The sequence below is a fragment of the Salmo trutta genome, chromosome 28 (genome assembly GCF_901001165.1).
Source record: "Salmo trutta chromosome 28, fSalTru1.1, whole genome shotgun sequence".
NCBI lineage: Eukaryota > Metazoa > Chordata > Actinopteri > Salmoniformes > Salmonidae > Salmo > Salmo trutta.
In genome coordinates, this window is record NC_042984.1 from 21,813,523 (window position 1) to 21,957,701 (window position 144,179).

At 42.3% G+C, this 144,179-nt stretch overlaps 1 protein-coding gene across 1 annotated transcript; it reads right to left on the reverse strand.

Annotated features, from left to right (window-relative positions):
• Nucleotides 1-26,416: 26,416 nt before the first annotated feature.
• Nucleotides 26,417-100,272, reverse strand: LOC115165803 (metabotropic glutamate receptor 4-like). The gene is made up of 7 exons (XM_029719192.1): nucleotides 99,995-100,272; nucleotides 99,497-99,637; nucleotides 56,816-57,016; nucleotides 44,889-45,025; nucleotides 42,627-43,562; nucleotides 33,113-33,359; nucleotides 26,417-28,592 (listed from the first exon to the last, which is right to left on the reverse strand). The coding sequence occupies exons 1-7, from the start codon at nucleotides 100,200-100,202 to the stop codon at nucleotides 28,543-28,545; spliced, it is 1,920 nt and encodes a 639-aa protein (XP_029575052.1). The 5' UTR covers nucleotides 100,203-100,272; the 3' UTR covers nucleotides 26,417-28,542.
• Between the last annotated feature and the right edge of the window lie 43,907 nt (nucleotides 100,273-144,179).

Genomic DNA, 144,179 nt, shown 5'->3' on the forward strand with positions numbered 1-144,179 from the left:
GGCTACAGTCAGATGCCAAACAGCAACTGGGGAATAATTTCCTGGGTGAACTCATATTCTTCTAATGAATATGTCAGCCAGGCTCACACAGGGCAGAAGGTAGACAGGGAGGAAAAGCCTTCCAGGACCCAAGCTATACACATTTGCAAGCTGTCACAGATTGGCATTGAATAACTGTTTCCAAACACAAATACTGCATAACCAAAACAAACCAAACCAAATGGATTGCAGATTTGTTTTGTCCCACACTGATCCTGAAATTTCAGGGTCTACCTGGGTCCCGGTTGTAAGTAAATTACTGCCCATGAAGACAAATGGCGAGCCATTACAGCAGATGTTGAGCTGAGGAACAGGTTTATTGACTGTTTATTGCAATGAGAGAGAGAGAGAGAGAGAGAGATGGAGAGAATGAAAGTGAAATAGAGAATGAGAATGAAAGTGAGAGAGAGTGGAAGGTGAGACTTATGGCAGGCCTCTCATTTAATCTGAATTTGGAGGCAGTAGTTGATCAATAGCAGATTTTCCCCCTCAAACGGCTTCATACCAAAACCATGTTTAAGACTGCCGCACCATAAAGCCATCAATGGGCGAGTCCATCGATCCTGGAGCAGCACTTCACGCCAAATAATAAATAGCATTGAATGCTACGCGTTAAGATAAACGAGTCATGCATTAGGAGTGCAGAGTGATGTTGTCGTGAACAAAATATATGGAAAGAATTTAATGGCCGCCAAGGTACAGTGACTTGATTGAAATAATTGGAGAAGTGATCAACAAACAAACTGTACTCACTGCTAGCCAGTCTATCAGTCTACCAAGTGTGTGGTTGCCCAGTGGGTGGATAGTACAAAACCATTTTCCTAAATGCTTGTGCTTGTTGAATACCCACTGTGCTTGTTGAATAGCAATGGCCACATTATAACAGCTCTTACCTTAGAGATCGAGACATCAGAATGCTGAGCAACAATGACACATGGAGGCACCAAGGTTATTTCTTCACATAGATAAGGGGGAAATGAATTTGTCTGCATACATTCTCATTTTAGTGTCGGTATGCATCCAGCTCTCTCCTCTGCTGCAATTCTGACTTCAACGAAAAAGCAATCTTATTTACAGATTCCAACATTTGTATTACTCATCCATTTTTTGGACATCCACTGTTGTCGTACGATTGAAATTAAGCCCATCTCAATAGCTTAGACAAAATGGAAACAGTTAAACACACAGCAGCTCTCGAGATAGGGCCCTACAGTAGAGAGAGGTATGATTCAAAGACCTCCGTAACAGGAATTCCTGTCCTGGAATTAAACCGATCTCTGAATAGGGTTGACCTGCTGTATAATTGGACCATGGCCCCTACAGGCTCATGAAGACCAAATATTTCCTCTGCTTCTGAGGTGATTGAAAGGTTACTGACTTTACCCTCGGTCGGTTACACAGTATCCACTGTGTTCTGATGCTGATGATGTGGAGGGCAGCTACATGAATACAGCATGCCAGGAGTTAAGCTTGACTGGCTGTATCTGTCTGACGGGAGCAGTAGACATGCTGTAGGTGGCATTTTAACATGGGGTTTAAACTGACAGGAGATAAGTAGGGTGGTGGTGATCCATGTCTGTAGCAAGGTTTCCATCCAATTAGCAACAGATTTTCTTGCAACTATTCTAAAATCTGCATAAAAATAATATACTCACATTCCCACCAAAGGTGTCTTTCCATCAAACTGACTTGTTGCAGATAAAAGGTTCTGCATGATGACATAGTGCACATACAAAGCATGTCTGCACCTAATTCCCATGTACAGAATCAAAACAATTAAGTTCAATATGTTTCCGTTGCATTTTTAACTCTTCCGATGGTTTTGTCACAAAAACTTTGCCTTAAATAACAAACTTGCCCATTCAGGATTTGGCACAGGCTTTCTCTAAACAGAGTTTGCTGATAGTGGATGGGGTAGGTTAAATGAGGAGATATAAATAACAAAAAACGAATTTTATTTAATGATTGGCAGCCGAGCACCTATCATCATGTCACCAGCATTTAAATAATAGCCTACCCTCAATTGTTATTGCAAATATGCATGATCACTGTGCACTTAATTAGCACCTTGTTAAGTTCATCATAACTTAATGAATTTGCTGATAATCTCTTCATGCTTTTCCACCTCATGGTGGTAGGCCTACAACGTAACATATCATCGCTTGACTCCAAGTTTAATTCGATATGATGGTTGTTATATCAATATTTGCGCATGAAGGCGTTTCCACTGCAATTGTCTCATAATCATTTTCACAGATCAAACATTGATCCACCCTTGTCTAGCATATTTTCTTTTGTCGACATTTTACCGACAAAATTCCTGTTTCCATCAGGTCTGTTGTGAGTTCTTATGTGTCATGTAATTCATCCGCATGAAATGGTTGGACAGAAACCTTGTTTGTGTCTGGGATGACTCCACAGCAGGAGCATACGTTTGCTGTTATTTTCTCACATGCTGAATATGTTTGTTCGTCCAACTATAAAGGATGAATGTGTCTGTGAATGAGGAACTATTGGTTTACGGTGTAATGGTATTCATGGTCTACAGGATGCACTGCACAATCTGCTAAACCAACTTTTTCTCTGGCTTGTTTGTCAGTAGCATTGTTTCAGTGCTCGGTAGTGTATTTTTTATTTTATTTGTATACAGCAAAATACTTGTATAAACTCCTTTGATTACCTCTCGTTCTGACCAACACCAACTCTCTCTGTTATCAACAAATGCCAGATACAGCCAATCAAATCATCATATATCCATTACTTGAAATTGCATGGTTTTGCAAACAGATCAAAAACCATCAGACGGAAGAATGGTGGATTTTTTATTTTCACAGGCCACCTCTCGACCTCTGACCTACGGTATTGACCACGAGCTGAAACCACGAGGTTTCCCTGCTGTGCCTACACCTGCTTAGACACCTCCACGATGATGGAGCGACAAGCACCTTCATGCAGTGATCTGAGTTCTCGGAGGCGCCTCATTACTATAGATGGGTTTTTTATAAGAATGGCTGTTGGGATAAATTATTCCGACGGTTCAGAGAGACATGTGGCCCGTCCCCTCCGGTAGCACAGCCAAGTGAACATGTAAATACTACACTGGGGTGGCTGGAGCGGAGATAAAGGGAGAGGGAGCAGAGAATCTGAAGAGCCGCCTCCCTCCTGACTGAAACACGCATAGACATGCACACACAAATGGTTTACTCATACTCGTTACATTCCTATATTCTCAGATATACATTACCAGTCAAAAGTTTGGACACACCTACTCATTCAAGGATTTTTCTTTATTTTAACTATTTTCTACATTGTAGAATAATAGTGAAGACATCAAAACTATGAAATAACACATATGGAATCATGAAGTAACCATGATTCCATAGTTAACTTATCTTCTGCAGCAGAGGTAACTCTTGGTCTTCCTTTCCTGTGGCGGTCCTCATGAGAGCCAATTTCATCATAGCGCTTGATGGATTTTGCGACTGCACATTGACCGACCTTCATGTCTTAAAGTAATGATTATCTGTCATTTCTCTTTGCTTATTTGGGCTGTTCTTGTCAAAATATGGACTTGGTGTCATAATCGTCATAGTGAGTGGACCAAAACACAGCAGGTATGCTCATCTTCTTTTATTGAAGAAAACCAAAACAAAAACACATACTAAACAATCGACAAAAAACAGTCTTGTAAGGTTCACTGACAATACACGGAGACAACTACCCACAAAACCCATTGAAAAACACCCCTACTAAATAGGACCTTCAATTAGAAGCAACGAGGAACAGCTGCCTCCAATTGAAGGTCAACCCAAGAAACTAAACATAGAAATAGACTAACATAGAACATAAACCAAAAACCCCGAAACACATAAAACAAACACCCCCTGCCACGCCCTGACCAAACTACAATAACAAATAACCCCCTTTACTGGTCAGGACGTGACAGTACCCCCCCCCAAAGGTGCAGACTTCGTATGCACCTCAAACAAAAAACACAAAATTAACCCCAAATTAAGGGAGGGAAGGGAGGGTGGCCACCATCACGGTTCCTGTGCTACAAGCCCCCCTTCCCAAACCTCCCCCCACGGAGGTGGCTCTGGCTCCGGGCTTAATCCCCACTCTAACCTGTCCACCCCTGCTGAAGGCTCAGGGCTGTAGCCCACCGCTGAAGGCTCTGGGCTGAGGGGCGACTCTGGCTGTGGTTCTGGACTGGCGGGCGACTCTGGCTGTGGTTCTGGACTGGCGGCCGACTCTGGCTGCGGTTCCGGACTGGCGGCTGACTCTGGCTGTGGTTCCGGACTGGCGGCCGACTCTGGCTGCGGTTCCGGACTGGCGGGCGACTCTGGCTGCGGTTCCGGACTGGCGGGCCGTCTCTGTCGGTTCCAGACTGTGGGCCGTCTCTGTCGGTTCCGGACTGTGGGCCGTCGCCAGAAGCACTGGACGGGGCACTGTCACCGGAAGCTCTAGATGGTTCACTGTCGCCGGAAGCTCTAGACGGGGCACTGTCGCCGGAAACTCTAGACGGGGTACTCTCGCCGGAAGCTCTAGACGGGGACTGCGCACTGAAGGCCTGATGCATTGGACTGGCTTTGGAGGTGCCAGACTAGTGACATGCACAACAGGGCTAGTGCAAGGAGCAGGAACAGGACGTACTGGACTGGGCAGGCGCACTAAAGGCCTGGTGCGTGGGACTGGCTTTGGAGGCGCCAGACTAGTGACATGCACAACAGGGCTAGTGCGAGGAGCAGGAACAGGATACACCGGGTCTTGAAAGCACTGGAGGTCTGGAGCGCACAGCCTGCACAACCCCTACTGGCTGGCTTGTCAGCGTAGCCCTGCACGGGCGGAGTGCTGGCACAGGGCGAACTGGGCTTTGCTGACGACTGATGGCTGCCGTGCGTAGAGCAGGAGCAGGGTAGCCTGGTCCTAGGAGATGCACTGGTGGCCAGATGTGCTGCGCCGGCGCAATTCTCCCTGGCTGGATGCCCACTCTAGCACGGCACTTGCGGGAAACTGGTATCGGCCGCACCGGGCTTTGACTGCGTCTGGGCAATACAGTGCGCATTTCCGCATAGCTCGGTGCCTTCTTGATCAGTTGCTCCCCATAATTAGCACAGGGAGTTGGCTCAGGTCTATTGCCTGACTTAGCCAATCTCCCCGTGTACCCCCCCCCTTCCTTGCCAGCCATGTTCCGGCATAACGTTCCCGGTCCTCTCCAGCCTTCCTCCATGGTCCTTCTCCAGCTAGTATCTCCCCCCATGTCCAGGACTCGAGATAGCTCTCCTGTTGCTCCTTCCTCCGCTGCTTGGTCCTTTTTTGGTGGGTAGTTCTGTCATAATCGTAGAAGTGAGTGGACCAAAACGCAGCGGGTATATGTATGCTCATCTTCTTTTATTGAAGAAAACAAAAACAAAAACACTTATACTAAACAAACAACGAAAAACAGTCCTGTAAGGTTCACTGACAACTACCCACAAAACCCATGGAAAAACACCCCTACTAAATAGGACCTTCAATTAGAGGCAACGAGGAACAGCTGCCTCCAATTCAAGGTCAACCCAAGAAACTAACGATAGAAATAGACACACTAGAATAAACATATAAATATACTAACATAGAAAATAAACCAAAAACCCCGAAACACATAAAACAAACATCCCCCTGCCACGACCTAACCAAACTACAATAACAAATAACCCCCTTTACTGGTGAGGACGTGACACTTGGTATTTTATCAAATAGGGCTATGTTCTCTATATACAACCCCTACCTTGTCGCAACACAACTGATTGGCTCAAATAAATACCACAAATTAACTTTTAACAAGGCACACCTGTTAATTGGTATGCATTCCAGGTGACTACCTCATGAAGCTGGTTGAGAGACTGCCAAGAGTGTGCAAAGCTGTCATAAAGCCAAAGGGTGGCTACTTTGCAGAATCTCAAATATAAAATATATTTTGATTTGTCCAACAATTTTTTGGTTACTACATGATTCTATGTGTGTTATTTCGTAGTTTTGAGGTTTTCACTATTATTCTACAATGTAGAAAATAGTACAAATAAAGAAAAACCCTTGAATGAGTAGGTGTGCCCAAACTTTTGACTGGTACTGTACCTAAACATTAAATAATTTGCTGAATGGGCTTTTGTTGTACAAAATTATTTTACAATATGTTTACAATGATAATGTCAACTGGGAGTTGTGTATGCAAACTCATACAAAACACATTTTGAGACTATCTACACTCTGAGAATGAGTTAGTAAAATTACCTTTTTTGTCATTTCAGACAATCTTTCTAATGTTTTATGTCATTTCAACCTTGAAAGACAGGTAAGGGGCTCTTGATTGCCTTCCTGAACAGCTCATACTGATTCCTAAAGAGGGGGCCTGGAGCTATGGCCAGGGAATATTAATCTCTCATATAGCTACTGTATCAGCTCTTATTATGCTGCCTTGTGGTTTGTTAAGTTTATTTGAGGTCCAGAAAATGCTGTTATTATCCACAATGAATTTCTACCTGGGTGATTTAGATTGCTTGTGGTAGGGATGTGCCGCTTGAATTTCAATCATTGAATTCCGGTTCAGTGAAAATGTTAATGTCTATGAATATTTGATGGACTGCATTCATGTACTGCACGGTGTGTAAGACATAATCAACACTGAGCGAAAGATCCAATATTATACGTGTTATATACACATGCATGATAAGTTGAGACATTGACGTGATAAGTGGATTCTAGCTTAGCTGTTCATCTAACACGGATACCTCTCTCCCAGATGAGCTAAATACTTTCTATATTCGCTTCGAGGTAATCAACACCATCCTCCTACGAGGGCCCATGCTGCTGTAGAGGACTGTGAGCTTTCAATCTCTGTGGCCGACGTAAGACCCTCAAGCATGTGAATACTCACAAAGCAGCCGGCCCAGACGGTATCCCTGTCCCAGTCTGGGATCCCCACATGATTCAAGATGTCCACCATTTCCCCTGTACCCAAACAAATGAAGGTAACCTGCCTAAATGACTTGCCCTGTAGCACTCACTTCTATCATAATGAAGTGACACCCTGGACCCACTCCAATTTGCATACAACTCCAACAGATCCAAAGGGTGGTCAGGGGGTGGCTTTATCACCGCCTGGTATGGCAACTGCATTGCCCTCAACCAGTGGGCTCTACAGAGGGTGGTCTGGATGGCCCAATACATCACTGGAACAAGCTCCATGCCCTTCAGAACATCTACTCCAGGCGGGGTCTGAGGAAGGCCCGTAAGATCATCAAGGACTCCAGTCATTCGAGTTACGGACTATTCACTCCGTTACCATCTGGCAAGTGTTATTAGAGCATTGGGTCTTGGACCAACAGGCTCTGAGACAGCTACTAACACCAGGCAATCAAACTGCTGAACAGCTAACCATAGCTGTATCCCTGCACCTTAGAGACTATTTGCACCTCATAAACACACACACACACACACACACACACACACACACACACACACGCGCGCAAGCACTATACACGCACTCAGAATTCACACACACACACACACACACATACACACACAGTCAACACTGCTGTTCTATTATATACTGTTTATTCCACTGCATGACCAAGTCACTACCCAGTTTATATTTGTAAATACAGTCCATTATAACTATGCACACTACCTCTCCTATTACTTGGTATTTTTGACTTGACTCTTTTTATTGTTATTATTGATATTGACTAATGTACTGCATTGTAGAGGGAGCTAGCACACAAGCATTTCACTTTTATACCTGCTGTAAACTGTGTATTTGTATGATCCTTGTGAAAACATTCTCGTAACAATCATACTTAATCATGTTTATTTCAATTTGCAATCAAATTAGTGCTGAAATTGAACATCATTGAAGTCAACCTTCAGGGAAAAAAATGGGATGTGTTATCCATTGGTTTGCAAGTTATTTCAAATTCCTTTATTCATTCACGAAATCATGTTTCATCAACGTTGTTATTTGGTTGAATTAGCAAAAATTCATCAACGTATATATATTTTGGGGACTCATTTTAAAGTTTGTTTTATCTCAATTTGAGAATTTTTTTTGACAACTCCATCCAATATCAAACAAAATGGAATGTTCATTTGACTTTGTCAAGCCTTTGCCTGGTGGATTGACTCTCTTGAAATTAAAACGATTCAAGTTGTGCCTGCAGAGAACAAAGACTAAATAACTCTACGCCTGACAGCACCAGACATGTATTGCCACTTTGAGTTTCATAGCGTCTCAGTCCCCATCATCAGAATGTATTTATGTTGCCTTTCTGTAAGGTAAAGCAAAAACAAGAAGTAATAAAGAGTACACACTTGAGAGGAGATATTCTGTTAATGGCTAACTCTTTTCATCTCTGGGTAATAAAAAAGAGGCATCTTGGAACGATTCAACCTGTGATTATAGGTTCTACTAAGCTGTCATATGGAATTATTTTAAGATGGTCAAACAGTACCAAGGATCATTTAGCTATTTAATTTTTTATTTTAGGGCCCCTTTATATACACTACAGTTCAAAAGTTTGGGGTCACTTAGAAATGTCCTTGTTTTCGAAAAAGCTATTTTTTGTCCATTAAAATAACATCAAATTTATCAGAAATACAGTGTAGACATTGTTAATGTTGTAAATGACTACTGTAGATGGAAACGACAGATTTTTTTAATGGAATATCTACATAGGCGAGTTTTAGAATAAAGTTACTTGTTCTGGCCATTTTGAGCTTGTAGTCGAACCCACAAATGCTAATTCTCCAGATACTCAACTAGTCTAAAGAAGGCCAGTTTTATTGCTTCTTTAACTAGCACAACAGTTTTCAGCTGTGCTAACATAATTGCAAAAGGGTTTTCTAATGATCTAATGATTAGCCTTTTAAAATGAAAAACTTGGATTAGCTAACACAACGTGCCATTGGAACACAGGAGTGATGGTTGCTGATAATGGGCGTCTGTACGCCTATGTAGATATTCCATAAAAAATCTGCCGTTTCCAGCTACAATAGTCATTTACAACATTAACAATGTCTACACTGTATTTCTGATCATTTTGGTATTATTTTAATGGACAAAAAATGTGCTTTTCTTTCAAAAACAAGGACATTTCTAAGTGACCCCAAACTTTTGAACGGTAGTGTGTATAAAAAATATATATTTGATGAAACATTGATCTTGGCCTTACTACTATTAGCCCTTTGAATAACAGATTCATACATGGAAAGTAAAAAAATTTAATAAAAAGTTTATTTTGAAGTGTTTGTCCTATATCTGAGAGAAAGATCAGGAAACTAATATATATATATATTTACACATTTCACCCCTTTTTTTATGCACTAAACTACTTCCCTATGTACTTCCATATTTTTTACCTGGTACAAAGGCTGCCTTCAGGCAATTCTTGTGAAGCTTGTGGGTATCCTAGAGCAAAACAACAGTATGTGTTTCTGAGAGACTCACCTTTCCACAGAGAGGTCATATTAATATGTAGTCCAAACTGTTTGGACGCTACAGACAGAAGTTGGCAGTACCGAATTCAAACAAGTCCCGTGATGCTTGTGGGGGTCATAGAGCAAAATCAATGACATCTACAGTACATTCGGAAAGTATTCAGACCACTCAACTTTTTCCACATTTTGTTACTTTACAGCCTTACTCTAAAATTGATTACATTGTTTGTTTACCTCATCAGTCTACACATAATTCCACATAATGACAAAGTAAAAACAGGTTTTTAGACATTTTTGCAAATAAATCAAAGATTTAAATACTGAGATATTACATTTACATAAGTATTCAGACCCTTTAATCAGTACTTTGTTGAAGCACCTGACAGCGATTACAGCCTCGACACTTCTTGGGTATGACGCTACAAGCTTGGCACACCTGTATTTGGGGAATATTTCCCATTCTTTTCTGCAGATCCTCTCAAGTTCTGTCAGGTTGGATGGGGAACGTAACTTCACAGCTATTTCCAGGTCTCTAGAGATATTAGATCGGGTTCAAGTCCGGGCTCAGGCTGGGCCACTCAAGGATATTCGGAAACTTGTCCCGAAGCCACTCCTGCATTGTCTTGGCTGTGTGCTTAGGGTCGTTGTCCTGTTGAAAGGTAAACATTGGCCCCAGTCTGAGGTCCTGAGTGCTCTGGAGAAGGTTTTCATCAAGGATGTCTCTGTACTTTGCTCCGTTCATCTTTCCCTCGATTCTGACTAGTCTCCAAGTCCCTGTCGCTGAAAAACATCCCCACAGCATGATACTGCCACCACCATGCTTCACCGTAGGGATGGTGCCAGGTTTCCTCCAGACACGACGCTTGGCATTCAGGTCAAAGAGTTCAATCTTGATTTCATCAGACCAGGTAATCTTCTTTCTCATGGTCTGAGAGTCCTTTAGGTGCCTTTTGGAAAACTCCAAGTGGGCTGTCATGTTCCTTTTACTGAGGAGTGGCTTCCGTCTGGCCACTCTAACATAAAGGCCTGATTGGTGGAGTGCTGCAGAGATGGTTGTCAATCTGGAAGGTTCTCCCATCTCCACAGAGGAACTCTGGAGCTCTGTCAAAGTGACCAGTGGGTTCTTGGTCACCTCCCTGACCAAGGCCTGATTGCTCAGTTTTGCCGGGCGACCAGCTCTAGGAAGAGTCTTGGTGGTTCCAAACGTCTTCCATTTAAGAATTATGGAGGCCACTGTGTTCTTGGGGACCTTCAATGCTGCAGAATTTTTTTGGTACTCTTCCCCAAATCCGTGCCTTAACACAATCCTGTCTCGGAGCTCTACGGACAATTCCTTCATCCTCATGGCTTGGTTTTTGCTCTGACATGATTTGTCAACTCTGGGACCTTATATAGGCAGGTGTTTGCCTTGCCAAATCATGTCCAATCAATTGAATTTACCACAGGTGGACTCTATAATCAAGTTGTAGAAACGTCTCAAGGATGATCAATGGAAACAGGATGCACCTGAGCTCAATTTCAAGTCTCATAGCAAAGGGTCTGAATACTTACGTAAATAAGGTATTTCTGTTTTTTACTTGTATACATTTGCAAACATTTATAAAAACCTGGTTTCACTTTGTCATTATGGGGTATTGTGTGTAGATTGATGAGGGACATTTTGTATTTAATCCATTTTAAAATAAGTAACGTTACAAAATGTGGAAAAAGACAAGGGGTCTGAATACTTTCTGAATGCACTTGACGTGTTATTTCCTTAGAGTGGTCATATTAGAACATAGACCAAATCATTCGGACGCTATAAACATGAGCAGACCAGTTTTCGGGATGTCTCATGGTCTGACAAACACCGCTGTAGCTCGGGTCACCTTCTACTGCAGAGACGGAGGCCATGTTGAAACAGACAGATTTTGATGGTGATTTTTTTATTAAGCTAATTAGATTTCTTCGGGGCTGCAGAAATTGACTCAAGAGGGTTAAATCCTTTTTGCAATTCGTAAAATGTCATACGAAATGGAAGATGGACTACAAATTAATACGTACCATACAAAACGTAACATATCATACAAAATGGAGGGAGACAGATTTATGTTTACTATTTTAGGTCTACCCTTGAGTCCAGGTTGATTCAATTTATAATATGAATACTGTCTGTCCTTTCATTTCCAAATGCAGTACCTTTCATCTTTTTATTGACTATTTATATCATGCAACATCCCCAGTGTCCTATATCATGACATTATCCAGACACAGTAAAGCCAGAAGCAGAACGTCTCTACACTTTATTATTATTCTTCTTTGTGCATACAGGCTGTCCTCCCGTATTAACTGAGTCATGTATACTCTTCGAAAAAGGTGCCCTCTTGAACCCAAAAGGTTTATTCGACTGCCCCCATAGGAAAACCCTTTGAAGAATCCTTTTGGGTTCCATGAAGGACCCTTTCCACAGAGGGTTCTACATGGAACCCAAAACGGTTCTCTAATGGGGATAGTCAAATAACCCTTTTTTCTATGAGTGTAAAGACATATGCACCTGGGGATTACAGGTCATCAGTGACTATAGAGGAGTGAACTAACACCTCTCCTGTTACAGGAACATCATTAGCCTCTCAAGGTTACTGGTCACGCTTTTATTCCTTTGAACTGACATGGATTAAAACAAATAGATATCCTTTCAATGTTATCAAATAATATGTAATTGTGAGCACTTTATATGGAATAGGCATAGTTTATATTGTAAACGTTTGATAACATTTGCATATTACACATTTCTCAGACAGCACCATACTGTGAAACGCCTGCTGTTTGTGAATGTGCTTTGCTGTATGACTCATCGTTTCATGCAGACCAAATACGTCAATCTCTTTTGAATTGTCAACCATGAAGTGCATATTAAGTCACTTGTGTAGCCTACTGGGCTGTCTGTCTCAAGGCTAGACAGGTGGGAAAAGGGGGAAAGGTTTGATTCATTTAGCTTATAATCCTATTGGAAAAATACATGGTACCATAGATACAGTATCAACATGAATATCATGTTCTATATCATGTTAATATCAATTGGAGAATAGACAGCCACAATTTTCAGCCATTGTGTTCATACACTCTTAGAAAAAAAGGTGCTAAATAGAACCTGAAAGGGATTTTCTAGCTGTCCCCACAGGATAATCCTTTGAAGAACTCTTTTTGCTTCTAGGTATAACCCTTTTGTGTTCCATTTAAAAACCCTTTCCTCAGAGGGTTCTACCTGGAACCTAAAAATGGTTTTCCTATGGGGACAGCGGAAAAACCCTTTCCTCAGAGGGTTCTACCTGGAACCTAAAAATGGTTTTCCTATGGGGACAGCGGAAAAACCCTTTCCTCAGAGGGTTCTACCTGGAACCTAAAAATGGTTTTCCTATGGGGACAGCGGAAAAACCCTTTCCTCAGAGGGTTCTACCTGGAACCTAAAAATGGTTTTCCTATGGGGACAGCGGAAAAACCCTTTTAGAACTTTTTTTCTAAGTGTTCTGTAAAAAAACATACATTACATAGGGAAATGTCTTATTGGTCGCTGTGAACAGCTTGTCCCCTCTCCTGGCTACTTGTCTCCCAGATTAAAGGCCCACCTACTGCCCATGCTAGTTGCTTGGTAGCAAGGGCAACATAAATCGCACAGCACAGAGGGAGACATAACTGGACGGAGTATCCTTCTCATATGCACTTGCCAAGCTAAACAAATAATCAGGTGCTCCAGAGTGTCTCCCTTCAAGCAGAAAAATAATAGATATTAAAAGATATTTCCTCACATCACTCTAGGAGAGACAAAATATGTGAGGTTTTGTTGATCAGATAGGTCCTAGAGAAGTAAACTGAAAGCTTGCAGGAAACTGATGTAAACAGAATATATGAATTGTGATGAGTATTATACTATTATACTATTACATTATTAGGGCGGCAGATAGCCTAGTGATTAGAGCGTTGGGCCAGTACCCAAAAGGTTGCTAGATCAAATCCCTGAGCTGACAAAGTAAAAATCTGTCGTTCTGCCCCTGAACAAGGCACTGTTAAGAATTTGTTCTTAACTGACTTGCCTAGTTAACTAAATAAAGTCTCTTTTTGTGTAATTTTCTATCAATGCAAAAGCAAATTTGATTTAATTTGTGCTTCTCACCATCTTCTCTGTAGCCTCGTGTTAGCCACTTAAATCTCTCTGTAGAAAATTAACACAAATGGCATGTACAAAATTATCGGCACGGTTTTCCGATCTCACCATAGGTTTTGAGGTGCTGACAGCACTGGCCACTCCAGAACAGTCTGGAATTTTTCTTGAACCAATCTTGGGTGCTTTTCGGTTTGTATTTGGGGTCATTGTCCTGCTGGAAGACACACAACCTTCACCGGAGACTCCGTTTTGGACACTGGGTTGAACATTGGGCTCCAAAACACCTGATCATCTCCGGATTTCAGCATTAACAAACCTCACCCATGTTTGATTGTAGGGAGGGTGTTATTTTAATTGAGTGCTTAATTTGGTTGTCGGTAAACGCAGCGCTGATCTGTATTGCCAAAGAGTTCAAATGTTGTTTCATTGGTCCACAGAACATTTTCCCAAGATTTAGGTTGGTTTAGGTTGGTTTTTGTGAAGTTCAATCAGGCTTTCTGTTGTGCTGTTAAGCAGTGGTGTCTTCCTTTGTTTACCAATGACCAAATGAAGCATTCAAAGTAAAAAAACTTCCCTCCCTACAATCAAACATGGGTGCACCTTTTTACATTGCCAGTAGAAAGTTCCCACTGAGAAAAAACGGGTTGAATCAATGTTGTTGTCACGTCATTTCAACAAAACAATTCAAACTTTGAATCAACGTGGAAAACTGATTGTATTTGAAAAAAGTCAACGTAAGGGAATTTCATATTTTTTTTCAGCCAACTTTCAACAAATCCAATGTCATGGTGAATTCACGTCACTTGACAACTAGACCAAATGTAAATCAAACTAGACGTTGAACTGACATCTGTACCCAGTGGGGTGCAGCAAGCTCATTGAGAAGCATTTGTTGGCAGTTATCCTGGTCAAAAGCTGTGCAACCAAGTATTAGCTCCGGGGTGCCAATTATTTTGTCCATGCCACTGTCTTTATTTTCTAAATTAAAATTGTATACTTACCTACAGTATACAGAAAAGTAATGTATGGCTACATATCTATGTTACTTATATGCGTTATATTGACATATATAGTGTAAACAGATATGCTTATATATGTATCCACACATATACAGTGCCTTCAGAAAGTATTAATAGCGCTTGACTTATTCCACATTTTGTTGTTACAGCCTGAACTAAAAATGGATTAAAAAAAAAAAAAAAAAAGAAGAATGAAAAAAAAGAAGAAAATCGCCCATCACCACACAATACACAATCATAACAAAGTGAAAACATGTCTTTAGAAATTATTGCAAATTTAATTCAAATGAAATACAGAAATATTTAATTTACCAAGTATTCACACCCCTTAGTCAATACTTTGTAGAAGCATCTTTGGGAGCAATTACAGCAGTGAATCTTTCTCAGTAAGTCTCTATGTGACGATCGTCGTAAGGAGTAGACCAAGGTGCAGCGTGTTGAGTGCTCATGATAAATATTTATTTTAACTCAGAACACTAAAGAAAAATAACAAACAAACAGAACACGAACGTCACGTTCTGCAGGCTTTACAGAGCTGTGCGAAAACAAGATCCCACAAACCCAGGTGGAAAAAAAACCCTACTTAAGTATGATCTCCAATTAGAGACAACGAGGACCAGCTGCCTCTAATTGGAGATCATCCCAAACAAACCCAACATAGAAATAGAACACTAGAACCTGAACATAGAAATACAAAACACAGAAAAACACCCCCTGTCATGCCCTGACCAGTCTACCATAGAAAATAACAGCTTACCATGGTCAGGACGTGACACTCTAATAGTTTTCCACACCTGGATTGTGCAACATTTGCTCATGATTGTTTTCAAAATTCTTCAAGCTCTGTCAAATTGGATGTTGACCATTGCTACACAACTATTTTCCGGTCTTGCTATTGATTTTCAAGTAGATTTCAAACAAAACTGCAACTCGGCCACTCAGGAACATTCACTGTCCTCTTAGTAAGCAACTCCAGTGTAGATTTGGCATTGTGTTTTAGGCTATTGTCCTTTCTAAAAACATAATTCCAGTTTAACATTATGGGCTATTGTGTGTAGGACAGTGGGAAAAATCTCCCTATAACAACAAAGCGAAAACAGGTTTGTAGAAATTTTTGCAAATTTATATAAAATAAAAAACAGAAATAGCTTATTTACAGTTGAAGTTGGAAGTTTACGTACACCTTAGCCAAATACATTTAAACTCAGCTTTTCACAATTCCTGACATTTAATCCTAGTAAAAATTCCCTGTGGAGATGGGAGAACCTTCCAGAATGACAACCATCACTGCAGCACTCCACCAATCAGGCCTTTATGGTAGAGTAGCCAGACGGAAGCCACTCCTCAGTAAAAGGAACATGACAGCCCGCTTGGAGATTGCCAAAAGGCACCTAAAGACTCTCAGACCATGAGAAACAAGATTCTCTGGTCTGATGAAACCAAGATTTAACTCTTCGGCCTGAATGCCAAGTATCACGTCTGGAGGAAACCTGGCACCATCCCTACGTTGAAGCATGGTGGTGGCAGCATCATGCTGTGGGGATGTTTTTCAATGGCAGGGACTTGGAGACTAGTCAGGAATGAGGCAAAGATGATCGGAGCAAAGTACAGAGAGATCCTTGATGAAAACCTGCTCCAGAGTGCTCAGGACCTCAGACTGGGGTGAAGGTTCACCTTCCAACAGGACAACGACCCTAAGCACACAGCCAGGACAATGCAGGAGTGGTTTTCAGGACAAGTCTCTGAATGTCCTTGAGTGCCCCAGCCAGAGCCCGGACTTGAACCCGATCAGACATCTATGGAAAGACCTGAAAATAACTGTGCAGCAACGCTTCCCATCCAACCTGACAGAGCTTGAAAGGTGCTGCAGAGAAGAATGCGAGAAACTCTCCAAATACAGGTGTGCTAAGCTTGTAGCGTCATACCCAAGAAGACATGAGGCTGTAATCGCTGCCAAAGGTGCTTGAACAAAGTACTGCATAAAGGGTCTGAATACTTATGTAAATGTGCTTTCATTCTTTTTTTTTATAAATTAGCAAACTTTTCTAAAAACCTGTTTTTGCTTTGTCATTATGGGGTATTGTTTTCAGATTGATGAGGGAAAAAAACAATTTAATACATTTTAGAAAAAGGCTTTAACCTAACAGAATGTGGAAAAAGTAAATGGGTCTGAATACTTTTCGAGGCACTGTATGTTGAAATATACAAGAATTGGCCATTTTCAAATATGGGACATATATTTCTGCCTTATGTACACACATATGTGCATATATGTATAATACTTTTATGATCATATACTGTATGTGTGACCCATGTAGTATTGAAATGTGTATTACATATAAATATATAATATGCCTGTTGCGCTTACTCCTGCTCCCTCCCTCTGGCGCTCAACGTCGCTGGTCTACTAACCACGGGTCCTGGCAACCCACATTGCGCACACTTGGCAACCATCATTGAGCACACCTGCTCCCCATCGTTACTCACACCTGGACTTCATCCCCACCCTGATTACTCCCCTTCATATAGCCTTCTGTAGCCTCAGTAATCAGGCAGTATTGGTTTTGGTTACGTTCAGTACACTTCTCCTGTTTTGTATTATCTTCATGTTTATTATTATTAAACTCACCTTCTGCACCTGCTTCATGACTCCCTGCGTATATGTTACAATATGCTCATACAGTATATGTGTGACACATAGTATTTGAATGTTTATTACATATATGTCTCTTATATGTCACAATATGTGTTAACATACATTTTACGGGACCATTATTTCAGTGTACATTAAATTAGACCATCATTAACATTCAATTATACTTGTAGTCATGGTAATAAAACATTTGAAAAAGTATGAATGTTGTGCTATACAGTTGTTTCTGGACAGAGGACAAAAGATCACTTAGCATTCACCATGTACTGTAGAAAAGCCCCAGCACTGGTTTGGCCTTGAGGAGCTCTACAGTCTTTCAATAAATCCACCTCAATCTCTTGTACTTTTCAGTTTTCTATCTCTGGCAGATGCTAACTTCCATTAATCTTCCTTGCAATGGCAATGTTTCCTCTGGCACACCACATTGGTTTTATGATTCAACTGTGTAGATGATGATGTAGATTATTATGAGCGTTGCCTGAATCTCAGATTTGTTGCAGAATCTCAGGTTTGGCCCTAGGCCATACGATTGCCTGGATGTGATATGCTGTCTGGCGGCATCTTACACATGCACTAGTAACATTCCCTATCTGTTCCTTTAATACCAACAAGGATACACCAGATCTAAAATGACAGATGTTTGACAAATTCATATGTCATATGAAAATGTACACAATATAAATTCTGATTAGTTTTGTGTCAATGTTAGATGTGTTTACATCTGACATAACACAACATAACAGTTCAACTACACTGTGTTCTCTGACAGTTACAGTGCCTTCAGAAAGTATTCACAGCCCTTGACTTTTTCCACATTTTGTGTTACAGCCTGAATATAAAATGTATTAAATTGAGATTTGTTTTCACTACGCTTCATCATTAGGCACACCTGGACTCCATTACCTCACTCATTACCTCCCCTTTATCTGGCACTCCCTTAGGTTTTTTCCCCTGGCAGTGTTGTTTCTGTTGTTCATGTCTAGACTGTACTCCTACGTTATATCGTTCCATGTTTGTTATATTGAAGTTACCACCTGCTTCTCGACTCCCAGCATCTACGTTACAATACAACTGAGAATGGATCAACAACATTGTAGTTACTCCACAATACTAACCTAAATGATGGAGTGAAATGAAGGAAGCCCATACGGAATAAAACATATTCCAAAACATGCATCCTGTTTGGCAAGAAAGGAAAACTGCCAAAAATGTGGTAAAGAAATTAACTTTATGTCCTGAATACAAAGCTTTATGTTGGGGCAAATCTAACACATCACTGAGTACCACTATTCATATTTTCAAGCATGGTGGTGGCTGCATCATCCTATGGGTATGCTTGTCATCGGCAAGGACGAGGGAGATTTTTTGGATAAAAACAAACAGAATAGAGCTCAGCATAGGCAAAATCCTAGACACTGGGAGACAAATTCACCTTTCAGCAGGACAATAGCCTAAAACACAAGGCCAAATATACACTAGAGTTGCTTACCAAGACAGCATTGAATGTTCCCGAGTGCCTAGTTACAGTTTTGACTTAAATCGGCTTAAATATCCCTGTATCTTTCGCAAAATGTAGCTGCTAACATTTTGTGACAGCATGCCTTTTCCTTTTGGACAAAAATTCTAAGAATATTCAGAGTTATGAAGTTATGAGAACTGGTTGTTTTGCAAATGTTGAACTTATAATTTGGCTACTAATACTGGAAAAGATAAATCAAAGTCCAAGTATACAGATTTGACTATATTCTTGCAGAAAAATGTAATATGAATGCAAATGTCTCCTTCACGATTTGCCCAAATGTACCTGGGTGACTTCACACTAAACGTCATGTAGTTTGCTCATACTTCAAGTTATCCATCTGAAGCTTTGCACATACACTGCTGCCATCTTTTGGACACCATTGGAATTACCAGAGTGATGGCTGGAAGTGGGACCTTTCTGTTGCATTTCAAAGAAGGTGGTAGAAAAAAAACTGTAGTTTTTTTTGTATTTTCTTCTACCAGATCTATTGTGTTATATTCTCCTACATTCAAATCACATCTCCACAAACTTCAAAGTGTTTCCTTTCAAATGGTACCAATAATATGCATATCCTTGCTTCAGGGCCTGAGCTACAGGCAGTTAGATTTGGGTATGTCATTTTAGGTGAAAATTGAAAAAAAGGGGGCTATCCCTAAGAAGATTTATACAGTATGTGTATTTCACTCTATGCTGGTATGTATGTCAACCCCAATACATGTTCATGTCATCGTTACCAATCAACTGTATTACATTTAAAAAAGACTCCCGCCGATTTCTATATGGTTAGCTATGTTACCAGCGTACACGAACGGGAGTTACCAATTAGCATAATTATTTTCTAAACCCGAAAAGGACAACTTCTACATAATATTCAGCGAAAACAGCCAAATATATCTAAATTGTATTTTAGTGTGCTTGTTAGAACACGTACATCATGATGAAAATAACGAATATCCACTTTGTTAGAACAGATATTTTGAATGGTGCCCCATTGTCTGTGTTCCATTGATCTCTTTGTGACGTGGTATTTTCCTTACCTTTTATGCTCAAAATGAATAGTTATCACCATACATATTGTGATCTGCAGATGTAAAGGACCATTTAAGGTTGGAACAGCATACAGTTCATTGGGAACAAGACTGGGTAGGTAAGGGATCAGATTCTTATTGCACTCATTTAAGATGATCTACATTGTGCTCATTTGTCTCTGCCTCGCAAGCAATTATCATGAATAATTATGCACTAAGAACAATGGTATAAAATAGCAGAGCTGGTGCAATGGATCTCTTTATTCTGCTGTCATCACTAACGTGATTAATCACTTGCAAAATCCTTGCAAAAAATTGTTCTGTGCTATAATGTGTTTTCCAATTGTTTTCTACAACCATTTCTTTGTCTCGCTGTGTTTGTGGGGGTTGGTGTTGTTGGGAAGTAGCAATCCTTCTCTCCATTCAAAGGACACTTTTGGAATTTTAATACATTGCACTGATCTACACTGAGTGCACATACCATTATGACATACAAAACATTTCATGACATAGACTGACCAGGTGAGTCCAGGTGAAAGCTATGATCCCTTATTGATGTCACTTGTTAAATCCACATTAATCAGTGTAGATGAAGGGGAGGAGACCAGTTACATAAGTATTTTTAAGCCTTGAGACAATTGAGACATGGATTGTGTATTTGTACCATTCAGAGGGAGAATGGGCAAGACAAAATATTTAAGTGCCTTTGAACGGGGTATGGTAGTCGGTGCCAGGCTCACCGGTTTGTGTCAAGAACTGCAACGCTGCTGGGTTTTTCACACTAAACAGTTTCCTGTATGTATCAAGAATAGTCCACCACCCAATGTACATCCAGCCAACTTGACACAACTGTGGGAAGCATTGGAGTCAACATGGGCCAGCATCCCTGTGCAACGCTTGACACCTTGTAGAGTTCATGCCCCATAAGATGATGGCGCCGGAGAGTAGGGCTGCCATCTTATTGGCTCTCAACCAATCATGCTATTTTGTTTGTTTTTTCGCATTGTTCTTAACTTGTTTTGTACATAATGTTGCTGCTACCATCTCTTATGACCGAAAAGAGCTTCTGGACATCAGAACTGGGATTATTCACCTCAAATTGGACGAGGACTCTTCTTCAATGAGTTGGACACGAGGGATATACTGCAGACACCCGACCAGGCCCCGATCCCCGTGATTCACTGGAGAAGGAAGCAGAGATTTGGAGGCAAAAGATCAGGGTCCCTTGCAAGGATCAGGCGACGAGTGGCTAATCTGGCCTTGCCTTCCGTTCTGCTAGCTAACGTTCTATTACTGGAAAATAAATTGGATGAACTGAAAGCACGTACATCCGACCAAAGGGACATTAAAAACTGTAATATCTTATGTTTCATCGAGTCGTGGCTGAACAACGACATTAAGAACATACAGCTGGCGGGTTATACACTATCGGCAAGACAGAACAGCAGCCTCTGGTAAGACACGGGGCAGGGGCCTATGCATTTATGTAAACAACAGCTGTAGCATGATATCTAAGGAAGTCTCAAGGTTTTGCTCGCCTGAGGTAGAGTATCTCATGAAGAGCTGTAGACCACACTATCTACTGTACCAAGAGAGTTTTCATCTGTATTTTTCGTACCTGCCTACATTCCTCCATAGAGCGAGGTTGGCACTAAAACCGCACTAAATGAGCTGTATTCCGCCAATAAGCAACCAGGAAAATGTTCATCCAGAGGCGGCGCTCCTAGTGGCCGGTGACTTTAATGCAGGGAAACTTAAATCAGTTTTACAGAATTTCTATCAGCATGTTAAACTGTGCAACCAGAAGGAAAAAAAATTCTAGACTCCACACTCAGAGATGCATACAAAGCTCTCCCCCGCACTCCATTTGGCAAATCTGACCATAACTCTATCCTTCTGATTCATGCTTACAAGCAAAAATGAAGCCAGGAAGCACCAGTGACTCGGTCTATAAAAAAGTGGTCAAATGAAGCAGATGCTAAACTATAGGACTGTTTTGCTAGCACAGACTGGAATATGTTCCGGGATTCTTCCGATGGCATTGAGGAGTACACCACATCAGTAACTGGCTTTATCAATAAGTGCATCGAGGACGTCGTCCCCACAGTGACTGTACGTACATACCTCAACCAGAAGCCATGGATTACAGGCAACATTCGCACTGAGCTAAAGGGTAGAGCTGCCGCTTTCAAGGAGCGGGACTCTAACCCGGAAGCTTACAAGAAATCCTGCTATGCCTTCCGACGAACCATTAAACAGGCAAAGCATCAGTACAGGACTAAGATTGAATCATACTACACCGGCTCCGATGCTCGTCGGATGTGACAGGGCTTGCAAACTATTACAGACTACAAAGGGGAGCACAGCCGAGAGCTGCTCAGTGACACGAGCCTACCAGACGAGCTAAATAACTTCTATGCTTGCTTCGAGGCAAGAAACACTGAGGCATGCATGAAAGCACCAGCTGTTCTGGAAGACTGTGTGAGCACGCTCTCCGCAGCCAATGTGAGTAAGACCTTTAAACAGGTGTGGTGGCTAATTTCTGCATTACCAAATGAGAAGAGTTACAAACACACCAGTCCGAGTTAAACTACATCTTTAATACTTAAGATACTTTTGCAAAAGCCTCTTTGACCTTCAATAATGCATTCTCTCGAATGAACCAGGAAGGTGATTACACAATGGCTACAGAGATATTTTATAGCAAAGATACACCCCCTTCAACGTACATTGACAAACCATAGGTACATAGAATAGGTCACAAAGGTTAAGTTTTGTATGACAGATATCCATAAAACACAGCAGGCAGTAACCTCTATGTCAACAGGGTTCATTATATAGACCAGTATCTGGTCCCCTTAGAACTGTCCCTCCCTGGTACGGTATTGAACAGAACCATTAGCTTGTGTCCTCTCGAATGCTTTTTAGGCGTTCTTATCAAAATACATCATAAATCTCCTTTGTCAGTGCTATCTCATAGTGGCCCATCCTCAGTAAAACACCTCTTGTTCCCACTCCTGGACAAGCTCACTGAGTGGGGAGTGACTTGCGCACAGACATTGTGGAGACAAATAATTGGTTCCCCATTAATCACGCCATCCCTTCACATGGTTTAAGAATAGGTAAAGACACATTCACATGAAGACAATATCATTCTGTCCTCCTCTCTTGCTGATATTCTGCATAGCAACAGAGACATGTAAAAAACAAGTCTGTCCTCTCCCCTCTCTGGGCCCCAAGTGTCTGAGCCCCAGCTAAGGGAAATGTGCAAATGAAAGACACCAGAGTCCAAAGGACACTTTCTAATGACAAGTATCTCACATAAGCATATTATACTAATAAAACATCTTAATTATCTATGTTACCCAACTAATTCTGATTCATCCACGACACAGGTCAACATTCACAAGGCCGCAGGGCCAGACAGATTACCAGGATGTGTACTGCGAGCATGCTCTGACCAACTGGCAAGTGTCTTCACTGACATTTTCAATCTCTCCCTGTCCGAGTCTGTAATGCCAACATGTTTTAAGCAGACCACCATAGTGCCTGTGACCAAGAACACTAAGGCAACCTGCCTAAATGACAACCGACCTGTAGCACTCACGTCTGTAGCCATGAAATGCTTTGAAAGGCTGGTCATGGCTCACATCAACATCATTATCCCAGAAACCCTAGACTCACTCCAATTTGTATACCGCACTAACAGATCCACAGATGACGCAATCTCAGAGGAAGGCCCTAAAAATTGTCAAAGACTCCAGCCACCCTAGTCATAGACTGTTCTCTCTGCTACCGCATGGCAAGTGGTACCGGAGCGCCAAGTCTAGGTCCAAGAGGCTTCTAAACAGCTTCTACCCCAAGCCAAAAGACTCCTAAACAGCTAATCAAATGGCTACCCATACTGTTCTGAGGGCAAAACGGGGGGGGGGGGGGGGACACTCAGTATTAGGAATGTTTTCTTATTGTTTTGTACACTCAGTGTATGTTACATGTTATTACATTTTCTGTAATAGAAGTGACATCCCTTTAAACAGAAAACAAAAATAAGGCATGAAGGCTGGGGTTTTAATGGCCTTAGCTCAGAGTCTGGCTGTGTTGGGTTGCAGAAGAAGATTATTATTCCTGAATGCTGCAGGGGTGGTGCTGGTGCAACGTTGTTGGTCCCGCTGCCTGTGTATTTCCTACAGTATGTCTTGCAGATAAAGAATACTAATGATGAATTGTTCCAACTGGCCTGCGTGTCTCCAGTACAAATCTCGACCTGTCCCTGCATTTCTTAGGCTAGGGTTCAGACAGCACTGTGGTTTCCCCAGAGATAATGTCATCATTAACATGTCATATTCTGACCTCAACAATAAGAAGCAGCATGTTGTTTTGCAAAACAGTATTTTATTAGAAATATCTTGTATAAAAATTAACATGCTCAACACATTTTCATGTTTTCTATAGATAATTCATAAATATCCAGGCACTGTAATTTTTATTTTTTATTTTCTTCATTTTTAATAGGTCAGTACATAAAGCAGACATGATCAATTCATTTGTAATAACATACATTAACTTGCCATTTAGTTCGATCAGCACTTACATACTCTATTTTGCAAGTGTTGGAAAAAAGATGAAGGGGAGGCACAAACAGTAAATCATCATATTCACAAACACAAACAATCCCACAATACTTTATCTTAAACAATGAAAAATGAAAACATTTAATCTTGCTGCAACATCTGGGATCTTTGTTGAAGCAGAGAGTTGAGAATCATAAATTAAACAGACAGGGTTGTCCTTTTCCTCCAATATTATTTATAAATGTCTTCTACAGTTGTTTTCCTTATGGAGCTTATAGAATAATTTTTCCAATTGCTTCACATATCATACGAATTTCTGTGGTACAGAATCTTGCCAAATCTTTTTCTTACTATATTTACTGTCTTTGATGTGGTAACACTAATGCTGACATTTTTTCCGGAATGATGAAATTAGACTAACAATACTGTATGACAAACAACATTGAAGCCTGGCCAGAGTACAGATGAGAGGAGAGATTTGTATAGGCTTATTCTTTAGCCCTTATTTTTGTCACTAAACATTCTCCCTACAGTGCATTCATAAAGTATTCAGACTCCCTGACTTTTCCACATTTAGTTATATTACAGCCTCATTTTAAAATCGATTAAATTGTTTAATGGCAAAGCAAAATCTGATTTTTAGAAATGTTTGCAAATGTATTAAAAATAAATAACTGAAATATTTTACATAAGAATTCAGACCATTTACTCAGTACTTTGTTGAAGACCTTTGGCAGCGATTACAGCCTCAAGTCTTCTTGAGTATGACGCTACAATCTTGGAACACCAGTATTTAGGGAGTTTCTCTCAATTTTCTCTGCAGATCATCTCAAGCTCTGTCAGGTTGGATGGGGAGCATCGCTGCACAGCTATATTCGGGTCTCTCCAGAGATGTTTGATCGGGTCCGTGCTCTGGCTGGGTCACTCAAGGACATTCAGAGACTTGTCCCAAAAGCCATTGCTGCATTGTCTTGGCTGTGTGCTTAGGGTTGTTGTCCTGTTGGAAGGTGAACCTTCACCCCAGTCTGAGACCCTGAGCGCTCTGGAGCAGGTTTTCATTAAGGATCTCTCTGTACTTTGCTCCTTTCATCTTTCCCTCGATCCTGACTAGTCTCCCAGTCCCTGCAGCTGAAAAACATCCCCACAGCATGATGCTGCCACCACCATGGATTCATCATAGGGATGGAGCCAGGATTCCTTCAGACGTGATGCTTGGCATTCAGGCCAAAGAGTCCAATCTTGGTTTCATCAGACCAGAGAATCTTGTTTCTCATGGTCTGAGAGTCTTTAGGTGCCTTTGGCATTCTCCAAGTGGGCTGTCATGTGCCTTTTACTGAGGAGTGGCTTTTTTCTGGCCCCTCTACCATAAAGGCCTGATTGGTGGAGTGCTGCAGAGATGGTTGTCCTTCTGGAAGGTTATCCCATCTCCACAAAGGAACTCTGGAGCTCTTTCAGAGTGACCATCTGGTACTTGGTCACCTCCCTGACCAAGGACCTTCTCCCCCGATTGCTCAGTTTGGCAGGTTGGCCAGTTCTAGGAAGAGACTTGAGGGTTCTAAACTTCTTCTATTTAACAATGATGGAGGCCATTGTGTTCTTGGGGAGCTTCAATGCTGCAGAAATGTTTAGGTACCCTTCCCCAGACTTGTGCCTCAACACAATCCTGTCTCGGATCTCTACGGAGAATTCCTTTGACCTCATGGCTTGGTTTTTGCTTTGACATGCACTGTCAACTGTGGGGCCTTATATAGACAGGTGTGTACCTTTCCAAATCATGTTCAATCAATTGAATTTACCACAGGTGGACTCCAATCAAGTTGTAGAAACATCTCAAGGATGATCAATGGAAACTGGATATGAGTCTAATAGCAAAGGGTCTCAATTATTATGTAAATAATGTATTTCTGTTTTTCATTTTTTTATACATTTGCAAACATTTCTAAAGACCTGTTTTCACTTTGTTATTATTGGGTATTGTGTGTGGGTTGATCAGGAAAAAAGTCAAGGTTTCTGAATACTTTCCGAATGCACTGTATATACTTCCATTAAATTTTTAATCTGGTACCGGAGGACCTTCAGACGAGTCTTGTGAGGTCTGTGCGCATCCAAGAGCAACACAACCAACATTTACGTGTTTGTCAGAGTCTCACCTTTACACAGATTATTAGTACATAGCCCGAACTGTTCGTACTCTATAGACAGATGTTGGCAGATTGGTTGTACGGACTTCACATGATACAGGGGGTCGCTTGTTGGGGTCGTGGAGCAAAACCACTGACATGTTCGTGTTATTTCAAAACAGGAAACATCATCATGTTCGTGAGAGTCTCATCTTTGCATAGAGGGGTCATAATAATTTTTAGGCCAAACCGTTCAGATGCTACAAACGATTTTGTGAAAAGACCAATAATTGTAGCGGCAGAATTTTTATTCCCGGATGTCTCATGGTCTGTCAAACACCTCTCTAGCTCTGTCACCTTTCAACGCAGATGCAGAAGTGTTACATAGCTGGATGCGGTGGATTGAGATGCATCCAATGCAAACAAACAGATATCTCTAGAAACTGACAGATTCTTAAGGGGATTTTTTTTATTATGCTAATTAGATTTCCGCACGTGCATGTATATCGCCCTTAGGGGATTTTAAACCCAATTCCCTCATGTGGATGTAGAGGGACTTCCTTTCTCTGAACAACATTAAGGGAACAAGTACTCTTACTGAAATCACAGGTGCATGGCAAATGAGTCAATAACATAACCAAGGATGGTGCACTCTAGACAGAGTACACTGCTGATGCTCCAAAGAGTGTTTTGTACCATTACATAACGTATCGCCAATAGCTAGCTATATGTTAGACATTTCTGGTACAGATTCCAAATTCATCACGTTGAGATGGAACTGCTGAATTTCTAATGGAACAAGACCATGAAATGATATTCTCACATGGGAGAATGCCAGCATGAATACAGTGAGGCAGTGCATGGCTGTCTATGGGCTGTAGTCTTGAAGCTGTATTTCACTGAAAAGTAGGCGGTGTTGAGCATACAAGACTTTTACTTTTTAGCCAGTTCTTATGCCTTTGTCATGTATTCTAATCTGCATAAGGTACCGTGTGTGTAATAGTCAAAACATGATAATGCCACTGTGTCTGTTGAACCACAATCCTGACACATGTTGCATTTAATAGATTTTGAAAACACAGCACAGTACACATTATGCTCCCACAGGCATGCTCTATGACTGTATACAAGACCGTAAAGATGGTGTCAGCTATGATATCGCTATCATCTGTGAAAATCCATCGCTTTATTTGATGTACAAAATGTTAAGGAAACACTTATTGGACCCCTGCTGTAACACTGAATATTCAGACATGTTAAATGTTGGAAAGGTGCATACTTGTTGGCTGTTTCACAACTATGACCTTCATTAAAATGACGACAACATAATGTTAATGTTACAGAGCCTGAGGATTAATATTTTGGTTATTTTGGCCTTGAATGAAGACTTACCCCACACCAACAACACTTTCATCTACTTTTGACAGTTTTGCCTTATTGACTAATTTGATATTATGTTCAGCATTTCACCCGCATTGGAAAGGACAGAGAAGAAAGGGAAGCAAATAATTGCACATTACTACTGGTAGAGAGAGACAACACTACTGCACACAAAGAGAAAACTAAATTCACTCTTACCGAAGAGGGTGTTAGTCAGCTTCAGACAAAACACCAGAATAGAAATGCTGTTCTATAAACTCCAGAAGGAAAACACTGAATTGAAGTCATTGGCTCTGACTGAATTTGGAAACGTGACTGCCTGGTGTATCTGACATGTCACAAGGAGGATGGGGAGGGGAGACATCACTGTCTGCCTGACATCCCCACCCCCCACTGCTTTTGTTTGGCATTGAATATATTTGCCTTGCCTTGTCCTCTTGAAAATAGTGACATCAGTTCTGTATGTTGAGTGATTATTCTCATTTCTCCACCTTTGCCACTGCTCTTGCATCTTGGTGGCCCAGTTTTTGGTGTTCGTTCACCCCACGGGCAGGTCCTTGCTATGCTTCCAAGCCGGGGTTCCACTGTCTGTCTCTTAGATGGCATGGTTACTGTAGCTGATGTATGTCTGCTTGGAGGCCAATGCTGTGAATAGAGCCGTGAAAGAGGAAGAGAGGGAAAGAAGAGTGAAAGGAAAAGATGTGGGTGAAGATTTGGGCAATTCAATTAAGGCTCATTTAACCATCTGTCAGGGGCTTATCTTCCAGTCCATTAAGGTGATTGCCGGCACAGTTTCTATTTATGCATGACTTCCTTAGACCACAAGTGTCACCAGGGAGTACAGGTGGAACCAACAGTGGGGTAAGAGAGTAATTAATATGCATAGCAAGCAGTGGTAGCATTTTTCATGTTGTGTGGTTAGTATTACAAGAATGATTTAACTTCCTAGGAAATGTGTTGCCAACTGTAAATTGCATCTAAATGCAGATTTCCTTGATCTGCTGGAAAGTAGGGCAGAGCAGGGTACAGATGTGGCTATAGCTAGTAATTGACTCTCAAAACTAATATTAAATTGCTTATCAGGATGCTGTTGTAACAACCCACTGGGAACACACTGGTTGAAACAGCGTTTTCACCTCAGTTCAATGAAATCACGTTGATCCAACGTGGAATAGACATTGAATTGACGTCTGTGCCCAGTGAGATGTCTCCACATGGATATATACTGTTCTGAAAGTGACTTAAGAATTACTTATTTAACCAGTAATTGCAGCTTGACCTATAAGTACAGACTATTTCATGGTAAAGTATCCCTTGCAGTTAATTTCACGTCAAGGCCGGCTCTAGCCTTTTCGGGGCCCTTAGCGTGATTTTGCCATGACTTATGCCATGTAAATTATATCTGAGTGAGAGTGACTAACAAAACCAATGGGCTCTGCTGGAGGACAGGGACCCTGTGCACGTGCCCTGCGTGACCGGTCGGTATTTGGGCATGATTGCTACAAGTTTAGAAAGCTGGGTAGACTAACTTACCAATATGAAAATTGTTAGCTGATATGGCTAATTGAGTGACTGTCAGTGACTGACATAACAAGAGAAACATTGCTGGTGCACAACCAAATTTCGAACTTGCTCCTTTTTCGAACTTGCTCCACTTATGCCTGGAGCCGGCCCTGTTTTAAGTACAATATAGGGTAGTATGTGATGCAATAGTACTCATTCAAATGCAAGGCTCAGTAACTACATTCAGATCTTTCTCTGTGCACCAAGCAAAGCATGCAACAGTGGCACCATGTCGATAGAAGTTAAAACATTTAGGAAAAGCATAGAGACAGCTTGGAGAATTGTGATAACATTGAGCATAAGATGACAATATGTAACTATGCAGTACGTGGTGAACGTGGATCTCACACAATTACCAGATGTGAGAGACACTGTACAAAATGTTTACTTATTTTATAAAGTTGTGGCCTGAACCAACCGATATGGTATGTCCTCTCTAAATAAATCCGGCACCAGTTCACTTGTTCTACAGTGTAATCATCACACATATCTGCCAATCTTGTCCATAACAGCATTCGCAGATTGGGTGAGTCAGAGCAGATAAATCTGAGCGGCGACTGCTGACAGCTTGGGTGGGGGGGAAATGTACTGGAGGGTGGGATGTGTAGTGGGGGAGGGATGGTATGGGGGGGGCAACAGTACTGGAGGAAAGGGATGAGTAGTAGAGGAGAGGAAGGGTGTGGGGGGCAACAGTACTGGAAGGTGAGATGTGTAGTGGGGGGAGAGGGGGGAGTGGGGGGCCAATACACGGGAGGGTGGGATGTGAAGTGGGGGGAGGGGGAGGATGTGGGGGGCCACTACACTGGAGGGTGGGATGTGTAGTGGGGGGAGGGGGAGGGTGTGGGGGGCCACTACACTGGAGGGTGGGATGTGTAGTGGGGGGAGGGGGAGGGGGAGGGTGTGGGGGACAACAGTACTGGGGGGTGGGATGTGTAGTGGTTGGAGAGGTAAGGTGTGGGGGGCCCTACACTGCAGGGTGGGATGTGTCAGTGGGGGGTGAGGTAGGGTGTGGGCTCAATAGTCCTAGAGGGTGGGATGTGTAGTGTGGGGGGGTAGGAGGGTGTGGGGGGGACACTACACTGGAGGGTGGGATGTGTAGTGGGAGGAGAGGTAGGGTTTTTGAGCAACAGTACTGGAGGGTGGGATGTGTACTGGGGAGAGGGAGGGTGTGGGGGGCAACAGTACTGGAGGGTGGGATGTTAAGTGGGGGAGAGGTAGGATGTGGGGGACTACTACACTGGAGGGTGGGATGTGTAGTGGGAGGAGAGGGAGGGTGTGGGGTAACAACACTGGAGGGTAGGATGTGTAGTGGGGGGAGAGGGAGGGTGTGGGGTAACAACACTGGAGGGTGGGATGTGTAGTGGTTGAGAGGGAGGGTGTGGGGTAACTACACTGGAGTGTGGGATGTGTAGTGGGAGGAGAGGGAGGGTGTGGGGTAACAACACTGGAGGGTAGGATGTGTAGTGGGGGGAGAGGGAGGGTGTGGGGTAACAACACTGGAGGGTAGGATGTGTAGTGGGGGAGAGGCAGGGTGTGGGGTAACAACACTGGAGGGTAGGATGTGTAGTGGGGGGAGAGGGAGGGTGTGGGGTAACAACACTGGAGGGTGGGATGTGTAGTGGGGGGAGAGGGAGGGTGTGGGGTAACAACACTGGAGGGTGGGATGTGTAGTGGTGGGAGAGGCAGAGTGTGGGGTAACAACACTGGAGGGTGGGATGTGTAGTGGGGGGAGAGAGGGAGGGTGTGGGGTAACAACACTGGAGGGTGGGATGTGTAGTGGGGGGAGAGGGAGGGTGTGGGGTAACAACACTGGAGGGTGGGATGTGTAGTGGTTGAGAGGGAGGGTGTGGTGGGAAACAGTACTGGAGGGTGGGATGTGTAGTGTGGGGAGAGGGAGGGTGTGGGGGGCCAGTACACTGTTTAGTGGGGAGAGTTGGATGGTGTGGGGTGAGGGAGTGTGTGGGGGGCAACAGTACTGTAGGGTGGAATGTGTAGTGGGTGTGGGGGCCCACTACACTGGAGGGTGTAGTGGGAGGAGAGGTAGGGTGTGGGGGGCAACAGTACTGGAGGGTGGATGTGTTGTGGTGGAGAGGGAGGGTGTGGTGGGAAACAGTACGTGAGGGTGGATGTGTTGTGGTGGAGAGGGAGGGTGTGGGGGGCAACAGTACTGGAGGGTGGATGTGTTGTGGTGGAGAGGGAGGGTGTGGTGGGAAACAGTACGTGAGGGTGGATGTGTTGTTGTGGAGAGGGAGGGTGTTGGGGGCAACAGTACGTGAGGGATGGATGTGTTTTGCGTTGAGAGGGAGGGTGTGGGAGGCAACTGTACTGGAGGGTGGGATGTGTAGTGCGGGGAGATTGAGGGTGTGGGGGGCAACAGTTTTTGCAGGTGGGATGTGTAGTGGGGGGAGAGGGAGAGTGTGTGGGACAACAGTACTGGAGAGTTGGATGTGTAGTGGGGGAGTGGTAGGTGGGGGGGGCAACTGAACATTGGCACAAAGTAAATGGGGGAGAAGTGGTCAGTCATACAGAGTGAGAGGCAAGCTGATTGTCAGGCTCTCCATCCGTTACCTGAGCGTCTAAAGTCCCTCACAGTGCTCTCCTCCCTCGTCACAGGCTGACACACAAGCACAAAGAGCAGCTGTTAGTCCTCCAACTTGGGCCAGATGGGTCATGGTATAGATGTCAAACTGTGAAATTGGGGGAGCATTTTCCATGGGTGCTATAATCATTTTTTCCATTCCCAAATGGCATGCCATTTTTTCTAACTCTGTTCATCTCCTTGTCGCAGTCTCTTTGACATACCCCATATTGAGAGTTTCATCTCCTGTCTCGAACACATTCAGAGGAAGTGCAACTGCGTATTTCAAATAGCACTATGATAGAGGATTCAGAACATGTTCTCAACATTGGCTTTGGTTCTCCAAAGGTAATGGGAATATTGACTGATGATGCATTAGATACAGGAAAACGTCATTCTGTATGGATGAATGAGCGTGATTATCCATAAATCAACTTATTTTCTCATGATTTGGAATACGTTTTTACATTTAGGGATTTTGATCATTCCGACCACGGCAGCTGTGTTACTGTAGGATGGGGCTGAAGTGCTGGAGCAATAATCTTGCCTCCTATTGCACCAATGGAGACTGGAAAGTTAATACGAATGGCCATCTCTGCAGTATGATACCTGAATGTGAAGCCTTTCCTATCGATCCATCTCACCCTGTGCTGTTCTTTATGTCCTGTTTGCCGACAGTGCCACGTTTCAGAGCACCAGCCAATGCTTGATGCTACTAGGGTTGGCATGAAACAAAATGCACTACCAATTCCCTACATCCTGAAAATAACACCAGATCATTTCACAAAGCTGTTGAGGTGTAAAATAACAATGCCATCAATTAAGTTTATATAAAGGCAAGTGCATTGCTTTTCATTTTTCAAGCCTGATACTTTCCCCTCAAAACTCCATCCAACTGACTTTAAGGCATAAACTCAAGGACCGAGTGTTATAAAAACTAAACTTGTGTCCCTTTGTCCTCTCTTCCCCCTGATCTCCATTTCCCCCTCACTCCATCCCTAACCCTGAGGTCTTCGCTGCTAACCTTGTGTCTCCAGGCTTTCACACAGCTCAGACTTGGCCTCTCCGTTGGGACGGAGGCCACCCTTAGTGGGGAACTTGTTGGACATGGTGGCTGCGGTGACTACAGCCTTGAGGCTGCGCTTGCGATTGGGCACGTTCTGCTCCGGGTGGAAGAGGACCACGTAGACCTTTGGCATGTAGAGCATCCCCAGAGACACAGAGGCACTCAGGCTCACAGAGATGGTCAAAGTCGTGGTCTGGATGTACATCTGTGAAGGAGACAAGCAAAGGAAACATTGTTACACAACAAGAAAGAGATGGTGCTGTTCAAGTGGCTAAGGAGAGGGTTCTCAAGATCCTTGTGACAGCATTGACCTTTGATTTTTTGAAAGTACATTACCTAGTTATACATTGTTTAAACAAGACAACATATGAGTGCAGTTGTCTCCTAGTAGATCTTCCAGCAATATCAAACCCCCAACATCAGATGCGATAAGACACATGGAGTGGACAATGTTCTGTTTTCAAGTGCTTTATGAATTATTCATCAACTCCTGTTTATGTTTTTATTGGTGTGTTCTATTTGTTTGTTTATGACATGTGACTAATGGAGGAGGCCTCCCAGTGAGTGACTGTACTACAGATGTCTTGCCCTCGGGGCCCGGGGCTGTGGTAGAGGGGTTGGAGTCAACTGAGTGTAAAGGCAGCTGGGACTCACAGCTGTGCACAGAAAGCATGGCTACATGCAAGGATCAGGGAGAGGCATCTTGAGAACATCAACACAATGCCTGAGTGTGAGCCTCGGAGTGCTTTTCCCATATACATTATATCAAATTCTCAATGGGATTAAATGTGTCTTCGTGTCTGATCATATAGGTCATCTGAATGAGTTGTTAGACAGTACGGACTGATTTACTACAGCAGTAGAAAACAAAATGCATTAATCAAAAAGCACTAACTGCAAAAACAGAGAAGATAATATGTATAAGATTGGAAGATTGTCATATACATTTACTCTCTGTGGTGAACATCAGGATTATTCTCCTGCAAAACCACAAAAAGCTTTTCTTTTACAATGTCTTATTTGGAACATCATTCTGTCTCCCATTGGGACAGGGTTGCTGAGCTATTCTGGGCCTGATGAACAAAGGGAGAAGGGTGTAAACTGCAAACACAGCTCCCAGCCACATCCCTAATAGATTTGTCCAAGGTGTAGACTGATATTGTGTTTCCAGACATCATGAGTAACTTAGTGTTATGGCAACAGGGAATAACCCGACAGGTCGTCTGTCATGAGAATGTCAACAGATGACATGCATTAGTTATAGTGCTGCTTTGGCACTCTACGTTTTTTGCAGCTCTATCTTCAGTCTGGATGCTGAAATACTTACATCTAAAGAGTTAGTGCAGCCTTGTCACGAACGTGATGAGAGACGGACCAAGGTGCAGCGTGATTAGAGTTCCACATCTTTTAATAAACAGTGAAACTTCTACAAAACAATAAACCAACAACGAAACGTGAAAGTAGTGGTGCTACATGCACATACACAAAACAATATCCCACAAAGCAGGTGGGAACAATGACACCTTAAGTATGATCCCCAATTAGAGACAATGAACACCAGCTGCCTCTAATTGGGAACCATACCAAGAGCACCAAGATAGAAATTAAAAGACTAGAACACCCCCTAGTCACGCCCTGACCACAACACCATAGAGAACCAAGGGCTCTCTATGGTCAGGGTGTGACAAGCCTGCCATATGGTACCTATGACCTATGATTAAATCTGCTAAAACATATTTTTTTTTCTTTAAGTGTTGTGTATATAGAAGCCCCTAAATAAACGTCAGTGGAGAAGGATGCCTGAGAAAAATGAGAGTGTCATTGAATTATTTTATCACGCTGCAAGCATCAATGGGCTTTCCTTGAAGTGGGAAATACAGGGGTACTGAGGGGGAGTATGTAATCTACTGAGAAGATTTCACATGGCCTTGGGTGATCCCGGCACAATATTGCTGCCCCTCCGGAGTACAGAATGGAGTAACTCTGTGAGGGGGCTATGACCCCTGTCCTGGGCCAGATAAATCTGCCTTGAAAAACTGATATGATCGCCAATGTGCCTCATTGCCACAGCAGGAAAATGGTGCTCAAGAGACTGACTCCACCAGGCAAAGCCATCCTGTCTCTCCTAAAGGAGCAGAGAAACCTTTCTCTCCAAAGTGATAAGTTATCAAATCTGTGCTGCTATTTCACCCCCTGCATTCTGTTTCATTCCACAGTCTGACGTGCAAAAGGTAACTACATTTATGTGTATAGGTGTAAGTGGCCAGAATATAATCACCCTATTATCAGAAAGTAATATCTCCCAAACAAAAGCCTTATTATTATGCATATTTGTATGGAATTGCCAGACATGGCTTGGATTGGATCAATCAAACATCCAGCTGTGCCTCCTGCAGCCTACCTGCACCTGACTGCAGTTACAGTGCCATCAGAAGCCCTCCACCCCTGGCCCTCTGCATGCAAGTGTCTTTATCACTGAGGAGAAACAGTGCCAGGGACCATTTAGTGAGATAGGGACAGTCATTGCCTCATGAAACAGGCCCTCCTTCCGAGCCACCACGATTACACACCTGTCAATCTACAGCCCTTCCTCTGACAGGATCCTGCCTCTGCATTTTCCCACGTGTCAGGAATGTAACTGGGCCCATAATATCACAGTGAAAAGCCTCACACAGCGCCTCCAAACAGATAACAATGTGGAAACATTAATCCATTCATAAGATTAACTTAAACCAGGAATGGTTATTTCTGCGTTTATAGATAGATAGTGTTTTCCATTCCAGCCATCCCCATGTATCTGCTTTGTCCTCTGCAACATCAAAGCAGCTGGAGTCATGACCGGATTTCTGATTTCTGTATTTGCCATTGGCTGGGTTTTGTTTGCAGCAAAAATGCTCAAGATGTTAGTCATTACTTATTGTCGTTTTCAGTGGTTGGATGCCAGCATAAGCTTCCTTTGAAGTAAGAAATATATTTTAAGGCTGTTTTGTGCTTGAATGAGCGTTTATCATCTGTTTCTACCGTACAGTACAGAACGTACTGAATTCACACCTCATTGCTGCAGTGCTTCCCTTTTAATTACTTAGAAAAAAAGTGCAGGAGCCATTGTACAGCCTTGAAAGAACATTATCAAACTCTTATAGTTGCTCTTCAAGCTTAATTTCATGTGCAACGTCAGAGCAATGTAAAGCCAATGCTCTCCATCTTCTCAAACATCCCAGATTGGCAGAGCATGCATGCATCGTCATGCATGATTAACCCTGTTCTGACAACCCTGCCAATCAGCTGCCTTGTCCTCCGTATCAAGCACAAAAGAGAGCTTGGTGCTGTGCCACCCTCCTTTCAACCAGGAGACAATGGCACAATTAACAGAGCTACCTGCCAGTCTACTTTTGTCACCCACCACCTCCAGGGCTGACTGTACTACTGATGCCACCCACCACCTCCAGGGCTGACTGTACTACTGATGCCACCCACCACCTCCAGGGCTGACTGTACTACTGATGCCACCCACCACCTCCAGGGCTGACTGTACTACTGATGCCACCTCCAGGGCTGATTGTACTACTGATGCCACCCACCACCTCCAGGGCTGACTGTACTACTGATGCCACCCACCACCTCCAGGGCTGACTGTACTACTGATGCCACCTCCAGGGCTGATTGTACTACTGATGCCACCCACCACCTCCAGGGCTGACTGTACTACTGATGCCACCCACCACCGCCAGGACTGACTGTACTACTGATGCCACCCACCACCTCCAGGGCTGACTGTACTACTGATGCCACCCACCACCGCCAGGACTGACTGTACTACTGATGCCACCCACCACCTCCAGGGCTGACTGTACTACTGATGCCACCCACCACCGCCAGGACTGACTGTACTACTGATGCCACCCACCACCTCCAGGGCTGACTGTACTACTGATGCCACCCATCACCTCATTGACTGATGCCAGTCAAATAGGAGTGTCATCCTCATCCTATCAACTGCCTAAAGCCCCAGTAATCCCCTCTCTACAAAGAACCCTCGGTTCCAGATAGAACCGTTTAGGGATCAGTGTATAACCCTTTCCACAGAGGGTTCTACCTGGAACCAAAAAGGGTTATCATATGTTTCTAAGAGTGTACCCACGCACATCCCTACCATCCAGTTTTTCCCCTCTCATTGTATAGGTGAGGCAATCCCCTATGCCAGGAAAATAATCTGGGGAAACACTGGCACCATCATAACCATGGTCTCGTTATGTAACAAGACCCCATGTACGTGGATGCAAGGTGTTCAAATGATTCAGAATGTATCTCTCTAACTAAAACAAAACATTGACAGCAGGAGATCCAAAAGACATAAGCACATTTGTTCAGTTAGTTCATTGAGAGTTAGAGGTTGTTAAAAATCTAAAAGCTTTGGGCTTAAGTTAAGGCAAAGTAATGTATCCCTAATGTACACTGTACACTAATCACATCCGATAGAAGACAGAAATGCTGCCACTGCTAACCTCTTTGTACAAGATTCCAGGTCTCACTCAGGTGCATCACATCTCTTGTGCTCAGACAGTGCTGTCGCCCAGGGTGTAAATGTTAACATAATTCTATGTTTTTCTTTGAAAATAACAGCAATTACCATGCAGCTCACACCATCGTAAAGATGGCCACGGTTTTCTTTGTATTGCCCATTACCTTCCTAAATGGCTTACCTCTGTAATTGGACTATAAGTGTATGGGACTCTCAGTGGCTGCTTTGTTTCCTACAGCAATATTCCTCAATACAGACAGTACATTTATGTTAGCCAACAGAAACTGAAATTCAATTGTACACATTAAGGATAATATCAAAACCTATGAAGGTTGTGTCCCAGCTTTGCTCTTGTCTAGGAGAATCACATTCATTTTTTCCCTTTCTGTGATAAGCTTTGAGTGTGCCTGCTCTAGGATATACGTGGCATTATACCATTAACATTACAGTATATGTCCACATTATGGGGGCAGTGAAGAAATATTGAAACTGAAAAACAAAGTGAAGGATACAAATGTAGGATCTGAATTTGAGCTAGCTTGTTACAGCAGGAAAACAACCCTGCAGCAACAGGAAATGTGAATTATCATGTGGATTATAATTAAAACATCTTTGATGCGTGGTTCTGGTACTGGTTCTGACTGACATGTTTTATTATAAATCAATCTGTGGACACTGTAGATCGAAATGGCTTGCATTGAGTGGTGGAACGGATTCTCACAGACACAGGAGTATGTCTCTTCTGTCTGTATGAAGCAGGATGTGAAATCTGACAACACTTGAAGCTAGCATGTCCCAGCTTGGATTTCCTACCATTTCATTCGCTCTTCTGACTTTCCTTTAACTCTTGGCTGAACCCTACCTCACAGCCACTAACATATGCCTGGAATTCATACATCATAACACAGCAGGGGAGAGTGGTTTCGTTGCTGTAGTACAGTCAGAGATCGATTTATAGCCAGTAATCTAAAATAATTCATAGATTTTAAAGAAAAAAATATTTATATTTGTCATAGACGGACAAAAGTCATATGAGATGAAAGGTGATTATCTAACAACTTCAGGAAGCTAAACTAGAGCAATAGGGGCAGACGTTTTGATCAAGAGACCATTAGAAAATATGCACATTTTCTCCAACATTAAATATACAATATGTATTTCACACTTATAAGGAAGGTAAAATCTTATAGTTAGTCATTTTTTAAATGGATTATACTATATTTAGAAGAAATATACAGTTGAAGTCAGAAGTTTACATATACCTTAGCCAAATACATTTAAACTCAGTTTTTCACAGTTCCTGACATTTAATCCTAGTGATGGCCACTCCAAGCCATTTTGCCACAACTTTGGAAGTATGCTTGGGGTCATTGTCCATTTGGAAGACCCATTTGCGACCAAGCTTTAACTTCCTGACTGATGTCTTGAGACGTTGCTTCAATATATCCACATAATTGTCCTACCTCCTGATGCCATCTATTTTGTGAAGTGCACCAGTCCCTCCTGCAGCAAAGCACCGCCATAACATGATGCTGCCACCCCTGTGCTTCACGGTTGGGATGGTGTTCATCGGTTTGCAAGCATCCCCCTTTTTCCTCCAAACATAACGATGATCATTATGGCCAAACAGTTCTATTTTTGTTTCATCAGACCAGAGGACATTACTCCAAAAAGTATGATCTTTGTCTCCATGTGCAGTTGCAAACCGTTGTCTGGCTTTTTTATGGCGTTTTTGGAGCAGTGGCTTCCTTGCTGAGCGGCCTTTCAGGTTATGCCGATATAGGACTTGTTTCACTGTGGATGTAGATATTTTGTACCCGTTTCCTCCAGCATCTTCACAAGGTCCTTTGCTGTTGTTCTGGGATTAATTTGCACTTTTCACACCAAAGTACGTTCATCTCTAAGAGACAGAATGCGTCTCCTTCTTGAGCGGTGTGACGGCTGCGTGGTCCCATGGTGTTTATACTTGTGTACTATTGTTTGTACAGATGAACGTGGTACCTTCAGGTGTTTGGAAATTGCTCCGAAAGATGAACCAGACTTGTGGAGGTCTACAATTTTTTCTGAGGTCTTGGCTGATTTCTTTTGATTTTCACATGATGTCAAGCAAAGAGGCACTGAGTTTGAAGGTAGGCCTTGAAATACATCCACAGGTACACCTCCAATTGACTCAAATTATGTCAATTAGGTTATCAGAAGCTTCTAAAGCCATGACATCATTTTATGGAATTGTCCAAGCTGTTTAAAGGCACAGTCAACTTAGTGTATATAAACTTCTGACCCACTGGAATTGTGATACAGTGAATTATAAGTGAAATAGTCTGTCTGTAAACAATTGTTGGAAAAATGTCTTGTGTCATGCACAAAGTAGATGTCCTAACCGACTTGCCAAAACAATAGTTTGTTAACAAGAAATTTGTGGAGTGGTTGAAAAACGAGTTTTAATGATTCCAACCTAAGTGCATGTAAATGTCCGACTTCAACTGTACACTACTGTTCAAACGTTTGGGGTCAATTAGAAATGTCCTTCTTTTTGAAAGAAAAGCACATTTTTTGTCCATTAAAATAACATTAAATTGATCAGAAATACAGCATAGACATTGTTTATGTTGTAAATGACTATTGTAGCTGAACATTTTTATGGAATATCTACATATGCGTACAGAGGCCCATTATCAGCAACCATCACTCCTCTGTTCCAATGGCACATTGTGTTAGCTAATCCAAGTTTATAATTTTAAAAGGCTAATTGGTCATTAGAAAACCCTTTTTCAATTATGTTAGCAGAGCTGAAAACTGTTGTTCTACTTAAAGAAGCAACAAAACTGGCATTCTTTAGACTAGTTGAGTATCTGGAGCATCAGCATTTGTGGGTTTGATTACAGGCTCAAAATGGAAACTGAAGATCTCGTACAACGCTGTGTACTACTCCCATCACAGAACAGTGCAAACTGGCTCTAACCAGAATAGAAAGAGGAGTGGGAGGCCCCGGTGCACAACTGAGCAAGTGTCACGTGTATCTTCGTCTTCTGACGATATAACGAAATCGTCGTCGGAAAAGGATGACCAATACGCAGCAGAGTCGATATAGTTCATCTTGAACATTTAATTAAATCAACATGAATACAAAAAACAACAAACAAGAAAACGAACGATAAACTGACAGTCTGCAAAAGCATAAGGCTGAACACAGAACAATCACCCACAAATACCAAACACAAACACACCCTACTATATGGGACTCTCAATCAAAGGCAGATAGACAACACCTGCCTTCAACTGAGAGTCCCAACCCCAATTAACCAAACATAGACATACACTTACTAGACTCCACATAGAAATACTTAAACATAAACCAAAACCCGGAATTACTAAATCAACCACCCTTTTAACAAAAACACACCACCCTGAACCACATAAAACAAATTCCCTCTGCCACACCCTGACCAAACTACAAAAACAATTAACCTTATACTGGCCAGGACGTGACAGCAAGAGGACAAGTACATTAGAGTGTCTAGTTTGAGAAACAGACGCCTCACAAGTCCTCAACTGGCAGCTTCATTAAATAGTACCCGAAAAACACCAGTCTCAACGTCAACATTGAAGAGGCGATTCCGTGACGCTGACCTTCTAGGCAGTGCATGTCAGAGCAAAAACCAAGCCATGAGGTCAAAGAAATAGTCCGTAGAGCTCCGAGACAGGATTGTGCCGAGAAACAGATCTGGGGAAGGGTACCAAAACATGTCTGCAGCATTGAAGGTCCCCAAGAACACAGTGGCCTCCATCATTCTTAAATGGAAGAAGTTTGGAACCAACAAGACTCTTCCTAGAGCTGGCCGCCCGGCCAAACTAAGCAATCAGGGGAGAAGGGCCTTGGTCAGGAAGGTGACCAAGAACCCAATGGGTGCTGAAAGTTTGGGAGAAATATTTTTTTTTACCCCTGTATAGCTTGGTGATTCAGTCACCAAGCTATACAAAGTGTTTCTGTAAGAAAACATGACAAACCATATCTGACAATTGTCCAACGTCGCCGATATTTCAAAGCTGCCCATTTCAGAAACAAATGCACATCATTTTATTTGTTGATAATTTGTTTTTGATGGCTGATCCATCCACATCATCAGAAAATACAACGTTCCAAGTCAAATGACAAGCCACTGTCCGAAGATTACAGTAGAAAGACAATGCCACAGACAGTGCATTTCTACCTAATAAGGCACTTGTTATCAAAAGCTGTGATTTTCATTGCATGTGTTGTGCTGAGCATCTCTCATTTATTTCGTTGCACATCAGAGTGTACTGATTGACTGACTACTTGGCATTCCCCTATCACTAAAGTATGAAGCAAAATCAAACACATTCGAGTAAACACAATTAAAGAAAGCAAATCCAAACAAACTTGGGTGAAATGAATTATCCGCACAAGTCAGCACTCAATGCCCGGTAATCCCCTGAGTGGAACAGAAAGCAGCACATCTTATCACATGATGAATAGCTGAGGCATCCACGCACATAAGAGACTGACGTTATACAACAAGAGCAATTTGAGTGAGCCATTTTTCTCACATTAAACTGCAGGAGCAAAGCGTAATTCCAAATGGAAAAACTGTCAGACAATCCTTGGCTCACACAAGTGAATTTAATTGTCTTGTCCTCGTGGTGCTTACTACTTACACGCTAGTTTTGAGGAATCTTTGTGAGTTCAATCAGACAACGTTGGAAAATTCATGAAAACAGGAAATAGCATAAGTAATACCTGTCAAGGATGACTAAATTCTTCCATACATCATTGTTTTAAACCATTTTTAAGATTTCAATTGAAATGTTCCTATGAAAACGTAAAAAAATTCAACAGCAAAACATATTTAAAATTACATTATTTTGAATGAATAAGTATTGAATTTATAGCATGATTTAAAGAGTTAAATTGTCAAAGTAAACATTTACCTTTTCTGTTGACTGCGAGGTCCCAAAGAAGATGGGTATGAAGGCTAGCCACACGATACAGGTGGTGTACATGGTGAAGCCGATGGGCTTGGCCTCGTTGAAGGTCTCTGGCACCCCCCGGGTCTTGATGGCATACACCGTACAGGTGACCATGAGCAGCATGCTGAAGCCAAGCAGGCAGATCAGAGAAAGGTCTGAGATGTCACATTTGAGCACGCCACGAGCCATGTCCGGGTTGGACGTGCGCTGGTCCTCATAGTCGATGACAGCCTGAGACGGGTCCACACCAAACCAGATACACACCCCCAGGAGCTGAACTGAGATCAGACTGAAGGTGATGACCAGCTGGGAGGCCGGGGAGATGAACCTGGGGGCGCTCACTGACATCTTCCCCTGCTCAAAGATGCGATAGATACGGTTGGTCTTAGTGAGCAGCGCTGCATAGCTAATACTCATCCCCAGACCCAGGAAGATCCGTCGCAGGGAGCAGATGCCAACGTCAGGGGCAGCGATCATGAGGAAGGTGGTGGCGTAGCACAGGAAGATGCCCGTCAGTAGCACATAGCTGAGTTCGCGCCCAGACGCCTTCACGATGGGCGTGTCGTTGTAGCGGATGAAGGTGCCCACCACAAACATGGTGGCTATGATGCCCAGCACAGCAATGAGTACAGGGATGACAGCCCAAGGGGAACTCCACTCCAGCTTGACGATGGGGATGGCTTCACAGGCCGTGTGGTTCTCATTGGGCCGCAGGTCAAAGCGGCACATCTTACAGCTGTAGGTGTCGGCCTGGTACTGGTAGCCATCACAGCGCTCACAGTGCCAACAGCAGGGGACACCTTTGACTGTTTTCTTCCTCTCCCCAGGACAACAGGGCTGGCTGCAGATAGACTGGGGTACATGGAGTGTCCCACCAGGCCACCGCATCTCATTAGTCTGGTGGAAAGAAGGTGAAGGACAGAAGGAGTTATCCATCTGTCTGTGACTGTTAAACAGTCATAAAAAGGGTACTTGATTAATGCATGTTTTCCATGAATAGGCATGATGAAATTTGGATAAACTTAGAGTAACATTTGCAGAAAAAAGTTTAGAGGATATAAGCATTAACACTGATCAGATTGTGTGGCCACAACTATCTTGTTTTTATTGTTGCATATTAAAAAGGAATATTACATATGCACAATTAAAGTAATTTTTTACCTTTATTTAACTAAGAACAAATTCTTATTTTCAATGATGACCTAGGAACAGTGGGTTAAACTGCCTTGTTCAGGGGCAGAACAACAGATTTTTATCTTGTCAGCTCGGGGATTCGATCTTGCAACCTTTCAGTTACTAGTCCGACGCTCTAACCACTAGGCTACCTGCCGCCCCAATTAAATGACCATTTAGTGGATTAGAATGAATCTAAACACTCTCAAAACCCAAAATACAAGGATGTTGGGATGAAAGACATCTGTTTTAAGGATGGTGAACACCATTTAACAAGACGACTATACAATTTTTCAATCACAAAGTCATTACTTTGAAAGATGTTCTTATCTTAAAGCATGGAATACAGCATTGTTCGTAATTTATAACTCAGCAGGAAACTACATATGTGTCCCCTTCTCAGCCACATAAGCCTTGCTTAAGAACGAGCAAATGCAGTAATATGGTAATGCTGACATAATGTAATACCACATAGCAGTCTTGTCCTTACTTAGTTTATTACCATACGTTTCAGATGCCTGATGGTTACTTGAAATGGCCTGTGGTAGAATCAGAATCAGCAAAGTAAACAATCTCTGAATGACAACATGGTTGTTTACGTTTCCTGAAAATGTCTTCCTTTTACTGCTATTCCTGGGCCTGCATTCCAAAACAGCTATGGGGGAATATATGACAATTGTAAAAATGGATTTGGTGTGCAACAGTAACCCCACAGCTGGCCCCTGATATCTACTGTCCTTTTGTGATATAGAGAAGTCTCAGGTCCTGCATGACTTAACTTAGTTGATAAAGCAACCCAACTCAAGGCAAGGTGCTGGTCCAAGGACTGAGGCTATGTATACAGTAATGACAAATACATTCATATCATGGTTTAATATGACATGTTTTTAGTCAGTGCATCTTTTTTCACCCAAAAATATGATGTACTGTATTAACCTTCACAGACACTTCTAACTGTACACAGTATTTACTTAGATTCACATTACTGAAAACCTTGATGGGTGCCATGCAATAAACAAGTGGAAGTCATAGAGAGATAAATAACCATACATCTAAATGAAGCTGGTCTGCCCAGTGGCCGATGATCTTATACTCTGTGGTGTTGTGTTTCATCTGGTACTGGTAAATTTCATAGCGACCAGGGGCATCTCCGTTCACATTGAAGATCACTGGAGTGCCAGCAATTCCTGCAGAATAATTAAGAGGGACATTTTTGTTAGTAAACCATATGTATTCAATTCAAATAATATTTATTTCCTGAGAGGGAACTTCATGTGTGGTGACGGATTGCTACACACAAGATACTTAACAACATAGAACACAAAAAGTACAGTATAAAGGATTGAAAATCCATTGATTAAGCCGTAATCTATGGATTTCACATTACTGGGAATACAGATATGCATCTGTTGGTCACAGATACCTGAAAAAAAGGTACGGGCATGGATCAGAAATCCTTGCGACATGGGGAGGTACATTATCATGCTGAAACATAAGGTGATGGCTGCGGATGAATGGCACGACAATGGGCCTCAGGATATCGTCACGGTATCTCTTAGCATTCAAATTGCCATCAATAAAATGAAATTGTGTTCTTTGTCCATAGCTTATGCCTGCCCATTTCATAACCATACCACCATGGGGCACTCTGTTCACAACGTTGACATCAGCAACCCGCTCGCCCACACAATGCCATACACGCTGTCTGACATCTGCCCAGTACAGTTGAAACCAGGACTCATCCAGGAAGAACAAATTTCTCCAGCATGTCAGTGGGAATCGAAGGTGAGCATTTACCCACTGAAGATGATTACGATGCAGAACTGCAGTCAGGTCAAGACTCTGGTAAGGACTATGAGCACGCAGATGAGCTTCCCTGACACGGTTTCTGAGAGTTTGGGCAGAAATTATTCAGTTGTTCAAACCGACAGTTTCATCACTTGTCCGGGTGGCTAGTCTCAGACGATCCCGCAGGTGAAGTAGCCAGATGTGGAGGTACTGGGCTGACGTGGTTACACGTGGTCTGTGGTAAAAACTTGCATGCTCCCTCAAAACCTGAGACATCTGTGGCATTGTGTTGTGTGACAACTGCACATTTTAGAGTCCCCAGCACAAGGTGCACCTGTGTAATGATCGTGCTGTTTAAAATATTTATATATACACTACCGTTCAAAAGTTTGGGGTCACTTAGAAGTTTCCTTGTTTTTGAAAGAAAAGCACATTTTTTGTCTATTAAAATAACGTCATATTGATCAGAAATACAGTGTAGACATTGTTCATGTTGTAAATGACTATTGCAGCTGGAAACGGCGGATTGTTTTAATAGAATATATACATTCGCGTACAGAGGCCCATTTTCAGCAACCATCACTCCTGTGTTGCAATGGCACGTTGTATTAGCTAATCCAAGTTTATCATTTTAAAAGGCCAATTGATCATTAGAAACCCCTTTTGCATTTATGTTAGCACAGCTGAAAACTGTTGTCCTGATTAAAGAAGCAATACAACTGGCCTTCTTTAGACTAGTTGAGTATCTGGAGCATCATCATTTGTGGTTTTGATTAAAGGCTCAAAATGGCCAGAAACAAAGATCTTTCTTCTTAAACTCATCAGTCTGTTCTTGTTCTGAGAAATGAAGGCTATTCCATGCGAGAAATTGCCAAGAAACTGAAGATCTCTCTGGGTACTACTGCCTTAACAGAACAGCACAAACTGACTCTAACCAGAATATAAAGAAGAGTGTGAGGCCCCAGTGAACAACTGAGCAAGAAGACAAGTACATTTGTGTCTAATTTGAGAAACAGACACCTCACAAGTCCTCAACTGGCAGCTTCATTAAATAGTACTCGCAAAACACCAGTCTCAACGTCAACAGTGAAGAGGCAACTCCAGGATGCTGGCCTTCTAGGCAGAGTTGCAAAGAAAAAAAGATATCTCAGACTGGCCATTTAATAGAAAAGATTAAGATGGGCATAAGAACACAGACACTGGACAGAGGAACTCTATAGTGTATATATATATATATATATATATATATATATATATATATACACTGAGTATTGAAAACATTAGGAATACCTCCCTAATATTGGGTTGCACCCCTCCCCCTCCCCCTCTTTGTCCTCAGAACAGCCTCAATTCTTCTGGGCATGGACTCTACAAGGTTTCGAAAGCGTTCCACAGGGATGCTGGCCCGTGTTAACTCCAATGCTTCCCACAGTTGTGTTAAGTTGGTGGAATTTCCTTTGGGTGGTGCACCCTTCTTGATATACACAGGAAACTGTTGAGGTGAAAAACCCAGTTGCGTTGCAGTTCTTGACACAAACCGGTGTACCTAGCACCTACTACAATACCCCGTTCAAAGGCACATTTTTTGTCTTGCCCATTCACCCTCTGAATGGCACACATGCACAATCCATGTCTCAATTGTCTCAAGGCTTAAAAATCCTTCTTTAACTTATCGCCTCCCCTACATTTACACTGACTGAAGTTGGTTTAACAAGTGACATCAATAAGGGATCATAGCTTCACCTGAATTCCCCTGGTCAGTCTCATGGAAGAGCAGGTGTTCTTAACGCTTTGCATACTCAGTCTACAGTAAGTTGATTATACAGACAATTTTGAATTCCAACACATTAATATTTCTCACAGAAACAAGAATTGATGCAGTCAATCTCTCCTCTACTTTGAGCAAAGAGAGACCGACATGCATACTGTTGACATTAGCCCTCTGTGTACACTGAAGGGCAAGACGTGTTCCTCTGTTCTTGGTCATTCTTTGCAGCGCTTGACCATATCACCGGGCAAAAGTCAAGATTAGATAAAACTAGAACCTGCAGTACTTGTTTGGTTGATTGTGGTGTTAAAAATGCAGGGCATTTCTTTATCACAGACACGCAGACAGTGTTCAATTATAATTATAATTTTTACCTTAATTTAAATAGGCAAGTCAGTTAAGAACAAATTCTTATTTACAATGATGACTATTGGATAGATAGCTCTCAACCCATGATATGGTAGAGGATGTAAAACCATAACACATGTTTTTCCAATAACAGATTATGGTCAATAATATCAAAGGCTGCACTAAAGTCTACACTAAAGTAAGCATTTCTACTACTCTGCTCAAATCACCGTATTCTTCTACTTTCATCACCAATGGGAACCGTCGACACGGCTGGCTAGCCTATCTTCCAAGGAGCATCTTCCACAGTGAACAACAGTAGAAGACGGAGTGGGTTACCCCTTTTGGACAATCAGAGCCTTACAAGCGTGCCGCAAAAATGCCCGATACCCTTCCTAAGAAAGCTGGTTCCGACAGAGATCCACATCGAACGAAGGCATTTAAACATAAATACATTCATGATTTCTTACTTCAAATGGCCGGTGGTTCGTGTGCAAAGTATATGATTACTGTGAGAGTAGTTCCTAAAATGTATCAATGATAAGTGTCTCTTTCTCTCTCTCCCTCCCTTTTCATCTTCTTTGTAACAAGTCACCATATGTTGTGTCAGTCCGCTAGGGACCTTTTCTTAATGTATTAAGTGTGGATGTTTATCCTGTGTTATTATTTAGTGAGTTAGTAAATAAATAATTAAACCAATTTGTGTAGTACTGAATTATAAGTTATAAATTATAATGCTGGGGTTTTTGCAGATGCAGGAGGTTACGACTGTTCAGAATGAGGATATGATACGAGATTATGATTAATATGTTGATTGTTTTATGGATGTGATTGGTAAAGACTTTTAAAGTTTAATTTGGGAGATGGTAACTCTTTAAACAATCGCTCTCATGGTGCCCCAAATTCCTAATGACTTAATTTTTACATAATTAATTTAATCAGGTAACAATTAAACATAGTTAGTTGATTTTATAAATAACAGTCATCAGATTAATGAAAGTAAAGTCATAACATATGTGACAAATACATTTCATTTGATTGACATGCATTATTGGGTATTTAATGCATTTTAGAATATGGCTGTAACTTAACAAAATGTGGAAAAAGTGAAGGATCTGAAAACTTTCTGAATGCACTGTATATAGACATATTAAAAAATATAAATATTAGTTGAGCAGTTTAATAGATGTTGGCACAAATCTAGAAGCTGATCTCTTAGATGTATATTTCATTAATATTTTTTTATTTAACCTTTATTTAACTAGGCAAATCAGTTAAGAACAAATTCTTATTTGCAATGACGGCCTACCCCGGCCAAACCCAAACGCGGACGATGCTGAGCCAATTGTGCGTCGCCCTATGGCCGGTTGTGATACAGCCTGGAATCAAACCATGGTCTGTAGTGATGCCTCTAGCACTGAGAATCAGTGCCATAGACCACTGCGCCACTCAGGAGCCCCTGCGCCACTCGAGAGCGCTATACCTGCACTCTAGCTCTATATTCACATGTGCAGCTGAATAATTCAATGGTATTTTTATTACTATTTTTATTACCTGAGACAGTGTAATAAAGTAGTCTGTTTATTCATTAAAGCTGTAGCTGGAAAATCTGATTTTTTTGTTTTCATCATATACTGTGTATTAACAACATTACTCTATAAAAGGGCTTACTGTGGTATTAGGTGCTGGGGCATGAGTCTTCTACCATACTGTTATTAATGAGTGGAGTAAAAGGGAGGCTGACAGCCATGTGGGACTTCCCATGTCTGTGGCCATTCGCATATCATTTCACACTCTTTTGTTCTGCTTGTTTCTCTGTTAGACGTTGCCTTCAAAGTCCCCTCTCTGAGCGCTGGCTGATTACCACAGTAAGGTCCCACTCCCTGCCTCTCCCTCCCTCCCCCTCCCTCCCCTTGCCTATCTGCCTCCCCCTGCCTCTCCCTCCCTCTCCCTGCCTCTGACTTCCTCCCCTGCCTCTCCTTGCCTCTCCCTCACTCTCTCTGCCTCCCACTGCCTCTCCCTGCCTCTGCCTCCCTCCCCTGCCGCTCCCTGCCTCTCCTGCTACTCCTTCCCTCTTCCTGCCACTCTTTCCTTCTTCCTGACACTCCTTCCCTCTTCCTGACACTCCTCCCTCTTCCTGACACTCCTCCCTCTTCCTGACACTCCTTCCCTCTTCCTGACACTCCTCCCTCTTCCTGACACTCCTTCCCTCTTCCTGCCATTCCTTTCCTCTTCCTGCCATTCCTTCCCTCTTCCTGCCACTCCTTCCCTCTTCCCGACACTCCTTCCCTCTTCCTGCCACTCCTTCCCTCTTCCTGCCTCCCCTGCCTCTCCCTCCATCCCCTGCCTGTCCCTGCCTATTCCTGCCTCTCCCTCTCCCTCCCTCCCCGTTCTTCTCCCTACCTATCCCTGCCTCTCCCTCTCTGTTTGTGCCTGCTTGGTCCTGAGCCATCCCACAAACTCATCACTGTGTCAAATGATGGGTCTGGGGATTCTGTGATTTTCTGTTGGGAGCCGAGAGTAGAGACCACAGCCAGCTGCCCCATATTAGTGTGGCTGTCGATAAATAGAGAAGGCCATGGAGAGTAACTCTCTCTCTTTCCTTCTCTCTCTCTCCTCCCCTCCATTGCACATTACCCCAAGCCCTTTGAAATATGGTTGTAGCTCATTTTGGTGGCACTTGACATCACACATGCCAAGACGTCAAAACAATACACATAGGTGTGCTTGCAAGTCAGGTCTCAGATCTCAGCTTTGAAAGTTAATGGGTGAGAAAGCTAAGATATTGAAAGGAGATTCGAAATAAACTCAGCAAAAAAACAAACGTCCCTTTTTAAGGACCCTGTCTTTCAAAGATAATTCATAAAAATCCAAATAACTTCACAGATCTGCATTGTAAAGTGTTTAAACACAGTTTCCCGTGCTTGTTCAATGAACCATAAACAATTAATGAACATGCACCTGTGGAACAGTCGTTAAGACACTAACAGCTTACAGACGGTAGGCAATTAAGGTAATAGTTATGAAAACTTAGGACACTAAAGAGGCCTTTCTACTGACTCTGAAAAACACCAAAAGAAAGATGTCCAGTGTCTCTGCTCATCTATGTGAACGTGCCTGAGGCATGCTGCAAGGAGGCATGAGGACTGCAGATGTGGCCAGGGCACTAAATTGCAATGTCCGTACTGTGAGACGCCTATGACAGCGCTACTGGGAGACAGGATGGACAGCTGATCATCCTCGCAGTGAAAGAACACGTGTAACAACACCTGCACAGGATCGCTACATCCGAACATCACACCTGCGGGACAGGTACAGGACAGCAACAACTGCCCGAGTTACACCAGGAGCACAAAATTCCTCCATCAGTGCTCAGACTGTCTGCAATAGGCTGAGAGAGGCTGGACTGAGAGCTTGTAGGCTTGTTGTAAGGCAGGTCCTCACCAGAACATCACCGGCAACAACGTCACCTTTGGGCACAAACCCACCGTCGCTGGACCAGACAGGACTGGCAAAAAGTGCTCTTCACTGACAAGTCCCGGTTTTGTCTCACCAGGGGTGATGGTCGGATTCGCGTTTATCATCAAAGGAATGAGCGTTATACCGAGGCCTGTACTCTGAAGCGGGATCGATTTGGAGGTGGAGGGTCCGTCATGGTCTGGGGCGGTGTGTCACAGCATCATCGGACTGAGCTTGTTGTCATTGCAGGCAATCTCAACGCTGTGCGTTACAAGGGAAGACATCCTTCTAATGTGGTACCCTTCCTGCAGGCTAATCCTGACATGACCTTCCAGCATGACAATGCCACCAGCCATACTGCTCATTCTGTGTGTGATTTCTTGCAAGACAGGAATGTCAGTGTTCTGCCATGGCCAGCGAAGAGCTCGGATCTCAAACCCATTGAGCACGTCTGGGACCTGTTGGATCGGAGGATGAGGGCTAGGGCTAGGGCCATTCCCCCCAGAAATATCAGGGAACTTGCAGGTGCCTTGGTGGAAGAGAGGGGTAAAGATCTCACTGCAAGAACTGTCAAATCTGGTGCATTCCATGAGGAGGAGATGCACTGCAGTACTTAATGCAGCTGGTGGCCACACCAGATACTGACTGTTACTTTTGATTTTGACCCCACCTTTGTTCAGGGACACATTATTCCATTTCTGTTAGTCACGTCTGTGGAACTTGTTCAGTTTATGTCTCAGTTGCTGAATCTTGTTATGTTCATACAAATATTTACACATGCTAAGTTTGCTGAAAATAAACGCAGTTGACAGTGAGAGGACGTTTCTTTTTTTGCTGAGTTTACAAGGCATTTCATGCGGTAAAGGTGTCACTGTGTCTATATCTAAGGAGAATATGTTCCAAGGGGACAATGTCCACAAGTGAAACGATGTCAGCACTGAAGAGCAGATCAAAAGCCAATATTCTCAGCTTGCAAACTTAAGTTGTCTGTGGTGAGACATGAGAATGCCTTGCAGCCTCCACTGTATACATTTCTCACGACACTAAAACTACTCCAATTGTATTCATATACAAGTCACTTTTCAAATCATTTTGATGAAATACTCTGTAAGTAATTGAAAAGATATGAGTTTGAATTAGAAAGGTTTATCCAGTGCCAGATAAAAATGGTAACCTTTAGAAGTCATTCATTAAAGAAGCTGATAGAAAATAGACTGGAATTAGCACACTTTACTTCTTCAAGAGGCTCCCATGGGCATTTGATAAATCAAAAAAGTATTTTAAGGTGTCAACCCTCTATATCATTTTGTATTTTGAAAAGATTTAGTGGCATTCTAGGCCTGTGGACTGGGCTTCTTGCCTGCAGCTATTGTAAGAAGGAAGAGTCCATCTCCATTATCTCAGAGGTTATTGCTCTGCTGTAGTTTTGTCACTGTCAAAGCCTGCACTTATCGAATGTGTAAAGAAAACTGGCGTCATATGGTTAAATTCTGAAGCAATAGTCTATAGGGTCTGAAGAGTGCTAAAATAGTTCAGTATAAAATCACAGTCAACTGAAATACATTCTCAAGAACCAATGATCTTGACCCAATTATTGACTGACTAATTGATAGTTACAGTATTTGGAGTATAAAAAGTACTACATATTATTCTAAGCACTTGAATTATTTACATTATGTAAAGATGGCATACATTGTACTGAAATCATAAAGGTTAGATGTAAAAATAATATCCATAAATACATTTCATGATGGTGGTTTTGTATCTTGGCATATATTCTACATATTGGAACTGCATGTGGTATAAATATATAAATATAGGCTTTTCCAGGGGTTATTCTTCCGTGAGTCTGAACATTCAATAAGGAATTTCAGAAAAGCAGTTGACAATGCTTGAAGTAAGGTCTGTAAAGTATGCACAGTGGTTTACCCTAAATGTCTCAAGTGAGCTGCATGCAAACCACAAATCCATAATCATATCTGGGGTTCAATCAGGAAAAAACGGAATAAATCACTAGATAAAGTATATGTAGCACATCTCTACGAGACATCATCTCCTCTATGCCACTGTTACTGCTTCAGAATCCTGCACCCAAGCTAACAGTGAAAGATACACAATTACCACAATCTTCTACATTTCGCTGTAAATGCAAAAGTAGGCTTTGAAAACACCGGGATTCAGTGGTGACACACTATAATTTACAACCACTCAAAACGGAGGCCCAGCCTTTCCTAGTTATTAGTCATCCAATTGAGCAGAGCTAAGGCCAATGCTGTGGCTGATTGTCCTGTCAGCCTCTCCCTGTCATCTTTATGTGACACAAAACTCAAAAAGGGTGATGCATTGTGTTCCATGCTGTATTTTACCCTCCCCTTGCTGTTTGTTGTGTCACGTAATTTGTTAGTTGCCTGGCAGGGAGGATGGCATTTGCCGTTTATGCTTCCCCACTCTGTAATTAAACATTCATACGCAGGCAGTTGCAACAATTAACTGGCTTTACAAAACAGCAAGTTTATATGTGCTAGGCTTTGCTTAAGGCCGCTCAATGAGGAAAAGTATCCATTGTTTGAAGAACTCAGAAGTAGATTGCAGTATATTGCATTTTGTGAGCTAAAGCAACAGTCTCAGCAACAATCTCAACCATGCTAAAATCACAAAAATCGAACAGTTCAATGCTTTTAATGAACGCGAAGCCGATGGGTTCTAGTGTAATGGATATGGGTATTTAGAACTTTTTATCTCTAACTGTGTTTTCTTTGAACCAAGGGACTTCACAATGTAAGTTATGCTATCACAAAAATATGATAGAGTTTAGCCAGCGCAGCAGAAACATTTCTGAAACGACACAGACAATACGGTGGTAGGCCTAACATCAACAAGAATCAACTTTGTCAACAATATCTGGAGTGGCCAGGTGTCTTCTTTCCTCTAGTCAGCATGGGTGCTTCTAGTTCCCAGAATACACTGAGATCATATCAACATTTCCTGTTCTCTTCCTTAAAACCTTTTAAATTCTACTTTCTAATGTACAGTAAGACTTCACAGCAATACATCCTACCGGTAATGTGTGTTTGGCATTGATTTTTAGGCCATCTTAGGTTTAAATGCAATACCTGTAGTTTTATTACTGAGAAGTCTTCCAGTAATGCATGTATAGGGTTTTCTAAGTCCTTTTCCATAGGGGAGTGCTACTGCTAGGTTGGAGACTGAGTGAACTGGACATGAAGGTGAGAGCAGTAGGATGGCTAGATGTCAAAAGATAGCTTAATGCCTGAACTTTGGTTCAGGTTGTGAACTTGTGCATCTTCTGCTGAGTTTAGAAAATTGGGCCAATTTGTTTCATATTGTGTTAGAACAAACATCCAAATGAGGGGTGACCTGGATACATATAATCACCAAGTTGAGAAATATGCAAACAATGTTCTAATTATAATTTGTATGTTGTCTCCATTTTGGGAAGAACTTGTGGTTGGTTGTCTAAAGGAGAAAACATGGTAACAGAACGAAGCTTATTCCTTAAGAGAAGGCTTTCCCTTTTTCTTGTATTTTGCAGACAGACAATATTCCCTTTAAGTAAAGGGAACTGAGGTAAATAAAGTTAAGTCATTGTGTTACACCCTGATCTGTTTCACCTGTCTTCGTGATTGTCTCCACCTCCCTCCAGGTGTTGCCCATCTTCCCCATTATCCCCTGTGTATTTATACCTGTGTTCTCTGTTTGTCTGTTGCCAGTTCGTTTTGTTTTGTCAAGCCTACCAGCATTTTTCCCCTCTGCTCCTGTCTCTTGATTGTTCCTGTTTCCTAGTTTTCCCGGTGTTGACCATTCTGCCTGCCTTGAGCCTGCCTGCCATCCTGTACCTTTGCCCCACCTTTCTGGATTACTGACTTTAGCCTGCCCTGACCCTGAGCCTGCCTGCCGTCCTGTACCTTTGCCCCACCTATCTGGATTACTGACCTCTGCCTGCCCTTGACCTGTCTTTTGCCTACCCCTGTTCGATTAATAAACTGTTGTTACTTCGACGTTGTCTGCATCTGGGTCTTACCTGAAACGTGATACATTGAGACAAATGAGCGGTATTGCGTTCAGGAAATGTGTGTACATTCAGAGCAATAAAATGCAACAGCTCTCAGGTTGAGCTTAACAGAGAGAAACCCTGAAGCACAGAACAGGAGTGAGGAGCTGCTAGAGCAGCCTACGTGCAGTGTGGCTATCCCTGGTGATGAGCCATTTAGGTCAGGAAGTGAAGTAATCATCTCAGTTACAAAGCTGAACAGGTAGCTGAAGAGGTAGACGTTGTTCAATGGAGGTGGTGATTGGTTGGTATGCCTACTCAATATACACTCTGCCTGATAGAGTCACCTTTTGTGCATAATATAAGAAGCAGCACACCTCTATGGAAGGTTAATAAGAGCCCTGTGATAAGGCAGCTCTCCATTTTGCTGTTCAGCTATTCTATTCTATTCTGACCCTATGGCTCTCCCTTCCATTCTCAATTTGGATTGTGCCTTCCTCTACCTCCATTCAAATAGGGCACCTATTACCATATAATTAGCTCTAAGGGAGGGTCTGAGCAGTCCATGGATGTCAGGATGCACATGTTGCATTATGTCTGATTTCCTCCACTCTGCATCACTCTGACCTTCTGCTCAGTTGATGTATAATTAGCAGCACCTTATTCGAACAGATGAAAGTGACATCAGACAGAGACCGTACTCTAAAATAGCCTAGCAGGCCAATGAGTCACACTCACACAATTGGTTATTAGGTGATCTGAGTTTGTCTTTCCTTGAAATTTCAACATCCGTGTAGACTGGAGATGAGGTTGTCACTTTGAGGTTTATAAAATGACTAAGACAGTGTGGGAGACTTTTCTGTCAGCTAAACAGTATTGAGTTCCACGAATAAAGCGTTAATTATCTTATAACTTTTGTTTTATGTTGATCTTCAATCGATCTACAAGCTATCAATAACCAAGCGTTATACAGTCCAGCTGATTTTAATCAAATGTCCACTGTCTTGTTTGATATTTCACCACAACTAGCGTATTTTTCCTAACGCTTGTTCCATTGTTCCACACAAGGCTTTTCTCTTCTTTTGACTGCAGTGTACAACAGTGCAGTGAACTACTACCACTTCAAATGCTTCTCTGGCAAAAGAGATTCCATACAAATGCAGATTACTTTCTCTGGACTGAGTAACAGTAAGCTAGTAATATCGGTTTGCTCCCCTGCAATAGCAGCTTGATTTTGCTTTCATGTTCTCTTTACGGATTTGTTGGGAGAGGCATTTTTCACGCTGCTCTCTGGAAGACTGCAATCTTTCAGTTGGCTGTAGAAACACAATGTTTCTTGTATTACGGTTTGTTTTCGTAATAATTACAATAGTAAGACACATCATTCAAGCTAAATGTGGTGGAAGGAACAAAGCAAGGGTTTAATATACCTCTTTACAAATGAATGGTAAGGCATTTTTTTACAGAGAGAGAAAAACTGAAGGAAATGCGGATGCCTTTGCCAATGTGTATATTTGTATAGTGTTTGTGAATTATTTGTGTGTATCTGCTATCTTGCATATATTTACAGGTGTTTGTAGTTTGTGCATTACAAAAACAAACCTGTAAAGTTGACTTTGCGAATGAACTTGAGCAACATGGTTCCATTGATGGTTTCCATTTTGGAGCAGAGGCCCACTTTTCCTGGACAGAGCTCCTTGTGCATGTTGTGTAGGGCATGAGCCATGGCGTAGACTGCGTCGACCACAAACTGGACCTTTCCCTCCTGCTCATAGGACGAGTCCTTCCCGATCCGCTCGTGGTCTAAAGGGACACAAAGATAGGAGTTACTGTTCAATTCAGTCATTATACGTAGCATAACACAAACACTCTTGTAATAACATTTAGTCCAAAGAGAATAAAAGCACTTCTGTATTACAGTGGATCTTAACAGTTTTCGTAAACAATTAAATTATTGTAAATCCAACTCTACCCTACTATTCAGCAAATAAACTTAGCAAAAAAAAGAAACGTCCTCTCACTGTTAACTGCGTTTATTTTCAGCAAACTTAACACGTTTAAATATTTGTATGAACATAACAAGATTCAACAACTGAGAAATAAACTGAACAAGTTCCACAGACATGTGACTAACAGAAATTGAATAATGTGTCCCTGAACAAAGGGGGGTCAAAATCAAAAGTAACAGTCAGTATCTGGTGTGGCCACCAGCTGCATTAAGTACTGCAGTGCATCTCCGACGGTGGGTTTGTGCCCATAGGCGACGTTGTTGCCGGTGATGTCTGGTGAGGACCTGCCTTACAACAGGCCTGCAAGCCCTCAGTCCAGCCTCTCTCAGCCTATTGCGGACAGTCTGAGCACTGATGGAGGGATTGTGCATCTGGCCAGCATGCCTCAGGCACGTTCACACAGATGAGCAGGGACCCTGGGCATCTTTCTTTTGCTGTTTTTCAGAGTCAGTAGAAAGGCCTCTTTAGTGTCCTAAGTTTTCATAACTGTGACCTTAATTGCCTACCGTCTGTAAGCTGTTAGTGTCTTAACAACCGTTCCACAGGTGCATGTTCATTAATTGTTTATGGTTAATTGAACAAGCATGGGAAACAGTGTTTAAACCCTTTACAATGAAGATCTGTGAAGTTATTTGGATTTTTACGAATTATCTTTGAAAGACAGGGTCCTGAAAAAGGGGCGTTTCTTTTTTTGCTGGGTTTAGTTGGCTTTGTTATTAGTTGCCCTTTGTTTTTACAGCTTCTCAACTTTGACTGTACACTCTGACTCAATGAATTTGACATGGCATGCCCAATAAGACTGCAGTTTTTTTATGTACTGCAGAGCAGAACAACCAACCAACCTCAGAGAGCGAAACGGCTGAACAACACTGATTGCAAGAAAAGGGAAATCAAGCAAATGATAGCCTTTTAGAGTGTTCTGATTGCTTTGTTGTCAATCTACCCTTCATACCCATACTTAATTTATTTGGAGCTTGGCAGAAATTAAAGTTGCCAATTACATACTATTTGTTCCAGACATTAATTAGCGTAACCCTTTTCTACGAATGCAAATTATTACAAAAAAAAATGCTTTTATATATTGCATTATGGTCCAGTTATTTCTGATTGATGAAGAAAGTCTCTTAGCATACATTTACATCTCAACACATATCACTGCATTCCAAAACTTTACTGCACTTCGGAATATGTCTGGTATAGACCTACAACTCAAATTAGAGTTCTCTTGAGACAAGAAATCTACATATCTAACAAATATATATATTTTGGAAAGGTTCCTTTGATGTAGAAAGAACACAACTGACCGACAGGTCTTGTTAATCTGCCATGTTCTACTATTCATCAGAGATGTGTTAATCAAGGCTAGAGTGTGTGATGGAGGAGGACTGGAAGACAGAGCAAGACAGGCCTAATCATTCTTCAGTATCAATGTAATTAGTTATGACAGGTGTATATTAATCATAGCAGAGGTTGTTTCAATGCTTTGGAAATGTGTTAATCACCATGCAAGGTTTCAATTAACATCCTGGTCCCACAATTAGCCACTGCCCTGTCAGCGCCTGCATGGAGAGAGTGACAGTGGTGCAGTCCACTGGCCTTTAATTGGCTTGTCTCAGTTGTTATTATTACAGCACCAATGAGAAGGAAAAACCACCACCACCACCAGCCAAGGTCCCCACCTTTGGCATTGGGCCTGACAACTAAGTGAGTTGTGATTCCGTACACAGCATGACTATAGTTTATATTATCAGTATGCCAGACCAGAGGTTTCAGCCATTGAGAAGAGTCTGATGAGAATGAAAGACAGATTAGGGTTGCTCTGCTGTCTGAATTATGAATACATTTAACAACGGCTGTGGCATTCTAACTAAATCAACTACATTTTTGAATTTAGTGAAATTAACTACAAACTGATCTATAAGATATGCGGAACAAAGTTTAACATGACTGAAATCATTCTCAGAGGGATGCAATGAGTTCAGTCATACAGCTAATATGAACACTGTCACAGCACACATTTTAATAATAGTCGGTGAAGATCATTAATAGTTGCATCCTCGTCCTGTGAAATCATTAGCTGAGAACCAAAGTTTGGAGGAGCTAGCTTGGGGACCAAGATAGGGGCAACGTGAAAGCACTGACAGGTGATCCTTATTGTAACAGATACCATCTGCCACTCTTTTATCCTGTGTGACAATTCCGCACCATGCTATTCAAGTAAAATCAACAGGGTCGACGACCTCTGAGGAAGTTCAAACACTCCTAGGCAATGAAAGGATTTTGTCAGATTGCTTACTGATGTTCTCAATGCTTGATGATTAGTGCTCGTGGAATTAAATAAGTAGACTGGATCATTTCTATGAGTCGTGATGGAAATAGGAGATGGGGGAGTAAACCTATACAGTACTATTTTTCAAAATAATTCTACTTAACTTTTACTATGCCTATACCTCGAAAGTATGTAAAAGTACATATGTTGTACATGCATACTATATAATTGTGAGACTTACACTTAATAAAACAGGTACATAAATGCAAGGCTTATGTGTGTTTTGTGTAACCAAATCTCCTTTTGCCAGTGATAAAGGGGGGAGGCAACATTCCACATAATCAGTCTAGTTCTTTAATGTCCATTTGGAAAGTAGTCTTCGTGCCTCTGTGTTGGTAGCCAGACATTCATTGTCACTGATGAATGTGACTCTGTCACATATTACTCTTGCATTTGCTAAGTAAGGACTCTACTGCCCAGTGTTAATGGCTGTGATACAAATCAACAGGCAGTTCCATCTAGGGGATGGCCTCTGAGGTCACTTCTTTCCCCTCTCCCTTCAGACCCATGCTCCAAATTTAGCTCGGCTTTCTCTCTCATCTCACTTTGTCTCTTAATGCCGAATCCACTTGTTCCCTGAATGTAAACAAGACATAGAATGTATAAGATAAGAAAAAGAAAAACAGGATGGAGTAATTGATAAGTTGCTCAGCTTTTTATGTTCTGCATGCCTCATGAAAGGTATATATGGCCATTTCTTATCTAAACAGAGGCACTTAATGTTAACAAATGCTGGCTTTGAACAGATAAATCATTTTTTTGTTTTCTCTTGCTGCTGCTATCTGCAGTCTGAATCAGTATTTTCCCAGGCTGGAAGAAGCAATTTAACATCCCTGACAAGCCTTTGAAAGTGTAAGAAGCTTTAATAAAACATTTCCAGTTATGGTCCTGTAAATGTGTGCCATAGGCATACCAATCAAAAACGCCTGCTCTCACTCACTTACACACTTAAACACTTACACACACACTTACACACACACACACACACACACACACACACACCTCAGCTTTCAGCAATATTTTGGCATTAATGGCACAAATAACTTATGGAATGCCAGGATGAGGAGGCTCTGATAACTGAACAGGGATCTGCTGCTCATTTATGATTTTATCAGGATCTCCATTAGCCAACGCCAATGGTGACAGCTTGTCTTCCTGGGATCCGACAGAGAACTAAAAAGACATTACAGACAAAAACACAATTTACATACATTTAAAATAATAACATGAACATTACAGACATATACTGTATATATACACACACAAGTATGTGGACACCCCTTCAATGAGTGGTTTTGGCTATTTCAGCCACACCCGTTGCTGTCAGGTGTATAAAATCGAGCACACAGCCATGCAATCTCCATAGACAAACACTGGCAGTGGAGTGGCCTTACTGAAGGGCTCAGTGACATTCAACGTGGTACCATCATAGGATGTCACCTTTCCAACAAGTCAGTTTGTACAATTTCTGCCCTGCTATATCTGCCCCGGTCCCCCAAAAACTTATCGTCTCTCCTCGGTTGCAACACTCACTACCGAGTTTCAAACTGCCTCTGGAAGCAACCTCAGCTCAAGAACTGTTTGTCGAGAGCTTCAAGAATTGAGTTTCCATGGCCGAGCAGCCCCACACAAGCCTAAGATCACCATGCGCAATGCCAAGCGTCAGTTGGAGTTGTGTAAAGCTCACCGCCATTGGACTCTGGAGCAGTGGAAACGTGCTCTCTGCAGTAATGAATCACGCTTCACCATCTGGCAGTCCAACGGACGAATCTGGGTTTAGCAAAGGCCAGGAGAATGCTACCTGCTCGAATGCATAGTGTCAACTGTAAAGTCTGGTGGAGGAGGAATAATGTTCTGGGGCTGTTTTTCATGGTTTGGGCTGGGTCCCTTAGTTCCAGTGAAGGGAAATCTTAATGCTACAGCATTAATGCTACAGAAAAGCGAGGTCCATAGAGAAATAATTTATTGAAATTGGTGGGGAAGAACTTGAGCGGCCTGCACAGAGCCCTGACCTCAACCCCATCGAACACCTTTGAGATGAATTGGAACGCCGACTGCGAGCCAGGCCTAATCACCTAACATTAGCGCCCGACCTCACTAATGCTTTTGTGGCTGAATGGAAGCAAGTCCCCGCAGCAATGTTCCAACATCTAGTTGAAAGCCTTCCCAGAAAAGTGGAGTCTGTTAAAGCAGCAAAGAGGGGACCAACTCCATATTAATGCCCATTTAGAATGAGATGTTGAACGAGCAGGTTTCCACATACTTTTTGTCAAGTGTATGTAAACTTCCGACTGCAACTGTAAATATTTATATATACACTGCTAAAAAAATAAAGGGAACACTTAAACAACACAATGTAACTCCAAGTCAATCACACTTCTGTGAAATCAAACTGTCCACTTAGGAAGCAACACTGATTGACAATACATTTCACATGCTGTTGTGCAAATGGAAGAGACAACAGGTGAAAATTATAGGCAATTAGCAAGACACCCCCAATAAAGAAGTGGTTCTGCAGGTGGGGACCACAGACCACTTCTCAGTTCCTATGCTTCCTGGCTGATGTTTTGGTCACTTTTGAATGCTGGCGGTGCTTTCACTCTAGTGGTAGCATGAGACGGAGTCTACAACCCACACAAGTGGCTCAGGTAGTGCAGCTCATCCAGGATGGCACATCAATGCGAGCTGTGGCAAGAAGGTTTGCTGTGTCTGTCAGCGTAGGGTCCAGAGCATGGAGGCGCTACCAGGAGACAGGCCAGTACATCAGGAGACGTGGAGGAGGCCGTGGGAGGGCAACAACCCAGCAGCAGGACCGCTACCACCGCCTTTGTGCAAGGAGGAGCAGTAGAAGCACTGCCAGAGCCCTGCAAAATGACCTCCAGCAGGCCACAAATGTGCATGTGTCTGCTCAAACGGTCAGAAACAGACTCCATGAGGGTGGTATGAGGGCCCGACGTCCACAGGTGGGGGTTGTGCTTACAGCCCAACGCCGTGCAGGACGTTTGGCATTTGCCAGAGAACACCAAGATTGGCAAATTCGCCACTGGCGCCCTGTGCTCTTCACAGATGAAAGCAGGTTCACACTGAGCACGTGACAGACGTGACAGAGTCTGGAGATGCCGTGGAGAACGTTCTGCTGCCTGCGACATCCTCCAGCATGACCGGTTTGGCGGTGGGTCAGTCATGGTGTGGGGTGGCATTTCTTTGAGGGGCCGCACAGCCCTCCATGTGCTCGCCAGAGGTAGCCTGACTGCCATTAGGTACCGAGATGAGATCCTCAGACCCCTTGTGAGACCATATGCTGGTGCAGTTGGCCCTGGGTTCCTCCTAATGCAAGACAATGCTAGACCTCATGTGGCTGGAGTGTGTCAGCAGTTCCTGCAAGAGGAAGGCATTGATGCTATGGACTGGCCTGTCCGTTCCCCAGACCTGAATCCAATTGAGCACATCTGGGACATCATGTCTCGCTCCATCCACCAACGCCACATTGCACCACAGACTGTCCAGGAGTTGGCGGATGCTTTAGTCCAGGTCTGGGAGGAGATCCCTCAGGAGACCATCCGCCACCTCATCAGGAGCATGCCCAGGTGTTGTAGGGAGGTCATACAGGCACGTGGAGGCCACACACACTACTGTGCCTCATTTTGACTTGTTTTAATGACATTACATCAAAGTTGGATCAGCCTGTAGTGTGGTTTTCCACTTTAATTTTGAGTGTGACTCCAATTCCAGACCTCCATGGGTTGATAAATTGGATTTCCATTGATTATTTTTGTGTGATTTTGTTGTCAGCACATTCAACTATGTAAAGAAAAAAGTATTTAATAAGATTATTTCTTTCATTCAGATCTAGAATGTGTTGTTTAAGTGTTCCCTTTATTTTTTTGAGCAGTATATATAGTTTACATACACTTAGGTCGGAGACATTTAAACTCGTTTTTCAACCACTGCACAGATGTCTTGATAACGTACTATAGTTTTGGCAAGTCAGTTAGGACATCTACTTTGTGCATGACACAAGTAATCTTTCTAACAATTGTTTAGAGACAGATTACTTCACTTATAATTCACTGTATCACAATTCCAGTGGGTCAGAAGTTTACATACACTAAGTTGACTGTGCCTTTAAACAGCTTGTAAAATTCCAGATAATGATGTCATGGCCTTAGAAGCTTCTGATAGGCTAATTGACATCATTTGAGTCAATTGGAGGTGTTCCTGTGGATGTATTTCAAGGCCTACCTTCAAACTCAGCGCCTCTTTGCTTGACATCATGGGAAAATCAAAGGAAATCAGCCAAGACCTCAGAAACAAATTTGTCTGGTTCATCCTTGGGAGCAATTTCCAAATGCCTGAAGGTACCAAGGTCATCTGTACAAACAATAGTACGCAAGTATAAACACCATGGGACCACGCAGCCGTCGCTTAGGAAGGAGACGCGTTCTGTCTCCTAGAGATGAATGTACTTTGGTGTGAAAAGTGCAAGTCAATCCCAGAACAACAGCAAAGGACCTTGTGAAGATGCTGGAGGAAACAGGTACAAAAGTATCAATATACACAGTAAAACGAGTCCTATATCAACATAACCTGAAAGGCCGCTCAGCAAGGAAGAAGCCACTGCTCCAAAACATCCATAAAAAAGCCAGATTACGGTTTGCAACTGCACATGGGGAAAAAGATCGTACTTTTGGAGAAATGTCCTCTGGTCTGATGAAACAAAAATAGAACTGTTTGGCCATAATGATCATCATTATGTTTGGAGGAAAAAGGGGGAGGCTTGCAAACCGATGAACACCATCCCAACCGTGAAGCACGCTGGTGGCAGCATCATGTTGTGGAGGTGCTTTGCTGCAGGAGGAACTGGTGCACTTCACAAAATAGATGGCATCATGAGGAGGGAAATGAGGTGGATATATTGAAGCAACATCTCAAGACATCAGTCAGGAAGTTAAAGCTTGGTCAATGGACAATGACCCCTAGCATACTAACAAAGCATACTAACAAAGTTGTGGCAAAATGGCTTAAGGATATCAAAATCAAGGTATTGGAGTGGCCATCACAAAGCCCTGACCTCAAGCCTATAGAACATTTGTGGGCAGAACTGAAAAAGCGTGTGCCAGCAAGGAGGCCTACTAACCTGACTCAGTTACACCAGCTCCGTCAGGAGGAATAGGACAAAATTCACCCAACTTATTGTGGGAAGCTTGTAGAAGGCTACCCAAAACGTTTGAGCCAAATTAAACAATTTAAAGGCAATGCTTCTAAATACTAATTGAGTGTATGTAAACTTCTGACCCACTGGGAATGTAATGAAATAAATAAAAGCTGAAATAAATCCTCTCTGCTATTTCACATTCTTAAAATAAAGTGGTGATCCTAACTGACCTAAGACAGGGCATTTTTACTAGGATTAAATGTCAGGAATTGTGAAAAACTGAGTTTAAATGAAGTTGGCTATATGTATAACCTACCGTTCAAAAGTTTGAGGTCACTTAGAAATGTCCTTCTTTTTGAAAGAAAAGCACATTTTTTGCTATTAACATAATATAAAATTTATCAGAAGTACGGTGTAGACATTTTTATGTTGTAAATGACTATTGTTGATGGAAACGGCTGATTTTTAATGGAATATCTACATAGACGTACAGAGGCCCATTGTCAGCAACCATCAGTCCTGTGTTCCAATGTTACGTTGTCTTAGCTAATCCAAGTGTATCATTTTAAAAGGCTAATTGATCACTGGAAAACGCTTTTGCAATTATGTTAGCACAGCTGAAAACTGTGTTCTGATTAAAGAATCAATAAAACTGGCCTTCTTTAGACTAGTTGAGTATCTGGAGCATAAAAATTTTTGGGTTCGATTACAGGCTCAAAATGGCCAGAAACAAAGATTTTCTTCTGAATCTCTTCAGTCTATTCTTGTTCTGAGAAATGAAGGCTATTCCATGCAAGAAATTGCCAAGAAACTAAAGATCTCCTACAACGCTGTGTACTACTCCCTTCACAGTACAGCGCAAACTGGCTCTTACCAGAATAGAAAGAGGAGTGGGAGGCCCCGTTGCACAACTGAGCAAGAGGACAAGTACATTAGAGTGTCTAGTTTGAGAAACAGACACCTCACAAGTCCTCAACTGGCAGCTTCATTAAATAGTACCCGCAAAACACCAGTCTCAACGTCAACAGTGAAGACGCGACTCCGGGATGCTGGCCTTCTAGGCAGAGTTGCAAAGAAAAAGCCATATGTCTGTCCAGTGTCTGTGTTCTTTTGCCCATTCTTATTATTGGCCAGTCTGAGACATTGCTTTTTCTTTGCATATATATATATATATATATATATATACTGCTCAAAAAAATAAAGGGAACACTTAAACAACACAATGTAACTCCAAGTCAATCACACTTCTGTGAAATCAAACTGTCCACTTAGGAAGAAACACCGATTGACAAAAAATTTCACATGCTGTTGTGCAAATGGAAGAGACAACAGGTGGAAATTATAGGCAATTAGCAAGACACCCCCAATAAAGGAGTGGTTCGGCAGGTGGTGACCACAGACCACTTCTCAGTTCTTATGCTTCCTGGCTGATGTTTTGGTCACTTTTGAATGCTGGCGGTGCTTTCACTCTAGTGGTAGCATGAGACGGAGTCTACAACCCACACAAGTGGCTCAGGTAGTGCAGCTCATCCAGGATGGCATATCAATGCGAGCTGTGGCAAGAAGGTTTGCTGTGTCTGTCAGCGTAGTGTCCAGAGCATGGAGGCGCTACCAGGAGACAGGCCAGTACATCAGGAGACGTGGAGGAGGCCGTAGGAGGGCAACAACCCAGCAGCAGGACCGCTACCTCCGCCTTTGTGCAAGGAGGAGCAGGAGGAGCACTGCCAGAGCCCTGAAAAATGACCTCCAGCAGGCCACAAATGTGCATGTGTCTGCTCAAACGGTCAGAAACAGACTCCATGAGGGTGGTATGAGGGCCTGACGTCCACAGGTGGGGGTTGTGCTTACAGCCCAACACCGTGCAGGACGTTTAGCATTTGCCAGAGAACACCAAGATTGGCAAATTCACCACTGGCGCCCTGTGCTCTTCACAGATGAACAAGGTTCACACTGAGCACATGTGACAGACGTGACAGAGTCTGGAGACGCCGTGGAGAACGTTCTGCTGCCTGCAACATCCTCCAGCATGACCGGTTTGGCGGTGGGTCAGTCATGGTGTGGGGTGGCATTTCTTTGGGGGGCCGCACAGCCCTCCATGTGCTCGCCAGAGGTAGCCTGACTGCCATTAGGTACCGAGATGAGATCCTCAGACCCCTTGTGAGACCATATGCTGGTGCGGTTGGCCCTGGATTCCTCCAAATGCAAGACAATGCTAGACCTCATGTGGCTGGAGTGTGTCAGCAGTTCCTGCAAGAGGAAGGCATTGATGCTATGGACTGGCCTGCCCGTTCCCCAGACCTGAATCCAACTGAGCACATCTGGGACATCATGTCTCGCTCCATCCACCAACGCCACATTGCACCACAGACTGTCCAGGAGTTGGCGGATGCTTTAGTCCAGGTCTGGGAGGAGATCCCTCAGGAGACCATTCGCCACCTCATCAGGAGCATGCCCAGGTGTTGTAGGGAGGTCATACAGGCACGTGGAGGCCACACACACTACTGAGCCTCATTTTGACTTGTTTTAAGACATTACATCAAAGTTGGATCAGCCTGTAGTGTGGTTTTCCACTTAAATTTTGATTGTGACTCCAAATCCAGACCTCCATGGGTTGATTAATTGGATTTCCATTGATTATTTTTGTGTGATTTTGTTGTCAGCACATTCAACTACGTAAAGAAAAAAGTATTTAATAAGATTATTTCTTTCATTCAGATCTAGGATGTGTTGTTTAAGTGTTCCCTTTATTTTTTTGAGCAGTGTATATAGTATCACTCAAAAGTTTGGACTCACCTACTCACTCAAGGGTTTTTCTTTATTTGTACTATTTTCTACATTGTAGAATAATAGTGAAGACATCAAAACTATGAAATAACACATATGGAATCATGTAGTAGCCCAAAAAGTGTTAAACAAATCAAAGTATATTTTATATTTGAGATTCTTCAAAGTAGCCACCCCTTGCCTTGATGACAGCTTTGTAAACTCTTGGCATTCTCTCAACCAGCTTCAGCTGGAATGCTTTTCCAACAGTCTTGAAGAAGTTCCCACATATACTGAGCACTTGTTGGCTGCTTTTCCTTCACTGTGTGGTCCAACTCATCCCAAAACATCTCAATTGGGTTGAGTTCGGGTGATTGTGGAGTGCAGGTCATATGATGCAGCACTCCATCACTCTCCTTATTGGTCAAATAGCCCTTACACAGCCCGGAGGTGTGTTTTGGGTCTTTGTCCTGTTGAAAAACAAATGATATTCCCACTAAGCTCAAACCAGATGGGATGGCGTATCGCTGCAGAATGCTGTGGTCACCATGCTGGTTAAGTGTGCCTTGAAGTCACTGACAGTGTCACCAGCAAAGCACCCCCACACCATCACACTTCCTCCTTCATGCTTCACGGTGGGAACCACACATGCAGAGATCATCCGTTCACCTACTCTGCGTCTAACAAAGACACGGCGGTTGGAACCAAAAATCTCACATTAGGACTCATCAGCCCACAGGACAGATATCCACCGGTCTAATGTCCATTGCTCAGGTTTCTTGGCCCATGCAAGTCTCTTTTTCTTATTGGTGTCTTTTAGTAGAGGTTTCTTTGCAGCATTTCGACCATGAAGGCCTGATTCACGCAGTCTCCTCTGAACAGCTGATGTTGAAATATGTCTTACTTGAACTCTGTGAAGCAACTCTGTGATTTATTTAGAATTCAAGGCACACTTAACCAGCATGGTACCACAACACACTGCAGCGATATGCCATCCCATTTCATTTGCGATTAGTGGAACTATCATTTGTTTTTCAAGAGGACAATGACCCTACACATCTCCAGAATGCCAAGTGTCATTCAAACACTTGAATGAGTAGGTGTGTCCAAGCTTTTAACTGGTGCTGTGGTTAATGGTAGATTCTGGAACAGGAATACAAATCTTGGGAGGACATTCATTTTAATAGTTTCAATTCTTCCTGTTATTGTTCAAGGTACTAATGTCCATCTTTGTAGTTCCTGTTTAAGCTGGTTTTCCAGTGTTCCAAAGTTATCCTGATGTTGTCACGCTCTGACCTAGGAGAGCTGTGTTTTCTCTGTTTAGTTAGGTCAGGGTGTGATAGGCGGGTGGGCATTCTATGTTTTGGCCGGGTATGGTTTCCAATCAGAGGCTATCGTTGTCTCTGATTGGAAGCCATACTTAGGCAGCCTGTTTTTCCCTTTGTTTTTGTGGGATCTTGTTTTTGTGCAGCTGTGTGAGCAGCCCCAGAACGTCACGTTTGTTTCAGTTTCACCTGTTTATTGTTTTTGTTCAAGTTCACAAATAAAATATGTGGAACTACCGGCACGCTGCGCCTTGGCTAATTTATGACGGGGAAGACGAAGACAGCACTCTTGACAGAAGATTCCACCAAAAGAAAGCCAAGCAGCGTGCACTCACCAGGAAGACGAGCGGGACCAAGCAGTGTGGTTCAGAGGAATGGACCTGGGAAGAGATCCTGGATGGGGCAGGACCTTGGACAAGGCCGGGAGAGTATCGCCGCCCGCCGGATGAGATAGAGGCAGCGAAGGCGGAACGGCGATACTGGGAAGAAAGGCTAAGAGAGCTACAGGAGCCCGTGAGGCAGCGGCAAAACATTTTTTGGGGGGGCACATGGGTAGATTGGCTAAGGCGGGTTTAAGACCTGAGCCAACTCCCCATGCTTACCGTGGGGAGTGAGTGACTGTACAAGCACCGTGTTATGCGGTGGTGCGCACGGTGTCGCCCATGCGCACTCACAGCCCGGTGCGCTCGGTGCAAGCTCCTCACCGTTGTCGTGCTAAGGTTGGCACTCAGCCAGCTTGGAGTATGCCCGCTCAGCATTCCTGCCCTCCAGTGCGCCTCCAGAGCCCAGTACATCCTGTACCTCCTCCTCGCACTCTTCCTCCAGTACGCCTCCATAGCCCAGTACGGCCGGTGCCTGCTTTGAGCACTCGGTCCTCAGTGCGTCTCCCCAGTCCGGTGAGACCTGTTCCAGCTCCACGAATAAAGCCTCCAGTGATAATCGATGGTCCAAAGCCTGTAGAGATGATCCATGGCACGAAGCCTCTAGTGATGATCCATGGCCCGGAACCTGTAGGGATGTTCCATGGCACGAAGCCTCCAGAGGTAATCCATGGCCCGGAGCCTGTAGAGATAATCCATGGCAAAAAGCCTGTAGGGATTATCCATGGTCCGGAGCCTGTAGAGATAATCCATGGCAAAAAGCCTGTAGAGATGATCCATGGTTCGAAGCCTCCAGTGATGATTCATGGCGCGGAACCTGTAGAGAGGATCCATGGCATGGAGCCTGCAGCAACGGTCCCTAGTCCGGAACCTATAATGACGCTTCACAGTCCGGAGCCTCCGGCGACACTCCTCAGCCCGGAGCCTCCAGCGACACTCCTCAGTCCGGAGCCTCCAGCGACGCTCCCCAGTCCGGAGCCTCCAGCAACGGTCCGCAGCCCGGAGTCTTCAGCGACGGTCCGCAGCCCGGAGTCTTCACCGGCGGTCTGCAGCCCAGAGTCTTCAGCGGCGGTTGGTGTTCCAGAGCCTCCGGCGATGATCCACGGTCTGGTTCCTCCAGACACACAGAAGCGGGGGGATCAGTGGGCGGGGGGGTGCTACGCCCGGAACCAGAGCCGCCGCCAATTATAGATGCCCACCCGGACCCTCCCCAATAGGTTCAGGTTTGCGGCCAGGAGTCCGCACCTTTGGGGGGGGGGGGGGGTACCTTCACGCTCTGACCTAGGAGAGCTGTGTTTTCTCTGTTTAGTTAGGTCAGGGTGTGATAGGTGGGTGGGCATTCTATGTTTTGTTTTCTATGTTTTGGCCGGGTATGGTTTCCAATCAGAGGCAGCTGTCTATCGTTGTCTCTAATTGGAAGCCATACTTAGGCAGCCTGTTTTTCCCTTTGTTTTCGTGGGATCTTGTTTTTGTGCAGCTGTGTGTGAGCAGCCCCAGAACGTCACGTTTGTTTCAGTTCCACCTGTTTATTGTTTTTGTTCAAGTTCACAAATAAAATATGTGGAACTACTGGCACGCTGCGCCTTGGCTAATTTATGATGGGGAATACGAAGACAGCACTCGTGACAGATGTAGTTTCATCAGATCTTGGGAGATAGTAATCCCTGAGTATTTCAGTTTATTTTGATCTCATTAAGTTGAAACTTAGTTTTGATGTCTTGGGATTTTGGTTGACCTACCGTCATTGCTTGTCACGCCCTGACCTTGGAGATCCTTTTATCCGAGGACGACGAAGACCGTTACATTGCTTCTGATTTCCCTGTTTGTAGTCTGTACCCAGATACGGCACCGGAATGCTTTATTTTATCCATAGTGCTGGGAACAGACTGAAAAGTTCATAAAAGTTAAATGTTTGACATGTTTCAAAGATGAAAGGCCATGACACCATTTCAAAGGCTTTCTTTGCATCTAGAGTTAGCATAAGCGGTTGATGTTTTTTCTTGAGAGCGTGTTCCAATGCATTACATTTTCACCTAGTATTATCGGTCAGGAGTCTGCTGGACACAGAACCCGTTTGATCAAAGTTTATGATATCTGGGATTACATTATTTAATCTATTTGCAATAATTGATGTAATACATTTTTGGTCACCGTTCAGCAACAATATTGGTCGATACGATGTAAATTCTGCTGGATTTTTACAGTCTTTATGGATAAAGGTAGTAATAGATGAGATCCAGGCTGGCGCATATTCTATGTTGTTGAGGGCCCAGTTGAGGACTTTGCATAAGAAAGGTACTATGTCTAGTTTGAATTCCTTATAGAATTCAGTCAATCAGGTGTGTGTGTGTGTGTGTGTGTGTGTGTGTGTGTGTGTGTGTGTGTGTGTGTGTGTGTGTGTGTGTGTGTGTGTGTGTGTGTGGGGGGGGGGGGGGCTGAGGCTGCTGACCCGGAAGCTTGGCTCTATCACTCCTCCCCGTCTTTAGTAGGGAGAGTGGACAATGAATCTGTCGTAGCGTATGTAAGCAATGTCCCCACGCTCTCTGGCAATTGCATTGCATTCCCCTACCACTGTTGGCTTCTCATCTCAGCTTTTAATCTCAGCATTTTGTTCCCTCACCAAAGAGACAGCTTACAAAACACTCAAGAAATATAGAAGAACAATGCATTGCAGCTAAGTCAACTATCATAGCAGTTTTCCTTTTGTATTCACTCTGCCACGAGGCAACTATTGTTTTTTTCACATTAAGAGTTTTTTTTAACAAACTACGAAGAAGAATACCGTAAATGAGGCACATGGCAACACGTCAGGGTGTTGCTGTGTGTATAAATGCCTGCAGTGCTCAACCTGAAAGTAACTCCATTACCAAGTTATGATCGGAACTGCTAAAAGTTATACTGAAACACATTGTTGACTGCAATGTGTTTCTAACACACTGAAAACTATCTCTCATCCTAGCACCCTATCCACTGCTGACAATGGTCCTATACCAGTGGCCTGACAGGAGCCTACTAGCTGCTGCTCAAAAGTAAACAAGATATTTCACTGATTGTTGTCACATCTAACCCAGCATTATGTATTTTTCTTGTATCAAACAAAAGCATTTTGCACAGCTTTACAGTAATACATCCTGGGTCAATATAACTTTGATACCCTCTTGGTTGCATATAAAATGAATATCCTCATACAGCACTGTAAATTGACAATGTGTGCTAGATTGGGCAGTTTTCAACAGGTTTAGACAATCTGGTCTCCTCACAGTTGGCTGGCGTTTATTGGATGATAAAGGAAGAAAAGAGGAAGGCAGTGACTGGACACTGGGTTTCATGTGTTGCTTGGCAGACTGGAGAGTGCCTGCTGTGGACCACAGCCAAAGCTGCAGATGAAGATTAGACCGTTGTGTCTTTGTTTATTGTATTTATTGTGCATCCAGGGACAGCATCACGGTGTCCCTTGAGAGTTTCAAAGAAAAAGACGAGTCAGAAGAGGCCAGGTGATGTGTTCTGACTAAGCATGTACACATCATTCCAGTAAATTAAGGCTGGTGTCTTTTGCTACATAATTCATTTGCTCAGAGCCAGAAAAATACTGGCTATATATACAACATTTTGTTCGTTATGTATGTTGTGCTATTATTACACTTTCTTGTCGAAAGAAATACAACGGATTTATAATATTTTGCATATTGGAATGTTTCAGAAGCGAAAGAGAGAGACAGAGGGGAGGATCTTGAATGACAACCCTATTGTTTTTAATACAGTGGTAGCAAAAAGATTATCTAGCTATGTAGCATATTTTCTGTCTTGTACTGTTTTTACGTACCCTTCATTCCATTGAAGAGTTAGAGGTTGTCATCGACTAATGCCAGAGGCTTTACTCCTGTTATGGACTTGACTAGTAAAAACTTGACAGTAAGATACTGTATGAAATTAATGTCTAACATAATTCCTTTGGTGTTTCTTCTTAAAACGTATTGGGCTAATTTGACATTAAAGGCCATTTCATACAAGCAGTGCTAGTTGGAAGCATTAAGCTTCAAAACACAACTACAGAATAATAATTAGACTGTCGACTGACTTTGATGAGTGCCGACTCCACTGCATTGATGTGTTCTCCATGTATGGGCAATAGGTAATGTCCATTGCCATCTGATGTGGATTTATACTGTATGTGTGTCAGTAATCTTAGTGGTAGACTTTCTTTCCCAAGAAAGTGTCACTTTGAAATTGCTTCTTTTTACTGTAAATGACTGCCTTTTGTCCCAGAAGGAGAAATATATCGTTGTGTGTTGTTTAAACACTGAAATGGTGTAAAGACGCAGCAGGAAAAAAATCCAACCATCAGAAACCCAACCATTCACCTGACACATAATTTCATGGGGAATATTATATTTTCAAGAGTAGAGCTAAATCAAGCGTGGTATATGGGTGACTTCAGTTGTGCATAATGGCAGTTGGGAGTCACTCTCTGCTCTTTCCACAAGTATATTTGGAACCCTGCACTTAATTGAACATGAAAGGCTCTTGTAGGTTCAAGTGAGCTGGTGCAACCACTGCACTGGCTTTAATGTAGAAGGCTATCATATAGCAGGGTGATTATTTCCTCTCATTAAGGAGAATTGGCCTCATCTCTCCTATGCTCAAAACAGACAGACTACAGTTCCTGTCATCATCGCCTGAAAATACATTTCCAGTCATGTAGTGAACTCACCCTGGCTATAGGAAACAGTTGCGATCAATGGCCTGTGAAAGAGTGTGCATGTTCAGTTATTGTGCTGTGTTGGTTACAAGTAGAAAGGCTGAATTGCTGACCGCATTTCAATCGGTGGCTACAATCATGGGCATTGTGTTTCAGACTATAGAAAACCAGCTCAATGCCATTTTTTTCTTCTGAGGAAGGGTTTATTTTTGATCTGTCACATCAGTGACAAATGTTGTGAGTCAAGGGACAAAAAGATGCACCAAACCCAAACCCAAATATATACACACACACATATATATATATATATATATATATATATATATATATATATATATATATATATATATATATGTAATGTATAAACATTGCGTGATCATGGAAGTGGAGTTTCAGCGAGAGCGTGGCCTCAGCCACTCAATCAAATAACCCACACATAACTCTCCTTATTCTCCTCCTTCTGCTGGCCTTGATGACTCATGTCCACTGGGATGGTGAGCAACAGGGTGAGTCAGTCAGTTTGTCAGTCATGTTTGCTTGACTCTTCACTGCACCCTGAAAGGAGGCCTCATCTTGGACTGACGTCAACGACAGTGCTTAATTTGTAAATCAGGAGGTGCCGAGGCGAAATATGAGCGCCAGACGGTGGTACCAGTACCCCCCAAAAAATATTTTTTAAAGTAACGCATTCCATGCATATCATCGCATTTGCGTAGTGGCATAGAGCAGTAGAGTAGAGGCATTTACAGAAGTGGCACACATGGAGAAAATAATTTGTAGCCTAGGGTCCGGGAAAAATGTGGCCTTTTATGAACGCATTTCATGCAATTCTACATCATTTTACATGACTGGAGACTTTGGCATAATCTTTTTTAATGCCAAGTTCAAAACATGGGAATTCGGAACTGGGAAATCTCTGTCTTCCAACATCAGTGCTTTCAAGACAACTGGGAACTCAGGAAATATTTGCTCAGACTGGGAAATTTTGTTTTGAATGGCCACCCAAATCAGAATTCCAAGTCGGGTACTCAGGCCTCTATCTAGATCTCCAACTTTCTGTCCTGAAGATCACTGACGCCATGATTCAACCTCGTTTTTATCCAAGTTCCCAGTTGTCATGAAAGCACCATAATACCACACAAATGATCGAAATGGCAGGCTTCTGTACTTTGACACTGACATACTGAGAATCTGAGATCAATAAAAATGATCTTGTCTTAAATCCATCAATAGCCTAGGTCTAGGTGTGTGGAGACACATATTGTAGGCTACAATATGAGGAGGAAATTATAGTACTAAAAATGCTTTCTGGTTTCACTGACTCACGGACCTAATGATGCGCAGCTCACTCGCTGGTGATGGCCGATGTGCTCGTGCCAAAAGCCCCTCTCTATGTTGTTTTACTTTGTAAAACAATAAGCCTAATCAAATATTTTGGTAGCCTTCAGCAGACATATTAGAGTCTTCTCTTTTCAGCAGGAGCCATTTGCTTTCCAACCTGTGTTTCCAGCGATTGTCTTTGAAATATTGCGAAAGGCCTGTTTTGTCTGCATGTTCACTGACAGATTTGCAGCGTGTTCCCGACTGTAGACTATTCCTTGTTATTGGTCTACACTCCACAGCTAGGCAAAGATTTTTTTAACGAAGCTTTTGATCCTCTGTGGCTAAATGTATATTCTTTCTCATGGTGTAGTATGAATGATTTCATTTCTTTCTGAACAAACAGCAGTAACTCTATAACTTTGGCAAATGTATTTCAGAGCCCTTCCCATGGCTATGATTCTATAAGGAAATAAATGCTGGAGAGGTGAGATGCAGGCTCATTCATGTCTATCAGAGTAGAGAGAGGGAGAGAGATCATAGAAAGTGTATCTCCTTCCAGTTCTGTGACAGACAAAGGTGTGCTTCACACACAGCCACACATTGGCCTCAAGCATAGGTTAAAATGTTGTGGGGGGTAGGATAACTAACGAAGAGGCAACTTGAATTAACTTTCATCGCATTTATTAGAATTTTTACATTGCAAAAAGTTGCAATTATTTTTCATGCCATGAGAGGTACCGGATCCGGGTCAAATAAGTTCCGGAACAAAACAGTCCAAAAAGGAGAGGTGCCGGATCCTGGTCTGGCAGGATCCAGCACAAATTAAGTACTGGTCAGCGACAAGCATCGCACCTGACAGAGCTGCAAGTTCCCTAGTCCCAGAGCTCTGGGTGTTCCAGGCACATTATTTACCGAAAAGGTTGTTTTATCAAAGAAATGCCACAGGCTGATAAAGGTAACGCACTATCTGAATGAACAAACTGTGACAGACATATGTGCTCAAATTGGAATAATGGTAATAATGTGAAATGCAATTAGTCAAGGTGTTGTAGAATCAAAATGGGACAGCAAAGTCATCCTACATTTGTCAGACCTGTGAGTAGATCTCACCAGAAAATGGCTGTATTGAACATGTGTGACAATGCACAATGTTCTGCACGATAAATGACAGGGGTCCATGGTTTCACAGAGCAAACCGGTCTATTATAACTCCCATTGACAGTTGAGCATTCTTCATTATTGTCCATGCAGAGATAATCTGAGGAAAATCTCATGCCACGCCAATGTGCGCAGATTCATTTGCTCACGAAATAGATGTTTGTTTGTTTCCAATTTGTCCCCATTGTCACATACTGTATCAGGTGATCAGCCATGGCTGAGAATGGCTTCATTTCTTTAGGTTAGCCTGTAATATGTTGGCTCTGTGGTTATGTTCACTAGATAAGACATGATTGTGTGATGGACTGTATCTGGTGCCACTGTTAGAGCTCAATATACAATTTGGTCTCATTATTTGAAACTTTGTAGAGCAAACACATTTTTGCAATGTTGGATATATACAGCGAACAGCTCCAAATGCTGCTGCAAATACCAGAAAGAGCCAAAACATAGAGGACATGATCTAGTCAAAACAATGGTTTCTATACTGTAATCCTCTCCTAGAAGTGGTTGTATTTTCACATGTGAAATAGCTGTTTTCACATGTTGAGTTAAAATTTCACCCGTGAAACCATATTTTCACATATTAAATTTAGAGTAAAACCACCTTTTCACATGTGAGGAGAATAACCTGTTTTTCACCTCACGTGTGAATTGCAGTTTCACATGTTTAAAACTTTCACATGTGAAAATAGGATATGAAATTCTCCCTTTCACATGTGGAATTGCAAGTTCACATGTAATAAAAACATTCACATGTGAAAATCTAAATCACATTTACAGTTTGACATGTGAAACATTTCCACAAGTGATTGTTTTTAACATGTAAGCTTGCAAAGGTTTTCACATGTGAAACTGCAAAATAGATTTTTACTTGTGATTTCTTACATTTGAAACTGGAAATTAGATTTTCACTTGTGAAATGCTCACATTCACATTTGGAATTGCATGATTGGGTTGAAATAATGTTACTCTCCTCATATGTGAAAAGATGGTGTTAACATGTTGCAGTAGCAGATGGAATTAAGGTGACCACATCTAATAAGCCCAAATGCGGGACAAGGAAATTATTTTGCAGGACATTCACGGAACAGTGGACAGAATACATTTTCTTGGGGCAAGTTAACGGATCACGTTCAAATGGCAAAATAGTTCTGCTGTTTGAAGGTCACTGCCTGTTAAAGGGGCAATCCTTAGTTGCTACATCCATGTTTGGACTTACAGTACCAGTCAAAAGTTTGGACACACCTACTAATTTAAGGGTTTTTCTTTATTTTTACTATTTTCTACATTGTAGAATAATAGTGAAGATATCAAAACTATGAAATAACATACATGTAAACATGAAGTAACCAAAAAAGTATATTTTATATTTGAGATTCTTCAAAGTAGCCACCCTTTGCCTTGATGACATATTTGCACACTCTTGGCATTCTCTAAACCATCTTCATGAGGTAGTCACCTGGAATAAATTTCAATTAACAGGTGTGCCTTGTTACAAGTTAATCGGTGGAATTTATGTCCTTCTTAAAACCTGTTGGGGATAGGGGGCAGTATTTGCACGGCCAGATAAAAAACGTACCCGATTTAATCTGGTTACTACTCCTGCCCAGTAACTCCTGCCCAGTAGAATATGCATATAATTGTTTGATTTGGATAGAAAACACCCTAAAGTTTCTAAAACTGTTTGAATGGTGTCTGTGAGTATAACAGAACTCATTTGGCAGGCCAAAACCTGAGAAGATTCCAAACAGGAAGCGCCCTCTCTGACCATTTCCTGGCCTTCTTGATCATCTCTATCCAAAACAGGGGATCTCTGGCATAACGTGACATTTTCTAACGCTCCCATAGGCTCTCAGAAGGCGGCAGAACGTTGAATGATGACTTTGCAGGCCATGGCTGAAAAACAGTAGCGCATTTGGTAAGTGGTTGATCTGAGAACAATGAGACTGGGGCGCGCGTGCACGAGACTCCACCATGTTTACATTTTCTTTGAACGAAAACAGGGTTTCCCGGTCGGAATATTATCGCTTTTTTACGAGAAAAATCGCATAAAAATTGATTTTAAACAGCGTTTGACATGCTTCGAAGTACGGTAATGGAATATTTTGAAATTTTTTGTCACGAAACGCACCGGGCGCGTCACCCTTCTTTACCCTTCGGATAGTGTCTTGAACGCACGAACAAAACGCTGCTATTTGGATATAACTATGGATTATTTGGAACCAAACCAACATTTGTTATTGAAGTAGAAGTCCTGGGAGTGCATTCTGACGAAGAACAGCCAAGGTAATCCAATTTTTCTTATAGTAAATCTGAGTTTGGTGAGTACCAAACTTGGTGGGTGTCAAAATAGCTAGCCTGTGATGGCCGGGCTATCTACTCAGAATATTGCAAAATGTGCTTTCACCGAAAAGCTATTTTAAAATCGGACATAGCGATTGCATAAAGGAGTTCTGTATCTAAAATTCTTAAAATAATTGTTATGTTTTTTGTGAACGTTTATCGTGAGTAATTTAGTAAATTCACCGGAAGTGTTCGGTGGGAATGCTAGTCACATGCTAATGTAAAAAGCTGGTTTTTGATATAAATATGAACTTGATTGAACAAAACATGCATGTATTGAATAACATAATGTCCTAGGAGTGTCATCTGATGAAGATCATCAAAGGTTAGTGCTGCATTTAGCTGTGGTTTTGGTTTTTGTGACATTATATGCTAGCTTGAAAAATGGGTGTCTGTTTATTTCTGGCTGGGTACTCTGCTGACATAATCTAATGTTTTGCTTTTGTTGTAAAGCCTTTTTGAAATCGGACAGTGTGGTTAGATTAACAAGAGTCTTGTCTTTAAAATGGTGTAAAATAGTCATATGTTTGAGAAATTGAAGTAATAGCATTTCTAAGCGTCCCACCTAGCCCATAGAGGTTAATGCGTTTGAGCCAATCAGTTGTGTTATGACAAAGTAGGGGTGGTATACAGAAGATAGCCCTATTTGGTAAAAGACCAAGTCCATATTATGGCAAGAACAGCTAAAATAAGCAAAGAGAAATTACAGTCTATCATTACTTTAAGACATGAAGGTCTGTCAATCTGGAAAATGTCAAGAACTTCGAAAGTTTCTTCAAGTGCAGTCGCAAGAACCATCAAGCGCTGTGATGAAACTGGCTCTCATGAGGAACACCACAGGAAAGGAAGACCCAGAGTTACCTCTGCTGCAGAGGATAAGTTTATTAGAGTTAACTGCACCTCAGATTGCAGACCAAATAAATGCTTCACACAGTTCAAGTAAAAGACGCATCTCAACATCAACTGTTCAGAAGAGACTTTGTGAATCAAACCAAAGTTTATTTGTCACGTGCGCCGAATACAACAGGTGTAGACCTTACAGTGAAATGCTTACTTACAGGCTCTAACCAATAGTGCAAAAAAAAGGTGTGTGTGTGTGTGTGTGTAGGTAAGTAAAGAAATAAAACAACAGTAAAAAGACATTTGAAAATAACAGTAGCAAGGCTACATACAGACACCGGTTAGTTAGGCTTATTGAGGTATTATGTACATGTAGGTGTGGTTAAAGTGACTCTGCATATATGATGAACAGAGAGTAGCAGTAGCGTAAAAATAGGGGTTGGCGGGTGGTGGGACACAATGCAGATAGCCCGATTAGCCAATGTGCGGGAGCACTGGTTGGTCGGGCCAATTGAGGTAGTATGTACATGAATGTATAGTTAAAGTGACTATTATGCATATATGATAAATAGAGTAAAAGAGGGGTTGGGGGGGGCACACAATGCAAATAGTCCAGGTAAGACTCCTGTTCAGGAATGGCTTGGCTTAGGGGATAAAAACTGTTGAGAAGCCTTTTTGTCCTAGACTTGGCACTCCGGTACCGCCTGCCATGCGGTAGTAGAGAGAACAGTCTGTGACTGGGGTGGCTGGGGTCATTGACAATTTTTAGGGCCTTCCTCTGACACCGCCTGGTGTAGAGGTCCTGGATGGCAGGCAGCTTTGCCCCAGTGATGTACTGGGCCGTACGCACTACCCTCTGAAGTGCCTTGTGATCGGAGGCCGAGCAATTGTCGTACCAGGCAGTGATGCAACCAGTCAGGATGCTCTTGATGTAGCAGCTGTAGAACCTTTTGAGGATCTCAGGACCCATGCCAAATCTTTTTAGTTTCCTGAGGGGGTATAGGCTTTGTCGTGCCCTCTTCACAACTGTCTTGGTGTGTTTGGACCATTCTAGTTTGTTGTTGATGTGGACACCAAAGAACTTGAAGCTCTCAACCTGCTTCACTACAGCCCCGTCGATGAGAATGGGGGCGTGCTTGGTGCTCCTTTTCCTGTAGTCCACAATCATCTCCTTAGTCTTGGTTACGTTGAGGGATAGGTTGTTATTCTGGCAGCGAGCATAGAGTTATTCTCGAAGCGAGCATGATTTAGCTCGTCTGGTAGGCTCGTGTCAGTGGGCAGCTCGCGGCTGTGCTTCCCTTTGTAGTCTGTAAGAGTTTGCAAGCCCTGCCACATCCGACGAGCATCGGAGCCGGTGGAGTATGATTCAATCTTAGCCCTGTATTGACGCTTTGCCTGTTTGATGGTTCGTCGCAGAGCATAGCGGGATTTCTTGTAAGCTTCCGGCTTAGAGTCCCGCACCTTGAAAGCGGCAGCTCTACACTTTAGCTCAGTGCGAATGTTGCCTGTAATCTATGGCTTCTGGTTGGGGTATGTACATACAGTCACAGTGGGGATGACGTCCTCGATGCACTTATTGATAAAGCCAGTGACTGATGTGATGTATTCCTCAATGTCATCGGAAGAATCCCGGAACATGTTCCAGTCTGTGATAGCAAAACAGTACTGTAGTTTAGCATCTGCTTCATCTGACCACTTTTTTATAGACCGAGTGACTGGTGCTTCCTGCTTGAATTTTTTCTTGTAAGCAGGAATCAGGAGGATAGAGCTTGGTACGCGTCTCTGTGTGTGGAGTACAGGTGATATAGAATTTTTTCCCCCTCTGGTTGCACATTTAACATGTTGATAGAGATTTGGTAGAACTGATCTAAGGTTCCCTGCGTTAAATTCTCCGGCCACTAGGGTGAGTGGTTTCCTGTGCTTATTTCCTTATACAGCTGACTGAGTGCGGTCTTAGTGCTCGCATCTGTTTGTGGTGGTAAATAAACAGCCACGAAAAGTATAGCTGAGAACTCTCTAGGCAAGTAGTGTGGCCTACAATTTATCACAATATACTCTACTTCAGGCGAGCAAAATCTAGAGACTTCCTTAGATTTCATGCTCCAGCTGTTGTTTACAAATATGCACCGACCGCCCCCCCCTCGTCTTACCGGAGTGTGCTGTTCTATCCTGCCGGTGCAGCGTATATCCCGCTAGCTGAATATCCATGTCGTCATTCAGCCACGATTCCGTGAAACATAGGATATTACAGAATATTCGTGATCGTACCTCGTCTAATTTATTGTCCAATGATTGCACGTAGGCGAGTAATATTGACGGTAATGGCAGCTTCCTACTCACCTTCTGCGGGTTCTGACGAGGCATTCGTCCTTTGTACCTGCGTCGCTTCCTCTTGCGAATAACTGGGATGTCGGCCCTGCCGGGTGTTTGGAGAATATCATGTGAGTCTTGCTTGTTGTTGAAAAACTCTTTGTCTAATCTGAGGTGAGTAATCGCTGTCCTGATATCCAGAAGCTCTTTTCTGCCGTAAGATACGGTTGCAGAAACATTATGTATAAAATAAATTACAAATAACGCGAAAAAAAACACATAATAGCACAATTGGTTGGGCACCTGTAAAACTGCTGCCATTTCTTTCGGCGCAATTTTAGTAATTAGGCCTTCATGGTCAAATTGCTGCAAAGAAACCACTACTAAAGGACACCAGTAAGAAGAAGAGAAGGTTCCAACCGTTGTTTCTTTGTGAGATGCAGAGTAGGTGAACGGAGGACCTTCGCATGTGTGGTTCCCAGCGTGAAGCATGGAGGAGGAGGTGTGATGGTGTGGGGCTGCTTTGCTGGTGACACTGTCAGTGATTTATTCAGAATTCAAAACACACTTAACCAGCATGCCAAGCACAGCGTTCCTCAGCGATACGCCATGCCATCTGGTTTGCACTTAGTGGTACTATCATTTGTTTTTCAACAAGACAATGACCCAAAACACACCTTCAGGCTGCGTAAGGGCTATTTGACCAAGAAGGAGAGTGATGGAGTGCTGCATCAGATGACCTGGCCTCCACAATCACCAGACCTCAACTCAATTGAGATGGTTTGGGAAGGAAAAGCAGCCAACAAGTGCTCAGCATATGTGGGAATTCCTTCAAGACTGTTGGAAAAGCATTCCTCATGAAGCTGGTTGAGAGAATGAGAGTGTGCAAAGCTGTCATTGAGGCAAAGGGTGGCTACTTTGAAGAATCTCAAATATACAATATATTTTGATTTGTTTAACACTTTTTTTGGTTACTACATGATTCAATGTGTGTTATATCATAGTTTGGATGTCTTCACTATTATTCTACAATGTAGAAAATAGTACAAAATAAAGAAAAACCCTTGAATGAGTAGGTGTGTCCAAACTTTTTACTCGTACTGTATAAATTAATGATGCGTACACATTGATTCTTGATGAGTATAAAGTATAAATGCCTCATGAACTTAAGTCAACTGTAGTACCCCATCAGAACCCAAAATATAAGCTTGCTTAACTTCACTGTTTTTGTAAACAAAGTAAATGTAAACAGACCATTAAAACATGGTTAAAACTATCATTTTGATATCATGGATGGTCAGTCCTTGCATCCACAGTGTAGTATATGGATTTGAGAGTGGTCGCATTTCACCAGCCTCATCCCTCAGCTTTTTACTGAAACTGTGGCGGGGACTTTGTTGATGTTTCAATTAAGGATTGCCGCTTTTTTTTGTATGTTTTGTTTATTCCATGTGTAACTCTGTGTTGTTGTATGTGTCGAATTGCTATGCTTTATCTTGGCCAGGTCACAGTTGCAAATGAGAACTTGTTCTCAACTAGCCGACCTAGTTAAATAAATGTGGGAAAAAACAAAAAAAAACACCTTATAATAGAGTAATAGTATGATTAGTGTATTGCAAACAAAAAGAATGATAATGAAAGCAAAACATAAACCCAAAACAGAACATTGCAAGGATTTTTTTTTATGCAAGAAAAAATTTATTTGTAAATGGATGCAAAAAAAGGGATTTTTTTATTTTGTGTTAATGAAATTAAATGAAAAACTCCCTCTTTCCTGCAATTTTCCCTATCTTAGGTATGTTACCCTGACATTTTCTTTGGCTGCCTTTTTTCCAGTTGCAAGTTTTGGCACATTCATTCCAGCAACATGGCACTGTGCACCCCACTGCTGTTTTACTTTGCAAGCTAAGCAGGGTGGGTCCTGGTCAGTCCCCGGATGGGACACCAGAAGTAGCTGGAAGTGGTGAAAATAATATGGGGTGATTTTTTTAAAAATGAGGAAAAAACATGTGAAAAATGTACTTATGTAAAAATTTCAAATGTAATTTTTTTACATGAGATTTTGCATGTGATTTGTTCATGTGTGTTCACACATGTTCAAAAGCCACAGGTGTGTTTTTACACATGTGATTTTTCATGTTTTTTGTTCTAATTGTTTTGTTTATTAAAATGTTTACATTTACTGCTCTCATATAAATATCATTTTCACTAAGAGCCTTCTCAAGTTGCTGTGGACCTCCTTATTTCTGACTGTGGCAGTCTTGACAAGTTTTTGCCTGTGATTTTCAAAATCAGTTTAATAATCAAAGAGCAATTTCCTCTAATCTAGTTGAATGGCTCCAGTCCAGCTGGTACTTCTAGTCGGATGGCGAGACACTTGCTCTTGCTGTCTGACAATTCCACTCCATTATCAATGTGTGGAATTAAAGTACTTATTGGCTTGGCTTATGACCTATCTTCCATTCTCACATTGAGCAATATAGGGACCTACAGGTTGAGGTAGTTGTCACCTACAATGTAAACTTAGGCCCCGGGCCAGAAGGTACAAGCAAGCAAATTTGGTCTGAGACCAGTGGTTGGATCTGAATTATACATCCAGCCTCTGGGGCTTAGGCATTTCAGTCACCATCCTAATGGATGAGAGGAAATGTACTCAAACCTAACATTATAGTATAAGTACCTCCAGGTGAGGTGCACTTGTAAGTGGTTGATATATGTGACTCACAATAAGCCTTATTTTGTTTTGTTGTTCATTCCACATACAATCCACCAATACTACAATCCTAAACTTCTGGGGATGTACACTTGGCTATCAGTCTCCATAACTACCCGTCCCTGGGGTTTCTTATGAAATTAAATGGAATGCTTTACAGTCCCAACTTCCTCAGTTACATGTTTACAGTAACATCAGCAGTTGGCAATAGCAGGGGGTTGATTTGTAAACATCTATTTAGCAGTAAATCACAGGAGAATACTCCTTGTTCCTACTTCCCTCAAATTCGATGATTGGGCAAGCTCTCATTTAAGATGTTAATTCAAATGATTATGTTGTCTAATAGAGCAAATCGATCATTTTACAGAGGTCCAGCACAATCGTATTGCAAAACGTGCCCCTTAAATATTATAGAGCGAGAGAGAGTGAGAGAGGAGCGTCTGCTAAATGATGTAAATGTAAATATAACTCTTTCCTGTAGAAAATTACAGTGCTCCTGGGGCCACTCACTGCAGGAAAACAAATCTGCAGCAATTTAGCTCAAGAGCTGCCACCATGACAACTGATGAAAGGTATGGGTAAACACAATGTGAATACTATCCTCTCTTGAAATTTAGGAGGATAGTCTGTTTGAGAGCATCCCTAAGGCATTGGCATGTGCAGAAACCCTTACAGTTGAGTCTTGGATTAATTGACTAATGTTGTGCTAATACTAATGCACTTTCATTATTATTCTCCTGGATTTCTTCAGGCCCCTCGTGACATGTTGGAGCCAAGACGGGAAATCTCATTCATGATGAATAAATATTTCATAATTGTTAAGCTCCTCAACATTTTGCTAAATGAGCTAAAATAAACAAAGAGCTTACATTTGTTCTCTTCCTTTATCCAATTTAGAAAACTAATCACCATTAACCTCTCTAGTACATGTGGGACGAACTCGTCCCACCTACGTAACAGCCACTGAAATCCAGTGGCGCGATTTTTGAATCGTTAGAAATGCTATAACTTCAATTTCTCAAACATATGACTATTTCACAGCTATTTAAAGACAAGAATCTCGTTAATCTAACCCCACTGTCCGATTTCAAAAAGGCTTTACAACAAAAGCAAAACATTAGATTATGTTAGCAGAGTACCCAGCCAGAAATAATCACACAGCCATTTTTCAAGCTAGCATATCATGTCACATAAACCCAAACCACAGCTAAATGCAGCACTAACCTTTTATAATCTTCATCAGATGACACACCTAGGACATTGTGTTATACAATACATGCATGTCTGTTCAATCAAGTTCATATTTATATCAAAAACCAGCTTTTTACATTAGCATGTGACGTTCAGAAAAAGCATAACCACCGCAAACTTCCGGTGAATTTACTAACAGTTTGCTAAATTACTCACGATAAACGTTCACAAAAAGCATAACAATTATTTTAAGAATTATAGATACATTACCCCTCTATGCACTCGATATGTCCGATTTTAAAATAGCTTTTCGGATGAAGCACATTTTGCAATAATCTAAGTACATAGCCCGGCATTACAGGGCTAGCTATTTAGATACCCACCCAGGTCAGCATCCACCAAAATCACATTTCCTATAAGAAAGATGTTCTTACCTTGCTTGTTCTTCATCAGAATACACTGCCAGGACTTCTACTTCAATAACAAATGTTGGTTTGGTCCCAAATAATCCATCGTTATATCCAAACAGCGACGTTTTGTTCGTGAGTTCTAGAATGCCTTTTCGCGGTGTCGCGCATGGCGCATTGGCGTGTCAAAAATGTCTAAATATTCCATTACCGTACTTCGAAGCATGTCAACCGCTGTTTAAAACCAATTTTTATGCCATTTATGTCATAGAGAAGTGTTAATATTCCGACCGGGAGTATGCATTGAGCCTAAACAGCCGAATAAAATTTCTCCTCAGAAGCGACTCATGCACGCGCATCATTGAAAGGTCCTCCGAGCATCCACTTACAAAAGGCGATAATATATTTCAACCTGAGGTTCCCTCGTAAACCTTCAGTTATTTCGCGGGCTCTGAGAGCCTATTGGAGCCCTGGGAATTGTCACGTTACAGCTAAGATCCTTACTTTTCAATAAAAAGAGGTAAGACGCACGACTCCTTGTCAGACAGGGTACTTCCTGCTTGAAGCCTTGTCAGGTTTTTGCCTGCCATAGGAGTTCTGTTATACTCACAGACACCATTCAAACAGTTTTAGAAAATTCAGAGTGTTTTCTATCCAAACCTGAACAATAATATGCATATTCTAGCTTCTGAGTTGGTGTAGGAGGCCGTTAAAAATGGGAACATATTTTTTCCAAAATTCTCAATACTGCCCCCTATACCAAACAGGTTAATTTGAATTGTAAATTAGATACTCACATGTTGATGATGAATGTGGTATATTGTGGTTCTTTAAGTGTGCTATATGTACAGTAGTGTGAGTGGTGGTCTTGAGTGCATGACTCTATCCTTCTGAAACCTGCTTAAAAGCAAAAAATCTAATGGGAAGTAGCAGTGACGCACTCCATACAGAAGTGGTCTTATGACGCGAATGATAAGCTACCAGACTGTTTAACAGACTGGAATATGTTCCGGGATTCATCTGATTGTAGAGTTTACCACATCAGTCACCAGCTCAATTAATAAGTGCATCGACGACGGATTACAGGTGGCATCCTCACGGAGCAGCCTATTTCAAGGACAGGGACACTAATCCTGATCCGTTTAAGAAATCCCGCTACGACCTACGACGAGCCTCGGATGTGGCTGGGCTTGCAAACTATCACGGATTACAAAGGGAAACCCAGTCACGTGCTGCCCAAGGATGCAAGCCTTACAGACGAGCTAAATGCCTTCTATTCTCTATTCGAGGAAAGCAACTGAACCATGCATGAGAGCACCAGATGTTCCAGAAGACTGTGTGATCTCGTTAACTGTAGCCAATGTAAAACCTTTAAAGAGGTTAACATTCACAAGGCCGCAGGGCCAGACGGATAATGTTTTATTTAACCTTCACTTTTAATAGGCAAGTCAGATAAGAACAAATTCTTATTTACAATGACGGCCTAGGAACAGTGGGTTAACTGCCTTGTTCAGGGGCAGAATGACAGATGTTTACATTGGCAGCTCAGGGATTCAATCTAGCAACCTTTCGATTACTGGCCCAACACTAACTACTAGGCTACCTGCTGTCCTGGATTACCAGGACTCGTACTCAGAGCTGACATTTTCAACCACTCTCTGACCATTTCGTAATACCTACATGTCTAAATGACTGTCTAAATGACTATCGCCCCATAACACTCACATCTGTAGTCATGAAATGCTTCAAAAAGGTGATCATGGTTCACATCAACACCATCATCCCAGAAACCCTGGACTCACTCCAACCACCACAGTCAGAGGCTGGCACTAAGACAGCATTGAATGAGCTATATTCCGCCATAAGCACACAAGAAAACGCTTAACCAGAGGCGGCGCTCCTAGTAGCCGGAGACTTTAATGCAGGGAAACTTAACTTCTATGGGCTACGTGGGATGCTAGCATCCCACCTGTGGGACACAGCCAGTGAAATATCAGGGCGGCAAATTCAAAAACAAAATGTCATAATTCAACTGTCTCAAACATACACTTCTCCTTGATGTAACCACATTGTCCGATTTCAAAAAGGCTTACAGCGAAAGCAAAACATTAGATTATGTTAGGAGAGTCCATAGACAAAAATAATCACACAGCCATTTTCCAAGCAAGGACATGTGTCAATAAAACCCAAAACACTGCTAAATGAAGCACTAACCTTTGACGATCTTCATCAGATGACACCCCTAAGACATTATGTTACACAGTACATGTATGTTTTATTTGATAAAGTTCATATTTATAGCCAAAAACAGCATTTTACATTGGCGCGTGATGTTCAGAAAATGTATTCCCACCAAAAAGTCCGGTGAATGTGCACATCAATTTACAAAAATACTCATCATAAACGTTGACAAAATATATAACAATTATTTAAAGAATTATAGATAGACTACTCCTGGATGCAAGAGCTGTGTCAGATTTTAAAATAGCTTTACGGAGAAAGCACATTTTTCAATATTCTGAGTACATAGCTCAGCCATCACGGTGAGCTATACAGACACCCGCCAAGTTCGGGGCAACCTAAACTCAGAATTAGTATTAGAAATATTCTCTTACCTTTGCTGATCTTTGTCAGAATGCACTCCCAGGACTGCTACTTCCACGAGAAATGTTGTTTTTGTTCCAAATAATCCATATTTATGTCCAAATACCTCCGTTTTGTTCGTGCATTCAGAGCACTATCCAAAGGCATAACGCGCGAGCGCGGTACCAGAGACGAAAAGTCTAAATGTTCCATTACCGTACTTACAAGCATGTCAAACGCTGTTTAAAATCAATCTTTATGGTATTTTTTACGTAAAATTGCGATAATATTCAAACCGGACAATAGCGTATTCATTCAAGGAGAAAAAGAAGGAACGGCGTGCTTGCGTGACCGCGCATATCCAATCCCTTTGATGCCAGGCAGTCCACTCAGAAACTGAGCTCCTATTATCTGCCCAGTGATAGGAGAATGCTCAAACCACTTTCTGAAGGCTTTAGACAGCCAATGGAAGCCTTAGGAAGTGCAACGTAACCCCACGGATACTGTCATTTTGAAAGGGACTAGAAAGAAGAGCTACAATTCTCAGATCCTCCACTTCCTGGTTGACTTTTTCTCAGGTTTTTGCCTGCCATATGAGTTCTGTTATACTCACAGACACCATTCAAACAGTTTTAGAAACGTCAGAGTGTTTTCTATCCAGATCTACTAATACCTTGCATACGGACCACAAAGGGAAGCACAGCTGAGAGCTGCCCAGTGACACGAGCCTACCAGATGAGCTAAACTATTCTCACATCGTGGCAAATAACACTGAAACATGCACGAGTGCACCAGCTGTTCTGGAAGACTGTGTGATCACGCTCTCCGCAGCCGATGGGAATAAGACCTTTTTAAGCAGGTCAACATTCACAAGGCCACAGGGCCAGACGGACAACCAGGACGTGTACTGCGAGCATGCGCTGACCAACTAGCAAGTGTCTTCACTGACATTTTCAAACTCTCCCTGTCCGAGTCTGTAAGACCAACATGTTTTAAACAGACCACCATAGTGCCTGTGCCGAAGAACACTAAGGTAACCTGCATAAATAACTACCGACCCGTAGCACTCTTGTCTTTAGCCATGAAGTTTGAATGGCTGGTCATGGCTCACATAAGCACTATTATCCCAGAAAGCCTAGACCCACTCCAATTTGCATACCGCCCCAACAGATCCACAGATGATGCAATCTCTATTGCACTTCAAACTGCTATTTCCCACCTGGACAAAAGGAACACTTATGTGAGAATGCTATTCATTGACTACAGCTCAGCATTCAACACCATAGTGCCCTCAAAGCTCATCAATAACTAAGGACCCTGGGACTAAACACCTCCCTCTGCAACTGGATCCTGACGGGCCGCCACAGGTGGTAAGGGTAGGTAATAACACATCCGCCAAGCTGATTCTCAACACAGGGCCCATCAGGGGTGCGTGCTCAGTCCCCACCGACAACACAAGACAGCCTATAGGGAGGAGATCAGAGACATGGCCCTGTGGTGCCAGGACAACAACCTCTCCCTCAAAGTAATCAAGACAAAGGAGATGATTGTGGATGACAGGAAAAAGAGGACCGAGCACGCCCCCATTCTCATCGATGGAGCTGCAGTGGAGCAGGTTGACAGCTTCAAGTTCCTTGGTGTCCACATCACCAACAAACTAACATGGTCCAAGCACACCAAGACAGTCGTGAAGAGGGCATGACAAAACCTATTCCCCCTCAGGAGACTGAAAAGATTTGGTATGGGTTCTCAGATCCTCAAAACGTTCTACTGCTGCACCATCGAGAGCATCCTGACTGGTTGCATCACTGCCTGGTATGGCAACTGCTCGGCCTCCGACCGCAAGGCACTACAGAGGGTGCATGGCAAGCAGTACCGGAGCGCCAAGTCTGGGTCCGAGAGGCTTCTAAACAGCTTCTACCCCAAGCCATAAGACTCCTGAACACCCAATCAAGTGGCTACCTAGACTATTTGCATTGCCCCTCCCCCTCTTTTACACTGCTGCTACTCTCTGTTGTTATCATCTATGCATAGTCACATTAATAACTCTACCTACAGTTGAAGTGGGAAGTTTACATACACTTAGGTTGGAGTCATTAAAACTTGTTTTTAACAGCTCCACAAATTTCTTCTTAACAAACTATAGTTTTGGCAAGTCAGTTAGGACATCTACTTTGTGCATGACACAAGTAATTTTTCCAACAATTGTTTACAGACAGATTATTTCACTTATAATTCACTGTATCACAATTCCAGTGGGTCAGAAGTTTACATACACTAAGTTGACTGTGCCTTTAAACAGCTTGGAAAATTCCAGAAAATTATGTCATGGCTTTAGAAGCTTCTGATAGGCTAATTGACATCATTTGAGTCAATTGGAGGTGTACCTGTGGATATATTTCAAAGCCTACCTTCAAAGTCAGTGCCTCTTTGCTTGACATCATGGGAAAATCAAAAGAAATCAGCCAAGACCTCAGAAGAAAAGATTGTAGACCTCCACAAGTCTGGTTCATCCTTGGGAGCAATTTCCAAACACCTGAAGGTACCACGTTCATCTGTACAAACAATAGTACGCAAGTATAAACACCATGGGACCACGCAGCCGTCACACCGCTCAGGAAGGAGACGCGTTCTGTCTCCTAGAGATGAATGTACTTTGGTGTGAAAAGTGCAAATCAATCCCAGGACAACAGCAAAGGACCTTGTGAAGATGCTGGAGGAAACAGATGCAAAAGTATCTATATCCACAGTAAAACGAGTCCTATATCGATATAATATGAAAGGCCGCTCAGCAATGAAGAAGCCACTGCTCCAAAACCGCCATAAAAAAGCCAGACTACGGTTTGCAACTGCACATGGGGACAAAGATCATACTTTTTGGAGAAATGTCCTCTGGTCTGATGAAACAAAAATAGAACTGTTTGGCCATAACGACCATCGTTATGTTTGGAGGAAAAAGGGGGAGGCTTGCAAGCCAAAGAACACCATCCCAACCGTGAAGCATGGGGGTGGCAGCATCATGTTGTAGTGGTGCTTTGCTGCAGGAGACAATGGTGCACTTCACAAAATAGATGGCATCATGAGAAAACAAAATTATGTGGATATATTGAGGCAACATCTCAAGACATCAGTCAGGAAGTTAAAGCTTTGTCGCAAATGGGTCTTCCAAATGGACAATGACCCCAAGCATACTTCCAAAGTTGTGGCAAAATGGCTTAAGGACAAGAAAGTCAAGGTATTGGAGTGGCCATCACAAAGCCCTGACCTCAATCCTATAGAAAATTTGTGGGCAGAACTGAAAGAGCGTGTGCGAGCAAGGAAGCCTACAAACCTGACTCAGTTACACCAACTCTGTCAGGAGGAATCGGCCAAAATTCACCCAACTTATTGTGGGAAGCTTGTGGAAGGCTTCCCAAAACGTTTGGCCCAAATTAAACAATTTGAAGGCAATGCTAGCAAATACTAATTGAGTGTATGTAAACTTCTGACCCACTGGGAATGTAATGAAAGAAATAAAAGCTAATAAGTCATTCTCTCTACTATTATTCTGACATTTCACATTCTTACAATAAAGTGGTGATCCTAACTGACCTAAGACAGGGAATTTTTACTTGGATTAAATGTCAAGAATTGTGAACAACTGAGTTCAATTGTAGTTGGCTAAGGTGTATGTAAACTTTCGACTTCAACTGTACATGTACATTTTACCTCAACTACATTGACTCTGTACCGGTACCCCCTTGTATATAGTCTCGCTATTGTTATTTTACTGCTGCTCTTTAATTACTTGTTACTTTTATTTCTTAATCTTATCCATATTTTTTAAACTGCATTGTGGGTTAGGGGCTCGTAAGTAAGCATTTCACTGTAAGGTCTACCTGTTGCATTAGACGCATGTGACTAATACAATCTGATTTGATTTGATTTGAATACCGCCCCAACAGATGCACAGATAATCTCTATTGCACTCCACACTGCCCTCTCCCACCTGGACAAGAGGAACACCTATATGAGAATGCTGTCCATTGACTATAGCTCAGCGTTCAACACCATAGTTTCCTACAAGCTCATGACACTGGAACTAATCACCTCCCTCTGCAACAGGATTCTGGACTTCCTGACAGGCCACCCCGAGGTGTTGAGGGTAGGCCAAACCACATCCACCTCGCTGACACTCAACACGGGGGGCCCCTTAGGGATGCTTAGTCCCCTCCTGTACTCCCTGTTCACCAACGACTTTATAGCCATGCACGACTCCAACACCATCATTCAGTTATCTGACGACACAACGGTGGATGGCCTGATCACAGACGACAATGAGACAGCCTATAGGGAGAAAGTCAGTGACCTGGTAGTGTTTTTCCAGGCCAACAACCACTCCCTCAATGTCAGCATAACAAAGGAGCTGATCGTGGACTACAGGAAATGGAGGGCCCAGCATGCCCCCATCCACATAGACATGGCTGTGGTGGAGCGTGTTGAAAGCTTCAAGTTCCTCAGTGTCCACATCACTAAGGAATTATCATGGTCCACACACACCAACACAGTCATGAAGAAGGCAAGGCAACAGCACTTCCCCCTCAGAAGACTGAAAAGTTTCGGCATGGGCCCTCTGATAGGCATCCTCAAAAGGTTCTACAGCTGCACCATTGAGAGCATCTTGACTGGCTGCATAACCTCTTGGTATGGCAACTGCTTGGTATCTGACCGCAAGGCACTACAGAAGGTAGTGCGTACAGCCCAGTACATCACTGGTGCCGAGCTCCATGCCATCCAGGACCTCTATACCAGGCGCCCAGCCACGCATGTCATAGACTGTTCTCGCTGTTACCGCACAGCAAGGTACTGATACACCAAGTTTGGGACCCACAGTACCCTGAATAGCTTCTACCCCCAAGCCATAAGACTGCTAAATAGTTAACCATATAGCTACCCAGACTATCTGCATTTAACTCTTTTGACTCATCCCATACACTGCTGTTACTGTTTATTATCTATCCTGTTGTCTATAGTCACTTACCCCTACCTATATGTGCATACTGTATTTCCCTTAATGACCTCGTACCCCTGCACATCGACTTGGTACTAGTACCCCATGTATATAGGCAAGTTATTGTTACTCATTGTGTATTTACACTTTGTGATATTATTTCTCTATTTTTCTATCTGTAGGGTTGGGAAGGGCCCATAAACATTTCAGCGTTAGTCTACACCTGTTGTTGACGAAGCATGTGACAAGTACAATTACATTTTTTTTAACAGGGAAGACATATTGATACCTAGGTCTCTTTTACAAATGTGCCCTGTATATACAACATAAATATTCACATTATATATATATATACATAAATATTCACATATACATATATATATATATATATATATATATATATATATATATGTATATATATATATATATATATATATATATACTGCTCAAAAAAATAAAGGGAACACTTAAACAACACATCCTAGATCTGAATGAAAGAAATAATCTTATTAAATACTTTTTTCTTTACATAGTTGAATGTGCTGACAAGAAAATCACACAAAAATAATCAATGGAAATCCAATTTATCAACCCATGGAGGTCTGGATTTGGAGTCACATTCCAAATTAAAGTGGAAAACCACACTACAGGCTGATCCAACTTTGATGTAATGTCCTTAAAACAAGTCAAAATGAGGCTCAGTAGAGTGTGTGGCCTCCACGTGCCTGTATGACCTCCCTACAACGCCTGGGCATGCTCCTGGTGAGGTGGCGGATGGTCTCCTGAGGGATCTCCTCCCAGACCTGGACTAAAGCATCCGCCAACTCCTGCACAGTCTGTGGTGCAACGTGGCGTTGGTGGATGGAGCGAGACATGATGTCCCAGATGTGCTCAATTGGATACAGGTCTGGGGAACGGGCGGGCCAGTCCATAGCATAAATGCCTTCCTCTTGCAGGAATTGCTGACACACTCCAGCCACATGAGGTCTATCATTGTCTTGCATTAGGAGGAACCCAGGGCCAACCGCACCAGCATATGGTCTCACAAGGGGTCTGAGGGTCTCATCTCGGTACCTAATGGCAGTCAGGCTACCTCTGGCGAGCACATGGAGGGCTGTGCGGCCCCCCAAAGAAATGCCACCCCACACCATGACTGACCCACCGCCAAACCGGTCATGCTGGAGGATGTTGCAGGCAGCAGAACGTTCTCCACGGCGTCTCCAGACTCTGTCACGTCTGTCAGGTGCTCAGTGTGAACTTGCAATTCATCTGTGAAGAGCACAGGGCGCCAGTGGCGAATTTGCCAATCTTGGTGTTCTCTGGCAAATGCCAAACGTCCTGCACGGTGTTGGGCTGTAAGCACAACCTCCACCTGTGGACGTCGGGCCCTCATACCACCCTCATGGAGTCTGTTTCTGACCGTTTGAGCAGAAACATGCACATTTGTGGCCTGCTGGAGGTCATTTTGCAGGGCTCTGGCAGTGCTTCTCCTGCTCCTCCTTGCACAAAGGCGGAGGTAGCGGTCCTGCTGCTGGGTTGTTGCCCTCCTACGGCCTCCTCCACGTCTCCTGATGTACTGGCCTGTCTCCTGGTAGCGCCTCCATGCTCTGGACACTACGCTGACAGACACAGCAAACCTTCTTGCCACAGCTCGCATTGATGTGCCATCCTGGATGAGCTGCACTACCTGAGCCACTTGTGTGGGTTGTAGACTCCGTCTCATGCTACCACTAGAGTGAAAGCACCGCCAGCATTCAAAAGTGACCAAAACATCAGCCAGGAAGCATAGGAACTGAGAAGTGGTCTGTGGTCTCCACCTGCAGAACCACTCCTTTATTGGGGGTGTCTTGCTTATTGCCTATAATTTCCACCTGTTGTCTATTCCATTTGCACAACAGCATGTGAAATTTATTGTCAATCAGTGTTGCTTCCTAAGTGGACAGTTTGATTTCACAGAAGTGTGATTGACTTGGAGTTACATTGTGTTGTTTAAGTGTTCCCTTTATTTTTTTGAGCAGTGTATATATAAAAATACAAAAACACAGTCATGGGGATATTACAAATCACCCAGAAAAAGTTACATTCCTCCACAAATACGTCCCCAATCAATACTTTAAATTGTCTGAACGGCAACAGAAAATCCAATGAAATGTATTGATGGGAGGATAATGTTTAGTGTTAATTTAGTGCAATCAGGCAGGGGTCTACAACGTTTTCTTGCCCAGGGACCCTGGCAACCAGCAACACAGAGGCCCCCATCATACGTTATGAAAAAAATACGATTTTTTTTTACGTCTTGTCTTATCATCAGGTGAATGTTAATGGCAAGGAGAATTAATCAACATTTAAAAATGAATATATTGAGTAGATAATTTTTTATTATTTTGATCTCCCCACATTGTAATTGGAAGAGGAAGTAAACTCTAACAAAAAACTCCAAACACATTTTCGCTAATAGCAGCTGTTTAGCTGGTTAAACAAAGCTTAGCCATGTGTTGGCAAAAATGTATGTTAAAGTCAAGAAAGGTTACCAGCAGGCAGCTGGTGCAAATGGGGATGACCATGAAAAAAGTTATTTGCAGTCTTCAATGTCTCGAACATACTCGAGACCCATTGCCTTCAACTAGCGGAGGATACTCTGCCACCAATCGACCCAGCGAGCCAGCACATCAGTCCATTCAGCAGTCCGCCCAGGTCAGCGATGCCCATTTATCCCTCCCGGATACATATGACGGAACCCCATCTAAATGCAGTGGCTTCCTACTCCAGTGCTCCCTCTATTTTGCGCACCAGATGGGAGCCCCCACCCCCGAGAGGTCCAAGGTTGCCACGGTTATTTCTCTGCTTACTGGGCGGGTGTTGGAGTGAGCTACAGCCGTCTGGGAGAGAGGATAGGAGGAGCTGGCTTCGTATGAGGGGTTCATGGCTCTGTTCAGAGGTATCTTCAATCATCCACCAGTGGGCAGCGAGGGGGGTGAGCGCCTACTCCAACTAGGGCAGGATGACCAGACCGCTGCAGAGTACTAGCTCACTTTCTGGACAGTAGCAGCATCCAGCGGATGGAATGAGCCGCCGCTCCATACACTATTCCGAAGAGGACTGCATGAGGAGGTCCAAACAGAACTGGCATGTCATGACGACAACCTCAACTTGGACGCACTCATCGCGATGGCCATCCGTTTGCATAACCTACTTTGGGAGCTTCAGTACCCAAATTGCTTCTCTCCCTCCCTCAGTGAACACTGTATCAGAGCCTGAACCTGAGCCTGGAGGTAGGGGTCACACACCTCCCCGCAGCGGAGCAACGCAGACAAAGAAAGGTGGGGCTCTGTCTCTATTGTGGTCAAGGGGGGAACCAGCTTCAGCAGTGTCCGGTACGTCCTAACTCGGGATCAACAAGAGCTGAGGGATGGTCACGTGATCTTCCACCTCCTGGGGCAGGTGTGAGTATCCGATCTTCATCATTTTCTGTCAAACCCTTTTCAGTGTTGATCACACTAGCTGGCTGTCCCTCATGTACTGTTTCTACATCGTAGTGGATTCTGGTGCCGCAGGGAACTTTATTGACCAGGCCCTTACCTCCTCTCTGAACAGCCCCTCATACCCGCTCTCCTCTATGTTTCTGGTTCAAGCCCTTGATAATTGGCCACTGGGATCCGAAACCATCACACACATCACCACACCACTCGCCCTCACCGTGGAGTTCATTCATCAGGAAAACATTCCCTTCTTCATCACTAGTGCACCAGCTCACAAGATCATCCTTGGAATCCCATGGCTTCAACGCCATAACCCCACCATCTCATGGTCGATGATGAGAATCACGGACTTGTCACCCGAATGCAGAAGGACCTGTTTTCAAGTTCCCTCGTAGCTCCTGTGTTCTGGGACGTAGATGTGGACATTCACCAGGCTCTGGAGATGGAACTCTGTACCCACTACTTGTCCTCCTGAGTGCATCTACGTTCCCACAGGGATAAGGGAGCGGCTGTTGACCTGGGCACACACAGCTGTCGTCGCTAGACATCCTGGGATCACCCGTACTATTCAATCGCTCTCTGAAAAGTATTGCTGGCCCATCTTGGCGCATGGTGTTATTCGCTATGTCAACTCCTGTTCTGTGTGTGCCCAAACTAAATCTCCCCGGCACACTCCAGCAGGGAAAATACTTCCCCTTCCCGTGCCTCAGCGTCCCTGGTCTCATCTATCCATTGATTTTGTCACTGATCTCCCCTCTGATGGCTTCACCAGCATTTTGGTGGTTGTGGATAGATTCTCCAAATCCTGTAATTTTATCCCTCTCTCTGGCCTCCCTACTGCTCTTCAGGTCGCTGAGGCACTGTTCTAGCATGTCTTCTGGTATTATGGCCTTCCAGAGGACATCGTCTCCGACCGTGGCCCACAATTCACGTCACGGGTATGGAGAGCATTCATGTAGAAGCTCAGGGTCATTATCAGCCTCACTTCCAGGTATAGGCCTCAGTTCATCGGGCAGGTGGAGAGGATGAACCACTGATTACCTCCCCTATAACTGTCATTCCCCTATAACTGTTCCATTCCCCAGGCAGTATTGACTATGTGTTTCATGTCTAGACGCAACTCTTGTCTTGTAACGTTCCATGTTCATTATATTATTAAACTCACCACCTGCTTCTCGACTAAACTACCAAGTTGAATACCCATCAAATACTGGGTTGAATACCCATGCATTAAGGTATCAAATTCAGGTCTTACATCAGGTTGTCACACAAGCTCTACAGTAGTTCCCGCCTTATAAATTAACTAAAGTAAGTATGTTTTTAGAAACATGGATCTGAACACAAGTAACGACTCAGGCTATGTTTCTCAAACCACCCTGGATTCGCTTTGATCACATAGAACAGAATCTGTAGAAAAGTGGAGACAACACATCTTCTGTTTTAATACACCGTCTTCACAGCAAATAGTTCTCGGGCCCCTGATTTATAGAATTTTGATATAATGGCATTATGCAATGGCTGCGAGGAAACCCATCCTAGTAACTATCATAGCAAGCTGATGAAAGCATGAAACATTAATGCATAGGAAGGAATCAATCATCGGCACATCACAATCCAACCAATACAAGAATCAGTCCAGTCTGTACTGATTGGAATCCTGCAGATTGTGTTGTCTGTGCAAGGAAATGAAAGACAGTCAGCCTTGGAGTGCCCACTGATTTTAATGACCTGGGAGCTTGTCTCTAATATGCTGATTGGATTTGCTATTGATTATGTTTTCAACTTGTGTAATGGCCCAGTTTTGGTGATTGCTATTGTACTGCAGTGCAGATTGAACTTGGCGACGGGGAGTCATGGGAACATTTAATCATGTCTAATGGAACAAGAGAATCATAGCCTTTACTCAAACACATCGCATTTCCCCAAAATGTACCATAGCTCATACTACAGTAGCCTAAATCTCTGCAAATACATAACGCTGTTGGAGAAGGGTTATAAATGTATATTTCAAGTACAAATACATGTTAAGAACTGTAATGAAACCAATCTATTTTGTTGTTATTGCACTTTCCAAAACACATTCCACATTTATGTAGTCACACTCCAGCGCAATATAGTTGCGCTGGAGTGTAGCAAAATAACCATAGTATTTAAAGTAGGTGTAATGGCACATCATCCAAGACATGTCGGAATACTACAACTAGTGATTGCATCTGTGAGTTCATAAACAATCAGAGTGTGTGTGGGACTAGGTTATGGTAAACAAGGAAATTCTATTCTTACTTGTGCACTTTTTGATGCCGGATCCTTTCTTCAGAGCGTGTCGACTGAGTTTGCACTGAAAGTTGTTTTCCCAGAACTCTGCAAACCAAATATTCCTTCTGTTGTTGTCCAAAGTTCTGCTGATAAAGTAGCGATCAAACCCTAGAGAGATCAATGAGAGGCACAGTTGGATTTAGAACCACCTGCTGAACCACTGCAGAGATGTGTATTGGATTTTCTGATGACTTTATCAACAAGTTTTTTTCAGCATTACCTCCACATAGTACTACTTTCATCTTACAGGTGTTCCTCCAGTATATCCTGATGTTGTTTACAGTATATGTCAGTGTTTTTTTTGGAAATGTCAGGGTTTTGAATTTCATTTGAATTTCATTGTCAAAGACAACAAAAAATAGATACAAATGTCATCCTCACATCACCAGTACTGCCAACTGTTGTGTGTCTTTTAAATGTGACAATAAAGAATATAGAACATGATATTCTGTATAACATCAGTACCTCGAATGGACTGCCGTTTAGGTAGGATGGTAACAGCACCTTCTGCCATCTCCTCCTGGTTGAGAATGGGGGAGATCTTAGACCCCCAGCTGTCTGACCCCACCCATATGAAATGTCCTGTCTGGTTGTCCTTCTTAGCTGCTTGAAGAAGCCGCCTGTAGGAGGGGCAAAGAGAGAATACAGTACAATTCTTGTCATTTATATACATGATTCACCTACTCATGGGGCTGGATGATTAGGTAAATACGATGTGTTGGTACTGGACATTAACAACAGCAAAACTACACATCGCATGGATCGATCCTAGGACCAGCACAATACACAAAAGAAAAACCCTGTTTGAACACTGCCCCCCCCCCCCCCCCTGCCTGTGACAGTGCCCCCTCTGGTGGTGTGTACATGGTGCAGGCTCGCGAACACCCATCCCTCTCTTCCTGTCTTCCTGTGCTGCCACATTACTCCAGGGTTGGTCTCTCCCTGGTAATAGAGCTAATTAAGAAGCAACCAGGATGAGCCAGCCAGCCTTCCCTGCTGTTCCACCAGGCTCTTTATTGATCACTCCTTCTGCTGCCTCTATGACCACAGTACTGGAAACACAGCCGCTACAACAGGACCACAGTACTGGAAACACAGACGCTACAACAGGACCACAGTACTGGAAACACAGTCGCTACAACAGGACCACAGTACTGGAAACACAGTCGCTACAACAGGACCACAGTACTGGAAACACAGTCGCTACAACAGGACCACAGTACTGGAAACACAGACGCTACAACAGGACCACAGTAATGGAAACACAGTCGCTACAACAGGACCACAGTACTGGAAACACAGTCGCTACAACAGGACCACAGTACTGGAAACACAGTCGCTACAACAGGACCACAGTACTGGAAACACAGACGCTACAACAGGACCACAGTACTGGAAACACAGACGCTGCAACAGGACCACAGTACTGGAAACACAGACGCTACAACAGGACCACAGTACTGGAAACACAGACGCTACAACAGGACCACAGTACTGGAAACACAGACGCTACAACAGGACCACAGTACTGGAAACACAGACGCTGCAACAGGACCACAGTACTGGAAACACAGACGCTACAACAGGACCACAGTAATGGAAACACAGTCGCTACAACAGGACCACAGTACTGGAAACACAAACGCTACAACAGGACCACAGTACTGGAAACACAGACGCTACAACAGGACCACAGTAATGGAAACACAGTCGCTACAACAGGACCACAGTACTGGAAACACAGACGCTACAACAGGACCACAGTACTGGAAACACAGTCGCTACAACAGGACCACAGTACTGGAAACACAGACGCTACAACAGGACCACAGTAATGGAAACACAGTCACTACAATAGGACCACAGTACTGGAAACACAGTCGCTACAACAGGACCACAGTACTGGAAACACAGTCGCTGCAACAGGACCACAGTACTGGAAACACAGTCGCTGCAACAGGACCACAGTAATGGAAACACAGTCGCTACAACAGGACCACAGTACTGGAAACACAGTCGCTACAACAGGACCACAGTACTGGAAACACAGTCGCTACAACAGGACCACAGTACTGGAAACACAGACGCTACAACAGGACCACAGTACTGGAAACACAGTCGCTACAACAGGACCACAGTACTGGAAACACAGTCGCTGCAACAGGACCACAGTACTGGAAACACAGTCGCTACAACAGGACCACAGTACAAGAAACACAGTCGCTACAACAGGAGCACAGTACTGGAAACACAGTCGCTACAACAGCCAGGTACAATAACAATACAGTGTATCTCGAGTCACTCTGCCACCCCTTTGGCTCACCAGTCAATGCAGAATGAAGTGACAGAGTAATGCATGTTTGAGTTATGATGACCTTTCTCCTACTTCTCACTGAATAAACATGGTTTATTCTGAGCCCCAGCTTATCCATATAGCTTTAGAGGATAAAATAACGTCTGTAACAAAACCTACAGTATAATAATATCATGTCATATGCTCCTTTTTTGCCCCCCCTTGAGGTCATTTACAGAACAATCTTGTTAATCACATACAGTAAATACCAGGTGTTCTCATCAAGGTGTGAGTTATTGAGTGAGGAAGGGTTGGCATGACGACAATGTTTATGTTTAGGACAAAATGCATGATGGCACCAACATCCTTCTCCTAGCTTTCTGCTAGCCCGAGTGCTGTAAACTCAGAATGTATATTAAAAAAATATATTAATTGGCTGCCAACTCACATTGTCTGGGTTCAAGGTTATAGCAGGCATGCTGGGCAGAAATCCCCCTGGCTTTTATAATTACTGTATATCCAGACTATTACCCATTATCAGGCTTGGATAAGTCAATGAGCATTTTGTGTCACTACACACAATACCCCATAATGTCAAAGTGGAAATATATTTTTTGAAATGTTTACAAATTAATAAAAAATGAATAGCTGAAATGTCTCGAGTCAAGTATTCAATGTCTGTGTTAAATAATTTTAGGAGTAAAATTGTGCTTAACAAGTCACATAATAAGTTGCATGGACTCACTCTATGTGCAATAATAGTGTTTAGCATGAATTTTGAATGACTACCTCATCTCTGTACCCAGCACATACAATTATCTGTAAGGTCCCCTCAGCAGTGAATGTAACTTTATATCCTGAAAACAAAGTGTTATCTTTGGAACAAATCCAACAAAACCCATCACTGAGTACCACTTTCCACATTTTCAAGCGTGGTGGTGGCTGCATCGTGTTATGGGTACTGTATGCATGTCATCGGCCAGGACTAGGGAGTTTTTTAGGATAAAAAGAAATGTAATAGAGCTAAGCACAGGTGAAAAAGTGTACAACCATGTGATGGTCTCAAAGAAGAGGTGTCAATTATAGGTGCAACTGCCCCGGCGTTCCGGTAAGAGAACGTAAATGACCAGTAGGAGAAAGGGATACAATCTACACTTTATTACCACACTGAACAGACAGGCACACACACACACACACACACACAGACACAGCGATAGGAAGAGGAATGGTCAAAGATGCACTAAAGATGAGTCAGGGAGTCCAGAAGATGCATTGTCAATGTGGAAGGGTTCAAATGTGAGTTGATGTGAAGGACAGGAGCTTACAGAGGTTGTCTTAACCTGTCCTCCTCCTGGAAACAACTGAAGAGTTGAGAGGCAGAGTGGGGTTCTGCTGCTTCCAGGCTAGGTCACGGATTGGTTGATCAGGTCAGCTGACTCTTTTCCCTAAACAACCTGGTCCCTAAAACACACTGTAGGTCTGAAATGGCTTCCGCCACTGGACAATAGGGTCAGGCTGAGGCAGGGGGATGGTAAACCCTGCTGCAGCTGAAATGTCACACAGAGTTTGTCTATATGTCCTAGTCAGAGAGAGGGTTCAGTGAGGGTTTAATAATTTAAGGTGTAGGGTTTTATACAACAGGCAAAATCCTATAGGAAAACCTGGTTCAGTCTGCTTTCCAACAGACACTGGAAGACAAATTCACCTTTCAGCAGGACAATCCCCTAAAACACAAGGCCAAATATACACTGGAGTTGCTTACCAAGATGACACTGAATGATCTTGAGTGGCCTAGTTACAGTTTTGACTTAATTCGGTGATTAACAACCAACTTCACAGAGCAAGAGCAAATATTGTACAATCCAGGTATGCAAAGCTCTTAGAGACTCACAGCTGTAATCACAGCCAAAGGTGATTGTAACATGTATTGACTCAGGTGCTTGAATACCTATCTAGATATATTAGTGTTGTATTTTTCATAAATGTTTTACAAACGTTATAATTTTTCTTCCACTTTGACATTACAGAGTATTCTGTGTAGATGGTTGACAACAAATGACAATTAAATACATTTTAATCCCACTTTGTACACAACAAAATATTGTAAAAGTCAAGGGGAGTGAATTCTTTCCAAAGGCACTGGATAACAGCTATTTTCTACAGATGTTTAATGTTGAGAAAAAGCTACAAATTAAAGTTATTTAAAGGTAACTTTGATTATGGGAAAACTTTGCTTTTGGATACTTACATTGATTTATTTGTGCTACTTGACTCAGCAAACCTGATTTGTCTTTGAAAAAGCCTATTACCTATTACTGCATAGAACGTCAATATCCCTATATTGGTGTCTTGCCTCTGAGGGCAGGTACTTTTTGTAACATATCAATTCTAGTCACCAAGCTCTAAGAATACGTTTGCATTATTTGTTACATATGACATAACCTTTTGGGTTCCATCTCAAACCCTCTGTGTAAAGGGTTCTACCTGGAATCAAAAAGGGTTATTTAAAGGGTTCTGGTATGGGGACAGCCAAACAACCCTTTTAGATTCTAGATAGCACCTTTTTTTCCTAAGAGTGTACCATAAGCCACTGTTGCACCGTATCAATGTAGAGGACAAACCATACATTACGCTATACACGTACTGTACACTGAGTGTACAAAACATTAGGAATACCTGCTCTTTCCATGACATATACTGACCAGGTGAAAGCTGTGATCAATCCCTTATTGTTGTCACCTGTTAAATCCACTTCAATCAGTGTAGATGAAGGGGAGGATACAGGTTAAAGAAGACAATTTAGACATGGATTGTGTATGTGTGCCATTCAGAGGCCATTCAGAGGGTGAATCAGCAAGACAAAAGATTTAAGTGCCTTTGAACGGGTATGCCAAGCACACCGGTTTGAGTATGTCAAGAACTGCAGCGATGCTGGGGTTTTTCACGCTCAACAGTTTCCTGTGTGAATCAATAATTTGTAAAAAATATTTAACCTTTATTTAACTAGGCAAGTCAGTTAAGAACAAATTCTTATTTACAATTACGGCCTACCCCTAACCCGGACGACACTGGGCCAATTGTGTGCCACCCTATTGGACTCCCAATCACGGCCGGTTGTGATACAGCCTGGAATAAAACCAGGGTCTGTAGTGAAGCCTATAGCACTGAGATGCAGTGCCTTAGACCGTTGCATCACTCGGGTCCACCACCCAAAGGACATCCAGCCAACTTGACACAACTGCGGGAAGCATTGGAGTCAACATGGGCCAGCATCCATGTGGAATGCTTTCAACGTTTTATCCCGACAAATTGAGGCTGTTCTGATGGCAAAAGGGGGTGCAACTCGATATTAGGAAGCTGTTCCTAATGTTTTGTACATTCAGTGTATATTCTATGCTAATGTTAGTAGTAGGTACTGTAGGTTTTGAATGTGGTGTAAAACATAACGGAACCCACACACATCACCAGCTGTTGCCCCAAGACACTGATCAGGATGCTCCTCAGTCCTCAGGACAACTAAAGGTTTTTAACACTGCAGAGGAATGAAGGAAATTGTTCATTGATTGGTAATTGCTGTAAACTAGAAAACCAGTACTAGTCAAAAGTTTGGACATACCTACTCATTCAAGGGTTTTTTCTTTATTTTTACTATTTTCTACATTGTAGAATAATAGTGAAGACATCAAAACTATGAAATAACACATATGGAATCATGTAGTAACCAAAAAAGTGTTACAAAAATCAACAAATATTTTAGATTCTTCAAAGTAGCCACCCTTTGCCTTGATGACAGCTTTGCACACTCTTGGAATTCTCTCAACTAGCTTCACCTGGAATGCTTTTCCAACAGTCTTGAGGGAGTTCCCACATACTGTATGCTGAGCACTTGTTGGCTGCTTTTCCTTCACTCTGCGGTCCAACTCATCCCAAACCATCTCAATTGGGTTGAGGTCGGGTGATTGTGGAGGCCAGGTCATCTGATGCAGCACTCCATCTCTCTCCTGGAGCCTGGAGGTGTGTTTTGGGTCATTGTCCTGTTGAAAAAGGAATGATGTCCCACTAAGCTCAAACCAAATGGGATGGCGTATCGCTGCAGAATGTTGTGGTAGCCATGGTGGTAAAGTGTGCCTTGAATTCTAAATAAATCACAGACATTGTCACCAGCCAAGCACCCCCACACCATCACACCTCCTACTCCATGCTTCACGGTGGGAACCACACATGTGGAGATCATCTGTTCACCTACTCCTTGTCTTATAAAGACATAGCGGTTGGAACCAAAAATCGCAAATTTGGACTCATCAGACCAAAGGACAGATTTCCACCAGTCTAATGTCCATTGCTCATGTTTCTTGGCCCAAGCAATTCTCTTCTTAATATTTGTGTCCTTTAGTAGTGGTTTCTTTGCAGCAATTCGACCATGAATGCCTGATTGACACAGTCTCCTCTGAACAGTTGATTTTGAGATGTATCTGTTACTTGAACTCCGTGAAGCATTTATTTGGGCTGCAATCTGAGGCTGGTAACTCTAATGAACTTATCCTCTGCAGCAGAGGTAACTCTTGGTCTTCCTTTCCTGTGGCGGTCCTCATGAGAGCCAGTTTCATCATAGCCCTCAATGGTTTTTGCGACTGCACTTAAAGAAACGTAAACATTTCTGGAAATTTTCCGGATTGACTGACCTTCATGTGTTAAAGTCATGATGAACTGTTGTTTCTCTTTGTTTATTTGAGCTGTTCTTGCCATAATATGGACTTGGTATATAAGGCTATCTTTTCTATATCACCCCTACCTTGTCACAACACAACTGATTGGCTCAAACACATTAAGATGGAAAGAAATTCCACAAATTAACTTTTAACAAGGCACACCTGTTAATTGAAATGCATTCCAGGTGACTTCCTCATGAAGCTGGTTGAGAGAATACCAAGAGTGTGCAAAACTGTCATCAAGGCAAAGGGTGGCTACTTTGAAGAAACTCAAATATAAAATATGTTTTGTATTTGTTTAACTCATTTTTGGTTACTACATGATTCCATATGTGTTATTTCATAGTTTTGATGTTTTCACTATTCTAAAATGTAGAAAATAGTAAAAATTAAGAAAAACCCTTGAATGACTAGTACTGTATATACCTTAGATAAGAAGAACAAAATGTAGTTAAATTGAGTGTGTTTAATGTGAACTGGCACATATCCCTTTCATTGTGGACATCTAATGAAAATAAAGCTGTTATAGCTTGCTGAAAATGGGGTATTTCATTTTAGGGATGTTCAACCATGGTGGGGAGGACAATATACTAATGTACAGCCATTTACACCGCAGTGCATCCCCATCTAAACCAATGGGCAAACATGCTGAATGTTGCGTCATTAAACAGAAACTCAGATTTATTGAGATACTTTGTTGGCATCATTTAGTATGTTAGTTTAATACTTTTTTCATTCCTGTAACAGTCAACATCACTAACCTAATGTCATCTTCATTGGCAAAGAGAATAACAACCCGTGCATTGGGGTTCTCTGACAGTCTGCGGATGATCTTGTCAAACTCTCCAGGCTTAGGTTCTCGTGGTATCTTCACTGACTGAGAGATGCACACACCTCCTGCAATCAAGGGACAGAGGAACATGTAAGGATTATTATAGACAGAGGAAAATAGACATGGATAAATTACACTAGCTGATCTGCTGATCTGTCTAGGCTGTCCCTAAAACAGAGTATAAATAAAGTTTGTAATCAGTACCTGAGGACCTTTTATCAGGGTACACCATCTCTGATGTAGTTTGGAGTATTGTTATGGAACACCTGTCGGGCATCAGCACCAGAAATAACTATATTGGTAAACCAGCACAGGGCATCTGCATATAGCTATAGTAAACCAGCACAGGGCATCTGCATTTAGATCCAGTAAACCTCTATCTAAATGCAGGTTCATCATTCTTAGAATCACCCTCTTTCTTAGTTCTCTGTGTCAACTGAAAGTAGGCCAAAGCCAAGTAGAGTTTTTTTCACTTGCCTAAACCAACAACACTAATCCTATTCATATCTTTGGGACTTTTTATAGATGTCTGGATGCAAGATAAAAATTGTGCTGGTGTAATATTTCACAGCATGATGAACGCAAGGTATTAACAAAATATTGTCATGTACCACAAGGGGCATAGCTGAGACATGGAAAACCATAAATTCAGTTTATGGGGGTGCCAATAAGATTGGGGAAATTGTGTAGCAATTCGTAGCAAACCTACACTCGTAATTGAACATTTGCGAATAGTTGAAATGTTTCTCTCCATAGATGTATACTGCTCAAAAAAATAAAGGGAACACTTAAACAACACATCCTAGATCTGAATGAAAGAAATAATCTTATTAAATACTTTTTTCTTTACATAGTTGAATGTGCTGACAACAAAATCACACAAAAAAAATCAATGGAAAACCAATTTATCAACCCATGGAGGTCTGGATTTGGAGTCACACTCAAAATTAAAGTGGAAAACACACTACAGGCTGATCCAACTTTGATGTAATGTCCTTAAAACAAGTCAAAATGAGGCTCAGTAGTGTGTGTGGCCTCCACGTGCCTGTATGACCTCCCTACAACGCCTGGGCATGCTCCTGATGAGGTGGCGGATGGTCTCCTGAGGGATCTCCTCCCAGACCTGGACTAAAGCATCCGCCAACTCCTGGACAGTCTGTGGTGCAACGTGGCGTTGGTGGGTGGAGCGAGACATGATGTCCCAGATGTACTCAATTGGATTCAGGTCTGGGGAACGGGCGGGCCAGTCCATAGCATCAATGCCTTCCTCTTGCAGGAACTGCTGACACACTCCAGCCACATGAGGTCTAGCATTGTCTTGCATTAGGAGGAACCCAGGGCCAACCGCACCAGCATATGGTCTCACAAGGGGTCTGAGGATCTCATCTCGGTACCTAATGGCAGTCAGGCTACCTCTGGCGAGCACATGGAGGGCTGTGCGGCCCCCCAAAGAAATGCCACCCCACACCATGACTGACCCACCGCCAAACCGGTCATGCTGGAGGATGTTGCAGGCAGCAGAACGTTCTCCACGGCGTCTCCAGACTCTGTCACGTCTGTCACATGTGCTCAGTGTGAACCTGCTTTCATCTGTGAAGAGCACAGGGCGCCAGTGGCGAATTTGCCAATCTTGGTGTTCTCTGGCAAATGCCAAACGTCCTGCACGGTGTTGGGCTGTAAGCACAACCCCCACCTGTGGATGTCGGGCCCTCATACCACCCTCATGGAGTCTGTTTCTGACCGTTTGAGCAGACACATGCACATTTGTGGCCTGCTGGAGGTCCTTTTGCAGGGCTCTGGCAGTGCTCCTGCTGCTCCTCCTTGCACAAAGGCGGAGGTGGCGGTCCTGCTGCTGGGTTGTTGCCCTCCTACGGCCTCCTCCACGTCTCCTGACGTACTGGCCTGTCTCCTGGTAGCGCCTCCATGCTCTGGACACTACGCTGACTGACACAGCAAACCTTCTTGCCACAGCTCGCATTGATGTGCAATCCTGGATGAGCTGCACTACCTGAGCTACTTGTGTGGGTTGTAGACTCCGTCTCATGCTACCACTAGAGTGAAAGCACCGCCAGCATTCAAAAGTGACCAAAACATCAGCCAGGAAGCATAGGAACTGAGAAGTGGTCTAAGGTCCCCACCTGCAGAACCACTCCTTTATTGGGGGTGTCTTGCTAATTGCCTATAATTTCCACCTGCTGTCTATTCCATTTGCACAACAGCATGTGAAATTTATTGTCAATCAGTGTTGCTTCCTAAGTGGACATTTTGATTTCACAGAAGTGTGATTGACTTGGAGTTACATTGTGTTGTTTAAGTGTTCCCTTTATTTTTTTGAGCAGTGTATTTTGTTCAACTTTAGCATTGTAAGGCTTTCAGTAAGTTATAAAAGACATTAAGTACATCTTGCTTACTGGGCAAGCATACATTTACTGATATTCATCTTTCTACTTTTTCACAGCATTCTTTTTGTTGTGTATTGTATGAATCCAAACATATAGGGCATCAAGGAATTCAATTTTCAATGGAAGTATCCACATGACTCATGAAACTATTTAGTTGGCAGTCAAAAATTGACAGTTGCTCTGACATGTCACCAACAAAAAAATTCAGTGACATGATTAAAACTCCAAAATAACCCACCCATACATCACACAACATGTTATGGAAACCAGTGCTATTTAATTTAAATTCAATCAATCAAATCCATGTAACCAATGGTGTAGTGGAGGGTAAACTCACGTAGAGTAAACTCTGTTTACCCATTTTTTTGTTGTTGGCGGACAAATGCATTGAAAGTTTAGGGAGTGTTTCTTTACTCAGCGCGCCTGGCAATCAATGTTTACCCACCAATTGTTTTTACCACTACATCACTGCACGGGACCTAATCCCATTCTGACCATTCCTAATCTGGTGTGTTAGACTCTGACACACACAATACACTTACACAATTCCCCAAAGAGAGCAGCAAACTAAACCTTTCCGTGCCATGAGGCATTGGTATCCAGCAGCAGAAAGAAAGTGAGGGAGCTCCAGCATACGTCCATTGGATAGCAAACAAGCCAAGGCTTTCTAATTCTCAGAGAATCATTTCAGGAGAATTGTTTTGTTGTCCTGCCAAAATGCCACAGAGACTATGGGCATGCTAATGAACTGTGCAATCAATGCAGGAATAATACCCTCTGGTTCAGTGAATAGCTGCCAGGGCCAAACGACGGATCAGAAAACAAAGCGGCAGCGCCCCAACTCTGATACTAATAGGTTGTGAAAGTGGAAGTAAGAAAAAAAAAATAGCAAAGACCATTAGATGGTCAACAATGGGCGTGATGACAGTCTAGCTTATAGGTGCAAAGGGCCACTTCCGGTTGAGATCCTTTGAGCTAAGGCCTTAGTCAATGGCATGCAACAACACACTGATGTTATTGTACTCCCTCCCACATACTGTACATGCAAGTAGTTTATTTTTCTTTGATTTTGTGGTTTTGCTACCCCACTATACCCAAGTAGCCTACATGAAGCATACACTGTTAGTGCTCTGACCATGCTGTCACTGGGCTGGTTAATCGTTTCTTTTTCTCTTCACTGGAGAAATAGAGTCTTGTCTTTTGTCAGTAATGTATTTTTCGTTATGTGTCAGACCCCAGTAAGACTAGCTGTCGCCATTGGCATCGGCTAATGGGGATCCTAATAAATCAAATAAATCAAATCAAATTACTCATATCATGGTTCATGTCTGTTTTTTCTAGGGTCAGCCATTGTCATAGTGACAGACCCATGATTCTCCTGCTTCCACGATTCTTTCACTCATTCCTCCACACTCCAAAATAGATTGAAAGCCATTCGTGGGTCCGACAATTGTCCAATCTATTCAGTGGCCTACACTACGTTTTCTCCATCCTACATTCTGTTTTCACTCTCCAATCCTACAGTGCTCTAAACTTTTTCCAACTAATTATACCCAGTCGAAACTGATTCTCCTGAGGTTTATCTGTGGATCTAGCTGTCTCATTCTATCTATGTAGCCTGTAGACTTCTGGGAAATGTTACTCCAGTAATGGGCAGATCTAGGGTGAATGCTATAACTATTCTCCTCATCATTACCAGAGACTCTATCCATCTCAACCATAATATCTCTTTGCCTCATAGGTGTCCCAGTCCCAGGGTCCCTCGCCACATTCTCTGTGGAGAAGACAGAGCGTTATCCCTTTCTCCCTGCTCCCTCTTCACTGCTACTGTTCTGTGACCTAGCCTCTGGAGAGGGAAGCCAAGGGAGCGAGATATACACTGGACGTGCTACCTTGTCCCAGACCTGTGTTTTCAACTCTCTAGAGTCAGCAGGAGCAGTAGAGATACTCTGAATGGTCGGCTATGAAAAGCCAACTGACATTTACTCCTGAGATGCTGACCTGTTGCACCGTCGACAACCACTGTGATTATTATTATTTGACCCTGCTGGTCATCTATGAACATTTGAAAATCTTGGCCATGTTCTGTTATAATCTCCACCCGGCACAGCCAGAAGAGGACTGGCCACCCCTCATAGCCTGGTTTCTCTCTAGGTTTCTTCCTTGGTTCTGGCCTTTCTAGGGAGTTTTTCCAAGCCACCGTGCTTCTACACCTGCATTGCTTGCTGTTTGGGGTTTTAAGCTGGGTTTCTGTACAGCACTTTGTGACATCAGCTGATGTAAGAAGGGCTTTATAAATACATTTGATTGATTGTTTGATTGAAATAGAAAGAGCGAGCTCCCAGCCACTTGCAGTTGAGGCCCACTGAACTCACTGGGTCCCCTATTGGGTCACTGGAAACAAAACTCTATAATTCAGCCCTATGCTGCTAGCAGTCCTGCTTCATCAGTTATAATATTGCAATCATATTACATTGTATTACCAATCTCTGTATAATTGTTGGACTATAGTATGTATTCACTGTTCTGCAGGTATTCTTATTATTTCCCCATAACAAAGTTGTTTGGTGGGGGAGGAGTTGTGGTGGAGTTTATGATGAACTGCGAAAACAAATCCAGCACAGACTACATTTTATTCCTACTTCAAAATGCCTTTTTATCGGTCTAATTATGGTTGTTCCCTCGTTATGCATCTGCTATTATAGTTTATATAAGGTAATAATCCACCGGTAATTACTGCCTTCCAGGAATCTGGTTCTCTACACAATGCTTTTCTAGATTACATTTAGCTTCAGGATATGATTCATTAGGAAAACTCTCCCTCTCTCTCCTTTTCCCTGATGAAATTCCCTGCATTGCAGACCAACCATTTTCAATCCACTGGCATATGGTATGAACATGTAGACAGAAAGACAGATAGTGAAGCAGTTCAAAAAAACACAGTGAATGTTGCAACCGCCCTAGCATTAACATGATTTAACCATTTTCTAAATCTCTGGGGAGATGCATACCAATAATTATCTGTTGATTAATTATGTTCCATCAAGTCCACCTGACTGTGTTGTTGTCTCTCCAGACTTAACAAAATTTGTGAGGCTTGCATGAAAATATAAATAAATTGTGTGCTATTTATCAAACTCCAAGCCAAGCAATCTCTCTTCTTCATCAAAAATATGATTTATTACTTGAGTGTCTTCTTTTTTCACACATTTTCGAAAAATCACGATTGGTTAAGGGATTTTAAATCACTAACAACTCTGTGCCTGGAAAAATAACCTGAGGGCCCAGTGAAGGAGAAAAAAATGAACCCACGTCTCAGGCTGAAGATGTTGCTGATGAGTTCCAATGAACCGCCAGCCCCCCATCTCTCCACCTAAACCCCACTACCTCTCACACCTCCTAGACAGGCAATGTGTAAATCATCTCCAAAAATAGCCTTCTTTGCAGAGATCTGCACGCTCCTATTCTCTAACCAGCGTCATCTACTGACAGTAGCTGTCTTCTCTTCTCTAGTGGGCCTGAACAGCAATCTTCATTCCTATTAGACACCCAGGAGAGAGAACGTTGATGTCGTAAACATTAAATACAGTCCACTCAGAGTGGCGGATTGCTGCATAGCGTTTGTTCTCTGTGGAAATACTGGAGAGAGGTTCGCTAGATTTACCACACTGAAGGTGCTAAAGATATCCCAATGTGACCAATTCAATGCTATTTGCTAGGTAAACAAGCTGTAAAAGAATCCAGAGCATGGGGTAAAGGTAACCATTATGATTTACTACCACACAGCCACATTGATGCATCATTGTTATGATTGTCATCACCATCACATCATCAGATTAGAAACAACTTGATCCTCAATAATCCACATTTATGTTTGCAGTGTCTTGTACATAACAAAGAGTTGCACCTTCACGGAGTGGTTTATTTCTTTACAAATAAAGGATACGTAGAATAACCTACAACGTTCCTTAGTAGAAAAAACTAGTAGCAAATATCGTTTTTTAATTTGAATCACATGGATGGTTCAGCTATTGAATGGGAAGAGATGAACGACCCCATTTTCACCTAACCAATTTGCCATTTGTTTTTAATATTCCATATGCCAAAGCCATTTCTCAGAATTCTCCTTATTCTCCTCTTTTGAACTGAGAAATGTATAAAATCAAAAGGGCACCTGTGTGTATATGCCCACTTCCCAGATAGTAAGGGAAGCTTTGTTTATATTGTAAGGCATGGCAGACACTAGAGGACTTGTCAGAATGTATAAGGCTTACTTTGTTTATTCAGTGTGCAGGCTAATATGAGGCAGCAGCTCTGGGATGGATCGTGGTAGAGTCGTGGGTTCACCGTCCCTGTGGGAGAATGCAGCAGTTCAGTCTTATCTTTCATATGAAGGGGTTTGTGTTGTGCCCACAGGCCTGCTTGTCAAACCCTTTTAGGGCCCATGGGGATTCACACTAACAGCATGCCTCTCCTCTCCTACTCTGCTGCTGCTGATCATGTACTTCCTAGTTAATACTGCTCAATAATATTTATGTTGATGACATGGCTGACAACTTTGAAAAGTTAATGATTTTACATAGCCACTGTGTGTGTATGTGTGTTGCGTGTGTGTGTGTTGTTTGTTGCGTGTGTGTTGAAGCTGAGTATATTGTCTCCCAATGCCTCTGCTTGTGGCAGCAGGGGATGTATCTAAAACATGGGAACATATTGTAGCAAGGCAGATGTTTAATAAACACAGACAACAGACTGTACACTTGAAGGGTGTAGGTACACTAAAGCCTATCTAAGAAGAGGGAGCAGGGAGGCGTATTAACAGGAGAGGAGGGAGTAGCTAGTAGAACAGGAGGAATACAGAGAGAGCAGCAAGGCAGCACACTCCCTCTTGGTACAAGAGAACACTGAGGGGAGTATTAGAGCGCTGTGTTATGCCTGGGAGATTTACATCTGGAAACAGAGAGAAACAGGCAGTAGAACTAGTGGAGGCGTATTAGAAAAGCTGTGAAGTAAAAATAGGTTATGCACCCTCATTGCTAGCTGAGTACATAACAAAACATAAACGTGTAGGTCTCCAACAGAGGCAAATATGACTTTGTTTAGACTTGTCCTTATCATGTTCTTATCTACCTTCAACATACTGTATGACCAGGTGGTCAAAGATACGGTTCACAGTTTGTTAGACTGCGGCTCCCGAATTATTGTTTGCACAACGTCTAACATGAATTATTTCCCCAGTGAACGACTTCCCAACAGCCTTAATTTAAGTAATTACACAGACATTTTTTTTAATCTATATCAACATTGGTGTTATAAATTACATACACAAAGGTCAGGTATATTAATATTCTGCTATTAAGAATTTAAAACAATGATTATCCCCTCTAAAGGGAAGTGGTACTTGATGATCCATTGTTTTGACATTGAATGTACCATTTACTGCAAAATACAAGATTTAGGCAGTCACTTCTTTTCATCCATTCCATAGTAAGGGGTGAAGTGTTGTTCCTCTGGGTTTTATTCTTGCCTGAAGAGTTTGGTATTTTCATCAAGGGAACTCTTGAACCAAGCTCTTTTCGAATGAAAGTGTTTCCCAAAGCTCCTAGAAGGTTCCATGGACAGTGGAATGTAATGAAGGGATTGAGGGCAAACATTCTTTCTAATTTTAAAGAACTAGGTAGTAACTAAGTTGTCCCATTTCCCAACCCCCCTCGTGTGTGGTGCTAGTGCATGTGCTACTGGTTATGGGACTGACTACTTTTGTTGGCACACTCAGACAGTGGAACTGGATCAGATAAAAAGCCCTCTCCCCGGATAGGGATATAAACTGAAGATAAGTTGCCAAAGAGTTACTACTTTTCTTCCACTAGGTTGAATATTATTAACACTACAAGAGAAACAGAAAGACGTTTCTTTTCCTACTAAAGATGCCAAAATAAACAAGGAACCAGGAGAGGATTAGAAAAATAGGGAAATAGCCTGAACGACAGAGAACTCAACCCTTTTCATGAGCAGGGGGGGTTCATTGAAAATGACTAAACAGAATTTGGTCAGGGGACGTGCTCCTGCTGGTGGTCTGTTGAGCCATGTCGCCAGACTGCTGTGCTGAGAAGCCTTCTCAGCTTGTCCCATCCTGCAGATACAAACTCCCAGCATGCAGACACCCTGACACCATGTTTTAATTTCTGCCATGAGATCATCTCTATTTGACTGAAATGAAATGATTACTGGTAAATTATGAAAATAGCACAAAACCAAATATGGCACTGTTGGGTGAATTTGAGTTGGTGTTTTTATCAGAGGAACAGAGATAGATCTTGACATGCTCCATTTACCTTTATTTAAAACCTGTTTGGGATAGGGGGCAGTATTGAGAATTTTGGAAAAAATATGTGCCCATTTTTAACTGCCTCCTACACCAACTCAGAAGCTAGAATATGCATATTATTGTTCAGGTTTGGATAGAAAACACTCTGAATTTTCTAAAACTGTTTGACTGGTGTCTGTGAGTATAACAGAACTCCTATGGCAGGCAAAAACCTGACAAGGTTTCAAGCAGGAAGTACCCTGTCTGACAAGGAGTCGTGCGTCTTGCATCTGTTTATTGAAAAGTAAGGATCTTAGCTGTAACGTGACAATTCCCAGGGCTCCGATAGGCTCTCAGAACCCGGGAAATAACTGAAGGTTGACGAGGGAACATCAAGCTGAAACACATTATCGGCTTTGGTAAGTGGCGGCTCAGAGGACCTTTGAATGAGGCGCGTGCACGATTCGCTCCTGAGGAGAAATTTAATTCGGCTGTTTAGGCTCAATGCATATTCCCGGTCGGAATATTATCACTTATCTACGAGATAAATGGCATAAAAATTGGTTTTAAACAGCGGTTGACATGCTTCGAAGTACGGTAATGGAATATTTAGACATTTTTGTCACGCCAATGCGCCATGCGCGACACCGTGATGAAGCATTCTGATAGTGTCTAGAACTCACGAACAAAACGTCGCTGTTTGGATATAACGATGGATTATTTGGGACCAAACCAACATTTGTTATTGAAGTAGAAGTCCTGGCAGTGTATTCTGACGAAGAACAAGCAAGGTAAGAACATTTTTCTTATAGGAAATGTGATTTTGGTGGAGGCTGACCTGGGTGTGTGTCTAAATAGCTAGCCCTGTGATGCCGGGCTATGTACTTAGATTATTGCAAAATGTGCTTCATCCGAAAAGCTATTTTAAAATCGGACATATCGAGTGCATAGAGGAGTAATGTATCTATAATTCTTAAAATAATTGTTATGCTTTTTGTGAACGTTTATCGTGAGTAATTTAGCAAACTGTTAGTAAATTCCCCGGAAGTTTGCGGGGGTTATGCTTTTTCTGAACGTCACATGCTAATGTAAAAAGCTGTTTTTTGATATAAATATGAACTTGATTGAACAGACATGCATGTATTGTATAACACAATGTCCTAGGTGTGTCATCTGATGAAGATCATAAAAGGTTAGTGCTGCATTTAGCTGTGGTTTGGGTTTATGTGACATGATATGCTAGCTTGAAAAATGGGTGTCTGATTATTTCTGGCTGGGCACTCTGCTGACATAATCTAATGTTTTGCTTTCGTTGTAAAGCCTTTTTGAAATCGGACAGTGGGGTTAGATTAACGAGATTCTTGTCTTTAAATAGCTGTAAAATAGTCATATGTTTGAGAAATTGAAGTAATAGTATTTCTAACGATTCAAAAATCGCGCCACTGGATTTCAGTGGCTGTTACGTAAGTGGGACGAGTTCGTCCCACATGCGCCAGAGAGGTTAACTAGGCAAGTCAGTTAAGAACAAATTCTTATTTACAATGACGGCCTAGGTTCAGTTGGTTAACTGCCTTGTTCAGGGGCAGAACAACAGATGTTTACCTTGTCAGCTCAGGGATTTGATCTAGCAACTTTTCGGTTACTGGCCCAATGCTCTAACCACTAGTCTACCTGCCGCCCCAGGTAGCCTAGTATACATACTGTTTGTGATTCAAAATGTATCTCAGAAGAGTACAATGTGCAATAAAATGAGGCCTTCTTCTAGAGTGAATAAAACAGTTGCCTCTCCACTTAGATCATGTTCTGTATACAGGTGTATTCACTGGCTGTGGTGTTTGATGTGGAAGCAAAGGCAATTAGCCAAACAGAAGTAAAGTTGAAAACATGCTTTGTACTGTAGCTAAATTGAGATGGATAAGAATATCCATGTATGACAGAGTGTGATATTTGTTCAACAGCATCTCCACTCACTGGCAACTATGGACTATGTGTGAATTCATTTATTATCAGGGTCTTTGTTGAGAGTAGCTGCAAGAGTATGATGTCAGTGGCAGTCGGTGCGGTTTAAGATGAGGGAGTGCGATTTTTTTTTTATTTCTTATGAACATGGCCTTATTTCTTTTACAATACATTCACCCAGCTCAATGTAACATCGACGGGTTTAGGCTACTACATGATACTCAAATTTTCCCTATACCCATCATGAGGTTGCTACAACCTAGCCTATAAATGAAAGGTCGAGAGAAATTTGGGTAATCAAGGTGACAGACATTGACACATTCAATACCGCCTTGCACAACATTGCCTGCATCTAGCCAATCTAGGGTGTAATCATTAATCCAACAGTTGCAAACGAGATTTTCTATTGGACAAATTCAGGTATGGTTATCTCCGATTCATTCCATTTGCTTCCGTTTAAGAATTTTTTTCAACAGAATCAGTGGAATGAATACACCCGATTGCATGCAAACACAGTTTACTTTAATAGCAGCCACATACAAAGCAGGATCCCTTTGATCGTTGGACAATTACTTCTTGCATCTACGTACGCTCCTCCTCTCACCTTTTCCATTTTCCCTCTCACCTTTTCCCTTCAGTGCACAACACATCAGCTGTCTGTGACCAGGCGAAAAAACCTTTCCAAGCAAACCGTCATATCATAACCACTAACAGCTACGCACAGCATACCTACATTATGGTCAACATATTAGCTAACGTCAACTCAACATAGCTACTAGAACTAACGTGTTAGTAAACCCACTACAATCATGCAGTACAGTGTACAATTAGCAAGCAGTTTAGCAGTTATACCAGCGGGCCCCAGTGGCAATAAAGTCATCAAACCAAAAGTTTACCTTGACTTGGAAGAGTTCCAGTGATGGATAGCTATAGCCAGGTAGGTAACATAGCATCCCTCTCTATTTGAGCCAGCTGTTTGAGTAGGCTAAACTAGCTAGCTGCATTTGCTAGCTAAGTTAGTGAAAGTGAAAAAAATACTAAATATATCTCTCTCTTGCTTTTCCTTCATTTTTGAAGGAATTAATTTGTTTAAAACTGTTCAACTATTGTCTTTCTCTCTCTTTGAACTACTCACCACATGTTATGCACTGCACTGATAGCTAGCTGTAGCTTGTGATTTCAGTACTAGATTCATTCTCTGATCCTTTGATTGGATGGACAACATGTCAAATCAAATTGTATTTGTCACATGCACTGAATATAACTTGTGTAGACCTTACCATGAAATGCTTACTTTCAAGCCCTTAACCAACAATGCAGTTCAAGAAATAGAGTTAAGAAAATATTTACTAAATAAACTAAAGTAAAAAATGTAATTTCAGTTCATGTTGCAAGAGTTCTGATAGCTTGGAAGAAGTCCTCCGGAGGTTGTCATAATTACTGTGTAATTCTATGGAAGGGGGTGAGAACCACGAGCCTCCTACACAGCAAATTGGCAATTGTTATCAAGTGTTCATTTTCTTGGTGTTACATTTTTAGTGTTAAGAGGTGTTTATTTAAGAGTTGTTTTTACACCCTCTGTGCTAATATAACTCCCAGGTGAGAGTTACTGTACAGAGTTTGGGCGGTGGCACAGAGCAGTGTTGATTGAGCTTCCGGTTTTATATATATATTTCTACAGTACATCTGAAGGTTGCTAGCTAGCGTGGTTAGTTAAGGTTAGCGTTAAATTAATTAGCTATCTAGCTAAATGTTAGCAGGAACTTTGTCTCAACTTCATTAGTTCACTAAAATCAGCTAAAACTATACGATTTGAGAAAATTAATCAAAATCCAATAGGATCAGAGTTAGGCTATACCGTTAGGTGATTTCAACCATATGCATATTGAGTTCACGAGACCAACTAACATTAGTGGTGCAGCAGGTGCATGGTGATCAATTTGAGCCTCGTTTGGTGCAGCATGTATCTAGCCAGGAAGTGAAGGTAACAACATGGCTAATATCTACTAATTGTTTTTTCAAAACGCATATAACAAAGAACTGACTTGCCTAGTTAAAGGTTACATTTTTTTAATGTATTAAAGCCCAAAATCCGCAGGCAGACACTTGTCTGGCCAAAAATTGTTAGATAGCTAGCTACAACACCGACCACAACATCTTGTAATTTAGCGCTTACATTAGGTTGCTAGCAGACTTGGCCAGACGTGATAGGGTTGTCCTCGGTCATTTAGATGAAAATGTCTATGGTGTGTGTGCTTGTTGTTAATCACAGATCAGACATTGTTTTCAAGCCAATATGGCTTGAAAACAATGTATTGGCCAGTTTCTTACATATAGATTTGAGTGGTGGTGGTAACTCTTTGTAGCTAGTTAGCTAGCTAGTTTGGTTGGTTGATTTCACTGCAATATTGCCCTGCCAAACCCGAGGCGATGGGTAGCCTAGTGGTTAGAGCTTTGAGCCAGTAAACGAAAGGTTACTGGTCTATCCCTGAACAAGGATGTTAACCCACTGTTCCCCGGTAGGCCGTCATTGTAAATAAGAATTTGTTCTTAACAGACTTGCCTAGTTAAATTAAAAATGAAAGCCTCAGATCCACATTACATTATTAAACTGGCATTATTAAAGTGGCATTTGGAACAAATGGTTGATCCACTGTAACCCTTGGAGAGGGTATAAGGAGGCTTTTTTTGTGATTGTTTCTATATGTACAGCTACGCCATAAAATGTTTGCAACCAAATTTAACTTAAATATGACATTGTGTGTAATTGCATGTTGGTGAAGTTCCAATACCAAAAAAGCAAGAAGTTCAAAAAGTTGCAGCTTGGGTTCTCTTATGGAGAATTCATCAATCAAGGTGAATATACAGTTGAAGTCGGAAGTTTACAGACACTTAGGTTGGAGTCATTAAAACTAATTTTTCAACCACTCCGCAAATTTTTTGTTAACAAACTATAGTTTTGGCAGTCGGTTAGGACATCTACTTTGCACATGACACAAGTCATTTTTCCAACAATTGTTTACAGACAGATTATTTCACTTATAGTTCACTGTATCACAATTCCAGTGGGTCAGACATTTACATACACTAAGTTGACTGTGCCTTTAAACACCTTGGAAAATTCCAGAAAGCTATGTCATGATTTAGAAGCTTCTGATAGGCTAATTGACATCATTTGAGTCAATTGGAGGTGTACCTGTGAATGTATTTCAAGGCCTACCTTCAAACTTAGTGCCTCTTTGCTTGACATCATGGGAAAATGAAAAGAAATCAGCCAAGACCTCAGAAAAAGAATTGTAGACCTCCACAAGTCTGGTTCATCCTTGGGAGCAATTTCCAAATGCCTGAAGGTACCACGTTCATCTGTAGAAACAATAGTACGCCAGTATAAACACCATGGGACCACGCAGCCGTCACCGCTCAGGAAGGAGAAATGTTCTGTCTCCTAGAGATGAACACACTTTGGTGCGAAAAGTGCAAATCAATCCCAGAACAACAGCAAAGGACCTTGTGAAGATGCTGGAGAAAACAGGTACAAATGTATCTATATCCACAGTAAAACGAGTCCTATATCGACGTAACCTGAAAGGCCGCTCAGCAAGGAAGAAGCCACTGCTCCAAAACTGCCATAAAAAAAGCCAGACTATGGTTTGCAACTGCACATGGGACAAAGATCATACTTTTTGGAGCAATGTCCTCTGGTCTAATGAAACAATAATAGAACTGTTTGGCCATAATGACCATCGTTATGTTTGTAGGAAAAAGGGGGAGGCTTGCAAGCCGAAGAACACCATCCCAACCGTGAAGCACGGGGGTGGCAGCATCATGTTGTGGGGGTGCTTTGCTGCAGGAGGGACTGGTGCACTTCACAAAATAGATGGCATCATGAGGAAAGAAAATTATGTGTATATGTTGAAGCAACATCTCAAGACATTAGTCAGGAAGTTAAAGCTTGGTGGCAAATGGGTCTTCCAAATGGACAATGACCCCAAGCATACTTCCAAAGTTGTGGCAAAATGGCTTAAGGACAAGAAAGTCAAGGTATTGGAGTGGCCATCACAAAGCCCTGACCTCAATCCCATAGAAATATTGTGGGCAGAACTGAAAAAGCGTGTGCGAGCAAGGAGGCCTACAAACCTGACTCAGTTACACCAGCTCTGTCAGGAGGAATGGGCCAAAATTAAGTGGGAAGCTTGTGGAAGGCTACCCGAAACGTTTGACCAAAGTCAAACAATTTAAAGGCAATGCTACCAAATACTGAGTGTATGTAAACTTCTGACCCACTGGGAATGTGATGAAAGAAATAAAAGCTGATGTAAATCATTCTCTCTACTATTATTCTGACATTTCACATTCTTAAAATAAAGTGGTGATCCAGCTGACCGAAGACGGGGAATTTTTACTAGGATTAAATGTCAGGAATTGTGAAAAACTGAGTTTAAATGTATTTGGCTAAGGTGTATGTACACTTCTGACTTCATCTGTTTGAATTGTCTGATGATTTGGATCAGACCCATTCTGTTGCCCCTTAGGTGGCTTATCTCCCTGTATTCTTATTTGTCTCTTTTTTGTTGTAAAAAAATAGGTTTGTACTGCCCTCTGCAGCCCAAATACAAATTTTTGATGATTCCTAAACTGAGGTGGAGGAGGATATCCTGCTGGACCTAATTGAGGCCAATCCAGACCTGTGCCTCACAATCAAATATCATGATGAAGGTATCTTTCTACAGTCTTACATACTTTTATTTAACCTATATTAACTAGGCAAGTCAGTTAAGAATAAATTCTTATTTACAATGACGGGCTACCCCGGCCAAACCCGGACGGCGCTGGGCCAAATGTGCACTGCCCTATGGGACTCCCAATCACGGCTGGATGTGATACAGCCTGGATGCGAACCAAATCGAATTTTATTAGTCACATGAACCGAATACAACAGGTGTAGACCTTACAGTGAAATGCGTACTTATGAGCCCCTAACCAAAAATGCAGTTAAAAAAATACGGATAAGAAAAATAAATAAAAGTAACAAGTAATTAAAGAGCAGCAGTAAAATAACAATAGCAAGACTATATACAGGGGGGGTACTAGTACAGACTCAATGTGAGGGGGCACCAGTTAGTTGAGGTAATATGTACATGAAGGTAGAGCTATTAAAGGGACTATGCATAGATGATAACATTTTTTTACATTTTAGTCATTTAGCAGACGCTCTTATCCAGAGCGACTTACAGTAGTGAATGCATACATTTCATACAATTTCATACATTTTTTTTCTGTGCTGGCCCCCCGTGGGAATCGAACCCACAACCCTGGTGTTGCAAACACCATGCTCTACCAACTGAGCTACAGGGAACAATAGAAAGTAGCAGCGGTGTAAAAGAGGGGGGGGGGGGGGGGGGTGCAAATAGTCTGGGTAGCCATTTGATTAGGTGTTCATGAATCTTATGGCTTGGGTATAGAAGCTGTTTAGAAGCCTCTTGGACCTAGACTTGGCACTCCCGTACCACTTACTGTGCAGTAGCAGAGAGAACAGTCTATGACTAGGGTGGCTGGAGTCTTTGACAATTTTTCGGGCCTTCCCCTGACACCGCCTGGTATAGAGATCCTGGATGGCAGGAAGCTTGGCCCCAGTGATGTACTGGGCCATTCGCACTACCCTCTATAGTGCCTTGCGGTCGGAGGCCGAGCAGTTGCCATACCAGGCGACGATGCAACCAGTCAGGATGCTCTCGAAGGTGCAGCTGTAGAACCTTTTGAGGATCTGAGGACCTATGTCAAATCTTTTCAGTCTCCTGAGGGGGAATAGGTTTTGTTGTGCCCTCTTCACAACTGTCTTGGTGTGCTTGGACCATTCTAGTTTGTTGGTGATGTGGACACTAAGGAACTTGAAGCTCTCTACCTGCTCCACTGCAGCCCCGTCGATGAGAATGGGGGCATGCTCGGTCCTCTTTTTCCTGATCACATTGAGGGAGAGGTTGTTGTCCTGGCACCACCCGGCCAGGTCTCTGACCTCCTCCCTATAGGATGTCTCGTCGTTGTCAGTGATTAGGCCTACCACTGTTGTGTCACCTGCAAACTTAATGATGGTGTTGGAGTCGTGCCTAGCCGTGCAGTCATGAGTGAACAGGGAGTACAGGAGGGGACTGAGCACGCACCCCTGATGGGCCCTTGTGTTGAGGATCAGCGTGGCGGATGTGTTGTTAACTACCCTTACCACCTGGGGGTGGCCTGTCAGGAAGTCCAGGATCCAGTTGCAGAGGGAGGTGTTTAGTCCCAGTGTCCTTAGCTTATTGATGAGCTGTAGTCAATGAATAGCATTCACACATAGGTGTTACTTTTGTCCAGATGGGAAAGGGCAGTGTGGAGTGCAATAGGGATTGCATCATCTGTGTATCTGTTGGGGTGGTATGAAAATTGGAGTGGGTATAGGGTTACTGGGCTAATGGTGTTGAGCCATGACCAGGCTTTCAAAGCACTTCATGGCTACAGACGTGAGTGCTACGGGTCGGTAGTCATTTAGTCAAGTTACCTTAGTGTTCTTGGGCACAGGCACTATGGTGGTCTGTTTAAAACATTTTGGTATTACAGACTCGGACAGGTTGAAAATGTCAGTGAAGACACTTGCCAGTTGGTCAGCGCATGCTCGCAGTACACGTCCTGGTAATCCGTCTGGCCCTGCGGTCTTGTGAATGTTGACCTGTTTAAAGGTCTTACTGACATCGGCTGCAGAGAGCATGATCACACAGTCTACCAGCGACTGTGGTGATGCACTGAGATGCAGTGCCTTAGACCACTGCGCCACTCGGCAGCCCAATGATATCAAATAACATGAATGTATAGATTGATTGTTTTTGTTCCTGCAGGCTGTTCGACACCTAGTTCGTGCACAGGCACATTATCCTTCTCGTCAAGTGATTTAGACCTGAGATCTCCAGAAAGACTGTCTAAAAAAAGCCAACATGTCAACTCAAGGAGTTGAGGCCATCGACTCCACAGCAGCAAAAGAGGTATAAGGATAACTAATATTGGATGTTGATAATCACATTTCTGTGTTTGCTCTTCATGGAAATTCCGACAGCATAAACCAACCATAAATTGTTTAACTTTGTTCTTGTTTTGATAGATGGTCCGAGATGCCCTGACTAGTGGACCTGGTGGGCAGGACATATTAGAACAGTACCAGACAGCCAACACATTGGACCACAGAACCAGGAGAGAGATGATTGCCATCTTAGTCAGCCACATGAAAGAGATGCATGGGTAAGCTTCTCATTAACCAATCTGACCACCAACAATGGATATAAACAATCAAACTATACATTCATGTTACTTGGCATCAATATGAGACTGTAGAAAGATACAGTACCTTCATCAACAAAGCTTTGGTTAAACATATTTGGTGTGTGTATGCTTTACTGTTTCTGAGCAGGAGGCTTCCCACTCATCAACAGAGAGAACGTTATGTCTTGGAATTGTGACCCTCTTTCCTTTGTTGAGAGATCTATGTAAGTGGTGGTAGAGCATGCTTGCTTTAATATTTTGACACTTGTTCTGCGGACTGAAAGGGACATCAAACAGTCATAGAATCAAGTCTAAAAATACTAACCATTTGACTACCATGTTGGTCACCTTTTCCCACATCTAAGGAACACTTCTATGATCCTGATACGGGCAAAGTATATCTGAATTATCGTCTGAAGACTGTATAAAGAAGACCTCACTTCGACCCATCAAGAAGAGTATTTCAACTCCAGTCGGGAGGCCCAACTCATAGGGGGAAGACTGACCTGGACCACCAGCTTGTTGGTGAAGCTTGCAAGGTGGCCATATCATTCCTTGTCCACTCGGCCGATGAAAAACAAATCTATCAGAAGATGGAGATGTTCCAGTATCGCCAGGAGCTAATTTATAGTCCAGACAGAACCACAGATGTCCACAGTCTTTCCCAGATTTCTGGACATCAAAGGACTGGTGTGTGATGTAGTATGTAGTATGTCTTGGAATCATAACTGCAGGCTATTTGTCTGATTGAGAACATGATTTTGTGTTGGTCATGATTTTGAGTTGATCCACTACATTTTAGGTGAATCAGGATTTATTTTTTGATGTTCGACGGTGAAACCCTGACAAACTTTTACAGATGCACAAGCGAAAGCATCCTGTCAGGCTATATCACAGCCTGGTACGGCAACTGCACTGCCCTCAACCGCAAGGCACTCCAGAGGATGGTGCAGTCTGCACAACGCATCACCAAGGGAAAACTTCCTGCCCTCCATGACACCTACAGCTGACACCTATTTCTTTTTTAGGTTGTCTCTTCATTGTCTTAACATGGAGAGTGACTTAAAAATACCCTTTGTGTGTTGCAGTCATGCTGCAGCATTGAAGACCATCTTGATGGGAGTCATGGTCGACAGCCATTCCTCCTTGCCAACGGAAGAAGACAGAGCAAGATTGACAACTACTACATTGTGGGGGACAAGAGGCTTGTTCCCTGCCAGGCAACTAGTGGTCTGTTTGCATTTGATGAACTGTTCAAAGCCCACTTTGTCTTTAACCTGACATATGATGATGCTGTTGTCAACTTCTGCAGACAACCATCTACAACGTTGATGTAGGCAAAACAAGAGAGGTCCCTAGCGTAATAGAGTTGAGGACAAAACTTCTTAACTAGATAAATGTATGTTACGGTGCTTTTGTTGTCAAGTGTTGCACAGAAACAGCCAGTCATGGATATCTCATTTGATAATTGAGCATAGTTTCTATCCCTCCACCAAGTTTAGATTGGCCTATGCTCAAGATGGTTGTAGACGGCAGTTTTCAACATACTCAAGTTTCAGAAAACATTTCAATAGTATTCATAAGGATATTAGTCAAGTAGTTGATGCATTAAGCTTTTAAGGGCCCTCTCATGTTGGTGATTCTCCAGTCCAGTCAGAAGCTCCACAAATGGTTGGTGACATTGGTGTCCCACATGATAATACTCAAAGTGATTTTTTGAGAAGAATGGATTTGCTAAAGATATGTGTGCCTCCATCATTGCCAAGTTGCAATCTAGTGGTGTTGCAAATAGTGTTGTGTCAACAGTAGTTTGTGATTTAGAAGAGCTTACTACTGGGCTGCACTCCCAAATTAAACAAGTTCTGTAGGTTGTGCCTATGGATAACCCCTATACATCTGCTGTAAATTATAGTTTTGATAACTTTGAAAACCCCTTTGCCAGTTTTAACACAGAAACCAAGAGAACAAAGTACTTCAACCAAAAATCAGGTGTTGTGGAACCAGTAAAAGTGGTGGTGGGAGTTAGATATGTATATGTGATAGCAGGTGAGATAAACAAACAGGCATGTATGATCAAGTGCCAGTGAAAGACACTTTTGTATATATTCCTATACTGGAAACATTGACGTTCGTGTGTTGCAATTCTGAAATCTGTAAGTTATTGGAAAATGCACCTAGGGATACATTTGTGGAAGACACTTGTGAAGACTTTTGTGATAGAAGTTACTTTAAGACTTATCCCTTGTTCTCAAAACATAGAAATACTTTACAGATCCAATTGTACTATGATGACTTTGAAACTGCCAACCCACTTGGATCCAAGCGTTGTGTTCACAAGATAGGTGCCATTTATTTTGTCCTCAGGAATCTGCCCCCCAATTGTAACTCTGCTGTGATGAATATTAATTTTCTCTCATTATTTCATGATCAAGATCTAAAGAAATATGGCTTTGATGCCATTCTGGAGCCCTTGGTTAATGATGTTAAACTGGAGCGTGATGGTGTAAATTTGCCTTTTTCCACTATCTGCCAAATAACTGGAGACAATTTGGTGATGCATGAAGTCCTTGGTTTCACAGTCCTTCAGTGGTCATTACTTTCGCTGGTTCTGTAAAAGTCTAATGCTCATACGGTTTACAGTGAGGATGATCCTAAGATTGTCTTGCGTGGTAAAAATCTATTTGAAATGCATTTGAATCAGTTGCAATCAGACCTACACCTCCCATCTGTGTATGGTGTAAAGAAAAAATCTAATCTAAACAGTTTGCAGCACTGTGGACGTAATGCATAACATTTTTGAAGGGGTGGCTCAGTTTGAGTTAAAATTGTTGTTTGAATATGTATCTGAAAATGTTATTTCGAAACGTTCGCTTCTCTCTAGAATCGACTCGTTTGACTATAGGTACTTGGAGCGCAAAAAACGTCCAACTAAAGTCAACCTAGAGAACATTGGAAATAGCATAGCACTTAATTATATTTAAAAACTGTGTCTTGTAAGAAAGGTTCCCTTGATTTTGGGTGATGTTGCTCCACCAGGAAATGAGAACTGGAATTTGCCTCTCATCTTACTGCAAATAATCAACATTGTTTTTTCCCCTTTTCTTAGCCAGGGCATGACTGTGTATCTGAAGCATTTGATAATTGAACATCACACACTTTTCAAACAGTTGTACCAACATAAAAACTTGATACCCAAACATCACTTTATGATACATTACCCAGCATGCATAAGACAAATCGGTCCTTTATTACATTTGTGGAGCATGAGGTTTGAGGCAAAGCACAAACTCTTTAAGAACACCCTCAAAGACTTCAAGAACATTACTAAGTCCCTTGCCAAAAAACACCAATTTGCTATAAGCCATCACTGGGAGACATCACCATTGCGACATACTGAGTATGGACCGATAAAGGCATTTTCCCTGAGTGATTTTACTGGTGGTGAGGAGTTGGCAGCATCACTTCAGGTCACTATGCAGAAAGCCATTTCCTCTACCAGCTGGGTTAAGATGGATGGCACAGAGTACAGACAGGGACTGCTAGTTTGCATTAAGATGGATCATGAAATGCCAGTCTTTTGTAAAATAACTAAGATCATTGTGGTTGACAATATTGTATACCTATTGCTGGACATGTTGCATACTGATCATTTCAGTGAACATTACCATGCATTCACTGTGTTTGCTGGTTGTTGATGACAAAGTTGTTGTCAAAGTCGATGATCTGCAATGTTATAAGCCTTTTGTCCTTCAAAGTGCTTAAGGTGCTGATGAGAGCCTTTATGTTGTTCCTTTGTTTGACATGATTGAGTAATAGTCAGATGATTGGCAACTTTGTCAGGAAAATTGCATACCTAGTCTTAGGAGGACTTCTACTTGTGTTAAATAGCAACTCTGCAAATACTCTTGTTCTCATATACTACATGTACTGAGGCACCTGTGATGCACTGTTTTCATTCTGATGCACTGATTTAATTCTGAACTCGCCTACAACTTGCAGGCTTGATTTAAGAGTGGGAAAGAACCAGAAAAAAAGTTATTTCCTACTTCCTGCTGTCAATTCAGCTACAGTATGCATTCTCTAGAGTTTCTCAACACTGAAAGGTGTTGCTGCTTAATACTGAGGGTGTTGAAAAAACACTCCCATGGGTCATTTGAACAACTACAAGTGTTTCAATATGAACACTACCAAAAGTGTTAAATGAACAGAGTGGCCCTATATAAACACTGTATGAGTGTTAAAAAAAACACACCCATGGGTCATTTGAACAACACCTGAAGTTTTATATCTTAACACTCAGAGTGTTTCAATATTAACACTGATGAGAGTGGATCTATATAAACACTGGACAAGTGTTAAAATTAACATGCCTGGTGTTAAACACTCACATTTGCTGTCTAGGTTTTGTATTGAAATCAATGTACCCAGGGGAGGATAGAAACTAGCTATCCTCCAGCTACACCATGGTGCTACCCTACAGAGTGCTGTTAAGGCTACTGTAGACCTTCATTGTGAAACAGTGTGGCATGTGGATATATTTAGCACAGTTTTATCTAAAAATGACAACTTTTTTCCGCTATTTGTATTTTTATGGAATTCACTGAGGATGGTCTTCTCCTGGGGTATAAGTCTTCTCCTGTGCTAGTGTGTAGCTTTAGTCTAGTCACTCCCTGTAATACATGGATGTCATCCACCAAAGGAAACTGTTGTTAAACGAAACAACTAGTGATTGTGACGAGAAGGGAGATGGGGTCAATTCATCTAAAATGGTCCTCTTGTGCAGTGGGCATCGCTCAATCAAACAGAAGCCTTTTCAGAGGCAGAATCAAATCAATGCTCAGCAGAGAGTGATTTTATTGTTTGCATGAGTCGGGACCAATGTCTTGTGCATATTATTTCCTATCATTAGTCAAGCCCATTGCCCCAAAAATGTACTTGGTATGGCAAATGAATAAAAGGACAAATGAATTGTGTATGGGATCATTAACCTGTAGAGCAGAAGAAATACAGATCTACAGAGAGCTGGAAAAAGACATGCAAAGAGAGGAATGAGCAATGGAATATGCTTCTAAAGCAAATGTCAGTGTTCAGTTAAATACATTATTAGGAATGAAACTGCAATATCCACTCATTAAATATACAGTGAATCCTTAGATGACGAAACAGAAGTTTAATTCATGAATGACCTCATCCCCAGCCTCACTATAATAGGCAGCCAAGAACACATACTGTACGCCATCACGCCTCTAGCTTCAAATGCCTAAACTCTAGAAAATAACCTGACTCTGCCATGTTGGTGAGGAAAGTGCTGTCCCCGACCAATTTGGTATCAAAGGACAAAAATATGAAACAAAATCCCAGGGAAGGATTCTCCAGTTTGCTGTGTAGTCTTACGTAATGCTTCCTTAATGTACTCTATAGTGAAGTTCTCTCTCTCTCTGATGTTAGTCAGCAAGATCCTGCTGCCAATAAGAGAGCTTGCTGGATAAAAGGACATTAGGATTGCTACTGTGTGGAAGCATATGTTTTCATCATGTCATTTGTTGTTTTCTGCTTATAGTATTTACGAAGTGAACCTTAGAGGTATTGCATACTGCACAGAGGCCACACACAGTGGTGTAGTGTAATTTGTTATATGAGGGAGTGCAAGAAATATTATAAATGACATCATAATTCCTCAATCAAAGTTTGTACCAACAGATGTAGCCTATTACATATCATTGTAGAAATGGCCTACAGTATGCATACAATTCATCCTCCCAATTGCAACGTCTGCCAATGCCAACACATATTGTCTCAGTATTTTTTTATATTTTGAATACCCTCAAACAACACGTTAGGCATAACTAATTTCTAAATAGGCAATCATCACTGTCAATCGTAAATTATTATTCTTCATATTTTACCGGTGAAATGTCCAAACCGCATGCTAATCATTTTACTGTTTCATGGGAATATGCATTTAGATATAATTGAATTACTGTTTCATGGGAATATGCATTTAGATATTATTGAATTACTGTTTCATGGGAATATGCATTTAGATATTATTGAATTACTGTTTCATGGGAATATGCATTTAGATATTATTGAATTACTGTTTCATGGGTGAATTAAAGCAGATGGTGTTAAAAAACTATTAGCCTTTCTAATGTAATTTTTTACAGGCCTACTATGCTACAGTATACTGTATACTATTATATTTGGCCATATAAAATATTAATTCATTATTATGTGATGTTGCGAGACATTGATTCAGCTTTGATCTAACTTTACTAAACAAGCACTATTAGGCGTAGGCAACAGATCTTGATGAGGGTTATTTTAAGTGATATGAGCACTCTTTGAATCGTGGTGCTGAAAGGACAGCACCGTAACGAAGTGGTCACATACAGTGAGGGAAAAAAGTATTTGATACCCTGCTGATTTTGTACGTTTGCCCACTGATAAAGAAATGATCAGTCTATAATTTTAATGGTAGGTTTATTTGAACAGTGAGAGACAGAATAACAACAAAAAAATCCAGAAAAACGCATGTCAAAAATGTTATAAAATGATTTGCATTTTAATGAGGGAAATAAGTATTTGACTCCTCTGCAAAACATGACTTAGTACTTGGTGGCAAAACCCTTGTTGACAATCACAGAGGTCAGACGTTTCTTGTAGTTGGCCACCAGGTTTGCACACATCTCAGGAGGGATTGTGTCCCACTCCTCTTTGCAGATCTTCTCCAAGTCATTAAGGTTTCGAGGCTGATTGGCAACTCGAACCTTCAGCTCCCTCCACAGATTTTCTATGGGATTAAGGTCTGGAGACTGGCTAGGCCACTCCAGGACCTTAATGTGCTTCTTCTTGAGCCACTCCTTTGTTGCCTTGGCCGTGTGTTTTGGGTCCTTGTCATGCCGGAATACCCATCCACGACCCATTTTCAATGCCCTGGCTGAGGGAAGGAGGTTCTCACCTAAGATTTGACGGTACATGGCCCCGTCAATTTGATGCTGTGAAGTTGTCCTGTCCCCTTAGCAGAAAAACACCCCCAAAGCATAATGTTTCCACCTCCATGTTTGACGGTGGAGATGGTGTTCTTGGGGTCATAGGCAGCATTCCTCCTCCTCCAAACACGGCGAGTTGAGTTGATGCCAAAGAGCTCCATTTTGGTCTCATCTGACCACAACACTTTCACCCAGTTGTCCTCTGAATCATTTAGATGTTCATTGGCAAACTTCAGACGGGTATGTATATGTGCTTTCTTCAGCAGGGGGACCTTGCGGGCGCTGCAGGATTTCAGTCCTTCACGGCGTAGTGTGTTACCAATTGTTTTCTTGGTGACTATGGTCCCAGCTGCCTTGAGATCATTGACAAGATCCTCCTGTTGTCACAGGATCCAACGAAAGTGGCGCCCCTCCTCGGTCGGGCGGCGCTCGGCGGTCGTCGTCGCCGGCCTATTAGCTGCCACCGATCGTTGTTTCTGTGTCGTTTAGTTTTGTCTGTCTGTTCCGCACCTGTTTTGTGTATGTCATTAGTGGGGACTTATTTAATGTGTGTTTTCAGTTGGGATTTTGTGCGGGATTGTTTATTGTCCACTCAGGACGGTGGGCCGTGTGAATATATTTACTTCGCTGGTTGTATTTTGGATGCTTTTGTATTTTTTTGTATTTTGTGCTGGCTGACGTCTTATTTCTCTCTCCGGACCGTTTGCCCTGTGTTTTGGGTTGGTCATTGTTATTACGCGCCCTTCTGTTTTGGCGTGACCGTTTTGTGCCGGAGAAAATAAAGACGATATACTTTACCTCTGCTCTCTGCGCCTGACTCCAACCACCACTCCTAGAATCGCTGACACCTGTGTAGTTCTGGGCTGATTCCTCACCGTTCTCATGATCATTGCAACTCCACGAGGTGAGATCTTGCATGGAGCCCCAGGCCGAGGGAGATTGACAGTTCTTTTGTGTTTCTTCCATTTGCGAATAATCGCACCAACTGTTGTCACCTTCTCACCAAGCTGCTTGGCGATGGTCTTGTAGCCCATTCCAGCCTTGTGTTGGTCTACAATCTTGTCCCTGACATCCTTGGAGAGCTCTTTGGTCTTGGCCATGGTGGAGAGTTTGGAATCTGATTGATTGCTTCTGTGGACAGGTGTCTTTTATACAGGTAAGAAGCTGAGATTAGGAGCACTCCCTTTAAGACTGTTCTCCTAATCTCAGCTCGTTACCTGTATAAAAGACACCTGGGAGCCAGAAATCGTTCTGATTGAGAGGGGTCAAATAATTATTCCCCTCATTAAAATGCAAATCAATTTATAACATTTTTGACATGCGTTTTTCTGGATTTTTTTGTTGTTATTCTGTCTCACTGTTCAAATAAACCTACCTTTTAAAATTATAGACTGATCATTTTTTTGTCAGTGGGCAAACGTACAAAATCAGCAGGGGATCAAATACTTTTTTCCCTCACTGTATCATTCTGGGTTCCACGACACAAGCGGGGGTCTGTGGAGTTTTATCATCCTAGATCTCATTGGTGTGATGATAAGGTTCATGTGCTGGTTCAGTTTTTCTGTATACACATTAGAGCTGGTACGTTTCTGTAAGCTAAGCACTCGGACAGTAGGGCGAGTTCAAGTGTGCCGTACATGAGCCTCATAATGAACTGTTTTGAGGACAGCTGTTTAGCAACCCCTGGTAGAGTTTTCTGTCTGTGGATATTCTTGTTACATTGAATTTGTGGTGTATCAAAGTGGTATACATATTTATTTTGTTTGTCATTCTATAATTTTCATGGAATTTTTGTAGTAATTAAATCTAATGAGTGCCACTCCCCCTTGCTACTGCAGCACTACATCCAGTATTTACGATAACTAAATACTGTACAATCTGTTGGAAACATGGAGAAATCATGAATAATAACTAATCAAAGCAAATAAAGCCATGTACTATTGTACGTTAATCGACGGATACATTAGTGCCACAACGCCGTAAACTGTAGTAGCTGAAATATAAAGCGTGTGAGTGAAACCATTAGCTGCCATAATCAACAATTATCTAGTCAAGCATGTAAGTAACAACATTGATGATATAACTAATCTGTCATGAACATTATGCATGAGAACACAACTGGGTTGTATCTGTACTTGTAGTTATACACTGGCCTTTTTAGATGATGGATCAACTGTATGTATTAGTTGACAGGCCTAGTTTCCAAAGCTTTGCAAAGCGAACTGCAACAGGGCCTAGTAAGCCATCCGTCAGCAGCCCTGATTTCATCTGTAAGCAGTCTTTAATTCCCATGGGGAAATTGACATGGACTCTCTATTTATCCCAGGCACATGGGAAGCAGTTACGGTGCAGCCAGTGACAGAACATGTTATTGTGCACATATTAGTCTCCCCAGTCCCACCCCCTCTAAAACCGGATCTGGGCAGGTACGCAGTCCCACACACCATATCAAATGTGCAGTGTCCCAAAAAAATTTGATTACACAAATTAGTAAATACATAATTTTCACACCATAGTTCACTGAAATAAACCATACCATTCAAACAGGCACTTTTCCCTCTGATACTGAACAACAACAAATCTATTCTAGACTTCCAGTGGTATCTGGATAGTACAATTAAATGTATCATTGCCAATTTTGACTGTAGCTGCATTTTTGTTTGAACTTGTCATTAGTACTCTGCAAAAAACGTCTTATCTTAACACAGGGGTATTTTACCGACTACTCTGTTCCCTGGACTTAACAATACATGACAGCAGGCTCTGGGGCAACCATAAATTAGAATTAAGAACGACTAAATTACATTTTCTTACTTGGGCTAAATGATTTATACGTAGAGAACAGCAGGGCTGAAGGCTCTCAGCGTTGTGAGATGAATTGTACTGTAGGCAGGTGTTGTGTATTGATATTGTAGTTTTGTCCCTTTAGGGCACCTGTTAACCCCCCCCCCCCCCCCCCTTACCTAATTTGAAACGCTTGGAATGTTCTTCCTGTGAAACGCAAACCCACGTTAATTTCTACTCCCGTCTCATGTCCTGTCCTTATATTAGTTGTATAAGTAATACAGTGTGCTACACAACAAAACTGACGATGAGGAAGAAACGTTCTCACGTTTGTACTCATCATCTTCGGCAGAAAGTCTGAGTTAAATTCGTTATATATTTTTTTCGCTGTAGAAAGACGCAAACAAAACGTGGAGCTAGCCAGTCGAGTGATGCTAGCTAGCCTTTGATGTCATGGCAACGAGAGCCTCGAGGGATGAGTTTAGCTGCGGGAGAAAGTGAAGTCAGCGTGAGTTAAAAGAAAGGGAAAAAAGAGGTCTGGGTGTAAGGGACCGTCTGAAAAGTGTGAGAAAGAAAAATAAACCGAAAATGTCTGCATTGATTGGAAATATAGGAACATTTGATGAATCTGTGGAACAATGGAGTTCTTACACAGAATGTTTTGAGTACTTTGTGTTGGCAAATGGAATTAAAGCAGAAGTCGTTGTGCCGACATTTTTGACTGTTATGGGAGGAAAAACATTCAATCTACTGCGCAGCCTAGTAATGCCTGAAAACCTGGTGATAAATCATATGATGAAATTGTGGCTACCTTAAAAGGACATTATTCTCCCAAACCACTGATAATCGCAGAGAGATTCCGGTTTCATAAGAGAAATCAAGAGGAGGGGGAATCAATCTCACAGTTTGTGGCTGTATTGAAACAGTTATCTGAACACTGTGAATTTGGCCGATCAATGAGTGACACTATACGTGATAGGTTAGTGTGTGGCATGCACAGCGAGGCAATTCAGAAACGCCTTTTGACTGAGAGTAACTTAACATTGCAGAGGGCAATAGAAGTGAGTACATCAATGGAAATGGCAAATAAAGACGCACAACAGCTAAGTGCATCGACCAAAGTGCATAAGGTGTCTACGTGGTTAAAAACCAAGGCAGGAGGTGGCAAGCCATGCTATCGCTGTGAGAAACCAGGTCACCAAGCAGAGGAGTGTTGGTGCAAAGACTTAGACTGCAGAAGTTATGGAAAAAATGGTCACATCGAACTTGCATGTAAAAACAAAAAGACACAATCAAACAAAAGTACTGAACAAAGGAAAAGCGACTTCAGGAAGTACAAAAAGAAAGTGTATAAAATGGAGCACACAGAGGATGAACAAAGTGACACCCTGTCTGATGGGGAAGAGTCTTTGCATGTTATGTCAATTTCAGACAATGGATACGGCTACTGGGTGACACCGCTACTGGATGGAAACGCAGTACGGATGCAAGTGGACACTGGAGCAGCCATATCTTTGCTGTCTGAGGCTGTATACAAGGAGAAACTACATCACCTCACACTACAGCCCACAAAGATGATGCTGAAAACATACTCCAGTGAGAGGAAGCGTGATTGTTACAGTGGAGCTCAACAAACAGAAGGTAAAGCCACCACTCTACATTGTGAAAGGCAACCATCCAGCATTGCTAGGACGCACATGGCTGGAAAAGATCAAACTAAACTGGCAGGAAATTCACATGGTTGCAAAAGAGGACACAAACCTACAAGGGATATTGAGGAAACACGCGGATGTGTTCAAAGGAGACCTTGGCAGTATGAAGGACATAAAAGTTAAACTGACTGTGAAACCAGACAGCAAGCCAAAATGCTTCAAAGCTAGACCTGTCCCATACGCCATAAAACCAAAAGTTGAAATTGAGCTAAACAGACTAGTCGAGAGTGGAGTATTGGATCCAGTGAATGTTAGTGAATGGGCTACACCCGTTGTTCCAGTCATAAAAAAAGATGGATCACTCAGACTCTGTGGTGATTTCAAAGTCACCATTAACCCAGTCTTGACTGCTGAAAATATCCATTACCCCTCATTGACGACCTCTTTTCTGGTTTAGCTGGAGGACAAAAATTCAGTACGATAGACTTATGTCAGGCCTATCTACAGATGCATGTGGACCAAGAGTCACAAGAACTGTTGACCATAGTGACTCACACAGGACTGTACAGGTACCGGAGGCTTCCTTTTGGAATCACCTCAGCTCCGCCTTGTTTCAGAGAGCTATGGACCAGATACTGAGCGGGCTCACTGGGGTCCAATGTTACCTCTAATCTACTCATCACCGACAAAGACGAGCAGGAGCACCTGAGAAACCTGAACGCTACACTACAGAGATTGGAGGAGTACGGTCTGAGGGTCCGGAAGGACAAATGCGAGTTTTTCCGGCCCTCTGTTGAGTACCAGGGCCACGTCATCGACAGTTCAGGGCTCCACAAGGCGCCATCGAAGGTGAAGGCCGTTGTGGAAGCTCCATCCCCACAGAACGTGAGTCAGCTGAGATCATTCTTAGGACTACTGACATACTACACAAAGTTTGCCAAACCTAGCTAACATGTTAAAGCCCATGCATTAACTTTTGAACAAAACCAAACAGTGGAAGTGGACAGACAGATGTGAGGAGGCATTCAAGAAAGGGAAAACAGCCTTAGCTCAATCAGAGGCCCTAACCCACTTCAACCCCAACTTGCCATTACAATTGGCATGTGATGCATCGCCTTATGGTATGGTGCAGTTGTCTCACACATCATGCCATCAGGTGAAGAAAGGCCAATTGCTTTCGCATCACGGACCTTAAGTAAAGCCAAGAGCAATTATGCACAGATAGAGCGTGAAGCACTCGCCATTGTGTTTGGAGTTAAGAAATTTCATCAGTTTCTGTTTGGTCGATGATTCACACTGCTGACGGACCATAGACCCCTCACCTCCATCTTTGGTCCCCACACCGGCATTCCGTCGTTTGCAGCCAGCCGCATGCAGCGATGGGCGTTATTGTTATCTGCTCACCACTACGATATCAAGTACAGAAGGTCTGAGCAGCACTGCAGCTACTTTTGTTGGCCAGGTCTGGACGCAGCTATCAAAGACAAGGTCAAGTCATGTTCTGCATGTCAACAGATGAGGAACATGCCTCAGCTAGCGCCACTACACCCATGGGACTTCCCAGAGGAGCCTTGGCAGCGAGTTCACATAGACTATGCAGGGCCACTGGAGGATCATATGTTCTTAGTCGTAGTTGACGCACACAGCAAATGGCCTGAGGTCACAGTGATGAAGAGCACCTCAGCGGAGAGAACCATCGAAGAGCTACGGTCAATCTACAGTCGCTTCGGCTTGCCAACGCAACTCGTTAGTGATAATGGCCCCCAACTGGTGTCTGAAGAGTTCCGGTCATTCATGGAAGCAAATGGAATTCAGCACATCAAGTTAGCGCCGTATCACCCTGCAACGAACGGCCTCGCTGAAAGGTTTGTCCAAACGATGAAGCAAGCTTTAAAATCATCACAAGGAAACGGCTCCCTCAATAGGCGTCTAAACACCTTCCTGTTAACCTACAGAAACACTCCCCATGCTAATAACAAAGTGGCACCCGCATCAGCCATAATGAAAAGACAGCTTCACACGCGACTCGACCTCCTGAGACCTCCAAAGACGAAACAGGTTGTACAGACACAATAGAGATCACAGGTGGAGAGACGGAGCAAAGCAAAAGACAGAAGCTTCATAGCTGGAGAGAGAGTTCTTGCTCGGAACTACTGCAAAGATCCAAAGTGGATACCAGCCACAGTGGTTGCACAAACAGGGCCTGTGTCCTACACAGTTCATACACCGGAAAACATCATCTGGAGGAGACACGTGGATCAACTGTTGACAGGAACCAATCTCAGAGATGACCTCATGTCAAGTGACAAACCAAGATCAGCTACTGGAGACCTACTATGACTACGAGCTATCACCTGAACATCCACTGCAGCAACCTACAAATGTGGAAAGTGCTCCAGACTCACCTGAACCAGCCACAGTGCCTACTCAGGGTACTGTTGCACCCCAGTCTGGGCATACACCATCACCCCTCAGACTCAGAGATAATGTGACTGTAGACTCACCTGTACGTCGTCATTACCCTGCAAGAGAAAGACGACCCCCTGACAGGTTGACTATTTAGTTCAGACTAACCGCCGACATTGGGGCAGAATACACCCCAGGGTTAAGTCTGGGGACTGAGGCAGTCTACCCTTTATCCCTAGTTTAGAAAAGGTTATTCTGAAAAAGTTCATTTATTTATATTAAGAGAACTTATTTTAAAAAGAAAACAATAGGCAAAACAGTGAATATTTACTTTTTCCTTATGAGTCATCAAAGGTAAAGGGGGAGGAATATGTTGTGCATTGATATTCTAGTTTTGTCCCTTTGGGCACCTGTAACCCCCCCTTACCTAAATTGAAATGCTTGGAATGTTCTTCCTGTGAAACGCATTAAACAATGCCCACGTTAATTTCTACTCCCATCTCATGCACTGTCCTTATATTAGTTGTATAAGTAATACAGTGTGCTATACAACAGCAGGGTTATGAAATTACTCACCTGAGCCCTGGGAGTCTTGATTCACCCCCCAAGGAAAGCCCTTAGAGCACAGCTTTACTTTAAAATGAAAAAAAAGGCAAAAACCCTATGCTTTCAAGTATAACAAAATCAGTGGTGGAAAAAGTACCCTATTGTCATACTTGAGTAAAAGTGTAGATACCTTAATTAAAAGTTACTCAAGTAAAAGTGAAAGTCACCTAGTAAAATATTACTTGAGTAAAAGTCTAAAAGTATTTGGTTTTAAATATATTTAAGTATCAAAAGTACATTTAGTTGCTAGAATATACTTAAGTATCAAAAGTAAAAGTATAAATCTTTTAAAAGTACTTATATTAAGTACTTATAAAAGTACTTATATTAAGCAAAGTGGACGGCACCATATTCTTGTTTTTAAAATGTACGGACAGCCAGGGGCACACACCAACAGTGTCACGACTTCCGCCGAAGTCGGCTCCTCTCCTTATTCGGTCGACGTCACCGGTCTTCTAGCCATCGCCGCTCACTGTTCATTGTTCCATTTGTTTTATCTTGTTTCCCCGCACACCTGGTTTACATTCCCTAATCACACTACATATATATTCCCTCTGTTCCCCCCCATGTCTTTGTGTGGAATCGTTTTTGTTACATGTTTCGTGTTACGCGCCAGGCTGGTTTTTCTCCATGTACCATGTTGTACCCGAGTGTGTTGAATTGTTTTACTTATGCATTATTGTGATTCTTGTCACGCTTTGCACTTTTGCCTTTTGGCTGGAGGTTTTTGACGCAGTTGCGTCCGTCTGTTGTTACTTCTGCCAATTAAAGTGTGCGCCTGATCACAACTCTCCGCTCTCCTGCACCTGACTTCTTACCAGTAGCGCACAACCTGACAAACACTCAGACATTATTTACCAAAGATGCATTTGTGTTTAGTGAGTCCGCCCGAACATAGGCAGTAGGGATGACCACGTGTTCTCTTGATAAGTGCTTGAATTTCACAATTTTGCTGTTCTGCTAAGCATTCAAAATGTAACGAGTACTTTGGATTGTCAGGGAAAAGTAAAAACTATGATATTTTCTTTAGGAATGTAGTGAAGTAAAAGTTGTCAAAAATATACATAGTAAAGTACAGATACCCAAAAATATACTTAAGAAGTCCTGTAAAGTCTTTTTACTTAAGTACTTTACACCACTGAACAAAATGTGCTGCTTCCATTTGTAGGCCAGTCCACTTGGTTGATATGACTGTCTGAGAGCTGTTGGACATTAGGTTCCAGTTACTTTCAAAGTTGTGCTCACTGTAGCTCTTGACAGGGCTGGTAAAGGACTTGTATAGTGTCAGCAACTGGGGGCAAGGCTCAGTGGCCTTGACCAACCTCATCGTGGCTTATGTTTGGACTGGTCCTTCTGCAAATACAATGGAATGCTATTCTCCCAGCTAGATTTGGGCAACGAGTCAATATGAATTTTGCCCAAATGAAAAGCATTTTACTATTGATCTTGACCAGGTGATTTGATAGGAAATCACTTTTAATGCTTTGTTCTAGCTGTCAAGGTCTGCATCCCTCCTAATTACATACTCAATACCACAACCAGCAGTGTTTTCTTATGATGAGTCTGGGCCTTGTCTGCTGGTGACTGACTACTACCTGGGTTTAACCAGAATTAGGTTAAAACTGATTCATATACTGTCTGAGATATAAAATTCCTGACGGATCCTCAAGCCTGTCAGTGTCAGGTATGAGTGAAAGAAATCTATCTTCAACACAAGGACCTTTGAAAATGTAACCACTTAGTTTATGTACCTGGCATGAGTTGCAGGAATGCTCTATTACGCTTTCAATCAACTTCTTCAATAAATATGTTGCCACAGGGTGCAATATCAACTTTTTTGTAATGAAAGGCCATTCACACAGTATTGCTTAATGAACTAAGTTCTAATTTAAAGAGAGAGAACTAGGAATTTAAAGATGCCTCTTCCAATTTACCTAAATGTGAAAATCCCTCAGGTCACAATCACAGTGAAGAACATAGAGCTCGCCAGCTTGAGTCCTAAAACCCTGAAATTAGCTATCTCTGGTTCGTCCGGCCATTCCTGAGGGGGGAATTAATAGGGAAATAATAGGGTTTGGGATAAACGCCGAAAATAAGACCTGTGGTAAACACAGGCTTAGGAGATCTTATACGTTTTGTTCTATGAGATAATATCAGTCAGTTAACATGACCTTTATGAATTTTGAAGCCTTTATGTGCTTTATGTGCTTATTTTGATTACATTAATGCTTCATAATTTACAAAAAGTGGCGTTATCTGATTAAGATTATCTCAGAGAACAAAACGTATAAGATCTCCTAAGCCTGTGTTTACCACAGACCTTGTTTTCTATGATTATCCAAAACCCCTACTAAAAACCCATTCATTTCCCCATAGGCTTTGTCCAATGAACCATGGCAGAGTTAGTGCCCACAAAAATATGCCATTACTATTGCTCTCTATTATACCTGTGTTTATAAGAAAAATGTAATTTCAAAATAGGATACTACATAAGAATGAAAATTCCATGCCCTCAGTTGACGAGCTCAGCAGTGACGGAACTAGATATTCCTATATCAGAAGCCGATATCAGAATATGTTTAAAAAATAAAAGTCTCAGTTCTGAAGGGTTCATTAATGAATTCTTAACAACCTTCCCAGACCACGTCACTCCAATATTAGTGGAAGTGTTTTCAAGTGTACTATAAACAAGGAGAGCTACCTTATACTTGGAGAGAATCTCTGATCAGTCTTATACATAAAGAAGATGCTACTGACTGTAATTCATATAGACCTCGCTCTGTTCCAAAACCATTACAAACGTCTTGCTTCCGTCTTGTTAAAGCGACTAAGAAAGGTCATAACTCCAATACATTTTTATAGAAAGTTAGCAAAAATAGATAAGATCTTGCTACCATGAAAAGGAAAATACCTGTCTATTTGTGGAAAAATCACCCTGATTAACTCTTTAGTCATATCACAGTTTACCTATTTGCTTATGGTTTTGCCTACACCTAGTGACCTGCTTTTTAAATTATATGAACAAAAAATATTCTATTTTATTTGGAATGGCAAGCCAGAGAAAATGTAAAGGGCCTATTTATATAACGAATATGAATTCGGAGAGCAGAAATTATTACATATTAAAGCATTGGACCTCTCACTAAAGGCATCAGTCATACAAAAGTTATACTTAAATCCAAACTGGTTCTCTAGTAAATTGGTAGGAATGTCTCATCCTATGTTCAAGAATGGCCTTTTTCCCTTATTCAGATTACACCTGCTCACTTTCGGTTGTTTGATAAGGAAATAATCTCCAAAATGTCGTAATTCTTTAAAAAAGCCTTAGAAAGTTGCTTGCAATTTCAGTTTAATCCACCTGAAAAGACAACAAATAATACAACAAATATTGTGGTTAAACTCAAATATACTAATTGATAAAAAAAAAATGTATTTTTCGAAGAATGCTTTTTAAAAAGGTATAATTTTAGTGAATGATATCATAAATAGGACTGGTGGAGTTATGTCACACATGCAGCTAACACGGACATATGGACATGTCTGCTCTACCCAAAATTACAACCAACTAATTGCAGCTTTACCACAAAAATGGAAGAGACAAGTAGAAGGGGAAAAAAAGGAAGGAGCTTGTATGTCGGCCCTGTATTAATGAACATAAATGGTTCAGTTAGAATCTGAACTTTGGGGGAACATAAAAAATGAAACTTAGGAAGTGATCTGTAGGAATGCTCATACCATTACACACTCAAACAAAGGGAAAGAGTATCAATGGAAAGTCATTAGTAGGTACGGTCTAACTCCAGATCAAATGGTGAAGATAAGACCAGAAACAACCAGCAAATGCTGGAGAAAATGTGGGGAATTGTTTGCAAACTACCTATATATTTTTTGGTCTTATCCTGGAATATGTTTTTGACTTGGAAAAAATGTATTTAAATGTTTCCTGTCAAAGAACCCAAAGAGTGCCATACTTGGAGTAATCCCTGAACTGTTTCAAAATGCCTATCTATTAAATATACAGTACTTGTATACTTGTCTGCAGCAAATACATTTATTAGGACACATTGGTTAAATAAGGCCATTCCTACTATGGAAGAATGACCTTGTAGAGTGAAAGAAATGTATTTAATGGAAAAGATAACCCATAAAATAAAACTGTATGTAAAAAATAATGTGAACCGCTCCTTGTAAATAATAGTGTAGACATAAGACGTATTAGTCTCAAAGCAACCAAACATATGATACATTTGACTTAATTTTGCATTTTCTTTCATTTTTTTACAATTATTTTTGAACTATTTCCTTTCATTTTTTTGCTTAATTGTATAGTTATCTGGTTTGTTGTATACTTGTTTATATCTCAGAAGACCAGAACCTAAATAATAATCACCATATTTACTTCATAAACATGAATTATGCTAGTTGAC

Excerpts from the sequence above, each read along its gene's own strand:
- LOC115165803 (XM_029719192.1), bottom strand. The coding sequence starts at position 100,202 with ATGTATATAAATGACAAGAATTGTACTGTATTCTCTCTTTGCCCCTCC. Across the intron at positions 57,017-99,496 it reads CGGCATCAAAAAGTGCACAA|ACCACGAGCGGATCGGGAAG; the intron begins GTAAGAATAGAA and ends GTGTCCCTTTAG. Across the intron at positions 33,360-42,626 it reads CCTCGCAGTCAACAGAAAAG|ATGTACATCCAGACCACGAC; the intron begins GTAAATGTTTAC and ends TCTCCTTCACAG.